Source organism: Mya arenaria, chromosome 5, assembly GCF_026914265.1.
Source record: "Mya arenaria isolate MELC-2E11 chromosome 5, ASM2691426v1".
In the NCBI taxonomy this organism is placed as follows: Eukaryota; Metazoa; Mollusca; class Bivalvia; order Myida; family Myidae; genus Mya; species Mya arenaria.
Genome location: NC_069126.1, coordinates 33,213,225 through 33,340,359, shown reverse-complemented (window position 1 = coordinate 33,340,359; position 127,135 = coordinate 33,213,225). Strand labels below are relative to the sequence as shown.

Here is a 127,135-nt window from a genome sequence, read left to right as displayed (position 1 = left end):
TTATTTCTTAATAGCTTTCATTCATAAAATAAGTTCTTTGCCGGGGTTTGCCGGGTCAGTCTTGAATGCTGGGATATGTGTGACGTCACACGGGGTGCAAACATGTGGTGTAGCTTACTAATGGTTGTAGGGTAAAATGACTTCGTATGTAAATGCTATACTTTCATTATTTTTCATTATTTTGTTAATAAAACTCACCAAATTGCAACGGTACAACTATACTAAGAGTAACACGCAATGTTTGTCATAAAAAAGGCAATAACGCGTTAAATACACATTAGCAGGTACTTGACGCCCCACATTCACGTCAGTAGTTCTGTTGCTACGCAGGTGGTGTGTATTAATATATTCATGTTCAATATGTCGTGTCAGGCGACTAGTCGCGTTTCTGAAATACCGCTCTCTAAAGACTGTCGGCTTGCAGCCGACAGTCTAAAAACAGTACTGTGAACTTAACTGATCGAAACTGTACCGATGCAAACTCGTCAAATCAACAAACACGACGTAGAAAACGTTTGTGACAATAATATCGAGTGAAGCCAGAGTCCAAACAGACGAAGATAATCAAAACACATCTGACCATCTTGTGACCACTCCTAGACGTTCTAAACGTCTCAGCACAAATAACACTCAACTTAGTTTTGAAAACGTGTAGATGATTTCTGGTTAATATCTCGACTTTTTGTCCAATGTCGTGCTAGCACGACTTTCACTTTTGAATGTCCAATGTCCAATGTCGTGCCAGCACAACATTCGATTTTGAATGTCCAATGTCCAATGTCGTGTTAGCACGACTTTCACTTTTGAATGTCCAATGTCCAATGTCGTGCCAGCACAACGTTCGATTTTGAATGTCCAATGTCCAATGTCGTGCTAGCACGACTTTCACTTTTGAATGTCCAATGTCCAATGTCGTGCCAGCACAACATTCGATTTTGAATGTCCAATGTCCAATGTCGTGCTAGCACGACTTTCACTTTTGAATGTCCAATGTCCAATGTCGTGCCAGCACAGCATTCGATTTTGAATGTCCAATGTCCAATGTCGTGCTAGCACGACTTTCACTTTTAAATGTCCAATGTCCAATGTCGTGCCAGCACAACATTCGATTTTGAATGTCCAATGTCGTGCTAGCACGACTTTCACTTTTGAATGTCCTATGTCCAATGTCGTGCCAGCACAACATTCGATTTTGAATGTCCAATGTCCAATGTCGTGCTAGCACGACTTTCACTTTTGAATGTCCAATGTCCAATGTCGTGCTAACACGACTTTCACTTTTGAATGTCCAATGTCCAATGTCGTGCTAGCACGACTTTCACTTTTGAATGTCCAATGTCCAATGTCGTGCTAACACGACTTTCACTTTTGAATGTCCAATGTCCAATGTCGTGCCAGCGCAACATTCGATTTTGAATGTCCAATGTCCAATGTCGTATGTTAAGCTAACTTCACACAGCTTAAATAAAAAGCTATCATGTCAGTAAATCTGTGAGAGTGCAGCTTTAACTGAAACAGTTACGGGTAGCATGAGTATACGAGTACGAGATCTCACCTGCGTGAAGGGGGATGACGAACGCGGGCAGGCCAAGAAAGGTGTGATACATCAGGAACTCGAGCGGATGCATGGCTACCGCGCTGTACAGGGTAGGGCTCCCGTACCGGTGATGGATCTTGTGGACGTTCTTGTACAACCAGGGGTAGTGGAAAAGCCTGTATAAAACAAGGTTTAGGTATGTGGGTTTTGGGGTATGTGATAAACATGGATTCGAGGCATGCCTCGAGTAGCTCATGCCGATGTCAGCACGCTTCGTCGTCAGTTACCTTTTGATAAAGTAAGTTTATAGCGTTATTTTGTTTAATTTTCAAGGCTTAAATCCGCTTACGACGTCGCTTGAGCTGACGTCTAATCGTAAAATCATCTGTCGCTCTCTGACTCGATAACTTTTACGTATTAACTCTCACCCACAACCCCCGTACCCTGACCTTTCCAACATTCTCAACACACAAGAGCGTACCTCCATTCATGATATAACAGTCCCCTTCCCCCCCCCCCCCCGAACCCTGACCTTTTCAACATTCTAAACACACAAGAGCGTACCTCCATTCATGATGTAATACTCGCATCCCCCTCCCCGAACCCTGACCCTTCCAACATTCTCAACACACAAGAGCGTACCTCCGTTCATGATGTAACACCCGCCTCCCCCTCCCCGAACCCTGACTCTTCCAACATTCTCAACACACAATAGCGTACCTCAATTCATGATGTAACACTCGCATCCCCCTCCCCGAACCCTGACCCTTCCAACATTCTCAACACACAAGAGCGTACCTCCATTCATGATGTAACACTCGCATCCCCTCTCCGCGAACCCTGACCCTTCCAACATTCTCAACACACAAGAGCGTACCTCCGTTCATGATATAAAACCCGCCTTCCCTCTTCCCGAACCCTGACCCTTCCAACATTCTCAACACACAAGAGCGTACCTCCATTCATGACATAACACCCGCATCCCCTCTCCCCGAACCCTGACCCTTCCAACATTCTCAACACAAAAGAGCGTACCTCCATTCATGATGTAACACCCGCCTCCCCTCCCCGAACCCTGACCTTTCCAACATTCTCAACACACAAGAGCGTACCTCCATTCATGATATAACACCCGCCTCCCCTCTCCCCGAACCCTGACCCTTCCAACATTCTCAACACACAAGAGCGTACCTCCGTTCATGATATAAAACCCCCCTTCCCCCTTCCCGAACCCTAATCCTTTCAGCATTCTAAACACACAAGCGCGTACCCCCATTCATGATGTAACACTGCCATCACCCCTCCCCGAACCCTGACCCTTCCAACATTCTCAACACACAAGCGCGTACCTCCAGTCATGATATAACACCCGCGCCCCCTCCCCCTTCCCGAACCCTGACCCTTTCAACATTCTCAACACACAAGCGCGTACCTCCATTCATGGTGTAACACTGCCATCCTCCCTCCCCGAACCCTGACCCTTCCAACATTCTCAACACACAAGCGCGTACCACCATTCATGATATAACAACGGACGCCCCGCCCCGCCCCCTCTCCCCGAACCCTGACCCTTCCAACATTCTCAACCCACAAGAGCGTACCTTCGGTCATGATGACCACCCCCCCCCCTCTCCCCGACCCTGACCCTTCCAACAATCTTAACACACAAGAGCGTACCTCCGTTCATGATGTAACACGAGATGATCCCAGAGACCACTGAGCCCAGCATCATGTTGAAGGAGCCCAAGAGAAACTCGTGCCACTCGTTGGAGCGAGTCAGCCACCGGTCTGGCTGGCACGTCCATGTGTCTGCCTAAAGAGTTTAATCGTAAATAAATAGTCATGCATGAGAATATTCTTCTAGACTAGTGTTAGTACAACCGGTACCCTATGCCTTGGGCGTGTTTGACCGAACCAATTCGACACGTCTGGTGACCGACAACTGAAATATTGGCACATCGCCTATGCTGCAGAGGTGTAAGAATCGATGATAGCGTATTTAGATACCACGTTATTCAGTGCTAGTTAGAATAGTTTCGTTGCGATACTTACCATGTGTTTCCGGTTCTTGTAGAAGTACATGCCAAAAGTCAGCCCAATTCCCCAGTACAGCGAGAACGAAACAAATAGCGCGAACGGCACGTAAAAATGCAGGTCCCGCAGCCCCAGACGCTCAAGCATCCCGGTGGAAGTGACGTCCGTCGAGTTACCCGCTTCCGCATGGCCCAGGAGCGACTGAAGTTGATCTCGGCGGAGGTAGACAATGAATAATAGCCATTCGCCTGCGCGGGAAAGATGACATATTTTTTAACAAGAGTGCCAATGTGGCCCTTAAACGCTTACCTGAAAACCAAAGGTCTGGACCGAAGAAATTTAAAGTTTTAAAATGTTGATGCCGGACGACGGATATTGGGCGACCAAACAGGCTCACCTTGTGCTCTTGATGCTCATGTTAGATAAAAGACAATCGGTATCGTAAAGTTCGCTATAGTCTGTGTACCAGCCAATTCCATAGAAACAAATTAAAATCGTGTATCGTTTATTCATTAGCTAGACACGATCATGTTACCATGTGGGCAAAATATTGTAACTTGAAGTCTGTATTAATCATATGGTTTACCTTATCAATATATATATATGCCATTATCACCTCTGACTGCATTGGCCAAGAAGAACACGCTGACCATAAACACGCCCTTACTGACCACGTCTTTGACATTCCAGCCTGATTTTGACACCTTGACCCCTTCGTCTGGTGACGTCACTTCTTCATATCCTAGAGATGCTTCCGATGATGACGTCAGACCGCACTCAGAAAACGTCATCTTACGAAGATCGGCTGACGCTTGACGTGGCATTGTCGTTTTTTATCTGAAATAAGTTCAGTGTTATTATCATTATAAATATCTGCTACACCCGGAGCAAGCGTTCAAACTGGTCACAGTGATATAAGACTGCTGACAAAAAAATCAGATTGCAGATATATATTTTACAACGATTGTAAAGAAAGCTATGATAGCTTATACTAAGTCACTCTCGTTGGCACAATGTTGCGTGAGAGTGTGGTCTTGTGATGTGAGGGAAACCGGCGTACCTGGAGGAAACCCACTTGTCCGGCTTGGTGACCACTAACCAAACTCACATTCGCCCAGGCCGGGAATCGAACCCAGGTCACCTTGGTGAGAAGAGAATGCACTTACCACTGCGCTTACCGGACAACCAATAATTGCAGGTTTTCATATTTATGTCCCAAAAATATGTTTTATGCGTTTTTAGAAAACGTTAGTAACGCTTTTAGTCATAAAACATTACTTTTCGAACGGAAACATGAAAAACTGCGATCCGATCTTTTGTCAGAAGTCTTTTATCACTGGTCATCAGATATTTACGCAAAATATTTCCAATTCCAAAGAATAAAAAACGTTGTCAAAACGGTCAATCTGCGAGAGTGCAGCTTTAACCGTGAAACATTGAAAAACTGTTTATTTCACTGAATCCATCTGAAATCAAAACCAAACAAAAAATATACTGCAATAACTATTATCAGTCATGTTTATTCTGTGTAGGTAAACAGTAGATAATACCCTTTGAGGATACACAAATTATATATCTATTTGGGTCACCAGGCCAATGGTATGATCAATTACAATAATATTTATGCATCGATCACCAAAATAGCTTGGCCTAATTTTCTCGAAAAATCTTATAATGCTAAGGTAAATAATTTTGTTATGGTATATTCTGTGTAATATTGACATTCTTAGTATTGCCATCTTAAAGTTGCACTCTCACAGATTTACAATTTTTACAACTTTTTTTATGTTTTGTCTTGGAAAGGGCAAACTTTTGCGTTAATATCCTCAAACCAATAATAAAAGACTGCTGACAAAAGATCAGATCACAGATTTTCATATTTTCTTTTGAAAATTAATGTTTTATGGCTTAAACCGTTACTAACGGTTTAAGAAAAATGTATAAAACATCAATTTTTGAACTTAACTTTAAAAATTTGCGATCTAATCTTTGTCAGCAGTTTTATATAATTGGTTTCCATGGATTTTCACAAAAATTGGCTCGTTCAAAGACAAAAAATAAAAAAAAGTTGAAAAAATGTTCAATCTGTGAGAGTGCAGCTTTTAAGGTACATGACCACGTCCCTCCGAAAAATATGAATGTCGGCCGATTTTAATGAAACTTGGAACAAACAATCGTCAATGACTGTACTTTAACGAGGTGTATTTATTTATTTATTTAAATTCCGTTGTTTGTTGATTTACAGTGCCACCTAGCGGTCACGTGCTATTTGGCGCAAACGTTGCTGAAACCGTAAAAATATAATTTTACGGCTTTTTTATCGGGAAATAAATTTTTGTATGCTGACAAAAATAATCCTATAATTTTAGTACTAGTATTTAAGAAGAAAATTATTAATTTTAAGTTTTTTGATGAAAAGCCTTTTATAAGGAATCGCCAAAAATAGATACCCATCGGTGAATATGACGTATTTATTTCGAAAACGAACTCGGGTAGGGTATGTTTTTATTATTTCATAGGAAATGGAATAGAATAATGAATATAATTATGTATAAACAAAAAAAATATTTGACGGTGAGGTAAATTGCTGAAATACAATGTATATTCAATATTGTTTTATAAAGTTTTTTTTAAAGTTACAACAAACAAAAATCTCTTATCTAACTGCTAACGTTCAAAAGAGTCCGTCACTCTGCAGGTGTATTGTATTTGAATATTTCATCAACAACATATTTCCATTCAATCTTTATTGCCTTATCTGGCAGGGAAATGTAATGCAACGAATGTTCTTGTTTGACATGAATATCAACGAAACAGAGTAACCCCGTGGGAGCCTCGCTTTGGTCGAATTCCTCGTTGGTTCGAACTTGATATAAAGGACCGATGTTGTATACTATATGTAAGCGTTCCCGCTCCGCTCAAATGTTGCGAGACTCGAGGTATTTTCGCCTGTCCCTGTGAGTTTGAGCTAATGGGGTTCGACTGTAGTATTCACGTCATTGGCGTCACATTGGCTTTTGATTGTATCAATAATAGCCACACCATGGAAAGCGTTAAAAATACTGGCGGGGCATTATCATATCATGATAAACGTCCTAAGATATGATATATTTTTGCGATTAGGTTAAACATGTAGTTCAACACCCGAAACAGGGTTTTCTTCTTTGAGTTTGAATTCGCATAAATGGTTATTTTGTGATGATCATTTTAGGAATAGCTCTTTTGTTGAAGATTTGATTGTGTATTTAAAGCGTAAAATAAGTCATAAGGCTATTGGTATTGAAAACAATTTTATTTTTATGAACTCATTAATTGCACTTGTGCTATTCTATAATAAGTAATAATTGCAACACGAATTAACTAGCGTAATATTATTTTCCTTTAATCGATATAGTATTGTTACGTCATACGTGCTTGAACATACATGTATGTATTTACTTATTGATATATTTACTTATAGACATTGAAGTTCCATTTCTATTGTCTTATCACATGTAAATAAGCCATACAACCATGTTCCATGTCTAATTTATATCAACCGATATTCGATCTCACTTATAATTGTGTTTATGTATATGTATGTAATGCTACGTTCAATTTCTTCTTCAAAGGAGAAAAGAAAATATCTATCCATCTTACATCCCGTAGCTGCCTATATTCGCGAGTACGCGGCTGAATCCACATGATTCTGGTGGGGAAAAATCAGCCAATGCCGAGTTAATTTATTTGATGATATATGATCCTAAAACTGCCTACTTTCCATTACTAAATAAAGCACCACAGAACGCCCAGAATGCATAATTGTTTTAAAAGATAAACGGGGGAGGGGGTGCCCCCGAACCCCCAACCACAATTATGAATCCACATGATAAGAGGGGTAGCTACGCCCTTGATGGTTAGTACTAAATAAAGCACCTCATAATACCAAGAATGCAGCATTGTTTTAAAAAATTCACGGGGATGGGATGCCCCCGAACCCCCAACCACAATTATGAATCCACATGATAAGAGATTCAGCTACGCCATTGATGGTTCTGACCAAAAAATCATCCAAAGTTGCAGTATGCGTACTTGACTACATGATCCCAAAACTGTCCATTTTCAAGTACTAAATAAAACACCCCAGAACGCCCATAATACACCAGAAAGCACCGTGATTTTCAAATTTTCCTAGGGGGCATACCCATGATTCAACATGGAAAGAAGGCTAGCTACGCCCTTGTCTTAGTGGTCGCACAATCTCGTCCATAAAATACAAGCCTCAACAACTCCGAAAGACATCACTGGTTAAAAAAATGATTTTTTTCACACTATTATTCCAGGTTTTAGTTTCAAATATGTCTGTAACATCGCAATTAACATTGAACATTCTATCAAAATAATCAGCTACATTTTGCCTAGGTAACTCGATTGAACAATCACTGTAAAATCACAACAATTGCGTACAAATTAACGTTCTAAAAACAAATCCAACATTTAATAAGTAAATTTAGAAACAGAGATCAAATATAAGCGTATAATTATCAATTATTAACGATGTATATATCTCTTGCCAAATCCTGACTCCCCTGTAACATTAATGGATTCAACCATTTTCCCACGCTCATGTCGATAATCCGGTTCATACCGAATTTAAGGGGTTGTCTCAAAAAAGCTTTTACCTGTCAACTGAAATCAAGATTTACTACAATCACTCCGTGCAACCAAAACCTTGCTTGTTAACTTCGTTGTACCGAATATAATACTGAGTGTTTTAACGTTGAAGATAAATATTTTTTCTAGTCATTAAATATAAGAATTTCGACAATATAAGCCATATGCACGAATTCCTTCCAAACTTTAAAGCTGCACTCTCACAGATTGACCATTTTAACATTTTTTTTTTATTTTTTGTCTTGGAAAGAGCAAATTTTTGCGAAAATATCTGTAAACTAATGATATAAAATTGCTGACAAAATATCAGATCGTAGATTTTCATATTTCCGTTCGAAAATTAATGTTTTATGGCTTAAACAGTTACTAACGGTTTAAGACAAATGCATAAAACATCAATTTTTGAACTTAAATTTAAAAATCTTCGATCTGATTTTTTGTCAGCAATCTTATACAAATGGTTTCCATGGAATTTCGCGAAAATTGGCTCGTTCCAAGACAAAATATAAAAAAAGTTGTCAAATCGTTCAATCTGTGAGAGTGCAGCTTTAAGGGGAAAAGGGGATTAGACGGCCAATAAGGCAACTAAAGTACCCGTAGTCTGGCAAAGCTATAAACACACTTTGGGTATAAAGTAAATATATCAATCTTCCAACAGGTTGATGGTGAAAAAATCCTCACATGCCAATTTGGGTTCACTGCTTTGTTTGGATGTCCGGCTTGTTCATTTTAATGTCGCCTCTAATGACTTCCCGTCACCGTTCGCCTAGGACCATGAGCCAGTCGCATTTCCTGCTGCACGAATCGTGCTGCACATCCGTTTGCCCAGTGCCTCCGCACTCATAGCAGACAACGTCACGTATGAGATGCTATTCGGCTAAGAAACTTTCTACCTTGCGAAAACGTCTGCGAAAAGGCTATTTGAACACAAATATTTTTGAAGACATTCCCAAATACTATGACTGTTGCTATCATAAATATTAAACTGAATTATACTTGAAAATGTTTAGACATTTACTGAACATAATAAAATCAGAAAACGCTTTCAACTACGATCATTCTTGTGATCACATGTTACCAATAATCATAACAATGACTCAAGAAATCATGAAAATAGAGGGACATCTCAAACTATTTTAAAATTGACATTAAATACCTCAGCATTGTAATTGCTAGCTGCCTGCCTGAAAGAAGTTGGAAGGCGACTTTTGACTTTTCAATGCGAACCTTGGCGCGGTCCTCTGCGCGGCGGATGCGCTTGCCATTATAAGCGTCGATCGCCACCTCGTTCTGGTCATATTCTTATATGGTGTAACAACCGGCCGGAGAAGTATCTGCTATCCTAATTATCTTAATCTGATGTGTCAGCATAGAGGTTGTGGGTTCGATCCCCAATGTGATAAATGGTGAGAAGGGTGAGAGTGGTCTAGTGGTCTAGGTGACCGCTTCTCACCCTAGAGGTTGTGGGTTCGATCCCCAATGTGATATATTGTGAGATGGGTGAGAGTGGTCTAGTGGTATAGGTGTCCGCATCTCGCCGTAGAGGTGGTGGGTTCGACCCCCAATGTGATATATTGTGAAAAAGGTGAGAGTGGTCAAGTGGCATAGTTGACTGCCTCTCACCCTAGAGGCTGAGGGTTCGATCACCAATGTGATATATTGTGAGAAGGGCGAGAGTGGTCTAGTGGTATAGGTCTCCGCTTCTGACCATAGAGGTTGTGGGTTCGATCCCTAATGTGATATATATATTGTGAGAAGGGTGAGAGGGGTCAAGTGGTATAGGTGTCCGCTTCTCACCCTAGAGATTGTGGGTTCGATTCCCAATGTGATAAATGGTGAGAAGGGTGAGAGTGGTCTAGTGGTATAGGTATCCGCTTCTGACCATAGAGGTTGTGGGTTCGATTCCCAATGTGGTAAATGGTGAGAAGGCTGAGAGTGGTCTAGTGGTATAGGTATCCGCTTCTGACTATAGAGGTTGTAGGTTCGATCCCCAATGTGATATATTGTGAGAAGGGTGAGAGTGGACTAGTGGTATAGGTGTCCGCTTTTCGCCATAGAGGTTGTGAGTTCTATCCCAAAAGTAATATATTGTGAGAAGGGTGAGAGGGGTCAAGTGGTATAGGTGTCCGCTTCTCACCCTAGATGTTTTGGGTTTGATCCCAAATGTGATATATTGTCAGAGGTGAGAGTGGTCTAATTGTATAGGTGTCCGCATCTCACTCTGTTGTGGGTTCGATCTCCGATGTGATATATGGTGAGAAGGGTGAGAGTGGTCTAGTGGTATGGGTGTCCGCCTCTCACCCTTGAGGTTGTGGGTTCGATCCTTAATGTGATGTATTGTGAGAAGGGTGAGAGTTTTCTAGTGGTATAGGTGTCCGCTTTTCACCCTAGAGGTTGTGGGCTAGATCCCCAATGTGATATATTGTGAGAAGGACCAATATACCAATATATTGTGAGTTGGTTTTCGGTTGTTAATATTGCACAACCGCGAAGGGTCAAACTCTAAACACTATTACTGATACTTTTTAATTTCTTGTCCGCTGGCCATCATTCCAATATAAGTATTAAAACGTTCTGGCTCCCGATTTTCAGCTTCAGGTCTCATTAAACCATCAAAGGGTTGTCCGGTTAAAGCAGTGGTTAGCGCACTCGCTCCTTCCCAAAGCGACCCGGGTTCGATTCCTGGCCTGGAACCATGCGACATTTCTCAGCGGTCACTAGACCGGGACAAATATTTTTTTCCTCCGGATTTTGCTCACAGCACAAAACCATACTCTCGCGAAACATTATGCCAACGAGAGTGACTTAAAATAGGTTATGATTAGCTTTTTTCATTCGTTATAAAATATACTTACAAATTATTATGCTTAGACAAGCCATGGACTGACCTCAAAATAAGTATGGTTTATTTGCTGGTCATGACCAAGCATACCTCCACGTTTGAGTCCCTGAGCCAAACCGTTTTTCAGATATTGGATGTAAACCGATTTTTAGATCACCACGACCTTGACCTTTGATCCATTGACCGCAAACTAAAAAGGCTTTATCTGCTGGTTATGGCCAGCCTGTCTACAAAGTTTAAGAATTTTGAGTGTAAGGGTTCTTCATATACTGATCGGAAACCGTGGGGACGGATAGACGTAAAGGTGATCAGATAACTAAATGCCACAACATCCCTAGTATAAAATTTAGGTTTCATGGAGGCAGGTGTGGCACAGGCTTTATAAGAAGAAGGGAATTTCTATTCTCTTCCAGTTTATAAGAGGTATGGCAATAAAACCTGAGCTGGTATTGATATAACATCTTGTCTTTTCTTTAAACGTTTATGGTCATTTTAAGAAAACAATACATGTTCCTTTAACATAAAAGTGTGTGTGAAAAGCTAATGAAAATAAAGTAAGTCATTATATCATATGATCAATTAAGATGTTTTTGAACACCAGACCATGAGCGTATATGTGACATTCAAAGTAATCATAACAAGTTCATTGGTATTTTTTAATAAAAAAATGAGCATGTACGATATTTAAAATGAATTCCACATGATACTCAACAATCAGCAAGAATGCAATTGTCTGTATAAACAAACTGTACTGTATCTATAGGAATGTTAGAAGTACAACAGGGCCCCTATAACAGAAGCAACCTAAGTAAATTTTAAATACTTTCAATTCATTATAAAACATATATAACTGTTTTACCATCAAAATAATAGCAACGTTCATTTATTTATCTAAATTTAACCACACATATCTAATGTGTTTAAAGTCCTCGTCCAAGTATGTTTTCGTAATGTAAACTAATCGAACTGTATGTAAATCAAGAATGACTTCTTTCAACCCTTTTAACATTTAATCCCCTCTCCCTCAATACAATAATAGGCTAACCAAAACATTAATTGATGGCTACGTGGCCACATACTCCCCAGTTACGTAAGCGCTTTCTGAATGTCGCTAATATTTTTTTTATCTGTATCTATATCATAAAGGTTTTTATTGTTTTGATCACTGTCAAATAAGTTAAGCACCATTATGCATTAAAGTCAAATGAGTTAAGCACCATTATGCATTAAAGTTAAATGAGTTAAATGAGTTAAGCACCATTATGCATTAAAGGTAAATGAGTTAAGCACCATTATGCATTAAAGTCAAATGAGTTAAGCACCATTATGCATTAAAGTCAAATGAGTTAAGCACCATTATGCATTAAAGTCAAATGAGTTAAGCGCCATTATGCCTTAAAGTCAAATGAGTTAAGCGCCATTATGCCTTAAAGTCAAATGAGGTAAGCACCATTGTGCATTAAAGTCAAATGAGTTAAGCACCATTGTGCATTAAAGTCAAATGAGTTAAGCACCATTGTGCATTAAAGTCAAATGAGTTAAGCACCATTGTGCATTAAAGTCAAATGAGTTAAGCACCAGCATGCATTAAAGTCAAATGAGTTAAGCACCATTATACATTAAAGTCAAATGAGTTAAGCACCATTATACATTAAAGTCAAATGAGTTAAGCACCATTATGCATTAAAGTCAAATGAGTTAAGCACCATTATGCATTAAAGTCAAATGAGTTAAGCACCATTATGCATTAAAGTCAAATGAGTTAAGCACCATTGTGCATTAAAGTCAAATGAGTTAAGCACCATTGTGCATTAAAGTCAAATGAGTTAAGCACCATTGTGCATTAAAGTTAAATGAGTTAAGCACCATTGTGCATTAAAGTTAAATGAGTTAAGCACCATCATGCATTAAAGTCAAATGAGTTAAGCACCATCATGCATTAAAGTCAAATGAGTTAAGCACCATTGTGCATTAAAGTCAAATGAGTTAAGCACCATTGTGCATTAAAGTCAAATGAGTTAAGCACCATTGTGCATTAAAGTCAAATGAGTTAAGCACCATTGTGCATTAAAGTTAAATGAGTTAAGCACCATTGTGCATTAAAGTCAAATGAGTTAAGCACCATCATGCATTAAAGTTAAATGAGTTAAGCACCATCATGCATCAAAGTCAAATGAGTTAAGCACCATCATGCATCAAAGTCAAATGAGTTAAGCACCATCATGCATTAAAGTCAAATGAGTTAAGCACCATCATGCATTAAAGTCAAATGAGTTAAGCACCATCATGCATTAAAGTCAAATGAGTTAAGCACCATCATGCATTAAAGTCAAATGAGTTAAGCACCATCATGCATTAAAGTCAAATGAGTTAAGCACCATCATGCATTAAAGTCAAATGAGTTAAGCACCATCGTGCATTAAAGTCAAATGAGTTAAGCACCATCGTGCATTAAAGTCAAATGAGTTAAGCACCATTGTGCATTAAAGTTAAATGAGTTAAGCACCATTGTGCATTAAAGTTAAATGAGTTAAGCACCATTATGCATTAAAATTAAATACCAATTGCATCAACCTATATAGTGCACCTTTCAAATCTAAGGAGAAAATAAATTTAACGGTCTTTGGTTTTACATAATGTGAAGCACAGAAAACTCTGCTTTTCAGGTTGAATTTTTCATACCTTTTTGAAATAATACATATATTTAAACAACGTCACACAATATTATAAAAATAAAAGCCATCATTAATACAAATAATTAATGGCTACGTGGCCACACATTCCAGGATACGAAAGCGCCTTTATGTTGCTTATATTTTCGCTGTATCTAAATCATAAAGACTTTTAATTGTTTTGATCATTAAAGTCAAATGAGTTAAACACGATAATGCATTTAATTTAAAAAAAGCATCACTCATCATGCGCAGTTAAAATGTAGGGAGAATAAAAAACCTTTAAACGGCCTTTGGTTTTACATTGTGTTAAACACAGAAAACTTTTAACATCAGGTTAAATAGTTCATACTTTGCTTATCAGGTAATTCTTTATGAAATTATACATTTCAACAGCGTCACACAGTACGAAACAAAGGATTCCGTTGACCGCACTGCTCGCTTAGCCCAACGTTAACTCGCACAAAGCTTGTCAATGACGTCATTTCCGGTATGGTTTGAAGTCATCCAAGGAATATTTGCCATTAAATATCAACTAGCACAAAATTTTAAGCATACAATAAAAGATCACATGATCACTAGTGGATGCGACACTCAATGACATGATACTGTTATCTCACTTGAACAAACAATATCCTCTTTCATTAGAATCCATGTTTATTACCAAATACAAATAATTCAGCATAACTCGAACGTAATGTTTTTACTCGATTGAGTGTTCCGTTTAATGTTTTCATATTCTTTGATCGGTTCCACAGTGCAATGGTAGATACAGCATTTCACAGTGTGAGAGCAGTTCTCCACCAGCTCCCTCAAGCACCGCGCGGACATTGTCACACAGTCCAGGGTAACATCGGTGACAGAGGGTGGGAGGAGTAGCGGGTGATCACCGAGGGTTGTATTCCAGATATATAATTGTTTTAAATGATTCAGCTGGAGAAGTGTCTTACACAATAAGCTAATGTTACTAAAATGGCCAATTTTGAACTTCATTAATTGCTCACAGTTTTGTTCTAATGTCTGTAAAATACTTCTTTCAACCTTTTCTGAAACAATAGATAAATTCAACACAACTAAACTACTCGTATTAATCGTGATATTGGATATCTCAGACCCTTGTATTTCAAAGTATTGTAGACGAGAGCACGCAGAAAGGTCATACTGTCCAGCACGGGAAAACATTTCCACACGGGTGAGAGTGTCCTTTGAGCTGATGAACACATCCTGAAGCTCCTCCTCGCTGATCTCTTCCTGATGTCGCTGGATATATATACGACTTAACTGAGACTTGTTCATCGATATCAAGGTCTTTAAGGTTGACAAATCTGTACTCGCATAATTAATACGAATGTACATAAGATGCAGTTGAATATTCGGTACATTGTTGGCTTTTGCCTCTCTATAACCAGAACAAAGTGCTTCTTGTACTGCATTTACCCAATCATTGTACATGTACATATTTTCGTCGTCACGTTGTTCCATTACAGCAGTTGACATCATAGCAGACATATCTTGTGCAACATCACTGTTTAGACCGCACATGTAGATAAAAACCTGTGATACATCAGGCATTGAAATGTCCTTTAATCGGTTACCTGAAGCTAAATACTTCTGAACTGCTTCGTAGTAATTTGGCTTAAGTACTCTTTGAAACTGCTCGGTATGGTGAGCGATGTGAACTGCAGCAAGGAACTCCTGCACTGTTGTGTGTATAAATGAGAAACTCGATGATTGTCTTGTTAAAGATTGCGACTTTGTTTCTCGCATGAGACCCGATTTCAGAACAAACAGGAGCTCCTCTTGTGTCAAACAGTCAACATTTCGAAACACCAGGGATGACTTTCGGTCCCTCGAATACAATTTCTCAAATGCAAGTTGTGCCAGCTTCAATACGATATTGTAGTAGTTTCGTACATGTTTAGTTTGCTTGAAACATTGTAGCAACGGTGTGCATTCGGGCGAAACACTAAGCACAGGAAGCGATTTTCTCCCAAACATCATGTCCATCATGCATGCGTATATGTCACACAAAGAAAATGATTCATGTACTCCCTCGAACCACAGACAAACTAGCAACAATACAATGATAGGCACAGAGAGTAGACGCGCCAGTCTTCTTCTGGCAACAAATTGGATAAAATCATAACAGCTTTTCTCTTCTGCCACCTTTTCATTAAGGCAAACCAGCGTTTTCTGAACTAACAGCGGTGTGCTAGCTACTCCCTTTATTTCTAGGTATTTGCCTATTTTGGTGTCTTTAATGCGGTTTTGGGACATTCGCCAGGGTCTCGATGTTATCAACACAGTCGTATCTGACGTTTGCCATATATGAGGGATAACTTGGTCTTCTATCGGACATGGACACTTTGTTTCAGTAGGATGCGACCATTCATCCAGCCCATCTGCTATGACGACGCACTTTCGGTTTGACAACACACCTATCATAGTGTCGTAGCCAGCGGCCCTCTCCTCTGGGCTGTAAATAATGTTGATCAGCTGATCTCGAATCATGTCGGACAGTTCACATGTTTCACCGCAATCTCTTAGTTTAATGTGAAACATAAACTCGATGTCTCTAAGAGTGTCCTCATCTTGAAGAAGATCATCCCTGGGCTGTGACAATAATTCACAAAATTCCTCCCTATGAGACCATACATACGATCGATCATCATCAGACAATGAATGGTATAATTCTTGATATTCTCTTTGAACATTATATTTTGCTATCACGTGATCGTAAAACCTTGGAAACAAGTTCGCCAATCCTCTCTGATCTAAACCCTTTTTGTTCAATAGCGGCCGTTTGAAGGAAGTCTTCTCTTCTCTATCTTGATCTGAACCCCTTTCTACAGAGTCTTTCATCGATACAGAGAACTGTGCAGCCCATTTTATGGTGCACATAGCGGAGAATGAGGACTTGCCCATACCTGCCTCGCCCACAACGAAAACTGTATTGGCCAATCCCTTATCTTTACTGAAGATCTGTTTGTAAGAGGAAATAGGCGAACCAGTGTGTTGTTGATCGTGTCCAAGTCTTCTGTGGTCTTTCTTCTCGATCTTCGATGGGACGTAAAACTTGTCCAGTCTCTCATCCTTGTCCGACAGCAGGGGTGATATTGGTGCGCTGTTGAGCTGCTTCCTGTAGTACTTGACTAGCCGTTGACGTAGATCTGTGAATAGTATAAATATACATATTACAAATATCATGCATGAACATGTTAGTTACGTTTTCACGTTACGCTGAAAGTAAATGTTGATAAATGATACAGACTACTTCAGTTGTATGTCTTAACTACATTTTCTGTAACTAAGGGAAATAACACCCGGCAAAATCAGAGCTATCACTGAACGTGATTAAGACCCCGAACGCCGCCATCATAGGAAATGGCAGTAAAATGACTTTGATGCGGAGGTATTTTTTCATATTCTATAAAAAGAATAAATATTATCTGCTGAAGTATATTATATTACATGGCAATTATTATATGCTTTAAACTATCGAAGAACACTAGGAGTGTCCGTAATAAAAATAATAAAATAAACACCAGCTTGAAGCATCCATGAACTTCATTTAAACTGCTATAATTGATAATGAAAAGTAACAAAGGGCAAGAACTCTGTAAAATAATAATCAGTTTAACGTCGTATTATTGCAGAATTGAAAGGACATAAGTTGTGTGTTACAACTGAATCATAATTATTTGAATTTCTTATTTTTCATACATCTTTTTTTGTCCCTATACATTAAGCGCTGTAACGACGTTAAAACAACATCGCCGCATAAACCAAATCGACAACGTTATGCGGTTTTCAACGCATAAACAGGACTTTCTTATGTGGCAAAAAGGCACACTTTACCAAATAACAAATATTTCACAAAATAACAATTAAAACTTATACTAGTACAATAGTGCTTGATCAAGTTTCATCAAGATCGGACCTAGATTGTGTGTCCACTTAACCAAGTTTTGAACTAGACTTTTAGAGAAGTAAATTCTGACAAAGATTTCGAAAGATCGGTTTAAAGCTACACTCTCACAGAAATACCATTTTTACAACTTTTTTTTGTCTTGGAAAGAGCAAATTTTTGCATAAATTTCTGCAAACCAATGATATAAGATTGCTGACAAAAATCAGATCGTAGTTTTTCATATTTCCGTTCGCAAATTAATGTTTTATGGCTTAAACCGGTTTAAGAGAAATGCATAAAACATCATTTTTTGAACTAAAATATAAAATTCTGCGATCTAATTTTTTGTCAGCAGTCTTAAGTAACTGGATTTTCGTAAAAAAATGGCTCGTCCCAGACAAAAAATAAAAAAAGTTGTCAAAACGTTCAATCTGTGAGAGTGCAGCTTTAAATGGTAACCAAACCAATTGACCTTTCTGCGAAAACGTTTGATATATGTTACGACAACGCACAACACCGTCATTTGGGACAATTAGGAAAATTGAATCGTCGTATGACGTAACATAAATTCTCGCCTTTTTGTAAGACTGACGGGCATGTACCCTTGACAATGTGCACTTTCAACGTCATTTCAAACGTTTCTAGAAAAGCCAACGACGGACAAACGACAGAAATCCAACAATCCTCACAGCTCCACATGTGTACACTATGCTCAGATGAGCTAAGAACCACTGGTAATTGTGAGATGATTGTGAAATTCATTCACGACTAGGTCATAATCGTATATCTCTGGTTATCACGGCAACGAAAGGAACACTTTTGAAGATTTTACTGTTTAATGTGTAAAATTTCAACACAACATTAGTTTTGGGCACTTGAACAAGAGGACTCAGATGACTGATATAGGGTAATCATGGACGTTTTTATATCATTGATTGTGTTTTAATGCACTTGTCATTTGTAACCAAGAAAATGTAGATGTGAACACTTCAGGGGGAGTAATAATTTATTTTCAACTTTCAATTTTGGCTCAACTTTAAATAATTACCTTAAAGAATGACCTTAAATTTAACCAATTTGCCTGCCTACTGTTCCCGTATTTTTCAAAATGACAGTAATATGCTACGCCCTAATCTTAATCATCATCATAATCAACAACATCATCACAACCACCATCATCATCACCACAATCACAACCACCAACATCCTCACAACCATCATTATCATCATCATCATCATCATCATCATCGTCATCACCATCGTTTTTGTTGAAATATTAGAACTCTATTTTTTAGCTTTATAATAAATGGTTAAGTTAATCCTCTTTATGTGGCAAAAAGGCACAGTTGCGCCCCATATATGCAATTTCTGCTTTTATAATATTTACATTGAAAATTGGAAAGTTCCTGTGGAAGTCGGTCGGACAAACAGCAAGTGTTTTAATAATGATCGTGATTTGATACCTATAGAATGACTGAATAAACTGTCGATAAAACAAAAGGGTCAAAATTGCCCTTTATCGCTTACCTGATTTTACAAAGGGTTCTAAATTTATTGATCGGAAAACATATTGAACGCCTCCCTCCCGTACGCAGCAGGTGTAACAATCATATGTCCCTTTTTTTTAAACCGGCTTATAAAAAAAATGACACATATGTATCCGTCTGTAATGTTAAAAAGGGCCAAAGAAAGTTTTCAGTCACTTTTATTTCAATGAAATAATTTTGAAATCGGATCAATGGTTGCTGATGAGCAGATTTTCAAAATTGTGGGGTAAAGGGAGCGTTGAGGGTCGCCTTAGAAAGTGGGGTAAAGGGAGTGTTGAGGGTCGCTTTAGGAATTGGGATAAAGGGAGCGTTGAGGGTCGCCTTACGAATTGGGATAAAGGGAGCGTTGAGGGTCGCCTAAGGAATGGGGTAAAGGGAGCGTTGAGGGTCGCCTTAGAAATTGGGATAAAGGGAGCGTTGAGGGTCGCCTTACGAATGAGGTAAAGGGGGCATTGAGGGTCGCCTTAGGAATTGGGGTAAAGGGAGAATTGAGGGTCGCCTTAGGAATATGGGTAAGGGAGCGTTGGGGGTCGCCTTAGGAATGAGGTTACGGGAGCGTTGAGGGTCGCCTTATGAATTGGGGTAAAGGGAGCGTTGAGGGTCGCCTTATGGATTGGGGTAAAGGGAGCGTTGATGGTCGCTTTATGAATTTAGGTTAAGGGAGCGTTGAGGGTCGCCTTATGAATTGAGGTAAAGGGAGCGTTGAGGGTCGCCTAAGGAATTGGGGTAAAGGGAGCGTTGAGGGTCGCTTTAGGAATTGGGGTAAAGGGAGCGTTGAGGGTCGCTTTAGGAATTGGGGTAAAGGGAGCGTTGAGGGTCGCCTTAGGAACTGGGATAAAGTGAGCGTTGAGGGTCGCCTAAGGAATTGGGGTAAAGGGAGCGTTGAGGGTCGCCTTAGGAATTGAGGTAAAGGGAGCGTTGAGGGTCGCCTTAGGAATGAGGTAAAGGGAGCGTTGAGGGTCGCCTTAGGAATTGGGATAAAGTGAGCGTTGAGGGTCGCCTAAAGAATTGGGGTAAAGGGAGCGTTGAGGGTCGCCTTAGAAATTGGGGTAAAGGGAGCGTTAAGGGTCGCCTTAGGAATGAGGTAAAGGGAGCGTTGAGGGTCGCTTTATGAATTGGGGTAAAGGGAGCGTTGGGGGTCTCCTAGGAATGAGGTAAAGGGAGCGTTGAGGGTCGCCTTATGAATTGGGGTAAAGGGAGCGTTGAGGGTCGCCTTATGAATCGGGGTAAAGGGAGCGTTGAGGGTCGCCTTATGAATTGAGGTAAAGGGAGCGTTGAGGGTCGCCTTATAAATTGGGGTAAAGTGAGCGTTAGGGGTCGCCCTAGTAATGAGGTAAAGGGAGCATTGAGGGTCGCCTTAGGAATAGGGCTAAAGGGAGCGTTGAAGGTCGCCTTATGAATTGAGGTAAAGGGAGCGTTGAGGGTCGCCTTATGAATTGGGGTAAAGTGAGCGTTGAGGGTCGCCTAAGGAATTAGGGTAAAGGGAGCGTTGAGGGTCGCCTTAGAAATTGGGGTAAAGGGAGCGTTGAGGGTCGCCTTAGGAATGAGGTAAAGGGAGCGTTGAGGGTCGCCTTAGGAATTGGGATAAAGTGAGCGTTGAGGGTCGCCTAAGGAATTGGGGTAAAGGGAGCGTTGAGGGTCGCCTTAGAAATTGAGGTAAAGGGAGCGTTGAGGGTCGCCTTAGGAATGAGGTAAAGGGAGCGTTGAGGGTCGCCTTAGGAATGAGGTAAAGGGAGCGTTGAGGGTCGCCTTATGAATTGGGGTAAGGGAGCGTTGGGGGTCGCCTTAGGAATGGGGTAAAGGGAGCGTTGAGGGTCGCCTTATGAATTGGGGTAAAGGGAGCGTTGAGGGTCGCCTTATGAATCGGGGTAAAGGGAGCGTTGAGGGTCGCCTTATGAATTGGGGTAAAGGGAGCGTTGAGGGTCGCCTTATGAATCGGGGTAAAGGGAGCGTTGAGGGTCGCCTTAGGAATTGGGGTAAAGGGAGCGTTGAGGGTCGCCTTAGGAATTGGGGTAAAGGGAGCGTTGAGGGTCGCCTTAGGAATTGGGGTAAAGGGAGCGTTGAGGGTCGCCTTATGAATTGGGGTTAAGGGAGCGTTGAGGGTCGCCGTAGAAACTGGGGTAAAGGGAGCGTTGAGGGTCGCCTTAGGAATAGGGGTAAAGGGAGCGTTGAGGGTCGCCTAAGGAATTGGGGTAAAGGGAGCGTTGAGGGTCGCCTTAGAAATTGGGGTAAAGGGAGCGTTGAGGGTCGCCTTAGGAATAGGGGTAAAGGGAGCGTTGAGGGTCGCCTAAGGAATTTGGGTAAAGGGAGCATTGAGGGTCGCCTAAGGAATTGGGGTAAAGGGAGCGTTGAGGGTCGCCTAAGGGATTGGGGTAAAGGGAGCGTTGAGAGTCGCCTAAGAAACGTTTCTGTTATGTTATTTTAAAATCGGGTTGAAGTTTATTAAGTTTTTTATAAAGACAGCTAGAATAAACTAGCAATGCCCCCTGGCAGCCATGTGTTTTTCGAATCAACATGGGGAATTCCACTCATGGTCAAAGGAACATTTTTGTGAAAGTATTTGGATATTTGGCCAGTGGTTTCTGGGCAGATTTGCAAAGGGTTTTTTTTCTTTCGATTTGCATGGCAACCAGAGTTCAGGATGTAACGTCTTTTCTTTGAAGAAATCAGGAACCAGTGGTTTAGGAGAAGTTTGAAAGAAAATGTTGACGATAAAGCCCCATATGTTTTAAGAATCTAAACAGGCATCCAGTTTGACTTGATCGTAAACAACATTAAAATGAAATACCAAGTCACAAGGAGTCACCAATAATCTGGTCATTCTTTAAAATAAAGATGTTTTCTAAAAAAGAACGAAAAATAGATCAAAAAATATAATATAGTAAAAAACATGCTGAGCTGTACCGTTTTGTTGTAAAGTTTGTAACCACCAACAACAACATTGTGTAATGCTTCTTATTGGAGGCACAGAAAACATCATTTAGTATGCTCTATTTATGGCTGCGTAGTTTCTTTTTAATTATTAACAACATTTTCTTTAAAACACTTATCGAGATACAGTCAAAACCCATTGGGACGAACTCCCCTTGGCTGGCTTAAATACCTCGAGACTCTGAAAGTTAGTACCAAGCGGAAATACTTACCTTTAATTTTAAGAAATCGGTCCTTTAATACAGATCGAGCCAATGAGGAATTCGACCATGCGAGTTTGAGCCAAAGGGCTTCGACTGTATTCTTATGTTCAAATCTCCATGAACGGAATACTGTCAAATCATTTATATTCGTGGGCTTGAAATTTTGCCGTTTTTCGAAAAAGTAACATTTCGTGGGTACTTTGAAAAATATATAAAAAATTCGAAACTGCGATCCTAAATCGTCTGCAAATTCACCTGGCTTCGATCTCGTGCTTTGTATCATATACGACATGCAGTTTATGGCACTACAATTGGACAATTATCACAGAAACTCATGTCAATAATCGCTTGATCAGTAACTTAATGGTCATAAATACAGGGGGAGGGGGAGACATCAACCCCACAATTCATTTCTTATATTTACACCAATAGTTCATTTTTTTCATTCAAGAATTGTTAGAAAAAATACTTCATTTAAGTAGACCTTTCAGTAATCCTTTCTTACCCATTCTGTAAATAGAACGACCCATTTTTTCAAATGAAGTCACAATAACGGGGGAAAAGATCAACCACTTGAAATCACTTTTAAACGTAAAATTGAAACATTTATGGCAATTTCACATTTAAGATATAATAAATTAACACTTTTTAAAATGTTGATATATATTTTACGGACCTACCAACAATAGCAAGATAAATAGTTTTCATGTATATTGTTATGCGATGAATGCGATCCGAACATGTTGCGTTCATCGATTGATAAACACAATTGCCGAAAGGCATTCCATTTAAGAAATGGAAGTTGAGGTGTATATATTAGGAGATGATACACCTGGAGCAAATATCCACGTATTGTAAAACTATAAAAAAGCTATAACGCCATGCATCATGTACACAAAAGAATGTAAAGATATAAAAAAACATAAGAAACAAGAGATTTTTGTCAAACATTATGCCCCTCTAAGCGCCATGTTGTCAGGAATATTTGGACAATTGAATAAAATATGCATGGACCGAAATGAAAGCTGGTCAAACTTAGTCATTGACATTGGATGACTTTGAGGCATTTTTAAAATTATGACTATTCAAAGTGTGAGTTTAGTAGGTACAGTATTTAATCTATTCATATGATGACTGATATTTGCATATTATAAAAAACTGTATCCTGCAGCCTTGAATAAGTAAATATGACGAAATTTTACTGATGAATATGAGTTATGACCATGATCTTTGACGCTATGACCTCAAAATCCATAGGAGTCATCAACTGGTCACCCAAAATCTAAATGTTAAGCTTAAGGGTCATGAGTGCGAGCATTGTCAAGTTATCACACAGACAAGCTTTTTTGCGTTTAAGGTCACTGTGACCTTGACCTTCGACCCGAATACCCCTAAAATCAAAAGAGATCATCTACAGGTCAGGCCCAACCCCTAAGTCAAGTTTAAGGGTCATGGGTGCAGGCATTGTCAAGTTATCACACAGACAAGCTTTTTTGCGTTTAAGGTCACTGTGACCTTGACCTTTAACTGATGATTTCTAAAATCAATAGGGGTCATCAACTGGTTAGGCCCAGTCTACATGTCAAGTTTGAGGATCATATATCAAGGCATTATTGGGATATCACTGGGAGTAGCTCTGTTAACTTTTTCACGTTAAAGGTCACTGTGACCTTTACCTTTGGCCTTACGACTCCAAAAATATATAGGGATCATCAACTGGTCAGGCCCAACCTTCATGTCAAGTTTGATGACCATAGGTTGAGGAATTGATGTGTTTGCCTTCAATGTCACTGTGACCTTGACCTTTGATCCAATGACCCCTAAATTCAATAGGGGTCTTTTACTAGTGAGGCCCAACCTCCAAGTCAAGTTTGAGGGCCATGGCTGCAGGCATTGTCAAGTTATCACTCGGACAACTTTTTATAATTCAAGGTCACTTTGACCTTGAGCTTTGTCCGGATGACCCCTAAAAGGAATAGGGGTCATCTACTGGCCAGGCCCAACCTTCATGTCAAGTTTGATGACCATACGTTAAGGAATTGTTGAGTTATCACTCGGACAAGCTTTGGTCTACCGAAGGACCGACCGACCTACCGACCGACCGACATGTGCAAAGCAATATACTTCGAAGGGGGGCATCATAAAGGGGGTATTCATTTCAGAGAAGAATTTTGCTAGTTTGCAGGGTGGCTCCATTCAGTATTTCACAATTTGTGATAGAGACAATATGCAGGTGAATAAAGATACATTAATACATAAATACATATTCACCACAACAGGGATAAACAAATGAAGCCATTGAATGTCAATTAAGCATTGACAGACTGTGAAAAAACAGGAAAAGCGTTTAATTAAAAAACCGATTAAGTATTTGATCAAAGAAATAAGTCCTCAAACACACCATACTAATTAACACGTTTCCATGTGCCGCACAGCTTGTTTTAATGTTATACAATGACTGTCAAGTGACTTTTTAAAAAAGTCATTTAAAAAAATTAATCAAATAATTTCACACTAGCTAGTTGTTATAATGCCAATGATACGTTGTATATAAACACTTATTCTTTTAGACAATTTTAAAATTTAGACATCTTATTAAAATGTAGGCTGAGCCTAAAATATTTGTATAGTAAAAAAAAAAAGAAGAATTTCTATTTATGTATTTGAAGTGTTCGCTTTTAATACGTATGTGATAGATTCTTTAAATATTGAATTTTTAACCAGAGATTTGTACATATTGTGTAGGATAACTTATATATATATATATATATATATATATATATAGTCCAAAGCACCCACGCTGCGCTTTAAGACGAGAAAATGTTAAATTAGAATGTGTAGAAATACTGTAAAATGTAGCTTGCTCGCTGAATGGGTATAACCCGATGGCGAGGGTAAATAAGCTCACCCCCCCCCCCCCAATGACTTCCGTTTCTTTTATTAGAGGGAGAAAAATACTCTTTAGTGTTTGATAGTTATTTGGAACGATTGAATTATTACTTTACCATTGTTTAATCAATTAGGACCATTAAACAAGGAGAAATATATAATTTACATTAAATAATTAATATATTAAATGGCAGGGAAAAAACGACAAAGCAAAGGTAATCATAGCATTGAAAATTCAAACAGTAATCAAGGTAAAAAAACCAGAAAAGGTAGCTCAACTAAGCAGGGATCATCCATGATAATCTTGATCACAGTGTAAGTGAAACTTTGCGGAATGTAAACAGTGTGTTGTACGACAGTTCATTTGCATAGGATAACCCTGCGTTCAAGTCGGCTAGTCCTATGGCCGAGGCGGCTAGGCGTCTGCCATCGGAAGTCCCCGCGCAGCCCGTGTTCACTGGGTCCGTGGTGCCCGTATCTGCGAAGCGATCATCGAATGTCCCCTGGAGTACTTCCGGTCTCACAGGTTGCATGTGCGCCAGCTAGCCTGTCTCCAGGCGTAGTCGTGGACTATTTGAGGCCAATCGTCAACAAATTAAATACTGTTAACAAACGTTTAGATGCCCTGAATACCCTTGAAAAAACAGTCATTTTGAAATCGAGATGAATAAAATGTGGACTAATGAGCATGACCAAAATAAAAGGCCGGACTCTAAAGTTATTGCCGTTGAGGACAGTGTAAACGCTCTGGAATAAAACCTAGCAACAACACAAAGTGAGCTTGATCAAGTTCTTAATGATGAGATAAAAACTAGACACGAACTTCTGTATTTAAAATCGCAATCGATGTGTAATAAATTGGTGTTTGGCAACATTCCGGAAGTACGGGCTGAATCTTGAGCCGAGAGTGAGACCAAACTGCGCAACTTGATAGTGAATAAACTGAAACTTGCACATAACATTGTCGATGCCATACAATTTGAGCGCGTGCACAGAATGAGCGATTTCTACCCGAACAGCAGGTACCCCCGGAAATGGTGGCCAGGTTCTGCAGCTTTAAGGACCGTAAGATCGTGCGACGTCAACGTGAAAAACTGCATAACAGTGATTATTCCTCGCATGAGCAATTTCTCCCTGAGATTTCATTTCGTTGCCATGCGCACATGCCAGCACTGAAGGACGCATAACGCCAGCGTTAACGTGCATGGATTTCGTACGATAGATTGATGGCAAGCAAATTTGAGCCGAACAGCAGCGTAGTGGGCACGAGGGCGCTGGTACCGGAGGTAGGACTGGTAGCGCTAGAGCTACTGCCATGGAGACGGCGGCCCGCGAGTCGGACGGACGGAGGGCCTCCCAAGCAACGGACGGTGCGACAGGCCTGTCTGCGTAGCGGCATGAAGAGGCTTGGCTATCCATTATTACATGAAACGTTAATGGGCTGATATGCTTATAGTGTATAATATATTTTGTTTACCAACACAAATGTATAATAATGTTGTTAATACTGAATATGTTCGAACTAGAACACTATAATCCATGATAATTTGTTTAACAGGAAAGATACAATCAATACCTGTTTAAGTAAATTTACCGAAGTTATTGTTCATGTAACTTATTGTTCATGTAACGGACCCATTATTTTGTAAAAGTAAAGTCTGTTCTTAAAGAAATTATAGCGATTTGTCAAATTCATTGAACTTTTAGAAGCAGTTAATACTTATGTTCTCATACGGTTGTGCAAATTTATTCATCATGATGAAGCATTTGTTATACTTTCTAGTATTGTTAACAATGTTGTGCAATAATAGTAATAGATTTAAATTGTTCCTTGTTGGATGAATAACATACCAGTCCAACATCTTTTGATATTGATGTATATGCATGCATATTTATTTCATCTTTCACTTAATATGCAATTAATTGATTAGAAATTTTATGTCACGTGATATATAATGCAAATTGAACTTATCATGTAACAAGAAACAATATGTTTACGTTACTTAATAATATGTTTAAATCTGAATCTGAATCTGAATATGTACATCGTCGTCAACCAAGGTACTTTCTTATGGTACACTTCATACACACCGTGGGACAATTAGCTGACACAATCTCGTTTTAATGAATATACATGAGGCAGGAGAGACAACTCGTCTTCCATTGAATTCGCATGTGACATTCAAATATTGTTAAATAACTTTTAAGTGTCAGTAGCCTCCGTGGTCGTGTGGTCTTGAATTCTGCCAAATATTATTGTATTGAAAAGGTGGACGCGGTTCAACTCGAGAATAATTTTCAACCGTAAAGCATCTAGTACTTTGCGGTACCAATGAAACTGCCTCATTAATTATTCATGATAACGAGATTTTCGTAGCCACATTGCCCACGTTACACGACTAAGCATAGCGTAGTGTGTCGCGATCGGGGGTATCCGACGATGGTTAATGTCAAACAAAACATTGCATGCAAGTACAAAGAATTGACATTAATTTATTATCATTGAGGTCAAATTATATATAATATAAAACATATTTATAGCTAAATAAACAATGATTTAGATATTTTCTTACTTTTAAGTTGTATACCGCGACCGTGAATATGCATGTGAATAATTGTATACCCTTTAACGTAGCCAGTATGACTTCAGAATTAAACGTCAACTTTTCGTTTGGATCTTGATTTCGTGGATAAGCCAACCCAGGAAAATTATTGTCCCACGAGTATTTATGATTTCACAGTATTTAAAATGGTCAAAACCTGATACACATACCAATAAAATACATGCCAATCTGTATAACATATTTAGTGTACATACAATGTTTGTTTCTCATTATTGTTATTTCGTGCTATTAGTTTCAGATAATTACCTTCTCTTTGTTCCGCCTCTGACAGGACAGAAACAGCTTTTATCTTCTGCAAGGCCTCCAACTTCCGTTTAACGACTTGAACAGTGTTTTCAATCTCGAGTTTCCTCTTCTTCGTGACCACGCTTGCAGCTGTAACTGCATCTTCTAATTGACTCTTACCAGTTACGAGGACAGTCTGACACTCCAACAATTTTTCTTCAATGGCAGTTTTACCCTGCGACACAACGCCTTCTAGATCTTTCTTTCCAGTTTCCGCAGACTCCGCTAACTGACGTTTGCCAGCTTCTATCGTCGCTCTAGCTTCTTCTAGTAGTTCCTTCTCGTCTTCGGTAGATATTGAAAGGGGGTCTTGTTTAAGCTGTAAACGATTAGATTAGTTACTTGCAAAGTGAAAGAGTATTGAAGGGTGCATATTAACTGGCGCTCGTACATGAATATGAAAAAAATGGCTAAATACCTAATTTAAATCTATACCTGTAACATGGACAATACGTCAACAAGTATAAATATGTTAAGTCATGACAAAAGACATAATAACTTATTTTAGAGAATAATGTTTTGATATATTAAATACATACATTTCTAACCGGAAACAACAACAATTGAATAAAGAGTAAAACCATTTTTGTACTATTGAAAGACCATTTTAAGCGCTGTGTGTCAAATAGACACAAACATTAACCTGTTTCAGTTTAAGAACAGCTTGCTGGGCATCCTTGTCACTAGCCAGAAATGTAGAGTCTGTCAGAAGCCTGTTTAGAGTGGCGAAGTAATCAGTTAGGTCTTTGTTTGTCACATTGAGATCCGGGGAATGGCGAATTTTGCGGCCTATCTCACGTGCCTAGAATTAAAGTATATGTCATAAATAGTAATAATAATATGTACTAAATATCAACTGTTCAAGATATTTGTGTAAAACTATTATCTGTTGACATGGACTATAGGTCACAGCCCAAATTCATATATACAGTATGCAGTTTGTGTTTGATAGAGCCCTTTGTTCATGTACATGTATAAAAAGGTTCCAAAATAACCACAGAGATAAATTTTCTATTATTTTAATTATTTGTTTTTTCTTTAAACGTAAACACACAAACAATATAAAACCAAAACATCGTAAAATAATACCCATACTTGTACTAGTGCATCTTATATAATATTTTAAAAATGCAAATTGCAGTCAAATGCCAGATTTCCTTAAAGGTACTATGCAGCCTTATTTTAAACTTTTCGGTATAGGTTCTATTCGGCATCATATTTTGATTGGTAATTTTCTTACGAAAATTTACGATCATTTTACCTGTTTCCGAACGGTATATTACGCTACATTTCATACCTGTACGGAAAATGACGGAAATATTTCCGGAAAAGTGCGAAGTCGATGATCAGACTGTGACGTCACAGTCGTGAATCCAAAATGTCTGACAGCGAGAATTACACAACTGACGGAGATGAATCGATTGATTTTTCGGATACTAGCTCGTATGACGCTGAAAATAACATTGTTCCATATCAGTTTGAACCATTAAATAGGGATGATTTAATTGAAGACGACATTAATCGTCTAGATCTTCACGACGGAGATGATGGAAATCGAATTGGCAACACGAACTGGTAACCTAAAGTTACTAAACTTAATTTGAACTTCTTTATCTATGCGGAATCGATACCCAAAAATGTTAAAATGCAAATTCAATTTGAATACAAGTTTGGTTTTAAGTCATTCAGTGTCACTGTTTTTATATTTTGTAATTCATGTGACAATTAAGAATGTCGTGTAATTCAACATTTGTCAAAACTGAAATGTCTGAAAATACATGAACGTGACTATCTGTACTATAATATTTTCATAACTATTGCTTGGTTTATAAATTATTTTGTACATCAAATTTCTAATCTAGATTATCATTTATAATCCCATATCCAGCAAAAGAACTTGATTATAGTAATTTTGTAGTTTATTTGATGATTTAATTGTTTTAGGTGCAGATGCAATAGCTGTATTGCTATGCATACAGAGCGGGAATCGGTATGCTGCCGTGATGTTGAACAAACAAACTTCAAACTGGATGTGTTCAATGAAGAAGCCCATGACATTGAATGTATAACAGACCACCCCGGGTTTGGCACTGTTTGCCTGGACCGCTATGTGCTAGAGACTGCATACTACCAGTACAGACAGCAGTATGGAGTGCCGCAACAGGAAGATAATGAGTAAGTCTTAGTTGTATAAAAGAAATAATCAATGCATGTGGTTCAAAGTTTATTTACATTCTGTCAGTCACTAGAATGCTATCACATGATATTCTTAGAACTTCATTTTGTTTTAATATCATCAATATTATAACCGCATATAAAAATTAACCCCCTATAATTGGGAGTTACTTGTATAATTTCACATTGGTTTGACATCTTATTTTGCAGGCAACAGAGATATGTGGCATATCGCCAGTTTGTCAGATGGTGTTGGGGATATTTGGGAAGAGAGGTGCGTGTTGTACTTCCATCATGTGCAGTTCAAAGGATTAGGGCGCAGTTTCCATCACAGCAGTATGAGGGATTTCAGGACTTATAGGCAGTCATGACAGATGTTTGCGACATATTGTTTGCTACTTATGTGTCAGATTTCAATTTTACTATTCCAATATTTTACCACAAGTGTTTTGTGTTTTTTGTGATGAATCAATTGAAATAAAATGTTTGACAGGTTGGATTACTTTTGCATTTGTTTGAACTACGAAAATGATTCCTTAGTGCAAGGCCATGCCAATATTCAATATCCATCATATATGCATGAAGCATTTGTTCCATGTTGTCATGTTTTGGTCACTCCTTAGTTAAATGAGTAAAGCTTGTAATGACAACAATTAAAGGGTCTGTCTGACAAATTATTTACTAGTGGAAGTAATTTGAAGAAGAGCACTTTAACATATATCCTTCAAATAATTCAAAGTTGTTTGAGTCGCCCCAGCCCATGTGATAGGGACATAATGGCAACTACATTAAACTTTATCCATCGCAATGCAACAGTTTTAGCTGTAAAATCGACTGATCACTTTGTCTAATTTGACATATTGCCCACTATCCATAAACTGAGTTTCATGAACTAGCTTTGATACTTCTTGAATTATCACAGGAACATATTGGCTATATCTTTAATGTCAAGGGCAATAACTCGCTCTGATGAAAAAATAAACTAACGTGCATAATCTTCATATTACTATCTATCCACATACCAAGTTTCATCAACTTAGCTAGAGAACTCTTTTAGTATTCCAAGGACCGATAATTTTTCCATCAACAGCTATATTTTTATATTTCAAGTCAAGGGCCATAACTCGGCATACATTTACCTGAAGAAAAAAATAAACAAATGTGTATTATCTACACACTGCCCTCTTTCCACATATGTTTCATTTAACTTGGCTTTGATTCTTTTTTTCCCTATCACAGGTTCAAATTGGCTATAGTTTTAAAATCAAGGGCCATAACTTTGTCTGACAAAAAAATTAAACTAACATGCATATTGCCTCTCCACTTACTAAGATCATTGACCTTTAATACTTTTTGAGTTATTGCCTGACTGAGATTTTTGTGGGCGGACTGAGGGTAAACCTTGAGCCCCGTCCGATGAAACCGGTAGGGGACTAAAAGAAAAATAAGATGTGGTATGGGTTTAGGTTTGTAATTTATATTAAGGATGATTGTTATTTCAAACAATAAAAGCACCAAATGATATGTACAACAATTCTCTGGCATTGAATTAACAGAAAACAAGGACTAGAATGGCAAACATGCACTTAACAAAGGAAAACAATCAATCTAAACTTTTGAAACCTGATCAAGAGGCTGGATAAGAAAAAAAAGGTATTGCTAATATTACACAGATACTATAAAGTTATTTTTAAGTAACAATATTCAAAACTTTAGTGAAAGTATAATACAAAAAAACCATTCCACTGTCACAAAGATTCATTAGATTATACATGCATATATACAGAAACAACCACCATTACAGGAAATAATATTCAATTAAGATACAGGTTATACATGTAGTGTTAAAAAAGGAAAATGCCAAATTGTTGACAAATCTTGGGATATATTCAAACAGTCACAATCTATGTTTTTTCTTATTTCCCCTACACTAATATTTCAACCTTTTGTTTTTTCCTAAACACCTTGTTACCTCAACCTTGGTTGGCTTTCTTTTCCCTGATGTGAGGGGAGGTGGGGCTGGGGTTGACAGTTTGTTTTTTTCACCACATATTTCTATACACATGTCAAGAAGTTCCTTTACATAACCAAAGGTCATTTCATCATTCACAAACTTGACTGAAAAGTCATCCTTATATTTTGGAAATACTATCTTCAGGTTGAACTTTCCATTTTTTGATATTTTTTTACCTCTTTGCACATTTTCATTGAAATGTAGGGCCGCCAAGTATTGGCGACACATTTGTCCGTGGAAGGAATATGCTGTCATTTTTGGTGCAAAGTGATTGATTACACTGTGAAATGATTCCAGTGTTGACGTTTGAAATCCTGTGGACAGCTTTTTGATGTCCTTGCACAGTCTCTTGTTTAGCAGAATGTCTTCCATTTTGGCAGCTGCCTTTGAGCCCTTTTTTAACCATTCTCGGGGTTCAAGGGGACCATGGGTGCACTGCTGGTAGAGGTCACCATGTCCAGTGTGAATGTCTTGAACATGGTTGACCACTGATGTCCACTTTGCTGCAATCATGGAGCCCTCCTCTCCCTGGGATGATGCGGCTGACCAATAAAGGTGATTGGTGATACTCTTCATCCACTTGCAGACTATGTTGCAGTCTTTTTCCTTGGACAGTGCAAGGAGCTTCTTTTTCACAGCTGAAACATAGTAAGAGTATGTGAAATATGTACTAAATGAAACTTTTGGAAAGTATCATAAGCCAAATGTTGGGTTTAAGTTTTTTATCACATGTTGGTTTTGAAATGATCACTAAAGAATAAAGTCTTCTTTATGAAATGAACAATGTTTTGAAATGAGATCCTTTGGTTCCCCATTGTGACTGTTTAAGCAAAATTTGGTTGAAATTAACCACACTTTGTCTGATAATGAACAATAACAATTGCTCATCTTTAGCACTTGTCAGAAGTAGGTGGGCTTTCCAACATGCTATTATAGCATTCATGAGACTTATAGACTGACAATCTAGGTCAATCATTATGATTTAACCCTAGATACGGTAATACATGTATGTTTCCACAGCTGAACAAAATATGTGTTACCTTTTCCAATATGCCACACATCAAAGGAATGGACAGTCCCAGGTAAATTCTCTCTAATCCACTTTTGTATTTGCAGATGCCTGTCTGTAATGATTTCTGCAAGGGACAGGCCACATCTGCGTAAACTGTCAGTTGCTCTCTTAAGGCCCTCCAACTCCATATGGTAGCTTGACTTCACTTCATTGGACTGAAAAAGATAGCAGAAATAAATAATTATCATGTTGCTAAATCACCGTGGTATCAATATTCATACAATGTAACTGTTAAACCAGTGAAGACATTTTTTACATAAACACCCTGGACTTTAATTCAATATATTCTCATGTAAACTAGGCAAAAAGGTAATAATCAAAGGCAGTTGTATGTTTATTTACCATCATCTTATTTGAGAAACTAGGACTAGTGCACCAGCCTTCACTATTATGTTATCAAGTTACAGAATGTTTTTGTTCTTGCCAAATCATATGCAATATTTTGTCAATCTTACTCAAGAATAATGAATACATCTCTTGAAAAGTCAACAAAATTACTAGTTATTCTAAAATATCCCCAATTCTGTTTGACATCAACCTTTGGCATTCATGCATTGGTCTTACACACAACAGAAGGCATCGTATGATCAACTATTATGTCATGTTATATCTTGCTTCAGACCCAAAATACATGGCAATGTCCCCAAGCAGATAACTTCAAACATTTGGAGAGACACATGATGCAATAATAACCACTCATTTGACAGCCAATGTTGCTTGACTTAAAATGGCTGAATATCTTGAAAAGTTTATTAATATTAACAAACCTGCACAAGTTCAATGGCTACTACTCTCCCGGTGTGCATATCAATCATGGAGTATACACCAAACTTTGCAGAGTGTCCCGGGCTGTCAGAACGTCCATCTCCAGCAACCACAAGCTCTTCTTCGCGGTCTAGAAGGACACTTATCAGTTGGTCATTACACTTTGTCCACACTCTCTCAATTGCTGGCCACAATACAGTTCTTTGATGACTAAAGAAAGTTGAAAGACTAATACTTAATACATTAATAAACTCAAAAATTCGCAGCACTTTCGAAGGTGAACATCCTGAGAACAAAATGCCAGCACTAAGAAGAATGTTCCCAGCAGGAACACCTCTAACTTTGGGCTGTGACTCCCATCGCCTGGTGTGTCCACATTCACAAACTTGTTTGATGGCCATAGCTGATCCCTGGACATTGCAGACTTTGCCTTTGGTAGGGAGATGGCACATTTCACATCTGTTGAACAGTTCTAAAAGATTGTCTTCAAAAACAAGAAACTTCCTCTGCTTATGTACATCTGCCCTGAAAAAGATGAATGTTCTTATGTCAATTAATCTTCAGTTCTGACAGCATACATTATGCTTTTATAAATTGTCAATTGCAGACAAATGAGGAATCAAGAAATGCTAAAAAATTGAATGCACCAGTGATTAAGGAAGTAATTTGAATCAATTCAAGTAGCACTATGTGGATAATTTACAACATATTTGACTACTCACATTGGCTTAATATTTTGGTGGGAATGATATAGCATAATGATAAAGATGCGCTTTAATACTGAAGTTATATATGACAAAGACTTAACAGGTTTATTTATGAAGGCATAACTTACTGCCTTGGGTTATCATCTTCTGAGTCACTGTACACTGAGGCTTCTGTTTCATAGTCCGGATCTATGGCTTCATCATCAGTATATCCCCAGGATGATGTGGACATGAAGGATTTGTTGAGTGTTGATTCAACAACAACCCTGCCCTTCTTCCGTGCAGGAGTTGAGGCGAGGACTGGGGCTGGTAATGGAAAAGCCAGAAGGTGTGGAGCAGGAGGGACCTCAGAACAGGCAGGTGTCAGGCTCTTTTCATCAGCAATGTCACTGTCACAGTACTGGGTACTTGAGGTGGAGTATGTGATGTGGTGTTCCATCACAGTCTCTGTCCCTGAATTGAAGAATAGATAAATGTGTAAATATATATATGTTGAGTCCAATTGCTTTATTCATAATTGCATAATATGCCATCACTAAAGTGAAATTTGATCTGGAAAACCTAACAAATTCTTACAAAATAATGTCAGGTAAGAAGAAATTATACTTGTGGAACACAACCAGCTTTTGATCCCAAATTAGAAATAAAAGCTTGATCAATGTAACAAACCTTTCTGCACTTTGAAATGAAACTTTTAAGCAGTCAGATTTTCAACCTCCAGCAATTTGACAGCTGCATAATATGGATTTTATTACACAAGTAGAATTACCTTTAGTTTTTCGCTTAATTGGCGGTGGCCTGCGATTCACTTGGGTACCCCGGACAGCAGTTGTTACACAACACTTTGGACATGCACATGAGGCCTGAAAAATGTTAAAAATTGTAGACTGTCTTAGTCAGATAGTTTTTGTAGCTTATCTGGAATAATATGCATTATTTGGACTTTATCTTCTATAATTGTAACATAGCATGGCTTCATGTCAGCTGTGCTTGTGGTAATTTCAAGTTTTAAAAGGGCAGGGTGCTGCGGAAAAGGCACATGGCACTAAAATCTTGGTTAGAATGGCACCTTCTAACTACTATGAAAACCTTAATTATATTTTTTTAGAAATATGGCTAAATTGCTTAAAATACAAGATCAAGACATTTGTTTGTATTTGAAATCATATAACAAGTTTTAAATGCAAGCGAAACATATGTATAGGAAATATTTTATTATCTGTTAGCTTTCAACAATTACAAAAAGACATCGTAGTTCACAAGCTGGTCTTCATGAAAGTGTAGGGGTGCTACTAAAACATATATATTGTGTAACACCCTCCATATAAACTCATAAGCTAAAACCGAAAGAAAATGATAACAATAATCAAATTATTCATTACCTTCTTATTGCTGGTATTCATTGATCTCATCTCTGTATGTTTGAGTTTACCCATGTTCCTTTTCAGGGAATCATCACAAGATTTCTGAAATAATACATAGTAATGCCAACAGTCACAATAAATGTTCACATGAACATATATGAATACCTTTAATATGTACAACTTACAAATAAAGGTGTTTACTTCTTTAAAAAGTAATTGCCAAAGCTGCTTTACTATACACTGGAACATAACATAACAATGAGGACATTCTCTTTAATGGAGATATACACAGTATGATGAAATAGCAAAAAAAGAAGAAAACTTGTTGAACACTGACTTAGACATGGTATCAATGTGTACAATGCATCACATAGTTCATTCTTATGCATGATTGATTAGCCAATGTTATCACGTGATATTACCAAATTCAGTATATAGCTCAGATATTCAATTGTTCATGGTAAGCCTTGGTAGCACAGTGGATATGACACTGGACTGCAATTTTGGCCACACCAGTCCGAAACCAGTCTCTACCTCGATTTTTTATTTGCATTATGGTCCATTTTTTTTTACAGTTGTGTTATCTAAGGGTAAAACATTGTACCAAATTATTGACTTTGTGCTAAGATTCTTTACCAATCTGGTGTATAGTCCCTTTACAATCAGCATCTCGAATTGATAATAATTAGGTTTGTTTTTATTGGTGTCTTTGTTTCAAATCAACGATTTTCTATATGTACCTTTGACTGGATCTTAGCATCAGTACTGTGAGTTTCTAGGTCTTGTTGAAGGTTAAGGGCTGAGGCTACTGTTGAAGACTGGTCAACGGGAGGTGGTATTTCAGCGCTCTACATAAAAAACATTGATAGTTGAAAATGATATCAAAATATTTATTGCACACTAAATACAGTCATCGAAATAAGGCTTTTGGATGCACAAGCCCGAATTCACATATCACTGCTTGGCATTACATCTTTGAACAAGCTCTGCTGTATAAAACTCAGACTTTGAGCAAGCCCAGAAAGCATTTTAACAGTGCAGGCCTTGCTGGCTTGTGCTAATTTCGACCACTGTAAATATCAGTAATTGACCCTATAATCCTTCCTTTTTAAAGACAAGTGCCTTTAAATGATCATCACATAAGTGTTTGAATAAATATTACCTGCATGACAGTTCTTTTACTGTTGTCCAACTCCATGTCCATGTCTAATTCAACTGCGTCAACTGGAAACTCAGTGGATGGAGGGTTGGCGGTCATGTCACCCTAATGAAAGGAACAAAGTGCCCATTAGTATTGATAATATATACTCAATACAAATAGTTTTTAAGGAAACAATTACACACATGTACACTTCATTTCCATAAATGAAACTGCAATTTGATTTCATGGTGGGTGTATATGATTTAAGAGGGAAAAATCCCAAACAACTCTAGAAAATCCATTGAAATTTTAAACATCCTACAAATGAATACTAATATAAATACATACTAGATTAACAGGAGATAAATCTGGAACAGCATCTGTATACGTTACAGCAGTTGATTTATCAACTTGGCCTTTCTGGTTGTAGTCACTCAGTATCTGAAGGGGAAGCGATTTTTTATAGGTATATATATACAATAACCCTTTACTCAAACTTGAGATGTTAAAAGTCAAAACATTTATAAAGCATCTTCAAGGTTCTTTCACTAATACTTCTATACCATAAGTTTTTTTTATATATCCGCAATATAATCCAGTAAATGAAAGACAAATTATGAACCATACTTGCAACTTTACAACTATTTTAATCTTATAATATGCCTAAAAAACATGAGCAAAATAAACACAATGCGTTCATCATCCTTTATTTACAGAGCCTCTGGAAGATACAGATTAAATCAAACGGTAGCAGTATAACCCGTTTTCATATCGTACAGTCAGATCTTGCTTTTTCATGAATGTATGTCTATTCATGATTCATTTATATAAAAAAATTTATTACAAATAAGTCCTGACATACATGTTTTGCACATACATTCAGTATGCACTAATTTGTATACATTTTAAAAAGAGTGTTCTGCTCAGGTCTATTTACAAATACTAACCATCCAAGTTGAAGGGCTAAATTGAAATGTTGACTGATTAAGTCAAATAAACCTGTTAACATATTAAAATGTGCAACATACCCTCCTCACTTCTCGTTTGCGCACTACCGGTCTTGCTTGGACTTGGTCAAGGTTGCTTTTCCTAACTTTGTCGCCAAATAATGTGGGGATAGCTTCGTCTATTAAAGCAGTTCTATAGGCTAGACCGAGACTCCATTTAGTTCTGGTAGTCATCGTGAACATTGTCAACTCAAAATGCTCAGAACACACAAGCTGTGCATTTGCGGAACCGTTTTTCGAGGGACCTTGCCATCCGGCCCTTGAACACTCAGACCCAGTCATCTGAATTGAACGAATCCATTGTTTCCGGAGTTTCTCTTCTTTGGGAAATGTGTGCAGACTAATTCCATTTCCTGGCACATTGCTACATCCCCCAACACAACACCGAGACCGTCCCATTGTTTACACTAATTAATATTCCACACTTAAACTAACATCCGTGTCGTTCTTTTCAATGTAAATAAACAATATGGCGGAGACGAGTAACGACTCTGACGTCACGACGAAAATTTACGAATGAGAAACCGGACTTTCCCGATGATGGACAATATCGGAAAAGTACAATATGCGAATATGATTAGTCGGCTACTACATCGTAAATATTCGCAAAAGTTCGGAATTTTCAGTTCAGACGTTATAAATAGACATATCTTAAGCCAAATCAACGGTGTTGACATAGTCACTGCATAGTACCTTTAAGCTAAAATATTTATGTTACGAATATTTTAATTCACTGTCAGAAATATCGTGTGCATATATTACCTCAGTTAAGGCGTTGGAATGGTTACCAATTGGGAACGACATATGCCGTTGGAACTCCGTACAGTTAATCATAACGCTAATGATACCATTGAAGTCTGTCTCGTCGTACGACGTCACATCGTGATAGCCGTCAGGTGGCATAAAGCATTTGGCTACTTGCCAATGGTTCGTACACCATTGGTTGGCTTTGGTATTCTTCCAGGATGGTCCACTATATCTGTGGACAGCGCATATTCCATCCCGAAAGTCATCGCATATCTGTGAGGGGCAAAGTCGATGTATCTTAAATGGAGTGTTGTGGTACTTGCAGTTGCGCGGATGTGAACAGAGTCCTCTTGTTGGACAAGGCAAGACATGTTCTGTCAGACAAAGGCTGCATGATGTTCCAGCAGCGAGGTGCCTGGCATGGAGGACTGAAGAGTGGATATTTTGCTGAACGCGATGCGATTCCCCTTCAACGAGGCCTCGTAGTCCGGCCTTGGTGATCCTGAGGGCGAGGGATCCTTTAAGCCAGTTCTGGTTATCTTTCTCCTTAAGGATGTCTTTGTACGAAGCCATTTTGTTCTAAACGCGTGCTGACACGTTAGTGAAGTCAATCTGACTCCACTCGGTCTGATGTTGCAGGAATCGCTGGAATTACCTGAAAGTTACAAGATACAATAAAAAATAGAGTGTGTTGTGTTGAAGCGAAATAATGAAATATGTTCGTGCAGTAAATTTACTTAACAGATATATTGTCACAAATTTTTCGCCTGAGTTTTGTTAACAAATAAACACAATTAGAATATTTATTTATTCGCGTTACTCTTAAATGAAACACATTACTCAAAACATCAAAAATAGGCAGTATGCTCAAATAAAAGTAAAGGTGAAAAGGGCTGTGAACAAATTGGATCTTTTTTTCTTGCATACCGGGCGTCATTCGGAACTCCTCGGCCATTTTTATCGAAAATAACCTCGGATATATGCCGTACATTAGTTGAAGTAGTTCGTATTTTTATAATTACATCATTAATTAAATGAAGCGTTTGGAGAGACACATGATGCAATAATAACCACTCATTTGACAGCCAATGTTGCTTGACTTAAAATGGCTGAATATCTTGAAAAGTTTATTAATATTAACAAACCTGCACAAGTTCAATGGCTACTACTCTCCCGGTGTGCATATCAATCATGGAGTATACACCAAACTTTGCAGAGTGTCCCGGGCTGTCAGAACGTCCATCTCCAGCAACCACAAGCTCTTCTTCGCGGTCTAGAAGGACACTTATCAGTTGGTCATTACACTTTGTCCACACTCTCTCAATTGCTGGCCACAATACAGTTCTTTGATGACTAAAGAAAGTTGAAAGACTAATACTTAATACATTAATAAACTCAAAAATTCGCAGCACTTTCGAAGGTGAACATCCTGAGAACAAAATGCCAGCACTAAGAAGAATGTTCCCAGCAGGAACACCTCTAACTTTGGGCTGTGACTCCCATCGCCTGGTGTGTCCACATTCACAAACTTGTTTGATGGCCATAGCTGATCCCTGGACATTGCAGACTTTGCCTTTGGTAGGGAGATGGCACATTTCACATCTGTTGAACAGTTCTAAAAGATTGTCTTCAAAAACAAGAAACTTCCTCTGCTTATGTACATCTGCCCTGAAAAAGATGAATGTTCTTATGTCAATTAATCTTCAGTTCTGACAGCATACATTATGCTTTTATAAATTGTCAATTGCAGACAAATGAGGAATCAAGAAATGCTAAAAAATTGAATGCACCAGTGATTAAGGAAGTAATTTGAATCAATTCAAGTAGCACTATGTGGATAATTTACAACATATTTGACTACTCACATTGGCTTAATATTTTGGTGGGAATGATATAGCATAATGATAAAGATGCGCTTTAATACTGAAGTTATATATGACAAAGACTTAACAGGTTTATTTATGAAGGCATAACTTACTGCCTTGGGTTATCATCTTCTGAGTCACTGTACACTGAGGCTTCTGTTTCATAGTCCGGATCTATGGCTTCATCATCAGTATATCCCCAGGATGATGTGGACATGAAGGATTTGTTGAGTGTTGATTCAACAACAACCCTGCCCTTCTTCCGTGCAGGAGTTGAGGCGAGGACTGGGGCTGGTAATGGAAAAGCCAGAAGGTGTGGAGCAGGAGGGACCTCAGAACAGGCAGGTGTCAGGCTCTTTTCATCAGCAATGTCACTGTCACAGTACTGGGTACTTGAGGTGGAGTATGTGATGTGGTGTTCCATCACAGTCTCTGTCCCTGAATTGAAGAATAGATAAATGTGTAAATATATATATGTTGAGTCCAATTGCTTTATTCATAATTGCATAATATGCCATCACTAAAGTGAAATTTGATCTGGAAAACCTAACAAATTCTTACAAAATAATGTCAGGTAAGAAGAAATTATACTTGTGGAACACAACCAGCTTTTGATCCCAAATTAGAAATAAAAGCTTGATCAATGTAACAAACCTTTCTGCACTTTGAAATGAAACTTTTAAGCAGTCAGATTTTCAACCTCCAGCAATTTGACAGCTGCATAATATGGATTTTATTACACAAGTAGAATTACCTTTAGTTTTTCGCTTAATTGGCGGTGGCCTGCGATTCACTTGGGTACCCCGGACAGCAGTTGTTACACAACACTTTGGACATGCACATGAGGCCTGAAAAATGTTAAAAATTGTAGACTGTCTTAGTCAGATAGTTTTTGTAGCTTATCTGGAATAATATGCATTATTTGGACTTTATCTTCTATAATTGTAACATAGCATGGCTTCATGTCAGCTGTGCTTGTGGTAATTTCAAGTTTTAAAAGGGCAGGGTGCTGCGGAAAAGGCACATGGCACTAAAATCTTGGTTAGAATGGCACCTTCTAACTACTATGAAAACCTTAATTATATTTTTTTAGAAATATGGCTAAATTGCTTAAAATACAAGATCAAGACATTTGTTTGTATTTGAAATCATATAACAAGTTTTAAATGCAAGCGAAACATATGTATAGGAAATATTTTATTATCTGTTAGCTTTCAACAATTACAAAAAGACATCGTAGTTCACAAGCTGGTCTTCATGAAAGTGTAGGGGTGCTACTAAAACATATATATTGTGTAACACCCTCCATATAAACTCATAAGCTAAAACCGAAAGAAAATGATAACAATAATCAAATTATTCATTACCTTCTTATTGCTGGTATTCATTGATCTCATCTCTGTATGTTTGAGTTTACCCATGTTCCTTTTCAGGGAATCATCACAAGATTTCTGAAATAATACATAGTAATGCCAACAGTCACAATAAATGTTCACATGAACATATATGAATACCTTTAATATGTACAACTTACAAATAAAGGTGTTTACTTCTTTAAAAAGTAATTGCCAAAGCTGCTTTACTATACACTGGAACATAACATAACAATGAGGACATTCTCTTTAATGGAGATATACACAGTATGATGAAATAGCAAAAAAAGAAGAAAACTTGTTGAACACTGACTTAGACATGGTATCAATGTGTACAATGCATCACATAGTTCATTCTTATGCATGATTGATTAGCCAATGTTATCACGTGATATTACCAAATTCAGTATATAGCTCAGATATTCAATTGTTCATGGTAAGCCTTGGTAGCACAGTGGATATGACACTGGACTGCAATTTTGGCCACACCAGTCCGAAACCAGTCTCTACCTCGATTTTTTATTTGCATTATGGTCCATTTTTTTTTACAGTTGTGTTATCTAAGGGTAAAACATTGTACCAAATTATTGACTTTGTGCTAAGATTCTTTACCAATCTGGTGTATAGTCCCTTTACAATCAGCATCTCGAATTGATAATAATTAGGTTTGTTTTTATTGGTGTCTTTGTTTCAAATCAACGATTTTCTATATGTACCTTTGACTGGATCTTAGCATCAGTACTGTGAGTTTCTAGGTCTTGTTGAAGGTTAAGGGCTGAGGCTACTGTTGAAGACTGGTCAACGGGAGGTGGTATTTCAGCGCTCTACATAAAAAACATTGATAGTTGAAAATGATATCAAAATATTTATTGCACACTAAATACAGTCATCGAAATAAGGCTTTTGGATGCACAAGCCCGAATTCACATATCACTGCTTGGCATTACATCTTTGAACAAGCTCTGCTGTATAAAACTCAGACTTTGAGCAAGCCCAGAAAGCATTTTAACAGTGCAGGCCTTGCTGGCTTGTGCTAATTTCGACCACTGTAAATATCAGTAATTGACCCTATAATCCTTCCTTTTTAAAGACAAGTGCCTTTAAATGATCATCACATAAGTGTTTGAATAAATATTACCTGCATGACAGTTCTTTTACTGTTGTCCAACTCCATGTCCATGTCTAATTCAACTGCGTCAACTGGAAACTCAGTGGATGGAGGGTTGGCGGTCATGTCACCCTAATGAAAGGAACAAAGTGCCCATTAGTATTGATAATATATACTCAATACAAATAGTTTTTAAGGAAACAATTACACACATGTACACTTCATTTCCATAAATGAAACTGCAATTTGATTTCATGGTGGGTGTATATGATTTAAGAGGGAAAAATCCCAAACAACTCTAGAAAATCCATTGAAATTTTAAACATCCTACAAATGAATACTAATATAAATACATACTAGATTAACAGGAGATAAATCTGGAACAGCATCTGTATACGTTACAGCAGTTGATTTATCAACTTGGCCTTTCTGGTTGTAGTCACTCAGTATCTGAAGGGGAAGCGATTTTTTATAGGTATATATATACAATAACCCTTTACTCAAACTTGAGATGTTAAAAGTCAAAACATTTATAAAGCATCTTCAAGGTTCTTTCACTAATACTTCTATACCATAAGTTTTTTTTATATATCCGCAATATAATCCAGTAAATGAAAGACAAATTATGAACCATACTTGCAACTTTACAACTATTTTAATCTTATAATATGCCTAAAAAACATGAGCAAAATAAACACAATGCGTTCATCATCCTTTATTTACAGAGCCTCTGGAAGATACAGATTAAATCAAACGGTAGCAGTATAACCCGTTTTCATATCGTACAGTCAGATCTTGCTTTTTCATGAATGTATGTCTATTCATGATTCATTTATATAAAAAAATTTATTACAAATAAGTCCTGACATACATGTTTTGCACATACATTCAGTATGCACTAATTTGTATACATTTTAAAAAGAGTGTTCTGCTCAGGTCTATTTACAAATACTAACCATCCAAGTTGAAGGGCTAAATTGAAATGTTGACTGATTAAGTCAAATAAACCTGTTAACATATTAAAATGTGCAACATACCCTCCTCACTTCTCGTTTGCGCACTACCGGTCTTGCTTGGACTTGGTCAAGGTTGCTTTTCCTAACTTTGTCGCCAAATAATGTGGGGATAGCTTCGTCTATTAAAGCAGTTCTATAGGCTAGACCGAGACTCCATTTAGTTCTGGTAGTCATCGTGAACATTGTCAACTCAAAATGCTCAGAACACACAAGCTGTGCATTTGCGGAACCGTTTTTCGAGGGACCTTGCCATCCGGCCCTTGAACACTCAGACCCAGTCATCTGAATTGAACGAATCCATTGTTTCCGGAGTTTCTCTTCTTTGGGAAATGTGTGCAGACTAATTCCATTTCCTGGCACATTGCTACATCCCCCAACACAACACCGAGACCGTCCCATTGTTTACACTAATTAATATTCCACACTTAAACTAACATCCGTGTCGTTCTTTTCAATGTAAATAAACAATATGGCGGAGACGAGTAACGACTCTGACGTCACGACGAAAATTTACGAATGAGAAACCGGACTTTCCCGATGATGGACAATATCGGAAAAGTACAATATGCGAATATGATTAGTCGGCTACTACATCGTAAATATTCGCAAAAGTTCGGAATTTTCAGTTCAGACGTTATAAATAGACATATCTTAAGCCAAATCAACGGTGTTGACATAGTCACTGCATAGTACCTTTAAGCTAAAATATTTATGTTACGAATATTTTAATTCACTGTCAGAAATATCGTGTGCATATATTACCTCAGTTAAGGCGTTGGAATGGTTACCAATTGGGAACGACATATGCCGTTGGAACTCCGTACAGTTAATCATAACGCTAATGATACCATTGAAGTCTGTCTCGTCGTACGACGTCACATCGTGATAGCCGTCAGGTGGCATAAAGCATTTGGCTACTTGCCAATGGTTCGTACACCATTGGTTGGCTTTGGTATTCTTCCAGGATGGTCCACTATATCTGTGGACAGCGCATATTCCATCCCGAAAGTCATCGCATATCTGTGAGGGGCAAAGTCGATGTATCTTAAATGGAGTGTTGTGGTACTTGCAGTTGCGCGGATGTGAACAGAGTCCTCTTGTTGGACAAGGCAAGACATGTTCTGTCAGACAAAGGCTGCATGATGTTCCAGCAGCGAGGTGCCTGGCATGGAGGACTGAAGAGTGGATATTTTGCTGAACGCGATGCGATTCCCCTTCAACGAGGCCTCGTAGTCCGGCCTTGGTGATCCTGAGGGCGAGGGATCCTTTAAGCCAGTTCTGGTTATCTTTCTCCTTAAGGATGTCTTTGTACGAAGCCATTTTGTTCTAAACGCGTGCTGACACGTTAGTGAAGTCAATCTGACTCCACTCGGTCTGATGTTGCAGGAATCGCTGGAATTACCTGAAAGTTACAAGATACAATAAAAAATAGAGTGTGTTGTGTTGAAGCGAAATAATGAAATATGTTCGTGCAGTAAATTTACTTAACAGATATATTGTCACAAATTTTTCGCCTGAGTTTTGTTAACAAATAAACACAATTAGAATATTTATTTATTCGCGTTACTCTTAAATGAAACACATTACTCAAAACATCAAAAATAGGCAGTATGCTCAAATAAAAGTAAAGGTGAAAAGGGCTGTGAACAAATTGGATCTTTTTTTCTTGCATACCGGGCGTCATTCGGAACTCCTCGGCCATTTTTATCGAAAATAACCTCGGATATATGCCGTACATTAGTTGAAGTAGTTCGTATTTTTATAATTACATCATTAATTAAATGAAGCGTTTTAGCTTGTATTTATTGATCTAAGTTGAAATTGATTGCCAGTGAAGCGTATTATTGCAAACATAGATAAGATTACCGCGAATTAAATCTTTAAGTTTAACTGCTATATAAAGTAGTATGGGAGCCTATCTACAAAACTTCTATAACAATAAAAATCATAATGTATTCATATCAAATGTTCACCAGCTTAAATATTAAAAGATGGAGCATTAAGAATAATTTTATTCAAACATTTTACATTTTAATTAATATGTTATGCAAAAGAAGAAGACATCGCTACCGTTGTTTTCTGGATGTTTCAAAGCGATTTTCAACTAATGTTTTTTCAGTACTTATGCAAAAATTACTACGCGATCTACTTGCAGCGGATATAAACATATCGATTTCTGAGGAGGTAAACCGTCCAAATGTGACCAGTGCTGGAAAAAAACCGTCGTACACCCCAAATGTAAGATGAGTCACGCGTAACAAGGCAATTGTTATAGTATGGTTCATGGAAAGTACATTATGCCAATTGAATCAAATATTTAAGTATGCAGGACCTAAATTTATAATTGAAAATCAATAATCGTAAAAAAATGCGCTTCATCAAGTCAGCAAACAACGTTGCACGTGCATTTTGGTGAAATGTACAAACTTGCGTGTTATACGTCAATTTCTCCACAGTCATGTTGATATTTTAAGATATGCATGAAAACATTAGATATCCATATAGTTGATTATAGGTATCTATCATGTGTTTCCGGTGCGGATAGAAAAATCCGACCCTCGGGCACGCTGCGTGATCCGTAATTCGGCAAGCCGCGTTAGCCGCTTACGCGCGTGCCCTCGGGTCGGATTTTCCATCTGTACCGGAAACACATGATAGATACTTATAAATCTACTATAGCATCTTGTTTTATTTAAAGAATGTAATTTTAATACTTTTTGTCAACCTGATTCACTGATGTGTTTTGAAATGTGGAAAAAAACACCTTTCGATATTTCAGGCTCCACCCATTTTGAACACCCCAATTGCATACCATACCCCGATTGAATGCAACATGTCGATTTTAATCCTTAAATATGTCAAATAAAGATATTCATCTTGATAAAATATGTAGGTTGCATGATTGGGAAAACATATCTTAAGTGTAGTTGTAATACATGTATGAAGTATTTGCTGAGACAATGACTTAATATGTGTGCTTACATATAATAACCATAACATCCAGTCGAATATAAACATTGCCAAGTTCGGAGAAATCCGGTGAAGCGATTGTGCCTATCAGTGGCGGCTCTACCGGGGCACGGAGGGCCCATGCCCCCCCCCCCCCGGGCCGGCAATAATGTTGTTTTTTTGGCACATCTTTATTGATTTAACTGTACAAATAAGTTGTTTTAACACAATTTAAATTTTATATAAGCATTTGATCAAATAAACGATTGAACTTGATTATCGAGTATAATATAGTATACGAAACGAAAAAGTCTCTTGAAAATGACATCGGGGCCCGAACATTCGATAAAAAAAATCGGCACCGGATTTTACACAGACAGCTGATCAAAAGTAGATACATATGGCTGCAGTTATACTCGTAAGTTAACTGCTTTCAGAATAAATCATATACCAGAAATATAAGTTGTTTTAAACTGTTAACATGTGCACATGTTCGTCATTGCTTTTAATAATGTCATTGTGTGTAAACAAGAGACGTGTGTTTATGACGTGCATTTGACAAAAATTTAAATTCAAAACGTTGCCGCCTTGGAATGTTCCGTTTCGACCTTTATTATCGTCTAGTTCTCGGAATTATGCTAATAAATTATTTGAAACCCTTTTTGGAATTTGTTTTTACTTCAGTTAACTTAAATAACTATGACATACGAAGTACCTACAGTATCGTTGAGTGCAATCAATATACTGTATGTTATTCTACGGAATATATTTGTGTGTCACAGCTGGACGAGTGGTTAACCTGTTGATCCGTCGACACTGGTTCGATTCCCCAAACCAGCCTGATATCTTTGTTATATTTTTATAGGTTTATCTAAGATCAGCAAATGCTATCTATTTAATTCAATTGATCTGCCAAATATCATTGACAATGAAGACAAATGTTAATTCCATGTCATTATATGATTTAAACAATGCATTCTAAAAAAGTTTGATATGTTTATAATTAGTTGTGCCCCCCCCCCCCATATAGAAAGTCCTGGATCCGCCACTGGTAATAGCTATATGGATTTTGTATTTTTTATTCTTATCTGCCTTTCTCTTGCCATGCGTCCGAGAGATAAATAAGTGCTAAAATAGCGTAACTTAACATTTCTATTGCACTGAGAGGAGAAATCGATAAAACCGCCGTTACCCAGATAAGCTCCAAAGTTGGCAATGATTGGCCATCATTTGCAAAAAAAAAGATATCTTATTTGATAAGTTAAAGTAATTCTCTGTTGCTCGAAATGAATACATACACATGTATAACAAACTTAAATTTTGACTGATACACCTTTAACTACTTACTTAATAATGCATTTATGGAATATATTAATGACTCAGGTAACAAGATTTTTACCGTGCATTTAATAGCTGAAAAAGCACAAATATTGAATGCTAAAAGATTTACTGTGTTCTACTATAGTCTCACATGGTAGAAATACTGTGTTTTATGCTCATTTCTTTAAAATCAAACTCGGTATCCTTTATCTGAACCATTGTTTTCGACAATTATTTATCCTTTTTGGAATATTAAAACGAAATAAGTGATTGTGGTAAACCTTATCTGGGAGTAAGAGTGCATCTTTAGGTAGGATGGATTTTTGAGAACCATCGTGTAAAGATTCAATGCAATGCATCGAATTGTTGCTTAGATAACTTATATGTGCTAACAAGCAAAAATTTAACTGAAATGTATAAGCTTACAACTGAATTATAAGTTTCATTTCAATATCAGATTCTGACTCAAATGTGCTTACATGCGAACCCTTAACCAAGGTTTGACGCCAACGCCAATGGTGTGTAGTATCGCCCTCATTTTCTTTAAGCCAGTCGAGCTGAACAAGACACTTAAAGTTAGTCGAACACAAATAAATAGTATTCGATCATTAATATCCATTGTCTAAAATAACATTATGATAAAAATAGGAATACATTTTATGATGAAAATATGCATGAATTCTATAACATTATTCACAAGTTTATTTTTTGCTACTAAAACTTCGTTACGCAATACACGATGGAAATATTGCGATGCAAGTTTCGTCTCAACCCATATTCATCACGTATCAGGATGGATGTGTAATATGTTTCTGTTCTAGCACACCGGATAGGCATTTCCGGTGAATTCAGCCGTGCTGGAAAACTCCATCTGGCATCCCCCCATGCCAGATGAGTCACGCGCTGTGACGTAATTTCTTTTATAATACACTTTATGTAATCATAATTATGAGATTTAAATAGATTAGTTCCATTAACATTAACTTTACAAAAATATATTTTAAAAAACAAAACAAAATAACCCTTAAAAGACGTGATACTGAAGGAACTTCTTGACGTCAGTAAACATCATCGCACGCGCTTTTTGGTGATACGTACTAAAATGCGTTTTTTATGTATTTTCTCCATAAAAAATGTAATTTATGTATGCTAGAAAAAATATCTATCATGTGTGTCCGTTCCGGAAAGAAAAATCCGACCCTCGGACACGCTGCGTGGACGGTAACTCGGTAAGCCTCGTTACCTGGCAACGCAGGTGCCTTCGGGTCGGATTTTTCTATCCGGAACGGGAACACATGACAGATATAATCATTATTAATTTTTGACGTTGCTTGTCTCTCATTCAGTGTTTTAAGGCATTAGCAATTAATCTGACCTTGACCTTGACCACGAAGTGACGCGATGTACCCAAAGTAGTTAAACTTAGTTACTAAATGAATCAGAGTGTTCAAGATAATAAGGGGTTATGTGACCTCATTCTGTGTTGTTCCCGAACAACTGTAAAGAATTAAATTATTGAATAAAGGGTACTGGAGTTAGAAGTGAAATTCCCAACTTGCCCTAAAACTTTTATTGGACACCGATGCCGACGCCCATAATGCAGGGCTCTCACTATTTTAAGGAGAGTGAGCATAGAAAGTATAAGGGGACGTCTGGGGGCCTCCCACAGCGGGTTTTAGCCCCTATCCAGCCGGGAGTCCAGGGGCCGCAGGCCCCCGGCCGAGAACGATTTTAAGCATTATGAAATCAGTAAAGTTAGAACTCCTAAGAGCAAAATTTATGTTTTGCACACCAATGGGCGTGTAATAGAGCCTCCTTATTCACTTCCGATACTAAAATAGTCAAGCTAAAATTACAAGTACGCCTAGTTTGTGTTGATCTATATCTATTTATAAAACAATAAACAAAATACATATTTATTTGTTTTTACACAGTCATAATATTATCTTTTAATAATATCATATAATATCACTATGACAGGCGTCTGACTCATATAGTATCACTATGACAGGCGCCTGTTTGTTTGTCTCTTAAATGTGAATTAATATCATTTTGAGTACATATACAATACATCTGGAGATACTTAATGCCTCTGATATACAAGACACAAACAAGGTATTTAGAAATTAAAAAAAACAACTGAAATCTAGCATGGCAGGGCACGACACTAAGGGTAACCCGGTGACACATGGCACCCAATTTTCTGACAAGATTACCACAACCAATTTGCTAGGGAACCCGCCGGGTCACCAGATAAAAACACCTTGCCATTGTAGTTATATCATATATATTACATTTTCTTGTCCATTTAAAAACAAAAATTAATACAAAAATATGCTTTATCGATAAATAAACAATCTCTTCATGTATATAAGCAGACGCATACTGCCTGGTGCGACGTATTTGGATGTATTCCGGGTCGGCGTTCTCTGCAGTGTTTTGTACAGAGAACCCAGTCTCCTTTAAAAAGTAAAAACAATGTCATTTTCGGATATTTAAAGACCATAGGTTAAGGAAATTTTGGTATGATAATCCCATGTTGTGCATCTCCTGCTAATTGCACGGGTGTCACACAATTACCTGTGTATTTGGTTATTGGCTCAGGGCCATTTAGGGTCGATTTCTATAATATAACCTCAATATTGCACAGCAGGATACTAAGTTAGATAAGAATCAATACACAAAGGTTGTGCACTATACACAAGTTGGGTGGTGGTCACTTAAAGAAGGCTTAAACTAGGCCTTAATGATAATTTTCAGTCCTTAATTTTATGAAAAATCGATGAATTATGACATTATTTAAATCAAGTTTAAACCAAATAACAGACCGGTTCCGTTTTTTGAAATTCAGAATACCAAGATTTTTTCCACACATTTTTGTGATGTGAATTATGTCATTAATCTTCCGTAATGTGCGATTTGTAAAGAAAAGAAGGACTTTAACCTCTCAAAACCTTTGACCTCTGAAACAGCATAAGCCCCTATCTGACCGTGATACCACATAGAACATGCATATTCAAAATGCAAGATGCTTTTTATAATTATGCTTACTCAGGTACATAAGTTAAGGGTGTATATTCAGAGTAGTGTTCACCAATTTATTTACTATCACTGAATATATCGGTCGGTTCTATGCCGTAGTTGTTGGTTGTTGGAGAGCAGTGGGGAAGTCGGAGGAGTTGGATAGGAGGGGTGGCTTAAACCCGGGAACCCATTCATTTTTATAAGTATAAACAAAAGAGTATGCAAGGTGGTTTGTGTTTTTGTTGTTTGTATGCCGTAGTTATTGGTTGTTTGAGAGGGGTGGGGAGTCGGAGGGGGTGGGGGCATTCATGTCCTGTTCACACTTGTTATTTAGCAATGAAGAAAGTTGCAATTTTCGGAACTGTCACGTTAAGCGACTAGGCGCATTCTGCAACAAGGACCTCAAGGTGCGTCATTATCTCACGTTGACCAACTACACTAAAACCTAACCGAGATACTATAATGTTTCAATAAGCTTCTTCTTTTATGCAAACTTTTAGGTGCCAATGGAGGTGCATGTTTTTGGTGCCGTGGGATGAAAGCTGCTAAACCCAAACCAGAGACTTTTGAAACAGGTCAAGATGTACGGGGTCGACTTGGTGGTAATGGGCAATGACATTACGACGACATACGTGCTGAAGGACATAGTTGAGACCATACTCGAAATTGCCCAGGACTTCATTGACAATCGCCGTCCTTTGCATTGGAGATTGGGGAGCGTGGGTCAATCCGGGGCGGGTTGGGGTTCCGGTCATTCACCAGCCAGCACTCACGAGTGAACAAGTTGCTGGAGAAGACGAAGCTTTGATAAGGTTTTGCGGCTACCCCACATACGTTTGCCAGCTGAGTGTGTGCGAGATAAGGCGCACTACAAAGAACTGGGACTGAAAACGTTGTTCTTTAGAATAAGGTGGGCTGAGTGTGTCGGTACATGCGCTCCCTTTATAACTACTTATACCACTGAATACAGTCGAAGTCAAAAGCATGTGTGTACGCGAATCCAACTTGCCGTACATGATGAGATAGCGAAATCCCTCGCCATATATAAAAAAATACTACGCAAATGATAATGAATAATTTTCCATACATTTACATTCAATAAGTATTATTATCTATTGTGAAACATGTTTGATGTGATAGTTCGTCATTTTCCCCCTGCATACAAATTAGGGACATTGTATAACTTATTACATCACCCAGTCAGGTTATACCTCAATAAATATATATCCTTTAACAGATAAATAATAACGACCAATTGAATGAACATTTTAACAAACCGTAAAGGCGCATATACCTTGTTCCGCGGACCATACATCAGCTTTCGCATTCCCCTTTTAAACCTAAACGCCATTTAGCGTCCAATACACATCGTATTTTAGTAGTCAGTGACAGCATAGTTCCAAATAATGTATTTCCATTTACAAACCACCTCGCATACTCTTTTGTATGTAAAGTATGAGCCCTTAACTCCATTACTTCTACACTTTGAATTTAAGTATCTGAAAGCATTATTTGAGATTTTTTCATTGCCCCCACTCTTCTTCAACCAAGCTCAGCCACGACATACAACCCACTATAACACAATGCAGTATTATCCCCCGGCAACCAAACCACCTCGCAAAATATATTGAATGTACATATTAATATGAAAGGGGTTCCAGGGTTTTAGTCACCCCCCCCCCCCCCCCACTTCTCCGACTCCCCCACCCCTCTCCAACCATCAACAACTACGGCATACAACCCACGAACGCAATGAAGTATTAAATTCGGGCGTACAAACCACCACGTATACTCTATTGTATATTATTATGAAAAATTACAGGTTTTTTGTGTTTACCCAGGTTTCGGTAATTCCACCGACTCCTGAATATATTAATGAAAACGAAAATAGAATTTAGTTTTCACTAATCAATATCATCTATCGCATTTAAACACCCATCTATAGATATGATGATGTTACTAAATCTAACAATTTATTTTATTAATTTGCTCTAGGTTACAATGCAAACTGTAACTGAAAAGAAAACGATAAAATTACCTTAAGATCAAGTCTTGTGCGCCATAGCACTTTAAGTATGAGGTGTCATTATTCTCTATACAGTGACAAACACTGTTGATTTGACTCTATACAGCCAGTATATTAACCGTAAAGTAAATCTTGAATCTGTTGCCTGCAGCCAGTTGTCTGCTCTATTACGTATGACATGGGTTACCCGCCCTGACAATTTCGTTATCATGTTGAGCAGAGTACGCTGGGTACCAGACAACATTACGTGAAGATAAAACAAGAAAACAAACAAATATATTCAAATATAACGATCAACAATATTGAGTATTATGTCATTTGTCTTTATGATGTAATATCCGATAACAGTTTATTTTTGAATAGATGAATTTCTTTACTACCAGTTTTTGTTTAAGAAGAACGAACTTTGATTTTGATAATTAGTTGCCGTGAGCCTTTTATATTCTGAAATATGTAGAAATCTATTACACAAGTACGGATTATATTGCGGCTTCTTACATTTATAGAGTCTTGAGTGCTGGGGAAAGAGTCCACGTCACAGGCACTTCGCATCAACTGGAAGTATGATGTTTATTTTTGCCATTCCGATTATATATGCTACCCATGTATGGTAACCGCTTAAACTTTTCAAACTCCTGATTGATTCAAATTAGGTGCTTTATATGTAACTTCCGAAATAAGGCGAAAATCGCGAATGTCCGAGAACTACTCGCCAACTGGTATGGGATGGTTTTGTAAACGATGGCATTGGTTGTAGGAATGCTAATAACAAAATTGTCTAATATACTTTGATATCTTTTTATATGAACCATGCCTTGTTTGTGGTTAAAGAATGCCAATTAAAGTACATGAATGCATAATATGTAAACTCATACAAATATTTAAAAAAATAAAATAATATTTCATATCATCATTTAATGTTGTTGCTTTTATGTCAAAAATTTAGCTGTATAGAGTCCAATAGTTGTCCTATGGCACGTCTGTAAAGTGGCAAATACACTGTATAGAGGGTAATTTATTGTAAAGAGTCTATACATATATATATATATATATATATATATATATATATATATATATATATATATATATATATATATATATATATATATATATATATTCCTTCCAATTTTGTAGCCCGATGTCAATTCAATTTTGTAACTGTTTAGAGTCCAATGCATGTCCTATTGGCCATATTTTAGATTGAAACGTATGTATTTTGTCCAAATACATGATTATATACGTGCAATATATTTATATGAAGGTTGTACCATTTTACGACATTTTCGTCTGGCTGTATAGAGCCCAAGAGTCAAGTGCGTGTGGTTATATAGAGAATCACGCCGACCATGGTCATTGGTCCAAAGTCCAATCATTATCAGCTTGCTTAGGTGATGTAGATAACAAATTATTAACTAATATGTACTTGCATATTCCAACGATAGATTAACAAATTATATCGCTGGTATAACTTGAGATACTATATATATTGCTAAGGGGTACTTGTTATTATTGTGTCGTTTCTTATATATCTCTATTTGCCATAGCCGTATATTTGTCAAAAGACTCGATAATGGCCATTAAGTTGACCAGGTATAACTTTAAAGAGCAGGCTTAATAAAGATATCGTCATCGACCGAGATTCATAAATCATAACATCTTAAACATAAAATAAGCATGGAATACTATTTGGAATGGGAGAACTTCTCAATAACTTGAACATAGCTGGGTATAGGTTAAACTTTTAAATTTAATTTATTAATGTTCAAAATTGAGAATAGGTAGTATAAGATTATATTAAAATCTGTTATATTTAACAAGCAATTTTAAGTTGCACTCTCACAGATTGAACGTTTACTTTTTTTATTTTTTGTCTTTGAACGAGCCAATTTTTGCGAAAATGCATGGAAACCAGTTAAATAAGACTGCTGATAAAATTTAATCGCAGATTTTTATAATTAAGTTCAAAAATTTATGTTTTATGCATTTTCTAGAACCGTAAGTTACGGTTTAAACCATATAACATTACTTTTCGAGCGGAACTATGAAAATCTGCGATCTGATCTTTTGTCAATAAACTTTTATCATTGGTTTGCAGATATTTACGTACGAGTTCGCTCTTTTAAAGACAAAAAAGTAAAAAAAAAGTTGTAAAAACGGTTAATCTGTGAGAGTGCAGCTTTAACATCAGTTAAACCGTGTAGTGATTGTGTACCTTCAATATGCGACCTGCAGAACATTTCTCGAATCAGCCCTATAAACGACAACTACTATTACGACTGCTATTAATATTGCTGCTGTATAAATTATACCAGTATAGGCTAACATAACACGTGTGTTGTATTGTGTTTGTATTTATTTACTATTGACTTGTACAGTATTACTGTTACATGTTTACTGATGATAAACTACATGTTTAAATCCAAATAAAATACATTCTGATTCTGATTCTTAAACTAGGCCTTTTTAGATGTTCAATATTATTCGATAAGCTGATATATTTCAATACGGTGCAGAACGATACTTATCAATATTCATTAGTGGGATATTTCTAGTATCTTGTTTTAGATTCAGTGATGTGTTTTGAAACGTGGATTTTTTTCCCATTCGACGTAAGCATTAAATAAGTATAGGATAGATCACGAGTAGCCGTTTGATATGGAATTGATCAGCGAGCGTAGCGAGTTCATAATTCCATATCAAACATCTACTCGTGATCTATCCGACTTAGACAACAGAAAGTGTACTGCTTGTTTCTCAGTCCGATACCATACATTTGTATGAGAGAAATGTCAGGAAAGCACAGGAAACAATCATTTCTGTAGTAATAAGAACGTCCTTGTAACATAAGTAGGTGCACGATTTGCACGAGATCTACCAGTTGAAATATCCGACAGAAAAACAGTTGTGTGTGAGATTTATCAAACACTTTTGCAGGCCTATGATTGGCCATGCTGGAGGTAGCTGTTGTCTAATGTGAGAGTTATCTAACTTGTTTTTACCCTTAAACCCCAAATTTGACTATTTAAGCCACTAGAAGGCACTGGGGCAGGTTGTTTAACATGCTACACAAAAAACAGCTCTTTTTATCTATAGTGAAATTACCAGGAAGTATTTTGCCTAAATATTTTTTATATATACACTCGTGGTCAATAAAAACCACACCAAAATGTATACAAAATTATATACAGCGAATTAGGGCATACTTTAATTTCTAAACATGAGCATGTTTTTTAAGCAGATTTGTAATAACATAGCGTGGTAGTTTGAAGGATATTAAATGTCCATTACGCAAATATACATTGGGGTCCGTGCAAATCCTTATTTTTACGAATTGTCTGTCATTTGTGAATGTGCTGCATGTATACTTTGTAGAAGTACACACCTACACTCCAGACTGTTAAAATGTCAGCAAAACGTTTGTCTATAGTTTACATTATGGGACGTTTGAGTGCCGCACAATGAAGCCATTGGTATGGTACCCCGTAGTATGTCTCCCACGCGGTTGTACGGATGGTGAATTGTCCTTAATCGAATATATTGTGATAAGTGAGATGACACGATAAAACCGGCACTGTAGCAGATCGGCCGCGCCCAGGTACACAGTGGACGTCAAGTCATCAACAACAAGGCTGAGCTTGCAGGCGCTTCGGGATGAGTGGAATACCATACCACAATACCGTATACGTCTCATCGTAGTATGAGACGCAGTTGCCAAGCTGTTCTGGATGCTAATGGCGGGCATATTATATATTCAGTTTGTAAATTTCATTTTTTTCCCCCCAAGGTCTTAGGTGGCAAAATAATCATCAAATTACCCACAAATCAACATTTGGCAAGTGTTTCATTTCAGAATAGCCTAAACTTAAAAAAAAACTCTAGGTTTTTTAATGGAAATTCAACGTCAAATTACAGTAAAACAACGGTCGTTCGAACAGGCGGTCGTTCGAGAACCAGTGGTAAGTCAAGGTCGAAGCTAAGTCCCCAACAAATTTCCTTTCTTTTTCAAATAAAATATACTGACACTCAATCGAAACCTTAATAAGTCGCGGAGTGGAGCACTTTAGTCGGTCCAAAGTACACAAATCATGACAAAATCCTTATGACTCCCTCGAGGTCATTATTCGACACTTTTCCCGAACGCGTGTTACAAAATAAACACTTGCTAGGTGTTATATGTTCGCAAGTTGTAAAATATGCAATGACAGTTGAAAGGAAATTCGATAAGGTGTGAAAAACCAATCTGTTTGACAACTTTAAACTTAAAAAACACTAAAAGCCATATCATAATTATAAAGGACTGAAAAATTGAAACTTGGGTCGTTCGAATCATCGGTTCCCTCGAGGTTTCAGCTCGGACGCTGGTGTCCTCGAGCGATCGCAGTTTTATGGTATGAGAAGAATGTTTTTTGGTGCGTTTTCATTGACCGATAGTGTAGCTTCTTGCACATTTCAAATGAAATGGCAGAAAACAAATCATGAAACCATGCACTTTATAGAACTTTGGGAGAAAAAATTCTGTTCACTGTCAAAGATCTGAAAATCCCGGTAAGGAGTTTATGTGGCCATGAACTGCAGATTGTAAGCACATACTGAGTGAGTACCTAAATCGGAACTCTTTCGGCATTATTTTTTAAATACTTTTAGTTAGACTTGCACCACAACTACAAAATTTTCCATCAGCATACTAAGATTCAAGACCAATTGGTTGATATAAATGGCATTTTTCAAGATACTACCAATCTGAATGAAAAGTACTTTATTAACCGCACAATTAAGGACTGTCATTTTCGTCCTCGGAGTACCTAAATATGGAACAATTTTAATTCGTTAGTTATTTTTATGTATTCTTTTAAAATTATTTCTCCATGTCTTGTTTAAGTAAATTAATATTTTTTGTTATTTCCAGATGTTTTTTGTCATTTTTGTCAGTAAAATTTGATGATTTCAGTAAAATACCGACTGTACCAGTATCTGTGATTGTGGCAAGTATGAAGTCTTGCGTGCCATGTATTGACATTTGAACATGAAAAACTTCAAATGTTAGCAGTATTTGAAATACTTACCAGAGAATCATGTTCTTTGGAATATGTATCTAAGACAAACGTCTTTATTGATTAAAATCGTAAATAAACTTATCTCAATCAGAAAAAACACTTTTATGATGGGTGTTCCTTATTTAGGTACTGTTCCGATTTAGGTACTCACCCAGTACAGGAATACACATAGCAGTGTTATCTTTCTTGTATCTGATTGAAAGGTTGTACAGTGCATAACATAGTGAGTAAATTTTATAAATAGCCAATATCAGCCTTATATTATTAAGAGAAAGGGCCATGAATAACTAGATTTTTATATGACCTGACATGTATTTCATACTGTTCTTCATGTTAACATAAATGACTGATCACCTCAATATGAAGGTCAAGGCCAATACAACAAGCAAATTCGTTGAATTGATATCGATCCCCCGCCTGATTGGGCTAAGTCTCGGAATGGAAATCAATTGTTGGTGAAATATATAATGAGTTTGAGTTTGATTGCAACTGTCTGAAATAAAAAAAATAGTGTATATAATATAGCATTTAGAATTGACCAAAACATCTAGTTCATGATTCCATGTTACCCAGTTCCACACAAATAAATTTCATCAAGGCAAACATTCTGATCAAGATTTGACCTAGTGACCTCATTTCTGAACCCACATGACCCTCTAGTTTCAAACTATTTCAATATTTCATCGAGGCAAACATTCTAGGTGTTATGGAAATAAGAGCAGATGTATTGCTTCTAGAGTGTCTCCTAGATTTCTGTAAAATATGACCTAGTGACCTAGTTTTTGACCGCAAGTGACCAATTTTAGAATTCTTATAATATTTCATTAAGGCAAACATTCTGACCAAATTTGAACATAACTGACTATGCAATACCAATGCTTGGTCCGGGACACAACTTTTCAAAGATTTCATCTACTGACCTGGTTTCTGACCCCATATGACCCAGTTTCGAACTATTCAACAACAAGTTTCATGAATATAAGATTGCCTCAAGTGTGCTCCCAATATTTTTTCAAATTTGACCTATTGTTTTTGACCCATATGACCCACTTTAAAAACGCAGTCGAAATTTAACCCAAGAGAACATTCTGACCATGTTTGAACATATTCCAACCAATCACCACCATAAAATAGTTTCGGTCAAGACTTTTGAAAGATTTGACATAGTGACCTAATTTTCGGTCATATGTGACCCAGTTTTATTTACGACCAAGAGTTCATCAAGGAAAGTTTTTGAATATTTGACAATGTATAATGCCTCTGGTCTGTTCCAAAGATTGTTCTAAGATTTGACCTAGTGACCTAAATTTAAACCCCATATGACACACTTTTACAAATGGTCGATATTTGATCAAAGGAAACATTCTGACCAAGTTTGAACATTTTCTAATCAATGCCTACCAAGATATGGAACCGGCCGGACGGAGGGACGGAAGGACGGACGGAATAACGGACGGACGGACAACGCCAAAACAATATCCCCCTCCCGAAACCTTCGATTCGGATGGGGATAAAAAAGCAAACAACGGAGATTTTTAATTTTTTTGCTTACTTAAGGGTCTCTATGCTTTTCTAAATTGTGCAGTTACTTTGCAATTAAATGTTTTTAAGATTTTGACTTAAACAAATGAATGCTACCTAAGTCGATTTGGAAACAAATGCTGTTTCCGAGTCGTTTAAATGTTATACTGTTACGTTTATATAACGAGATTTTCCCTCAAACTCAAATTTACCCATGTGCGCAAATTAACCCCAGGTGCAAATATGTGCATATGAAGGCGAATACTTACGGAGGAAAATATACCCATGGGTACAAACTTGACCAATAGTATGTCGCGCATAAAGTAAAGAAGGTTAAAGGTCCTTTTTCATATTTCTCGAAAGCTGTTTATACAAAGGACTAAAATGTTTGCAATATCATGACAATTTTGTATTTAAAGAAGCACTCTTACGCCCAAATAAGTGTTAAATATTCAAAAATGATAAATAATGTCGAAAACAATTGTTCTTATGAAGGATACCGAGTTTAATTTGAAAGAAATGTGCATAAAACACGGTATTTCTTCATTGTGAGACTATAATAGATCACGGTAAATATTTAAGCATTCACCAATCATTTAATAGTTTTGAAATTTTCGTTATTCAATACAGTGTTACAACCTTGTTATCAGTAATAAAAAGTCTCCATAAATGCATTATTTAGTAAGTAGTTAAAGATTTATCAGTCAAAATGAATGTGTGTTATACATGTGTATGTATTGATTTTGAATAAGAGTGTCACTTTTAACTGTTTTATGATGCACTTAAGCATTTTAAAATCAAGTCCAAAATCATTTGAATTTAAAATGGAAATGTATGACTAATATCGATAGCGCAATAACTTATTTCCTCATTTTATTTGAAAAAGTCATAACAATAATAAAATTACAAAACATTTGTAATCATATTCCATATCTTTTCTATTTCTATATTTTTTATATAAAACATGTTCGTGAATTTCCTGAAGTCCTTTCAAGTCGACAGTATCACTTTCTAAGTTTATACATTGTTTTTTCTAACCTGATGTGTTATTTTTCTGCATGTAGCACCAAACAACCCTAAAACATATCTTTCCCAGGTCTATTTAGTAATTTAGAAAGCCAAATCCTGTTTCTACAAGTCCACTGAGTGCCTCAAACCTGATGTTTGCATATATTTGTGGACCAATGACAATCGGATTAACCCTTACTTCGTTACTGCAGCTCCATATCATGTAGAGCAGATTTGACGGTGAATATAAACACTATTTTGTACCGAGTATTTTTTCGATCTACATGATTTGGTAGTCATCTTTGTGTCATAGATCGCTCTGCCCTCTGCGCATGAGCGAAGTAAGTATGATTGCCGTTTGTTGGAGGCAGTTGAAGCTAAGGTCATGAACCCAAATTTGAAAATAGATGTATTCAGCTATCAAATCATATTCAAATTGACATCTATTCAGTGCACAATGCAAATGTAACAATATTCCAAAACAAATCTCATATCATATAATAATACAAACACATGTGCTGCTGACTAATATTAAGCATACTCAGTACCAAATTGATCAGCAATACAGCCCACAAAGAGACCAAAACCACACATATGCAGCTCAAAGGAAGCCTACTCAGTACCAAATATATGGCATGATGGCAGCCATACTGCCCACATAGAGACCAAAACCACACAAATGCAGCTCAAATTAAGCCTACTCAGTACCAAATTTAGGCATGATGGTAGCCATACTGCCCACATAGATCCAAATCCACACATAGGCAGCTCAAATTAAGCCTACTTAATACCAAATAGATAGCATGATGGCAGCCATACTGCCGACATAGAGACCAAAACCACTCATATATGCAGCCCAAATTAAGCCTATATCAGTACCAAATATATGCCATGATGGCAGCCATACTGCCCACATAGAGACCAAAACTGCACATCGAGGAGTTAGAACAAGAGCCAGTTTTCGGGCCAAATTTCGGAAAATGACTTTTTTAAAGAATTGGATGCATTTATCAAAAATACATAATGTGTAAAAATTTCATTTAATTTGTAAGTACTTACAAAGATATTGATTTGTGACCAAACCACTTATCGATTATCACTCACTTTGGTCTAGGTAAAAAACAGGTATCACAACATAATGTACAAGTTTTATTTATAACACTGACACATTATGGAGCTAAAACAATTTAGGTATCAATACATGATTTTTGCAGGAATGTAAATTGTTGATCTTCTTAATACTCTTTCTGCAAAAACCATGTGTGTGTTGATACATGTTTTTTGCAGGTATAGAAATCTAGTATGTTTTAATTATCTCTACAGCAAAAGCATGCTATAGAGGGATACAGAATAGCAAACGCTTATTATTGTCATTTTATGTTGGTGGTAAAAACGGTTACCAGTTGATGCAGGCTTTTACCAGGCAACTGCCAGTCTGTACCTTCGACATTTCAGATACAATAACAATACATTGAGTTATAATTGCTTTTATCAGGGTGTGAAAGATAATTATGTGGCCTGTTGAGTGATAAAAACCATGCATTGTAGAAATCTAAAACTTTTGTTGAAACTTTAGAGTCATTACAGAATGATTGTTGGAGAAAGAATTTTCATGTTTCAAAGCGGAATCTGATATTTGATTGTAAAAAGTAAGTAAATGATTTTTTTTATTTATTCATTTATTCATTCATTTAGCAAAAGAAGTAAAGTTGCCATCGTGAATAGCTTTTTCATTGTATTGTAACATTATCGCAAACAAATTATGTACTAATTTCTTCGGTCTCCTATTGTTTTCATGTACATTGATTCTAAATACATAACTTTCACGAGAGTGTTTACAAGAGTAGAAAACCAGAAACTGTTTTGATTTTGCATTCCACATTTTCATCTGTGAGATATACATACAATTAGCTTGTATTTAAATAAATGATTATGAAGATTTTATTCTTTAAACTATTATAAATATTAAAATTACACCGGTAAGCGTAATTTATTAACACCTTTGTCTGTTTGATAATTTTACAGATGTGGTCAGATACAGAAGATGAGATTTTTCGATCCATAGATTTAAACAATGTCATTCTTGTAAATGAGTCACCAAAAGAACAAAATGTAAATAAAGGTGACAGTACAGTAAATGAGACAAGTGTACAAGACAGAAATGAAAATGACACTGTTGTGAATGAGTTGTCAAGTGTACAAGACAGAAATGAAAATGACAATATTGTGAATGAGTTGTCACGTGTACAAGACAGAAACGAAAATGTCAATATTGTGAATGAGTTATTACATGAAGAAGATGAAAATGGAGACGACAATACCGTGAATGAGTCATCAAGTATACAGACAAAATTGAAAATGACACATTTGTGAATAGGCTGTCACGTGTACAAGATGTAAATGATGATGATAATACTGTGAATGAGTTGCCACGTGTACAAGACAAAACTGAAAATTAAAGTACAGCTGATGAATTGTCAAGTGTTCAAGACAGAAATAAAAATGACAATATTGTGAATGACTTGTCACGTGTACGAGATGTAAATGAAGACGACAGTGCAGTGAATAAGTTGTCAAGTGTACATGACAGAAATGAAAAAGACAATATTGTGAATGAGTTGTCACGTGTACGAGATGTAAATGAAGTCGACAGTACAGTAAATGAGTTATCAAATGTTCAAGACAAATGAAAATGACAATATTGTGAATGAGTTGTCAAGTGTACAAGACAGAAATGAAAATGACAATATTGTGAATGAGTTGTCACATGTACGAGATGTAAATGAAGACGACAGTACAGTAAATGAGTTGTCAAATGTTCAAGACAGAAATGAAAATGGCAATATTGTGAATGAGTTGTCAAGTGTACAAGACAGAAATGAAAATGGCAATATTGTGAATGAGTTGTCAAGTGTACAAGACAGAAATGAAAATGGCAATATTGTGAATGAGTTGTCAAGTGTACAAGACAGAAATGAAAATGGCAATATTGTGAATGAGTTGTCAAGTGTACAAGACAGAAATGAAAATGACAATATTGTGAATGAGTTGTCAAGTGTACGAGATATAAATAAAGACGACAATACAGTGAATGAGTTGTCAAATGTTCAAGACAGAAACGAAAATAACAATATTGTGAATGAGTTGTCAAGTGTACGAGATATAAATAAAGACGACAGTACAGTGAATTTGTTGTCAGGTGTTCAAGACAGAAATGAAAATGACAATATTGTGAATGAGTTGTCACGTTTACAAGATGCTTATGAAACTGACAATATTGTGAATGGGTTGTCATGTTTACACGACAGAAATAAAAATGACAATATTGTGAATGAGTTTTTACGTGTACAGGATATGAATAAAGGTGATAATACTGCCAATGAGTTATCAAGTGTACAAGATGTAAATGAAGATAAAAATACCGTAAATGAATTGTCCCTGGAACAAGATGTAAAAGGAAATGATAATATTATAAAGGAGCCTAACACAAAGGAGAAATGAAAAACATCGAAAGAAGCGATGTAAGAGACCTACTCGCAAGACACTCAGATACATTGACAGTGGAAGTGATAGTGATAATGTTCCATTAATCAATCTTGTCTGTAATTGGAAAAACATTGCATCTGATTGTTCAGATATTGACGATGATTTAGACAAACCATATCAACCATGCTCCAAAGATTTAAACTCAACTGACACAGAATATATGTCTGACGTATCCAAAAAGACTAAGAACGACAGAAAAAGAAAAATTAAAACAAAACGAGTGTTTATTAAAGCTATCAGAAATAAGCATCAAATAAAAAAAGACATTGATAGAAAAAGTGGAGCTGTCAATTCAATGATTAAAAGCCAAAGAAATGAGCGAAAAAAGTCATGGAAGGGATATAATGATGCATCCTTTGACAAAAGATCTCCAAATATAAGCAAGGAGCAGTCAGCAGCATTACAATCAGTGAGACAGCCAAGTAATAGAGAACAATTGGTAAGAAATGCAAGAATAAAGGCAAATGAAAATACGCTGGATCAACTTCTCCAAAGTAATGGATTGGAGAGGATAAATGTTCCTGCTCATGGAAACTGCTTTTTTAAAGCAGTAATACGCTCTTCTGCATTAAGTATGTCGGCTTCATAGTTAAAAAAGATATTGTGTGATCACCTGGAAAAGAATTCGGAAGAATATGCTGGTTTTTTGCTAAACATGCATCAACCAGAAGATGATGAAACCTTTGTATTTGACTATCTGGAAGAACTAGAGAATCTTAAATGTGATGGATATTGGTCAAACAGAGTTGCTGACTTTCTGCCTCTTGCATTAGCCAATATGGAGAAGAAGCGCGTGGCTATATATACAAGTAGAGTTGACCAACCAATCATACTGAAAACTGAAAAACTTGAACAAAGTATTCAACCAAAGTATAAACAGAATTCTTCCCATTTCAGTAGCAAAGAAAAGGGGCCTCCTGTCACTTTGCAAAAGTGGAATAATCCCGAAGGAGTTTCACGAATACTATAAAACCTTACCTTCCAATAGTTCTGTTGTGGATAAACAGCCACAGCCTGACGCAGAGGAATCAGATGACAGTGACATAGATGTGTAAAGTGAAAGCACATGCCGAAGAAAACTGAGCTTCAGTCAAAATGTTGTATTTTCAGTTGTAAAAAGTTGTAAGCAAAACAAAAAACTAGTAGTCATATCCACAAACTATTTGAATTTGATCTGTAAAAAAGTAAGCACGAAACAATTTAATATTGTTGGAAAAGTGATAGATCTATGCATTCTGATAGATACAATCAATACAACCGTTATCATTTTACATTATGTTCTTAAATAGCATAAATTTGCTAAGTATTTTGCCTAAAGAGACATAAGCATTTATGAATAATGGTTGCTGAAGATATTCTTACTCCTTAGTTTAGAATGTTTATTTCATCTTTATTTGGCATACAGTTGTTAAAATCTAAATAACAATATTTGCAGGAACTCCTTTTAGAAGATTTTTATTTCACAATCATAATGTAATACAAAAAGCTGAAGAAAATTTGACTTTCATAGTCATATTGTGTAGCTTTCATTAGAATAACCATTTAATTTGCTGTTTCCATTCCTATATTTACCTTTACAAATTAATATACTTTACTTATTCTGAAATTAATGATAATTATACTTCTAACCTTGCAAAAATCATGAATCAAATAATTATTTCATCTAAAACGTTGTAAGTAAGAGATGGAATTTACTAGTTTGTGTTATGTTATTTCCTCACATACATTTATACATGTATATATTTTCTGCAAAGACATATTATCTAAACATGAAATAATTTGGCTTTAGCAGCCAAAGTTTTGGTCATTTATTGTTGCCAGGCAGAAACTTTAATATGTCCATAAAGTGTTTTATCACGACAAAAGTGATGTCTTGCTTCTTAACTGTTGCAAACAAAAACAGTGTATGCTTGGATAAATTGTTCTTGCAGAAAAAATATCAAAATTGAAGTTGACAATGTTTGTGGATAAACCCATTATAGGGAGATAAACTTTGTTTGCAGAAATAATTTTTAAGTTATGTTGACAATGTTTCTGAAAAAAAAACACTATTACCTTGTAACCTGTTTTTGCAGGAATAATATCATAAAGTAATATTGACAATGTTCGTGAAAAAAGCAACTATTAAAAGATAACCTTTATTTGCAGAAACATTATTCAAATGCAATCTCGACTATGTTAGTGCAAAAATAAGCTATAACAAGATAACCTGTTCTTGCTGGAAAGATGTTGTAAATAATTAATAAATTTTGCATTCAAAATCAAAAGTTGTGCTTTTTCTCATCAAGCAAGGAAGAATTTACTCTGTAACTTTTGCACTATTTACTTTTATATAAAAGAAGTATACATGTGCAATTATATTAAAAAAGCTCTGAGTTGAAAACACTTTATGACATTTAATGTTTCTCCTGAACATTTTCAAAATATGGAAATAACTGGTTCTTGCTCTAACCCCTCGACATATATGCAGCTCAAATTAACCCTACTCAGTTCCAATCAGACTATCTTATATTTATAGATAACAATGAAGCTAATTCAATTAGAGACAAATGCATATATGTATAGCTCTAATTAAGCCTAATCTATCCAAACAAAACAATTTGGGAACCCCAAGCCTATTCGGAACTAAATAATGTGCATTTCTAATAAAGCCTGTACTCAGTTCTATAAGCACCACATTTTTACAAACCACTAACCCCATTTAACCCATTCAGAGCAAAAAATACACATGCTATACTTTTATTAAGCATATTAGTGCGAAATAACCCAGTTTGGTAACCATAAAGCCCATTCAGAGCCCAACAAACCGTTATGCAGCTCTTATAAAGTCAAAATTGAATGAAAACATATGAATGCCAAATAAACCATGTATATCTTGGCAAAATCCATAAAGACCATTCAGAATCAATCAAATACATGTAAAACTCTAAATCAGTATATTCAGTGTCAAAAAGACCAATTTTGGCAACCATTACACTTTTTCAGAACCAAAGAAACAGAGCGCTAATTTTTATTAGTAGGACTAAAAGATCAGATCATTTTGTCCACATTCATCGCAAAACGAACCTATGTGCAGCTCTTACTCGTAGTACTGAGCTCTAAATTGACTACATTTATGCAATCATAAAGCATATTTGAAAGCTCATATGCAAAACGCATGAAGCATTTTCAGTACCTATTTGACCACATGTTGGCAACATTCAGCTCATTCAGTGCTATATGAAAAAAACTGCTTACATCATTTGCAAAAATGGTAGGGTAGGTAGGCTTTTTATTTTTAAAAGGCTTTATATATGAACGTTTAAAATATTTATCATTGGATACTGGCGTTAAGTAATCTCCTCTATAAAGCGTTTAATGTTTTTAGCGACATATTAGATCGCACTTATTATTTTTTCTTTTAGTTTTTCAATTTGTTTTTAACAACTGACTATAAAAACAGTAGGGTCGGCGCCTATTTTCTACGTAGAGTCGAGTAACCCGAACCAGATGTATTTTTAAGGCCCAACCAAAAACCCAAGGCCAACCAAAGCAATGTTCAGCTCTATAAATAAGACAAGTTGTCAATGCCACATGGTGGCCATATCAGATTCGGTGGACATATTGGAAACCCTGAGAGGGTACTTACCCTCCCCCCCCCCCCGACTGCTAACCATAACACTAGAAATTACTAAATTAGGTAAACGTTTCAGGAAAAAGTAAGCTAAGTTCAATATAAACAAGAGCTGTCGTAAGACAGCGCGCTCGATTACGCAGCTTTGTCTTAGAAGTCAGAACAATGATGTAATATGTGACAATACAGGTTATTTAATAATTGGCAGTAGAGATTCAGTTTTAACTGCTTTCTTCTATTTTTGTAACAGACACCTTGATCCTGGGGACCCAAAACACAATCCTATGGAAGTCCTCCATAAACTCTTCCTACATTTCAAGTTTGGTCACTGTCAAAGTCAACCATGACTAAAGTTATTTAGCACCATACGGTAATCTATTTTTAGTTACAATGTCTTTGATCCTAGGAAGCCAAAAGGCAAAACTATTAAAGGTCTCCATAAACTTGTCCTATATACCAAGTCACATTATGTCAACCATTATAGTTATTCAGTACTAATCATTTTTCCATTTTGATCAACAGTGACCATGACCTTGACTATAACTCTGGGGCCCCAAAACATAATATCTGGAAAAATCTTCACATAATTATACTAAGTTTGGTCACACTATTTACCCTTACTTAAGTTATTCAATACTAACCATATTTTTTAAAAGTAACTTTGACCTTGACTTTGATCCTAGGGGCCTCAAACGCAATCAAAAAGGTCTCCATAAACTCTTCCTATATACCAAGTTTGGACATATGTCCAACCTACAAATATAATTCGATACATATGGTGACTTCGAAGCTGCCCTCCAATCAGCCTGCCCAAACAATGACGAAAGTCATTTTAATAAATAGATTTCCCTTGTGAAAACCTGGTTAAGAATATAAAAATGTGCGTGTTAAAATAAAATAAAATTAAAATAAAAAAGTCAATCAAGGGCCATAATTTGTATTTAGGATTAAAACGGATTATGTAACCTACTTGTAAGATGGTCGTCAATAATTCTGAGAAGCATTAAGTTGATTGAATGAAGGGTATAGAAGATTTTGTTTATTAAAATCCCAACTTGCCCTTCAACTTTAACCTGCCCTAAAACTTTAACCTAAGTTCCTTAGTCAATCAGGGGCAAAAACTTGTATCAAGGATAATAATGAGTCATGTAACATCTTTGCATGATGGTCCCGAGCAATTGTGTGTAGTATTAAGTCAACTGAATGATAGATAAAGAAGTAATTAATAAAAATCACAACCTGCCCTAAAACTTTAACCAATGTTTCAAAGTCAATAAGGTACCATAACTTATATTCAGGATAATATGGAGTAATATAGCTCACAAGGTGATGACCCTGAACAACTGTGTGAATTATTTAGGGCATTGAATGAAGGGTATTGGAGTTAAAAGTGAAAAAAATCAACTTGCCCTAAAACTTTAACCTGCCCTAAAACTTTAACCTAAGTTTCTAAGTCAATCAGAGGACATAACTTTTATTAAGGATAATATGGAGTAATGTAACCGCTATGTGTGATGGTCCCGAACAACTGTGTGAAGAATCAAGTCATTTGAATGAAGGATATTGAAGTTATTAATAAATATCCAAACCTGCCCTAAAACTTTAACCTTAGTTCCATTGTCAATCAGGGTCCATGGTATGTATAAATGATAATATGGAGTTATCTAACCTCATAATGTGATGGCCCTGAACAACCGAGTAAAGTATTAAGTGAATGAAATTAATTGTATTGGAGTTGTAAGTTAAAATCCCAACTTGCCCTAAAACTTTAACCGGATGCCGACGCCAACGCTGGGGCGAGTAATAAAGCTCTCTTTATTTTTCGAATAGTCAAGCTAAAAATCGTTTTGCATTTATGTTATCCTAAATTGGATTAGCATCAGAATCTATAGAATTATACAGGAAATATCAAATGTTATAGAATTTTCATTCCTTGACCGTGAAATGTCCTTGATATTGACCTTGAGGTAGTCAATGCACCTTTAACATTTAAAGAGCCTGTACTCCGTATGCTAAAATAGCGAAAAAAAGAAAGTTGTCGAAAACTGACATAAACTTGGCATCGATGTGTACAATGCATTGAAACTCACTAACTGAAGTACCACATAGTTTACAATTTATTTAAGTTTAGCAGTTATTTCGTATTTTTCCATTAAAAAAGATTACTGGATATGTCTCCCAGGTAGAATTCATTTCTTATGCGTGATTGGCTAGTCGGTGTCATCACGTGATATTACCGAGGTAGGTATATAGCTTAATCATGTCCGAACCCGGTCTCCGACACAATTTTATTTTACATTTTGGTCCTTTTTTTAAATTATGATATCAAAGCGTAACACATTCTATTAGATAAATGTCCTGAGATTCAATGCAGAAAATAAACTTTTTTGGTGCCAATCTGGTGTACAGTCCCTTTATATATTCAGAACAAGAGAAATGATCATTGAAATAAACAGTATCATTTTTTAAATATGTGCCATAATTGAATTCGATGTAGAAAAGACTCAATATACCTGTTTTTAATGTAGCCAACTTGAAATCCATCTTGCATTTCTTAGTCTTCATCATACAGTACATACAGATTAGACATCAACTTATGAAAAATATCTGTATGAATTTTAAATAAGCTCACTTCCAAGATCTGAATAATCATTAAATATCACTTTACACATTTCTTCAGGTCACAGGAAGCAGCACAACTATATATTTACATAATAATGGTAATTGCAGCAATAGGAAATTATGTCAGCCATTTTGGATAAATTCAGAGTGCGTCCCGAGCAGTTCTCTATCATGTACATTTTGACCCAAGGCGCACACTTTTTTCACAATCAACGGACTTGCCTAAAGTCTCAATTCAATACATCAAGTGTGTTTTCTAAACTTAAAGTTTAATTATAAGTTTCATTGTAATACATCAAGTGGTTGTTGAGATATTGACTTTATTTAAGTGTACTTACATGCGAAATCTTAACCAAGGTGTGACGCCAACGCCGATGGTGTGGAGTACATCGCTCTTATTTTCTTCGAGCAAGTCGCGCTAAAATAGTAAACTTAAAGTTAGTCAAGAATATTTATTATTTATTTATTTGTCTAATATGAAATAATGATGAAAATAGCATACATTCTATAAAGTTCATATTTCAAATACAATATTGTATCGTCATACGCGATTGAAATAATGCAATGCAATTTTTCTTCAACACATGTATATTCACACCTTATTTGGATGCAAGTGTAATATGTAACTGTTAATTATTTGTGACGTCGTTTGTCTCTCATTCAGTGTTAGGCCTTCGCTTTATATTATTGACCACTGGGCCTGTCCCTCTAGTTGTCATTGCATTTCTTACAAATGTATATCAGAAAAGCTTATAAAGCTTGTACAATTGCTCATATAATTAATTTTAATAAATTCTTTTTAATCAGAATATGGACATTTTCGTTAAGTTTTGAAACAATAACAAAAACTGTATTTCAATTGAAACAAGATGAACAGAATTATCACATGAATTTGACATATTCAACTGAAAGGCCCACTTGAACAGATACTCTTTTATTAGGTTCATGTCCCATGTCAAAAGTATTTGCTAAAGCATCGTTAAAGCTGTGCTAAAAGCTTCGCAAAATGATGCAGTATTAACATGACGCGGCCTGTCGGTCAAACTAGCTGGTCCATACCCTACTGACCAATCAGCGTTCAGATTAGGCCGGGCTTATCAGTTGCCCGTTGCTATCCGCCAATTGACCTCCGACAATCTGCACTTATCAACAGAAGTGTAATTACGTTGTTTTCTTTATTTTTAACACAAACAAATATTACTTATAATTGAGAGGTAGTATAAAAATAATAATGAAATCCAAAATACTGACATTTTCCATTAAAGCTGCTCAAATTATGCAATTTTTTTGGCATTTGTTTGATAACATAGTTACCTTCCAGAATAGACGATTTCAACACTCCAAATGTCTTAAAGTAACTGTACATAATATAAGCATATTTTCGGGAAGTCTTATAATAGAAGAAATACCATTATGAGTTTTAGAATGTAATATTGATCATATCATGCAATCTATTTTTATTTTGATATTTTTTTTTATTTTATTGTGCGTCAAGTTTTAAATTTGAAGCATAAACATTTGCTTTTAAGGTTGTTTGGACGTACATACTTTTAATGAAAAAGACAATTCAGTTGATTTGTCAGGAACAATTTTTATTAAATCCAGATAAAAGATATCTAATATCATATAACTAAATGTCACAAAAAGTACATATAGATGGAACAAAATCATCTTTGTAAATGACTCAAATTAATGAATAAATCTGTGCATTTATAATGACTTTGGTCATTTCTAACTCTTACTTTGCTTGTTGGAACAGTTTTACATTTCATTTAATATGGATATTAATTTATTGAGAGAAACATTATGGTAGTTATATCAATAATGATAATTCATTAAACTTGTATAGAAAAAGGTGATTCGTAATTATGAGGAAATGAAGAAAAATAGCGAAATCCATTTGATCTAGAAAAACGTTGTTTATTGTTGACTTTTGTAAAAGAAATTAATACGTGTTTAGCCTCCCTAAATTTGAGCTTTACAATAGAAACTAGACTGCCTTTCTATTGTAACAAAATTTTGATGTTATTCAGAAATAAATTGTTTTTAAGTTTAGACTTATTTCAGGTTAAATTTTGTCATTTGTTTGTCTTTGGTTAAATAAATTTCAATATGCTGACATTTTAGAAACAGATGACATTTAAAATCACTGTCCTTGATAAAAAAATATATGTATATTTGTTAATATATTAGTAAATGTCATATTCGCGTCAAGTTTTAAATTTGAAGCATAAACATTTGCTTTTAAAGTTGTTTGGACGTACATACTGTTAATGAAAAAGACAATTCAGTTGATTTGTCAGGAACAATTTTATTAAATCTAGAGAAAAGATATCTAATATCATATAACTAAACGTTACAAAAAGTAAATATATATGGAACAAAATCATCTTTGTAAATGACGCAAATTAATGTATAAATCTGTGCATTTATAATGACTTTGGTCATTTCTAACTCTTACGTTGCTTGTTGGAACAGTTTTACATTTCATTTAATATGGATATTAATTCATTGAAAGAAACATTATGGTAGTTATATCAATAAAGATAATTCATTAAACTTGTATAGAAAAGGGTGATTCATAATGGAGAAAGGATGAAAAAAAGCGAAATCCATTTGATCTAAAAAACGTCGTTTATTGTTGACTTTTGTAAAGGAAATTAATACGTGTTTAGCCTCCCTAAATTTGAGCTTTACAATAGAAACTAGACTGCCTTTCTATTGTAACAAAATTCTGATATTATTCAGAAATAAATTGTTTTTAAGTTTAGACTTATTTCAGAGTAAATTTTGTTATTTGTTTGTCTTTGGTTAAATAAATTTCAATATGCTGACATTTTAGAAATCAGATGACATTTAAAATCACTGTCCTTGATAAAAAAAAAATATATTAATATTTGTTAATATATTAGTCAATGTCATGTTATTGATTTATTTAGCGCCACCTTGCCAATAATCGTCTGCTTCAAACGCAAGAATGTTTAAATTGTTTGCCTTGTTTGTGTCACTTTTAGTTTTAAAACAGGTTCCTGAATCAAATTCAAAGAATAACTGCTGGTCTTTTTATCATTTCTGCTTAACTTAATTTAAGACATGTGACGATGAATAGTGAACAGATTTAATTACAATTTTAGCAAAACAATCTGGGAGTCACTGCGCAAATGTCTTTGTTAAACTAGACAGGATGTGTGCTTGAATGCATAAATACTAACTAATGACTAAATGGAAATTTGGCAGTTGTGTTTAGGTGGGCCATTCTCAAAAATAGATAAAAATATATCCTGTTAAAGTTAATTGGTGTTCAGGTGGATGCCTCCTCCAATGATCTAAATGCCAGGACTTAGTGTGCTTGAACAGCTATAAAATAAACATATGACGCAGTACGTAATGGAGATTTGGCGGTTATGTTCTATTTAAGCCATCCTAAATAATGAATATAAAATATGTCAAGCTGAAGATCTTTATATATATATATATATATATATATATATATATATATATATATATATATATATATATATATATATATATATATATATATATATATATATACATGTAGTGTTCATGCGAACGCTTCTGCCAATGGAATTGCCTGACAAATCCATATTTAACGTTTTGACAACTTTTTTTTGTCTTGAAACGAGCCAAGTTTTGTGAAAATCCATGGAAACCAGTTACAGTCGAACCCCGTTGGCTCGAACTCGCATGGCTCGAATTCCTCATTGTCACAAACAGGATGTAAACACTGATTTCTATTTTCTAAAGGCTAGCATTCCCGCTTGTCTCGAATATTCCGAGGCCTGAGTTATTTTAGCCAGTTCGAGCCAACGAGGTTTGACTGTATATAAGACTGCTGACAAAAAAAATAGATGGTAGATTTTTATATCTAAGTTCAGTTAGTAACGGTTTAAGCCATAAAACGTTAATTTTCGAACAGAAATATGAAAATCTACCATTCTTTTTTTTTGTCGCCAATCTTATATCATTGGTTTGCAGATATTTACGCAAAAATGTGCTCCTTCCAACACAAAAAAGTTGTAAAAATGGAATATCTGTGAGAGTGCAGCTTTAACACATTAGTAAGTCTGTTAAGTCATGGATGGTCAGTTATGTCATTTATTGGTCTTTTTCCCTTCTGTTTTTATCTGTACTTCCCAGTGAGATATAAAGCTATACATACAATATAGCCATGTCATTCAAATTTAGCCATACAAAAAGTGGAAAAACATGTAGAACAGAATGAAGTTTTAAATTATGCGGGGCGGGGGGGGGGGGGTGCACCTCGCCTCTTCCTGGACCCTCTAGTGTACCTGGTATTAAATAACTTAAATGTTCTGTTATTCTTATTTATCTTTCGAATCCCCAGACACTGTCATAGTATCAGTTGTACGAGTAGGGAACTCGAAAGTTGAATAAGGATAACTAAACATTTGAGTTATGTTTCAGAAAACGCTACATGATGCTTTTTATAAAAATGTACTAACATAATTATGCTTAGTCGGCTACATAAGACAAGACTGTCAATTCCTAGTATTGTTTGCCAATTTAATATACTGTCACTGAATATCGTAAATATACAAATGAAAACAAAAGTGGAATTTACTTTTCATTTATCATTATCACCTATTACAATTATTGACACATCTAAAGATATACGAATGTTATTAAATCTAACAATATATTTCATTATTTTTCTTAAATATAAATTCCGAACTGTAACTGAAGAAAACGATTAAAATTACCTTAAATTACTTTCTGTCCGCCATAGCTGGATCAGGTCGACAGTACTTCTACACAGCCCGAACGCTCAACATCCAGTGCGGGCGGAAGCGGTCGTAGGCGTGGCTAATTACGTCACTCGGGTCACTCGGGTCGGTATGACTAAAATAGTACGATTACATGGTGTGTTACTATGTATGGCAGTAAAGTCGACTTTATAACCGTCACTGAGTTTTCCTCTCTACATATGACTCATTTTAAACATAAGATAAATTAATTTGAAGAATGACAACTTAACATCAACCATAATAGTTATTTTGTTATTGTTGTTTTTTTTTTGATAAAATAAATAAAGTGTTGATGCCATATGAAACATAGTGAGCATAGGTATAACTATGATTAATATCATCAACGGGGTCTTTTATTCTTCTACAGAAGAAATTACAAATACATTTACATGACATTCCTCAAAACTAAATAAATGAGGCCAAGCTATCAGTCGAAATACATTGATGTAGTTTCGCAAAATCATTAACATCAATTATTAACAATACTCAATAATTAAAATTCTTCAGATTGCTTTATTTCAACTATGTCTGTATTAGTGTCTCATTTACTTCAAATGTATGGCTCATTGAAAAGGTTTTATTCAAGGTAACGCATATCCGGTTGCAATAACAAGGCGAAATCATATTAATAGAGCATGTTAAACGTACGTCCCGTCTTTAAACTAAAGTGCATTGTGACTGTTATTTATTACGCCTAAATGTAAGAAACAAAATAATGCAATGTAATACCAACCGAATCGATCTGGTTTTATCTCCCTGTTGTGTTTATCAGTTCAGTATATATTAATGTTTCACGCAATACTGTATTAACTCGTATAAAGTTACAGCTATTTCATACAGGTTCCCTTCTTCTTATAACCAATTTGTAAATAACGAGTTCTATTGCGTGTTTTGATTTGAATAAACGTAACTTCCTCTTTGGAACTGCGTCGTTCATTTGAGGCACTTGCATAGTGCATACAAGTTAAGGCACGATACTTTTTTTTTCACTGTATGCGTGTCTTGTTATCTTCCCTTAAGACTTGTATTAATTTGCTACCTTACAAATAATATTATTGTCTCACGTGACAAGTTTCAATTTTAAATCAAAGGTAACACTGATGTTGCAACAATTTAATTTCATATGTCAAACCATACCGCAACCGTATGTGGTCACATGTGTATATTACATGGTGTGTATGGCAGTTAAGTCGACTTTTTAACTTTCACTGAAATTTCTTCTCTATACATGACTCATTTTAAACGTATCAAATTAAAATTAATTTCAACAATGGCAACGTAATATCAACCATAATAGTTTTTTCTGTTTTTGTTTTTTTTAATAAAATAAAAACAGTTTTGATGCCATATGAAATATAGTCAGCATAGGTATAATTATGATTAATATGAACAACGGTCTTTCATTCTTCTTCAAAGAGTCCATATGTACTACCTCACCTATTATTAAAGTGCAATACGTTACAGGGCATTATGTATTATTATACAAAGGGAGACTAATACTAAATCTTGGTATTTGTCTATATTTAGTAACAAGACAATGTGCCCTAATGAGTTGTGTTTTCTTGTAAGTAGGCAGTACAAAACATTACCACTCCATAATGCACCTAGAATAAAACTTACAAAGCTGTATGCACTGGTATGTTTTCTTCTTTTTCAAGATGAGCTGTTTACCTGAATTGGCAATCAAAATCTACTGTTAAACATTTGGACGAGAATGTGCAATTTATACTTCAAGTTTTCATAAGATGTGTAGCATAACACGCCGATAGTTTAATTCATATTTTCAATCGTGCGATATATAATAAAGAGTTATGTATGACCACCAGCAATGAATAGGATCCTGTTTGTACTCAAGATAATTATATCCGACCATCACGAAACTTGGACAATATGTGCAGAATATTGTGCCGCAGCTAGGAATATGTTTATTAAATTCATCAGCTTTGTAGGTCGCTAACGAGTATGATTCATTGTAGTAATAATAGAACAAATTAATCAGACCCATTGTTTAGATTATTTGCTTGGGATATGCAAAATACGTATACAAAATATATTTAGCATGGTTACCATGAGAATGTTTTGTGTTTTGATTGACTGGCAGCTGCGAGGGCTCTGGGCGAAAGTAAATTTGGTCAGTAAGTGAGGTGCGAGTGAAAAGACATGAACGAATGTTTGGGCTTTGGTTAAATAAATCGGAATACGTACCAATGTTTAGTAAGTTATATTTTGTAACATTTTTGTTTTTTATAAATGAAGTTAATCTACAATATATAACGGAAAGGTTAGTTAAGGCAATTTTTGATAGCTACAAAACTTCAGAGCATTTTCGTAACTTTAAGTATTTTGAATGTCCTGAAAATACTCTGTAAACATCTATTTGCTATGTTAATTGCATTATTTGGATTATTATTGTGTATGATGTATGTGTCTTGATTATTGTGTTTGGGTTATTTCAGATAACCGTTCATACGTTCATACGTTCCGTTCATACGTTCCAACGTCCCTTAGCGTTCAATTACGTTCTGTTATGCTGACTGATTGACTTTTTGGTTGTATGGAATAAATGTGAACGAGTATATTACAACGAGTTCCGGTTTATTATGTGAAAAAGCAGATCCCGCGGTTTAGTGACTTTGAAACCGCGACAAATATCACGGCCATGTCGCCCAGTCACATCAGAGTACTGACCCTTAAATTGCTTTAATTATGAAACCGTTTGTTGTCTGAGCTGTTACTCAATGAGCATCAGTTTTTCACATAAATAATCAGACCGATCATTAACATACTTAAACAATATATGTTTGCACAGAATGACTCGGCTAAGTTAAAAAAAACAGCTTTGTCGCCTTCAGACTTGGCCCTTAAATAGCTTAAATTACACAAACTTCATGTTGTCTGTGCTGTTACTCGATATCCGTTTGACCGATCATTCTCAATGTCAGACAATATGTGTATGGGCAGATATCTCGGTCAAGTATAAACACAGCTATGTCGCCCCTGTCACTTCATAGTTATGGTCCTTGAAATGCCCACACTGTCCACGCTGTAAATCGAGACTCTTTTTGCCGTACATCGCCAAACGTGGATCACATGTATATATTATATTAAGAGCTCTAGTCATTACAGAGTTAGGGCCCTTAAATTGCTTCGAAACACAAACATTATGTGTTTGCGTTGTGTCCCATTGATTTTTTGATCGTTCATCTTCAAACCTGGAAAACATATGTATTGACATAATATCTTAGCCAAGCAAGATAACCAGCTATGTCGTAACAGTCACGCCAGAGCTAAGGCCATTGAATTGCTTAAAGTAAACATGTGTATGTGCTCTCTGTGTGTTACTTACGACCGATCATCACCAAACTTCGGGAACGGCATTGGTTTAGTATTTCCTTAGTAATCCTTGTACAATCGCAACTTTCTAAAATAACTTTTCTTTTCAACCCGATTAACTAGATACTGTGAAATCATTTATGTTCGTGGGCATGAAATTTCGTGGTTTGCCGAAAAAAAAAATTCGTGGGTACTTAAATTCGTGGGTTTTCATTTTTGAAAAAAAAAAATCGAAGATGCGATCGTCCTAGATCGTCTGCATAATATCCACGCGCTGGCCCGTGATTTCCGTCTTCTACGTCACTCGGTTTATGACACTCGCTAATGTGGTACGACATGCCAATTAGTGCATATACCCATGTCACTTATCGATTTAATTGGGAATAAAGGTAATAAAAGAAGATGTACCCTGATCATAAATACAGATAGGGGAAGCCATTTAATGCTAATTAAGAATTTTGCAAACTGTGAAAACACCGAAAAGGTGCGTATATTGTCACTTTTTGGAAACTAGATCTATAGTTTTCTTTCTTTAAAGATATATTACCGATGGTAACAAAAAACGCAGAATGCAATTCATTTGTTTAAAAATGCAATAAACCTGTAAATAACTGATGTTTGTAAGCAAATTGCACACAATCAAGACTCGACAAAAAGACTTTTGAGATTTGATTAGGACGTTTGACAATAAGGCACAATACACTTAATACACAATTTAAACTATACATGTTTATAGTGAAATGATTCTGTAAATCGTCTGTATTGTAGAGAGCCCGTGGCCTACATGAATATCGATAGATTTGTGTAACAGTAATTTGCGAAGCGATTCAGAACAGAGATTTTATCTTATACCCTCAGTTTTTCTTGACACCTGTATCACATCACGTCTAAATTGGTGTATAAACATATATTTTTTTCGACTATTAATCGATCACGGAGGTACGTGTTTATACACCGACATCGACATCAACGTGATATATGACGTCAGAATAACTTCATATCATAACCCCTATGAAACGATATTTATACACCGACATCGACATCAACGTGATATATGACGTCAGAATAACTTCATATCATAACCACTATTTATCGATATTTATACACCGACATCGACATCAACGTGATATATGACGTCAGAATAACTTCATATCATAACCACTATGTATCGATATTTAAACACCGACATCGGCATCACCGTGATATATGACGTCAGAATAACTTTATACCATAACCCCTATGTATCGATGTTTATTCACCGACATCGACATCAACGTGATATATGACGTCAGAATAACATTATACCATAACCCCTATGTATCGATATTTATACACCGACATCGGCATCAACGTGATATATGACGTCAGAATAACTTTATACCATAACCCCTATGTATCGATAAATTTCAACTGTGGCACCCATATAAACAATAACAGGAAAATGTTGGTAATTAGGTGTAGTACGTAATGCTACTCAATTGGCCGAAAACGTAGATTACATTCTCAATTCAATAAGATTAAACTTACTTAATAATCGTACTTTTCACAAGTCATGCGACTCTACCTTTAGGAATTGCACCTACTCGTTAATTCGTTGATCACATCCCTGAAATGTGGACAATAATGATTTAATATTCAATTAAACGATATACATTTGTATAATAATTTACTTGATTAATTTATCTCTAAATAAATTATATTAATGAATGAAATTCAATTAAAAAAATCGAGTGGATTGGCGGACAACGTTCAATAACAATAAATATAAAAAGAAATCACCGAATAAAATATTCCTACAGCACATAAGACACACAACTTAACACTCGGAAGGCATATTTGTAAATATTGGGCGGCTAATGAACCCAATCCGTTACATTTTAACGTTGGCTGCGTATGTTTCCATCTAAAGACAATATTTGTTTCGACGTGTTCATAGAAAAACATGCACGTGTGTATGGGGACCAACACATCGATCGAAAGACAAATTAATGCATCCATTTTGGGCTATGTCTCTGTAACAGACTCTTAAGTATAGCGAAAAATCTATAAAAAACATACCCGGATCGACATTTATATGTGTGGTCACGTGACAAAAGTTTTTTCATCACCCGTGAATAGTGGCACCGACAAACGTATTGAAATGTGTTTGATAAGACCTAAAAATAAATTGTGTGGTTCGGGTCCGACCCCACCTGGAAAATACCGCCGACCCTACTTTTTCTTTGGTGGGACTTGCCATTTTGTGCCCGGTACGGAACTGTACGGTACTGTACGGGCGTATGATTGGCGCGTCGCAAAAAAGATAAGTTGTGCGAAACGCTACACAACGTGGACACCAATTCCGCCGTCGAAAACATCGTAAAAACGGCGTGTGGTCGCCATAACACTCAAGAACGTCGGGAGTTTCAGCTCATAACGACATTCCTATCGTACAGTTCATCGGGGAATTCTCCGACTTTTCGTTCTTCATAGTAAGGTATATACAATGGAACAAAATGTCTCTGTATAATAGTTTAAATTTTCCCAAACATAAGATTGAATGCCGTCTAATTTTAATATACCTCACCTACCACTGCAGGACAAGGCATGACCCTTTTCACTTGTCATGTTTTTTATCTAAAGATGCAATCATAAAAAAGTGAATTTATTTTAAACTGGGATTGAAACCTGGGTCTGTTGCCATTTGTACAGTTTATAAAATATTCCTAACTTGACTTCTTGGAGAATGGCAGAGAAATGTTTCTGAGATGCTGAAGCAGGTCAGTATTAACATTTAATTATCAATATGTTTTCTTTCGGAAGATGTGTAACGAATGACAACGAAACTCGGCTAGCTCAGTTGGGAGAGCGCCGGTCTATCAATTAAAGGGTTTGTTTATTCAAGAATATTAAAGTCACCGAATGTTTAGCCCCAGCAATGTCCAAATATAACTGAAATACTGTTTAAAAGAGGACAAAAACAAAGCAAACAAACCTGTACCAAACTAAAAACCTAAAAAAAACCTACCTACCCTACCTATTTTGGGGGACCGTGTTACCCTAACCACACAATGTATTTTTAGGCCTTACCGTCAAAGCACTTCAACGTCAAACTTGCAAATGGATTTCCACCACAAACGTCAAATTGTTAACTTTGATTGGTTGGAGAATTCCGGATCATGAAGAAGTCGTAATAACTTTCGTTGTAGTTTATCAGTATACATATATATGTGAGTGGTAAGGAGAACATACTGTATATTCTCTTTTAACTTAGAATGATTATAGTGCTTTGGAAATTCGTTTACAAAATTATCAACGCCCCTGTACTGCTCCCCCAAGACCGAAAGGTAAGAACCAAGTATTGGTTCAGAATAAATTATCAAAGTCCCTGTACAACTCCCCCATGACCGAAAGGTAAGAACCAATATTGGGTCAGAATAAATTAACCACGTCCCTGTACAACTCCCCAAAGACCGAAAGGTAAGAACCAAGTTTTGGGTCAGAATAAATTATCAACGTCCCTCTACAACTCCCCCAAGACCGAAAGGTAAGAACCAAGTATTGGGTCAGAATAAATTATCAACGTCCCTGTACTACTCCCCCAAGACCGAACGGTAAGAAACAAGTATTGGGTCAAAATAAATTATCAACGTCCCTGTACAACTCCCCCAAGACTGAAACGTAAGAACCAAGTATTGGGTCAGAATAAATTATCAACGTCCCTGTACTACTTCCCCAAGACCGAAAGGTAAGAACCAAGTATTGGGTCAGAATAAATTATCAACGTCCCTGTACTACTCCCCCAAGACCGAACGGTAAGAACCAAGTATTGGTTCAGAATAAATTATCAACGTCCCTGTACTACTCCCCCAAGACCGAACGGTAAAACCAAGTATTGGGTCAGAATAAATTATCAACGTCCCTGTACTACTCCCCCAAGACCGAACGGTAAGAAACAAGTATTGGGTCAGAATAAATTATCAACGTCCCTGTACTACTTCCCCAAGACCGAAACGTAAGAACCAAGTATTGGGTCAAAATAAATTATCAACGTCCCTGTACAACTCCCCCAAGACTGAAACGTAAGAACCAAGTATTGGGTCAGAATAAATTATCAACGTCCCTGTACTACTGCCCCAAGACTGAAACGTAAGAACCAAGTATTGGGTCAGAATAAATTATCAACGTCCCTGTACTACTTCCCCAAGACCGAAACGTAAGAACCAAGTATTGGGTCAGAATAAATTATCAACGTCCCTGTACTACTCCCCCAAGACCGAACGGTAAGAACCAAGTATTGGTTCAGAATAAATTATCAACGTCCCTGTACTACTCCCCCAAGACCGAACGGTAAAACCAAGTATTGGGTCAGAATAAATTATCAACGTCCCTGTACTACTCCCCCAAGACCGGAAGGTAAGAACCAAGTATTGGGTCAGAATAAATTATCAACGTCCCTGTACTACTCCCCCAAGACCGAACGGTAAAACCAAGTATTGGGTCAGAATAAATTATCAACGTCCCTGTACTACTCCCCCAAGACCGAAACGTAAGAACCAAGTATTGGGTCAGAATAAATTATCAACGTCCCTGTACTACTCCCCCAAGACCGAACGGTAAGAACCAAGTATTGGTTCAGAATAAATTATCAACGTCCCTGTACTACTCCCCCAAGACCGAACGGTAAAACCAAGTATTGGGTCAGAATAAATTATCAACGTCCCTGTACTACTCCCCCAAGACCGGAAGGTAAGAACCAAGTATTGGGTCAGAATAAATTATCAACGTCCCTGTACTACTTCCCCAAGACCGAAACGTAAGAACCAAGTATTGGGTCAAAATAAATTATCAACGTCCCTGTACAACTCCCCCAAGACTGAAACGTAAGAACCAAGTATTGGGTCAGAATAAATTATCAACGTCCCTGTACTACTGCCCCAAGACTGAAACGTAAGAACCAAGTATTGGGTCAGAATAAATTATCAACGTCCCTGTACTACTTCCCCAAGACCGAAACGTAAGAACCAAGTATTGGGTCAGAATAAATTATCAACGTCCCTGTACTACTCCCCCAAGACCGAAACGTAAGAACTAAGTATTGGGTCAGAATAAATTATCAACGTCCCTGTACTACTTCCCCAAGACCGAAACGTAAGAACCAAGTATTGGGTCAGAATAAATTATCAACGTCCCTGTACTACTTCCCCAAGACCGAAACGTAAGAACTAAGTATTGGGTCAAAATAAATTATCAACGTCCCTGTACTACTCCCCCAAGACTGAAAGGTAAGAACCAAGTATTGGGTCAGAATAAATTATCAACGTCCCTGTACTACTTCCCCAAGACCGAAACGTAAGAACCAAGTATTGGGTCAGAATAAATTATCAACGTCCCTGTACTACTTCCCCAAGACCGAAACGTAAGAACCAAGTATTGGGTCAGAATAAATTATCAACGTCCCTGTACTACTTCCCCAAGACCGAAACGTAAGAACCAAGTATTGGGTCAAAATAAATTATCAACGTCCCTGTACTACTTCCCCAAGACCGAAACGTAAGAACCAAGTATTGGGTCAAAATAAATTATCAACGTCCCTGTACTACTTCCCCAAGACTGAAAGGTAAGAACCAAGTATTGGGTCAAAATAAATTATCAACGTCCCTGTACTACTTCCCCAAGACCGAAACGTAAGAACCAAGTATTGGGTCAAAATAAATTATCAACGTCCCTGTACTACTTCCCCAAGACCGAAACGTAAGAACCAAGTATTGGGTCAAAATAAATTATCAACGTCCCTGTACTACTTCCCCAAGACCGAAACGTAAGAACCAAGTATTGGGTCAGAATAAATTATCAACGTCCCTGTACTACTTCCCCAAGACCGAAACGTAAGAACCAAGTATTGGGTCAAAATAAATTATCAACGTCCCTGTACAACTCCCGAAGACCGAACGGTAAGAACCAAGTATTGGGTCAAAATAAATTATCAACGTCCCTGTACTACTTCCCCAAGACCGAAACGTAAGAACCAAGTATTGGGTCAAAATAAATTATCAACGTCCCTGTACTACTCCCCCAAGACCGAAACGTAAGAACCAAGTATTGGGTCAGAATAAATTATCAACGTCCCTGTACAACTCCCCAAGACCGAAACGTAAGAACCAAGTATTGGGTCAGAATAAATTATCAACGTCCCTGTACTACTTCCCCAAGACCGAAACGTAAGAACCAAGTATTGGGTCAAAATAAATTATCAACGTCCCTGTACAACTCCCCAAGACCGAACGGTAAGAACCAAGTATTGGGTCAGAATAAATGTTCAATACTGAACGACGATGTATGAAACAATAATGGGCAACAAAACAGGATACAAATTAGTATTTTTTCGACGGAATATGTACTTTTCCAGTCGCAAAATAAACAAGCAAATTCATTGAATTGTTATCCCACGCCCCATTGGCAATGTATTTGGAAAGAAAATCAAGTGGTGGCGACATTCCAACGGAAACATGCAATATGTCTGCAGAGTGAGCGACTTTTATGAACGTTGACATGAGAAATGAGTTTCTTTTCAATTGTTTGTTAGTGAAGCATTTAGATTTTATCTTGTAACCCAGTTTTAACCCCACGTTAACCGATTTAAAACTTATAAAATATTTCAAATAAGCAAATATTGTTATTAATTTCTATGAACATAGGACCATAAATATTGCAAAAATATAACCTATTTTAAAGCGTTCTAAAGGTGTTTTTTCTCAGATTAGACCGATTGACCTAGTTTTTGACTTACGTGACTTAGTTTCAAATTAATCCCAGATGTTATCGTATCAAACATTCTGATAAAGTTTCATGAAGATTGGAGCGGATATATATTGCCTCTGTTTGTTCCCAAGATTTCTCTTAAGATTTGACCTAATTACCTAGTTTTTTTACGCCATGTGACCCATATTTACCGTCTACCAAGATTACATCAAGGGGAACATTCTGACCAAAGTTAATACAAAGTATGTCCAATCCATACCAATATTTGGTTCCGGACATGATTTGACATAGTGACCAGGATTCTGACATCATTTGACCGAGTTTCAAACGAGTCAATGATTATATCAAGGAATACACTCTGATCAAACTTCATAAATATTTGTGGCCACGTAGCTATAAATCATTATTTATTGTTTTTGTACTCATTGATATCTACAATATAGTGTTTAACCGCGGATGTATGGTCTCTAATGCGTCCAATAAGGGAATCTTTCATACCGAAATTTTGAGAGTGGAGGGGGGGGGGGGGGGGGGCATGCACATGAGTTAAGAAGGGCTTGTCAAATTTCAGGAGGCCCGTCTCCTCGCCATCCTATCCTTTACGGCACATGGTGACGTTTCAGTACGTATCCGTGCATAAGAGAGGAGTAATACAATGTTCCTCACTTAAGAACATGTATGTATTTATTTCTGGATATATTTACTTAAAGACCTTGAAGTTTTTATTTGTATTGTATTATTACATGTAATTAGGTCATACAACCATGTTCCATAAATACATGAACATATTCGATCTCACCCATAATTGTGTTTATCGCGGTATATGTATGTTATGCTGCGTTCCATTTCTTCTTTAAGAGAGAATTTTTTTTTATCTATCTACCTTACAGGCGGGATCTTGACGGGGGAAAATCAGCCATCTGCCGGGTTAAGGCTTTATTTGTTGATATGTCATCCTAAAACTGTCCATTTACCACTACTAAATAAAGCACCACAGAACGCCCAGAATGCATAATTGTTTTAAAAAATCACATGCGGGGTGCCTCCGAACCCCCAAACTACAATTATGAATCCACATGATAAGTGGGCTAGCTACGCCCTTGATGGTTAGTACTCAATAAAGCACCTAAGAACTCCCAGAATGCATCAGAAAGAACCATGGTTTTCAGAGTTTTCCTAAGGGGCCTGCCTCTGGTCCTCCTAGCACAATAATGATTTCATATGAATAGAGGGCTAGCTACGCTCCTGTCTTAGTGGTCGAACACTCTCGTCCATCAAATACAAGCCCCAACAACTCCGAAGAACATCCCTGATTCAAAAACATTTAATTTTTCACACACTATCATTCCAGGTTTTAGTTTCAAATCGGTTTGTAACATCCTAAATAAATTACATTGAGCATTCTATCAAAATAGACTACTACTTTTGCTTAGGTAACTCGATTAAACTATCACTGTAAAATTACAACAACTGCGTACAAATCAACGTTCTAAAAACGAATCCAACATTTAATCAGCAAATGTAGAAACAGAGATCAAATATATGTGTATAATTATCAATTATGAACGATCGATATATCTCTTGCCAAATCCTGGCGCCCCTGTAACATTTATGGATTCGACCATTTTCCCACGCTCATGTCTATAATCCGGTTCAAACCGAATCTAAGGGATTGTCTCAAAATAGGTTTTACCTGTCAACTGAAATCAATGTTTTGTGCAATTAATCCGTGCAACCAATACCTTGCTTGTTAACTTCGTTGTACCGAATACTGAGTGTTTTAACCTTGAAGATAAATATCTTTCTCTTGCTTAAACATAAATAGCTCAAGACTGTAACTGAAGTCATATGCACAAATTCCTTTCTAACTATAGCGGAAAAAGATCCCAGACGGCCAATAAGGCAACTAAAGTACACGTAGTCTGACAAAACTTAAAAAAAAATGGGTATCAAGTAAATATATGAATCTTCCAACAGACTGATGATGAAGAAATCCTACATGGCAATCTGTGTGAATTTTCGGCTAGTCCAATAGATTTACGGCTTGTTCATTTTAATGTCGCCTCTGATGACTTTCTTGTCTCCGTTCGCTTCGGACTATGAGTCTGATTCTGTGCTGCATGAAGGATGCTACAGACGTTTGCAAAGTGCCCTGTGCCCAGTGCCCCCCCCCCCCTCCCCACATTCATAGCAGACGACGTCTCGTCTGAGATGTTGTCCGGCCACAAAACGTTCTACCTTGCGAAAACGTCTGCGAAAAGGCCATTTAAACACACTTTTTTACCACATATTCCTCAATACTATGACTGTTGCTATCATTAATATTAAACTGAAATAAAACTTGAAAATGTTATGATATTTACTGAAAATCATAAAATCAGAAAACTCATTCAACTCCGATAATCCCTGTGTTCACATGTTATCAATAATCATGTCAATGACTCAAGAAACCATAAAAAGAGGGGACATCTCAAACTATTTTTAAATTGACATTACATACCTCAGCATTGTAATTGCTAGCTGCCTGCCAGAAAGGAGTTGGGAGGCGACTTTTGACTTTTCATGGCGAACCTTGGCGTGGTCCTCTGTGCGGCGGATGCGCTTGCCATTATAAGCGTCGATCGCCACCTCGTTCTGTTCACAATCTTATATGGTGTACCAACCGGCTGGAGAAGTATGTGCTTATTATCTTATTCTGATGTGTCAGCTTCTGACCGTAGAGGTTTTGGGCTCGATCCCCAATGTGATATATTGTGAGAAGAGTGAGAGTGGTCAAGTGGTATAGGTCTCCGCTTATGACCATAGAGGTTTTGGGTTCGATCCCCAATGTGATATATTGTGAGAAGGGTGAGAGTGGTCAAGTGGTATAGGTGTCCGCTTCTCACCCTAAAGGTTGTGGGTTCGATCACCAATGTGATACATTGTGAGAAGGGTGAGAGTGGTCAAGTGGTATAGGTGTCCGCTTCTCACCCTTAAGGTTGTGGGTTCGATCCCCAATGTGATATATTGTGAGAAGGGTGAGTGTGGTCTAGTGGTAAAGGTGTCCGCCTCTCACCCTAGAGGTTTTGGGTTCGATCACCAATATGATAGATGGTGAGAAGGGTGAGAGTGGTCTAGTGGTAAAGGTGTCCGCTTCTCACCCTAGATGCTGTGGGTTCGATCCCTAATGTGATATATTGTCAGAGGTGGGAGTGGTTTAATGGTATAATTGTCCGCATCTCACTCTAGAGGTTGTGGATTCGATCTCCGATGTGATATATTGTGAGAGGGGTGAGAGTGGTCAAGTGGTATAGGTGTCCGTTTACACCAGAGAGGTTGCAGGTTCGATCCCCAATAAGATACATTGTGGGAAGGGTGAGAGAGGCCAAGTGGTTTTAAGTATTAAAACGTTCTAGCACCCGATTTTCAGCTTCAGGTCTCATAAAACCATCAAATGGTTGTTCGGTTAGAGCAGTGGTTAGCGCACTCGCTCCTTCCCAAGGCGACCCGGGTTTGATTCCCGGCCTGGAACCATGTGGGATTTCTCAGCGGTCACTAAACCGGTACAAATGTTTATTTCCTCCGGATTTTGCTCACAGCACAAAACCACACTCTCGCGGAACATTATGCCAACGAGAGTGACTTAGAATAGGTTATGATTAGCTTTTCTCATTCGTTATAAAATACACTTACAAATTCTTATGCTTAGACAAGCCATGGACTGACCTCAAAATAAGTATGGTTTATTTGCTGGTCATGACCAAGCATATCTCCAAGTTTGAGTCCCTGAGCCAAAGCCTTTTTTCAGATATTGGATGTAAACCGATTTTAATATCACCAAGACATTGACCTTTGATCCATTGACCGCAAACTAAAAAGGCTTTATCTGCTGGGTATGCCCAGCCTGTCTACAAAGTTTAAGAATTTTTAGAGTAAGGGTCCTTCATATACTGATTGGAAACCGTTGGGACGGACGGATGGACGTTAAGGTGATCAGATAACTAAATGCCACAACACTCCAGGTGCGGTAATTCTAGCTAGTATAAACTTAAGATTTCATGGAGGCAGGTGTGACACAGGCTTTAAAAGAAGAAGGGAATTTCCATTCTCTTCCAGTTATAAGAGGTATGGTAATAAAACCTGAGCTGGTATTTACATAACATCTTGTCTTTTCTTTAAACGTTTATGGTCATACAATGTATTAAGAAAACAATAAATGTTATTTTAACATAAAAAATTGAAAAGCTAATGAAAATAAAGTAAGTCATTATATCATATGATCAATTAAGATGTTTTTGAACACCAGCCCATGAGCGTATATGTGAAACAACATTCAAAGGAATCGTAAAAAGTTCATTGGTATTTATAATCAAAAATGAGCATGTAAGATATTAAAATGAATTCCACATGAGTTTATACTCAACAATCAGCAAGAATTCAATAGACTGAACAAACTGTACTGTATCTAGAGGCATGTTTGAATTACAACAGGGCCCCTATTACAGAAGCAACCTAAGTAAATTTTAAATACTTTCAATTCATTATAAAACATATATAACTGTTTAAGCATCAAAATAATAGCAACGTTCATTTATTTATCTAAATTTAACCACACATATATCTAGTGTGTTTAAAGTCCTCGTCCAAGTTTATTTTCTTAATGTAAACTAATCGAAATGTATGTAAATCAAGAATGACTTCTTTCAACCCTTTTAGCATTGAATCCCCTCTCCCTCAATACAATAATAGGCTAACCAAAACATTAATTGATGGCTACGTGGCCACATACTTCCCAGTTACGAAAACGCTTACTGAATGTTGCTAAAATTTGTTTAGCTGTATCTATGTCATATAGGCTTTTGATTGTTTAGATCACTGAAGTCAAATGAGTTAAGCACCATTATGCATTAAAGTCAAATGAGTTAAGAATCATAATGCATTAAAGTCAAATGAGTTAAGCCCCATTATGCATTAAAGTCAAATGAGTTAAGCACCATTATGCATTAAAGTCAAATGAGTTAAGCACCATTATGCATTAAAGTCAAATGAGTTAAGCACCATTGTGTATTAAAGTCAAATGAGTTAAGCACCATTATGCATTAAAGTCAAATGAGTTAAGCACCATTGTGTATTAAAGTCAAATGAGTTAAGCACCATCATGCATTAAAGTCAAATCAGTTAGCACCATTATGCATTAAAGTCAAATGAGTTAAGCACCATTGTGCATTAAAGTCAAATGAGTTAAGCACCATCCCACATTAAAGTTAAATGAGTTAAGCACCATTATGCATTAAAGTCAAACGAGTTAAGCACCATTATGCATTAAAGTCAAATCAGTTAAGCACCATTATGCATTAAAGTCAAATGAGTTAAATACCAATTGCATCAACCTATATTGTGCGTCTTTCAAATCTTAGCAGAAAATAAATTTAACGGTTCTATGGAGAATTTTTTTTTAACGGTCTTTAGTTTTACATTATGTGAAACACAGAAAACTCTGCTTTTCAGGTTGAATTTTTCATACTTTATGAAATAATACATATATTTAAACAACGTCAAACAATATTATAAAAATAAAAGCCATTATTAATACAAATAATTAATGGCTACGTTGCCACATATTCCCCGATACGAAAGCTCCTTTATGTTGCTAAAATTTTCGCTGTATCATAATCATAAAGACTTTGAATTGTTTAGATCATTAAAGTCAAATGAGTTAAACGATAATGCATTTAAGTTAAAACTGCATCACTCATCGTGCGCAGTTAAAATGTAGGGAGAATAAAAAACCATAACACGGCCTTTGGTTTTACATTATGTGAAACACAGAAAACTTTTAACATCAGGTTAAATAGTACATACTTTGCTTATCAGGTAATTCTTTATGGAATTATACATTTCAACAGCGGAACACAGTACAAAACAAAGGATTTCGTTGACCGCACTGCCCGCTTAGTCCAACGTTAACTCGCACAAAGCTTGTCAATGACGTCATTTCCGGAATAGTTTGAAGTCATTCAGACTTCAGTGCACTTTTTCCATTAAATCATACACAATTATAAGCATACAATAAAAGATCACATTTTCACTAGTGGACTCAATGACATGATACTGTTCTCTCACCTGAACAAACAATTTTCCTCTTTCTGTAGAATCAATGTATATTACAAATATATACATATATTATATAAATACACCGAATTTAGAGAAAAACATACAGTTTTTACTCGATTGAGTGTACCGTTTAATGTCTTCATAATCCTTGACCGGTTCCACAGTGCACCCCACAATACGGCAATTCACAGTGTGAGAGAAGTTCTCCACCCTCTCTACCAGCTCCCTCAAGCACCGCGCGGATATTGTCACACATTCAAGGGAAACATAGTTGACAGAGGGTGGGAGGAGTAGTGGGTGATCACCAAGGGTTGTAAGTTCGATCCTTTTTTGTTTTTAATGATTCAGCTGGGAAAGTATCTTACAAAATAAGCTAATGTTCTTGATACACTGAATGGTGAACTTTATTAATTGTTCACATTTTTGTTCTAATGACTGCAAAATACTTCTTTCAACCTTTTCCGAAACATTAAATAACCTCAACTCAACTAAACTACTCGTATTAATCGTGATATTGGATGTATCGGACGTTTGTATTGTCAAATATTGTAGACGGCAGGAGGCAGAAAGGTCATACTGTCCAGCACGGTAACATATAGCCACACCGATGAGAGTGTCCTTTGAGCTGATGAACAACCCCTGGAGCTCCTCCTCGCTGATCTCTTTCTCTGGTCCGTTGATGTATCTTAGACTTGTTCATCGATATCAAGGTCTTTAAGGTTGACAAATCTCTAGTCCGAGGATCAATATAAAGGCACATTAGATGCAGGTGGATATTCTGCAAATTGTTGGCTTTTGCCTCTCTATAACCAGCACAGAGTGTTTGTTGTAATGTGTTAACCCAATTGCTGTACGTCGATCCGCTCCTATTGCTAAATATGCTACCTTGTTCGAGTACATCAGTTGCATCATAGCAGACATATATTGTGCAACTTCACTGTTAAGACCGCACAGGTAGATAAGCCTGCGATACATCAGATGATATAAAACTGTCCTTAAATTTGTATTCTAAAGCTAAAGACTCAATTTCTTCAATTACTCCTTCAACCGCCTCGGTATGGTAAGCAATGTGGACTGCAGCTAGGAATTCCTGTACTGTTTTGTGAATAAACGAGAAACTCGATGATTTTCTTATTAAAGATTGAGACTTTGTTTCTCGCATGATTCCCGATTTCAGAACGAACAGGAGCTCCTCTGGTGTCAAAGAGTCAACATTTTGAAACACCAGGGATGACTTTCGGTCCCGCGAAAACAATTTCTCGAATGCAAGCTGTGCCAGCTTCAATACGATATTATAGTAGTTTCGTACATGTTTAGTTTGCTTGAAACAGTGTAGCAACGGAGTGCGTTCGAGCGAAAGACTAAGCACAGGAAGCGATTTTCTCCCAAACATCATGTCCAACATGTATGCGTACATGTCACACAAAGAAAATAATTCATGAACTCCCACGAACCACAGGCAAACTAGCAACAGTACAATGATAGGGACTGAGAGTAGACGCGCCAGTCTTCTTTTGGCAACAAATCGGATAAAATCAGAATATATTTTATCTTCTGCTACTTTTTCATTAAGGCAAACCAGAGTTTTCTGAACCAATAGCGGTGTGCTAGCTACTCCCTTTATTTCTAGATATTTGCCTATTTTGGTGTCTTTAACGCGGTTTTGTGACATTCGCCAGGGTCTCGATGTAATCAACACAGTTGCATCTAACGTTTGCGATATATTAGGGATAACTTTGTCTTCTAAAGAACATAAACACTTTGTTTCAGTAGGATGTGACCATTAATCCAGCCCATCTGCTATGATGGCGCACTTTCGGTTTGACAACACATTTATAATAGTGTCGTAGCCAACGGCTCTCTCGTCTGGACGGTAAATAATGTTGACCAGCTGATCTCGAATCATGTCTGTCAGTTCACAGGATTCACAGCAATCTCTCAGTTTTATGTGAAACATAAACTCAAAGTCTTTAAGAGTGACATCATCTTGAAGGTCATACCTGGGCTGTGATAATAATTCACAAAATTCCTCCGTATGTGAGCTTACATACGATTGATCATCATCAGACAATGAATGGTATAACTCTAGAAATTCTTTTTTAACATTATATTTTGCTATTACGTCATAGTCAGATAGAAACAATGGAAACCAGTTCGTCACTTCTATCTGATCTAAATCCTTTTTGTTCAATAGCGGTCGTTTGAAGATAGTCTTCTCTTCTATATCTTGATCTAAACTCCTTCCTCCAGCGTCTCTACTCGATACCGAGAACTGTGCAGCCCACTTTATGGTGCACATAGCGGAGAATGAGGACTTTCCCATGCCGGCCTCACCAACAACGAAAACTGTGTTGGCTAATCCCTCATCTTTACAGAAAATATGTTTGTATGTGGATATAGGAGAACCATTTTGTTGTCGATCGTCTCCAAGTAGTCTGTGGTCTTTCTTCACGATCTTCGGAGGAACGTAAAACTTGTCCAGTCTCTCGTCCTTGTCCGACAGCAGGGGCGATATGGGCGCGCCGTTGAGCTGCTTCTGGTAGTACTTGACTAGCCGTTGACGTAGATCTGTGAACAGTATAAGTATACATATTACAAAAAGCATGCATGTACATTCTCGCTACATATTCACGTTGTACTGGAAGTAAATGTTTATTAACGTTACAAACTACTACAGTTGTATCTATTACATTTTCTGTAACTAACAGAAATTAATCTTGCAAAATCAGAGCTCTCATTGAACGTGAGTAATTCCCCTAAACTTCACCATCATAGGAAATGGCAGTAAAATGACTTTTATGTGGAGGTCTTATTTCATTTTTGATTGTCTTTTTTTAAAAAAACTTTTTAGAAAGCAGTATGTTTTTGTGCTGCAGTGTACAATCTTGCAATTAATATATGGTTAACAATCGTAGAACGCTAGAAATGTCCATGATAAAAATAAAACCTCCTTTGTAAACATCAACTTTGTTCTTCCATAAACTTCAATTTAACTGCTATGACTGATTATGAAAAGTTGCAAAGGGCGAACACTCTTTTAAAAAAATAAACGTCTTACTACTGCAGTATTGAGAGGAAATAAGTTGTATGTTACAACTGAATCATAATGATTTAAATTTCTGATTTTTTTATACATTGTTTGTCCCCATTGTCAAGCTCATCTTGAACTGTAACAGTAGAAACATAATAACCCATACATCGCAACATTTCCATATAAGTGTCAGCTTAATAAGTTGTATTATGTCAGTTAAATTGATTGTATTGAAAACCACTTAAATTCGTCGTCTATTATTCACCGTGATGATGCATTACTGATTCTTTTCGTCAACATTTGGCAATTATGGGTTATATCCAACATATCCGACACAAACATTGGATGTTCCAGTGAAAAACGGTCCGAGCAATTGTTTTAATTATGATTGTGTTTTGAAACCTTAAGAATAACTTACTACACTGTCGATAAAACAAGAGTGTCCATTTGGCCCTATATCGCTCACCTGATTAACAAAGGGATTAATTATTGATTGGACAACATAGTGGACGCCTGCCTCCCGTACGCCACATGTGAAACTATAATAACCCCCGTTATTAAACGGGCTTTTAAAAACATGAAAAATATGGAATTTTCAAAAGGCCATAACTCTTAGAATATTTAAGATATTTTGATACATGGTCACCTTTTCTGTGAAAATATTTTGAAATCGAGTCAATGGTTGCATACATTGAAGAGTAGCCCAACTTCTGGCGGTCATGATTTCTAAAAACCAATGTGGGTAAACGAACATTTCTATTATGTTATTTTAAAATCGGATTAGGAGATTCTGAGTTGAAGACTTGTAAAGTTTTTAATTCATAAAGACATATAGAAAAAAGTTAGCCATGCCCTCCTAGCAGAAATATTTTTTACGAATCATCATAAGTTAAAGGAATTCGATAGTAACTTTTTTTATTTGGAATGTGGGCCAGCGGTTTCTGGGCAGACTTTTAAAGTTTGACTTTCGGTTCGTATGGCAACCAGAATGTAGAATGGAACCTCTTTTCTTTGAAAGAATCAGAAACCAGTGGTTTAGGAGGATACATTGGCAGGAAACTGTTGACGACAAAGCCCCATTTGTTTCATTCATCTAAACAGGCCATGTTTGACTTGATCGTAAACATTATACTTTATATACTAATTAACAAAGAGTCACCAATAATCTGGTCATGCTTTAAAATCAAGATGTTTTCTAAATAAAAACGAAAATATAGATAATAGTAAAAAATAGAAGGAAATATGCTGAGCTGTACCATGTTATTGTTAAGTCTTTAACCACCAACCACAACATTGTGTAATGCTTCTTATTGGAGACACATAAAACATCATTTACATTGCTCTATTTATGGCTGCGAAGTCTCTTTTTTGAATTATTAACAACATGTTCTTTAAAAAAGTTATCGAGATACAGTCGAAACCCGTTAGCTCGAACTCCAATTGACCGGCTTAAATACCTCGAGACTCGGAAAGTTCGAGCCAAGCCAAAATGTTCAAATGCAGATTTTAAGCAATCTGTCCGTAAATAAAGATCGAGCAAATGAGAATTCGAACCAAGCGAGTTCGAACCAACGGGGTTTGATTGTTGACTGTTTTTTCATTTTAAATTTACATGAATATATTATTAACATTTTCTTAAATGACAATATTCTGAATCACATACCAATAAATAGATGTCAACTTGTATAACATCATTAGTGTACATATGTTACTCATTATTGCTCTTTCGTGTTGTAATTTCAGACAATTACCTTCTCTTTGTTCTGCCTCTGAAATGGAAGAAACAGCTTTTATCTTCTGCAAGGCCTCCTCCAACTCCTGTATACCGACTTGTACAACATCTCTGCTCTTTGCGATTGCGTGTTCAATTTCGAGTTTCGCTCTCTCAGTGACCCCACTAGCAGTTTTAACGGCATCTTCTAATTGACGCTTCCCCTGCGACACAACGCCTTCTAGCTCGCTCTTCCCTGTTTCCGTAGACTCTGCTAACTGACGTTTGCCGGTTTCTATGGCAGTTTTACCCTGCGACACAACGTTTTTTAGCTCGCTCTTTCCGGTTTCCGTAGACTCCGCTAATTGACGTTTGCCAGTTTCAATGGCAGTTTTACCCTGCGACACAACGCCTTTTAGTTCGCTCTTTCCTGTTTCCAACTGACGTTTGCCGGCTTCTATGGCAGTTTTACCCTGCAACACAACGCCTTCTAGAGCTTTGTTCCCTGTTTCCGTAGACTCTGCTAACTGACGTTTGCCGGCTTCTATGGCAGTTTTACCCTGCGACACAACGCCTTCTAATTCGCTCTTTCCTGTTTCTAACTGACGTTTGCCGGCTTCTATGGCAGTTTTACCCTGCAACACAACGCCTTCTAAATCTTTCTTCTCTGTTTCTAGCTGACGTTTGCCGGCTTCTATGGCAGTTTTACCCTGAAACACAACGCCTTCTAAATCTTTCTTCTCTGTTTCTAGCTGACGTTTGCCGACTTCTATGGCAGTTATACCCTGCAACACAACGCCTTCTAAATCTTTCTTCCCTGTTTCCGTAGACTCCGCTAACTGACGTTTGCCAGCTTCTATCGTCGCTCTCGCTTCTTGTAGTAGTTCATTTACGTCTTCGGTCGATATTGGAAGGGCGTCTTTTTCGAGCTGTAAACATTCATATTATTATTATTAAAGTGAATTACAATATTTGGAGGATGCACATTAACTGACGGTTGCACATGATAATCAAAAAATATCACAGTTTAATACCTTATATAATCTATTCACTATTACATTGAAATTATATCAATAAAAGCCTTCTTAACAAGCTTCATTATAGTACTTGTATGTCAAGTAATGACATTATAACTTATTTTTTAATATATATATTATATTATTATGCCTTTTTCTGACTGAAAAACAACAACAACAAGAGATGTTTGTCAAACATTGTCACTGTGACCTTAACCTTTGACCCGATTACCCCTAAAATCTAAAGGGGTCATCTACTGGTCTGGCCCAACCCCCAAGTCAAGTTTGATGATCATACGTCCAGGACGTGTCCAGTTATAACTCGGACAATATTTGGTCTACTGGCGGACCGACCGACCAACCTACCGACCGACCGAAATGTGCAAAGCAATATACCCCCTCTTCTTCGAAGGGGGGCATAATCAAATAAAGAGTCAAATTTTATAACTATTTTAAAGACCATGTTAAGCTATGTGTGTCAATAAACACAAACATTTACCTATTTCAGTTTAAGGACAGCTTGCTGGGCATCCATGTCACTAGCCAGAAATTTAGAGTCTGTCAGAAGCCTGTTCAGAGTGGCGAAGTAGTCAGCTAGGTGTGTGTCTGTCACCTTGCCGGGGAATGGCGAATATTGCGGCCTATCACACGAGCCTGAAATTGAAATTTATGTAAAAAAAGTAATTATAATAAGTACTTAATACCAAATATTCAGGATACTTGTGTTAAACTATTATCTGTTCACATTGACTAAAAAGTGTCACAACCCACATGCATATGTATATATATATATATATATATATATATATATATATATATATATATATATATATATATATATATATATATATATATATATATATATATATATATCTTGTATATTGCTTTATTCCCATTGTCCAATGGTTTAATTTTTATAGTCGTATTGTTTTATAACCCAAGGTCCTGTCTTCAAGATGTTTAAGTTTGGGTATATTTGGCAAAGTGTTATTTTTTAACCCAGTTTTGGGGTTTGGACTAACATCAGTTGATGAATAACTGTCTAGGTATTAATTCTCAGGACCTTATTGATTTACAGAGAAATGAACCCTTGCAAAATTATACAATCAATACAATATAACAATAGTTATCTCCCTCGTTTACTGTTAAGATGGCAACGAGCTCTTCAACCACATTGGCCAAGAAATTGAAAATCTACATCACTGACACATGGAACGTTGTCGACACCTTGACCATAGTGTTGTTCATTATCGGAATAATCCTGCGATTCACTCCTTACGAGAGCACGTTCGAAGCTGCCAGAGTGATCCTTGCTATCAATTTTGTGACAATTTTCCTGCGGTTGTTGCACATTGTGTCGGTTCACAAAGAACTAGGACCCAAACTTGTTATGATTGGCAAAATGGTAATTTAATGCAATGTCGTTTTAGCATTTTTGAGTTAATGACCATTTACAATTGTCTTTAAGTCATCTTATTCAAGCATTTGTTATAAGGTGTTTCGTGATACAGGACTTGATGTACCTCCTGGTCATAAAGATGTCGATTGCGTTTTTGCATAATATGTTATATTATTAATACGGAATTCAATCCAAAAATTGTATTTATCCGGATCATGTCCTGGTCATCTTGATGGTGCTTGTGTCCACTTATCCAATATTCATCCAGCTCCAGGACTTAATGTACTTTCTGGTGATCCTGATGGTGTGCATGTGCTCGTACGCGATTGCCTCCCACTCCATTCTCTATCCCAACTCCCCGCTAACATGGAACACGGCCGTTCAGATCATTCATAATTCTTACTGGAACATCTACGGAGAGCTGTTCTTGGACGAAATTGAAGGTTTGTATTTAGCGCCTTTGCTTTTAGTTTTAGCTTTAGAAAAAAAGGTATCGTGATAGCCTGGACGTCGGTATTCATGTTGTCATGCTAGTTCAACTCATTTAACCTTGTCTAAAATTCTAAACCATTAAATATATTCAAATGGACCATGGTAAATACGTTACCAGAGAAGAATATACATGTTTGTATGGCAAGGTCAAACGTCTGACTTTAAATAGTGTCCAATTATGCCACTTGTTATTGTTTGTTATCAGAAAAAAATATATTATCATAATCGTCGATGTGTTGTTGGCATTGGTGGCTGTGTTGTCATACTAGAAATGTTTGTGTTAGCTATTACTCCCAAACAAGTCATTGAGATATAAAAACATAAAATTTGGTGTATATGTTTACTTATAATTACAATATGTACATTAGAAGTGAGTTGACTAACTAAAATACTTGGCAAAATCTGTATGTAAAACCATTATTTAAATGATTATGAATTTGCTTGCGATGAAGTCGTTGTAAAATTGGTTTTAGTTTTATTTTAGGATAACCTTTGAAACAGTTATTGAATAACAGTGGTTGTGGTATTGTACTTATTTGTTAAGGTGATCCATCCAACATTAAAATAGAAAAAAGGCATTGGTACAGGTTCATTTTAAAGTTACAAACGGTTTACTTTGAATAGTTTTAAAGGTTTTACCGAAAGCTTTTAAAATTTTGTTTATGTCATTTAAGAAACTAATAAATAGATCTGCTTTATCATATTTTTTGTTGTATTATCTCCCTTGAAGACATTATACAATAATAGTAGCGCCATAATGGTGTTATTCAAAAATCATCAGCTCCATGCAAGAAAATAATATAATGGTTAATCAATTTAAATTAAACATAAAAATAATTTCCTTATACCTAACTTATATCTTCATTCGAATGATGGATGGATAACCTGAATTTGTAAACATGTAATCCGAAGTCGATGAGTATTACTTTCGTACGCCGTTAACGTATTTAAACGTCATGCTAATTTTATTCCCCGCGTGAAGCTGACTGCTCGCACAATGCTGCATTATGGATGAACGGTACTCAGGCCAGGTGCCCAACGGACACAGGAAAATGGGTAGTGCCGATCATGATGGGCATCTACATGTTGCTTGCTAACGTGTTACTGCTTAACCTTCTCATTGCAATGTTCAGGTACGCTGTTTTGGATCATAAAAAATATAAGTTTAGTAAAGAACTTGTTTTGCTTCTTTTGTAGCATGCTGATATGTTCCGAATATTTTGTTATTGAAAAGAAATTAAGTGATATTTTTCCGGTTAGTGTATTGTATTGTAAGGCCAAAGTAGAATGAAGGTTGGTTATTGAAATGCAGACATTATAGTTTAGGTATTCATTACAAGAAGTGTCATTTAACTTAAATGTACCACTAGCTTCACAAGTATGTCCTGTCATCGGTGCCAACATTCTATTTTTAGTCACAGGAAACCATGATGTCATATTTATCTAATTATGTCAGATTTATGTTAAGACATGTTTCTATATGTTGCGGTTCAATTGATTTAAAAATTGTCACTTGACGTAATCTAGAGCGCTTTAAAAAACTATACATTGAGACATTTTGTTTCCGAAGCAAGAAACGACCAAAACCATGTATTCAAAATGTGATTTTTTAAATTTATATAGAAAGTTTATCAATTTATAAATATTCAAGTTGAATATATGTGCATTTTATTAAACTTATTCAAAGAAAGAGAATGTTCACCTTAAAAAAGCCATTAAACAATGTAGTGTTTTCCTTATCCAAAACCAATAAATCTTATCACTGAAATAGTTGCCAGGGATTTTTAAGACGGGACCTTATAGCAATAGTCATTGGCAGTGTTTACAATCAAGAAAATATTGTCAAAATTTGTACTCCTAAATTACACTGAATACAATAGCTAGTAATAATTTGATAATCAGTCTATGTCTATCAGTCTACAGACTGTTTATATTGTCAATGTTTTGAAAAATCAATTATGTTTTTAATACAAAATATTACTTTTAGTTGTATTGCTGGTGGTATTGTGTATGCACCTTTATAAATATCCTCCTAGGAAGTTTTGTTTCTCCTTTCTTTAGCAACACGTTCCAAAAAGTCCAGGACAACGCAGACAAACATTGGCACTTCCAGCGTTACTCTCTAATCCGAGAGTACTACACACGGCATGTACTCTTTCCGCCGTTTAGTCTTCTCATGCATATAGTTTTGCTCTTCCGATTTATATGTGAGTCATTCTGCTGTAAGGCTATGAAAAAGAAGAGTGGAAAAGCTGAAAATGATTTCTGTGAGTATTTTTAGTAAAACGTGAGTGTATGAATCGTTTAAATGTTTAAAGGCAAATAATCCTGTTGTTATATTGCAAGAAAAAAGAAAATAGTCAAAAACTTACATTAAATTCATATCGTTGTGTACAACGCATTGAATATTACATACTGATGAATCAGATCGCTTACGACACGTGGTATCTTTTTTTTTTCTAATTCGAATTGACTTTACCACGTAAATCACTGTAAATTTAGAAATAGCGTCGATATATTTATCTGTACTAAACACGTTACTTTAACATGCTAAATATACACATTATAAACTTGGAAACCATAATGCCATTTATAATAGCCTCGATATATTTATATGTACTAAACACGTTACTTTAACATGCTAAAAATACACACATTATAAACTTGGAAACCATAATGCCATTTTTAAACGGGTAAACTCAGCTAACAAAATATTATTGTTTTATGTAAAATGATGTATTATCGGCCTCATTGAAGCTCATATTGACAATTTTACGCTAGTTATCAAGAAATACACTATATGCCGATTTTGGGACCATTTGGTGTCTAGTCCCTTTAAGAATTAATGTAATTTTGGTTAATCGAGTATGCTTTCATAATATTTTAATCATAATTCACACAATCATGAATATCATTTTAATGTTTATGTTTTTAAAATGAGTTGTGATAAGGATTTATAGACACTATGTTATTTTTTAAATGTTACTCTGTGTGACTATTGGATCTACAATTTTGATTGTAGAAGTACTATAAACAAGTTAATGTATTCTCCCATGACAGACAAATAGATCCAAAATAATTGGCCATGATTAGCATTCTTATCTTGCCCACGGGCAAAGATAAAACAATTACCCGTGTTGAACTCCTTTCCATTGTCATCACTTAATTACCTCCCTTGTTGAAGACCGTCGTCTGTAGCATTATGGACTCTTTGTTTTGTGGCAATACTTTAAATCAAAGTTAATTATTTCTTGCTTAAAATGGCACCATAAAAAGTATTCACGCTGCACTCAAGAAATAATGCTGCACTCTCCTCACAATCATTTAAAGAACAATTATTTAATTAAAGTTTAATTAAATCAAAATTAAATTATTACATATCTATACGCAAATTGTTTTGTTTTATGACGCACAAAATAGTTCCTACATTTTAACTTCATTTTGTTCAACTGGAATGGGAAAAAAGCATCTACCATAGCCGATCGTGTAAGATGGATTCATCCGAACATTCGTGAAGGGGGTTATGCGGAAACTCGGTAAACCTTGTTTCCGCAAAACATCCTACGCTCGGGTTGGGATGACCTATCTTACACTCTCGGCCACAGACGTAACAACTCGGTCATCTCCGTCAAGCTTCGAGATAGACCTCGAATATAGTAGTAAGGATATACGAAAGTGCGATGCGGCTACCGGCGATTAACACCGTTTTCAATCCGCAAAAAGAAGGCCCATTGTAACAACAAGGAAATTGATTGTGTTAAATTAAATGTGCTTGTTTAAGAGAAAATATTTATTGTAACCTCAAACAATGTTCGTTTTATGAATATTTAGATGTTTCCTAGCCACCCAGTAAGCTCAATTGGTAGTACCATACAACGGCCATGTGACTATGCACCAGTCAATTTTACCCACTCCCCCCCCCCCCCAGTCCGGGGAATAGCGGGGACTTTGACTTTCAGTACAGCCAACCCCGGCTAAAATACCCGCCATGCGCGGATGATAAAATGGTAAAATCCCTGCAAAATGCCCCCCACACCCCAGGGACTCTAGTTAAGGCACATTCCTCTCTATATTTTAAGCGAAGACAAAACCACCGCATTCACCTAGCACTGCAGGACCACCTGAAAGGTAAAAACACGGCCCATTTCCTCGTTTCAACCCAGTATACCCCCGGACCTGGGGTGGGGGGGTACAATTGACTAGTGCACTAAGTTGACAAAACTTGTCTTCAAATAGTATTTGTTCACGGCAGGTCATGCTTCACTTTACCTCCTAGACTTTGGAGAAACTCACTCATTAAAAGTTTCTTTATGCATTCTATTTGTCTTAATCAATAATTATAAGTCTCAATATCTTTGAGTAAATTGTCATTTTTTATTAAAAACAACAACACCAAAACAGTAACTGATAAGATACTCAATTGATTTTTTTGAACAAATATTTAGCCTTGTTACTTAGCATTTCAGCAATGGATACCAGACCTTTTTTCATTAATACTTAATCTATTTCGAATAATTAGCCTTTAGATCACTCTTCACACAATGACTACAATAATTACAATTTTGATCAACATGTCCGTTAATTTTATTTTTTATATTAGTCAAGCAATAACAGAGCCATATGTATGCAAATCAATGTAAAATTAATGATAATTTAGTTTTTGCTCCCATTTTTACTTTCATTTCTGTGCCAAGCCCTTTTAAGTGCATTGAGTATTTTTGGAGACTTTACAATCTTTCTGGCATTTAATCCCCATATATATATGGCTTTAATTTGCCATACAAATTTAAGTCTTTATTAGAAAAGATACTGTAAGTCTCAGTCTTAACCATAAACACACAATGAGAGGACTAAAGCATTACCATGTGTCAGAGGTATAGATCTTTCTATGCATTTTATTTGTCTAAATATATTACCGGTCTCTTTAGCAATATCCTTGTGCCTCTTTGAGTACTTGGCTTGACGGTTTGGTTTTTAATACATTGTTTTGAATGTTTTATTTGCACACAACAATAATGACGATGATGACACTATCGATGGCCCCATTTAAATAAGCCGAACCTACATTTTTTGCTATTTCGGGGTTTTCATCTATTTAGTAACATATTTTATTTTGCCGCCTTTTCTGAAACACCGGACTTAACAGCCAATAGAAATTGAGTTTACTAGTCAGTAGAACTTGCAGAAAAACCCGAACCTACATGTCATTGTATATGACATGTTATATTGTTTTTTGTATCTCCTGAAAAAGTACATAAATGTAAGTTCGGCATTTTTAAATGGTGCCATCGCTATGCTATGCCAAAGCCTCAATACATTTTCTTCAAACCAAAAAAGGACATTCAGAATAACTTTAATTACATCATTTGAGAAAATAAACTCATACAATCAACAAAATAAACATTCATCTGTAAAATCACAAGTCATGTTATGTGTTCGTTAAATTCAACTTAATAAAGAAAATAAATATTGGTTGCGGTAAGCAATGCTCATCACTTCAAATAAACATTCCAACAGACTGAAAAACCAATCAACACAAATTTTATGCCTAATCAGATTGCTATGCAAGCTGAAAGCTTACAGAAGCACTCTTAAGTATGTTGCCAAAGTAGAAACAAGTACGGACATCCTTTTCCTGAGGTTATGAGAAAGTATCTTGGAGGGGCTTGAACCCACAACCTTGGATTTGAGGCTTATCCTCTAGACCACTTTCACCTTTTCACATTTTAAAGAGCCCAGTTTTCAGGGCATTTGCAAGGATGTGCCCTATTAAAAGCTTTTCTAAAGTCTTAAAAATTTAACTGAACAAAATAGTTCTCCTTTATTTGGTCTGCCAATGCCATCTGTTTCTGTTTTTGAAGCTATCCTCCCTCCTTAATATAGGAAAACCACTTTAAGCGTAGATAAATTCTTTACCATATAACCCTTTTAAAACATGTGTTTGGGTGTATCTAATTATCACGGGCCAACAGATGACTTTTATCTGCAACTTCACATAAGAATTGAGTCATCAAATATTTGAGATGACAAGATGTTTCACTGAACGCTTTGTTTCCCTCTTGCACTCATTTCCCCAAGGTAGGCGTTGTAGTTGTGTTAGATGATTTCCATGCATTGCAGGTCAATCCTCATACAATGGCATTTTTGATTTTATTAGGATTCCAGTGCCTGAAATAGAAAACATAAAATGCAACAGAAAGTATAGGAATTATATTTTCAGATCAATTATTTTAAAAGCCTGTACAACAACAGAAAAGTATTCACAAAATAATAAGTGCAACACCAATTTAAAGCTGCATTCTCACAGTTTTACTGTTCTGCTACCTTTTTATTTTTGTCTTTTAACGAGCCAATTGGCAATTATTGTGCAAATGTATGGAAACCAGTGCTATTAGAATGCTGACATAATATCAGATCACAGTCTTTCATATTCAAGATGGAAAGCTTGGTCTAAATGCCTTCTACTTAGTCATATAAGGTCACACATAATAGCACAGATTTCAATTGTTTGGAAAACAATTTGTTGCTATTGATTTAAGCCATATATTTGTGTACATTTTATGTTATTACTCTTTTGATATCAATTGAGGGCTTTTAAAGAATGACCAAAACGAACTGTCAATCTGTGAGAGAGCAGCTATTAGCTCTGGACTACTGGTAAATTTAAGAATATGAAATAAAATTGTTATCATGTTTAAATTCCACTACAATGTTGATATTTTAATAATAATACTATCAATCCTTGTTGATTAATTGTACAAACATGCAGGTACATTTGGGCTTAAACCAATAGCATACTTGATTGGTAGATTATTGTTCCAATTTCGAAAATAGCACAACCATTACCCCATCCGCCTTTTTTCATTAGAACAAGCCAGGAATTCAGAGTCGGCCGCACCACTGGTACCATACTGCTCTCTGAAAATGACATTAAAATTCAAATTTAAATGTCTGCATTTCATTGGCACAGTAAAAATGTAAGCATTTTTCAATGTTTCTGCATCACCACCACCGGTGGATATCATAGAATTTAACCATGAAGTTGAAACTGGGATCAATAATAGTAATCTTACTCCCAGCTTGAAAGAAATGTGTGCTGGTTTATGCGTTCAAACTCATTTTGCTAAACCACTTGAATGAAGATCTAATTTATTTTGAGAGCTATATTAATGAACAGGCATCAATTATGCCATAGGGCATTACATTAAGCTGTTCCGATACCAACACTCACGGACATATAAACCATACATCCTTGGTTAAAAGAATGTAAATTTTAATTATAAAAAAAAATCAAGTTAATGAAATGAAATGTATATCTAAGAATCTGTCAAATGAAGAAGACTTTAACCCACCCACTAAGAATTAATGACATTTCCATTTATTTTCTCATTAGTGTTCTTTTAATAAAATACAATAAGTATAAAAATAACACTTACACACAAATGAGTCGTAAAGTTACGCTCCTCATTCTGTCTTTGGTCTAACATATCTCTTGGTTGTTTGAACATCTTCTTGGTCGTCCATGATGGACTATTTTCTTACGACCCGTATTATATCCGAGGCCATTTCTTGATACTAGCCGAGGATTTTCGATTGTCTCGGCCATGGAAGATGCTTATAACCTACAATTATAAAACATACAGATGTTGACAAATTTATATCCTTAGGTCGAAAGTTCAAGAATGAGCGTGAGTTAATACAATGGGAGGACGTGATTGCCGAAGCCTATCACCATGGACAGGAACTGAAAAACCTGCAGAGTCCTGAACACAGAGCGGATAGCACACACAACATGTGAGATCAAGGCATAGATAATTTGCAAGTTTCCAGAAATTGAAGTATGACTTTTTGGCACAATTTTTTATGCTATTTGCTGTACATTATCTGCAAGGTTTATCTTCATAAATTCTAACTAAGATGGCCACGATAGAAACGCCTGTATTGTTATTGACGACTCTCATTAATGATAATATGCTTCCCTTTGTTTCAAGTTGTTTTCGTTTTACTTACTAGTACTTTTTTTCGGTTTTTATATAAAATAGAACTGTTCGATTTAGTGGTGACTATTATTCAAGGCATTTTTCCAGTATTGAGAAGATCCAGGAACAGCTTGAAGGGAAGAGTCCACCTAGACTGGAGAGTAGGCTGACTAGCATCGAAAAACAGGTAAGATGATTTAAGGACAGATTATATAAAATGAAGTATCATAGGATAAGTTAAGATTGGACGATGCCTCTCTTCAAGCGTTGAAGTGAAGATTCCACTTTGACTGTAAAGTAGGCTGACCGGCATGGAGAAACAGATAATTTGATATTGATAAGATAATATTATTTCTAATAAGTTTGTATAGGATAAGATAAGATGGGATGATGCCTCTGTTACCTGCATGCATTTTACTGAATATACACTGAGGCCTGAGACTTTACTGACTATGTTCGAGGAACAGGTAATCTAAGATAAGTTAAAGCATGGAAGGTTGAAAAGTAGTATCAAGATCACCTCAGCCTGATTCCACTTATGAGTATGGCAATGCATAATATTGTTTATATCTTACGATATGCTATAAAAACTACTTCCTGCATACTTCAATTAAGTATCGAACAATGATTTAATTTCTGAATGATTATAAATTCATGAAGTAATAAAACTTTGTTCTTCGCAGCTGGAAAGTACTCAGGACTCTCTGGAGTGGATAAAATCGGCTCTACAAAAGTCAATCAAGGACAATAAACCCAAAGAGTCAGCCCCAGAGGTCTTGCTTACGAAGCAAATCAGGGTTGAAGGTAGGGGCTTATCTCAGTTAAGGGTTGCACTGTGTAAAACTATTGGATTAAGGGCTTATCTCACATAACAATGATGCATAATGATGTGTTTCACTGACCGTTCCAAGGCAGAAATCCTGTCAGTTATTGATACAGCTAGTTTGATGTGTTTGTGTGTGTGATGTGTGTTGTTATGAACGTCTGTGTCTCTTGTTCAGTGTTCAGTTGTTTGGGCCTTTACAGTGAGCCTCTAACCAGGGTTCATAGCTGATGTTTGACTGCTGGGCGTTGTGTTGTAGTTTTAATTGTGTTATTTGATAGGACCTTACCACATATAAGGTAGAGCCTTGTGTCAACCTTATCTTGGAAAGGGGTAACCTCAGATAAAGGGGAAGCATTGTATCAAGCTTGGACAGGGGTAACTTCAGATAAAGGGGGAGCATTGTATCAACCTTATCTTGGACAGGGGTAACTTCAGATAAAGGGGGAACATTGTATCAAGCTTATCTTGGACAGGGGTAACTTCGGATAAAGGGGGAGCATTGTATCAAGCTTAAGCTTTAAGATTTTATCTCATACAAAGACCTGGAGCATTGCATCAAACTTAAACTTCGGTAGGGACTTTTTTCAGATAAAGGGGAGCATTGTGTCAAACCTAAATTTTGGTAAGGGCTTATCCAAGGAAATGCGTTGCATTGTATCAAACTCAAACTTTGGTTTATCAACTTGTCTTTGCAGATATGTGAAGGTAATATTCGCAGATTCTTCTCACTTAGGGTAAGTGTCATAACGTATTATAAGTGCCATACTGCCGAATCGATGCAAGTGCCCGTGTTTTATAAGTGTACATGCCATAAGGCGGTATTATTAATTAGGTAGGTGCCTTAATGAAGGAAAAGGGTAGGTTCTGTATTATGTAAATAGGATAAGTACCATAATGTGTTATTAATCTTTTGGCAAGTGTGATGAGGCGTCATTAGTATATGTACCATAATATCAGTATTATGGTAAGTGCAATCGTGCGTTTTAAGGTTAAGTGCCATAATGGGGAATTATTATTTGCATAGGTTTCTTAATGCGGAATCAATGTAAATGCCAGTGTGATATTAGGACAAGTACAATAATGTGGTGTTTTTATATGTGTAAGTGCCATAATGTGGTATAAGGGTAAGTGTCATAATTCAGTATTTCGGTAAAGGCAAGAATGTGTTATTAATGTTAGTGTCATAATGCCGTATTATGATACGTGCTATAATGGTTTATTAGGGTAAGTACCATAATGTGGTATTATCATTTGAATAAGTGCCATAATACGGAATTAATGTAAATAGAATTATGTTATTATGTCAAGTACAATAATGCGGTATTATTATTTGGGGAAATGCCCTAATGCAGTATAAGGGTAAGTGTTATTGTGCAGTATTAGGGTAAGTGCCATATTGTGCTATTGAAGTAAGTGTTATAAGTGCAATATTGTGTTGTTGTGGTAAGTGCCATAATGCTGCATTATAGTAAGTACAACAACGAGCTATTAAGATCAGTGCCATAATGCAGTATTATGGAAACTGCAATGTGTTATTATGATTATACCATACTGCGTTATTAAGGTTATTGCAATAATGTGCTTTAAAGGTTATTTACATTATGCAGTATCAGGTATCATCAACATTTTTAATAGTAGACACATCTGAAAAAAAGAATGATGAAACTCATTTGAAACTTAAACAAGTTCATAATGATAATAGACGTCTCTGAAGCAAGTCCCATGCATATCAAATCTATCAACTTAAACGCCTGGACCAACTGAAGGAAATAAATGCGCATTGGCATCGTAATGCGGTACTTCGTTAAATTTTATGAAGGTCAAAATATTGTACTTAAAAATGCTGTTTTCAGGCTGTCTGGGGAGAATGCATCACTGGCGTCCTAATAAATTGTCCCTCACAAGCTGACAATGGACGGTTCACACCTATTCGTTGTAAATCTCGCTGCCGGAAGTCTAGGTGCATACCATGCCGAGTGTTAATTTTTATTGTCACAAATTGGAACAGATATATATCTTATCAATAATTGACTCTTGCTCTGCACTATTAAATAGTTGATTACAAGGATATTGCAGGGCAAACAAGTATGTTATTCAAGCGTAGAGATATTTGCGACCTTAAATTAATCCAAAAAGAATATGAACATTGTTGTAATCAGAAAATATAGTCATGTATTGTGTATATTAATGTTTTAACTCTCTTGAATGAGTGTAAAGCACAGACAAACAAAACCACACCCAAGTGTCAAATTCATCTTTATATTGTGCTCGTCCGTCTATAAAATACTGGGGGTAGGGACTTTGTCATGAATGATTTTGACCATCACCCGTTTTGGAGGTCTACTTGTAACTGTAGTGTTTCTATTATATTATTGTAAGGCCAAATAATGTTAAGTTTCTCAGGGCCCGCTACATTCATTATCTAAACCATGTTCCATATTTTTATTTCACAAATTAATAGAGCTTTTGAGCCAAAACAGGATGACTTGACGGGATTTATTTTTCACGAAATTATAGTGCGATCAGTCATATTTACTTCTTTTAAATGATGTAAAATATATGCTATTTTGTTAACTAAGTTTATGTGTCATTTTCCCATATTTAATGCCAAATATTGCTTTTAATTTTATATTATTTTTTTTATAGAAAACAAAGTCTGTGCCCACTTCCAATGATCTTATTTTTATTTTTTTTGGTTGTTTCACCTATACATATGGTTTGGTCGGCGCCTCTTTCGTAGAGTCGGTTAACCCTGAAACGTTTATAGGCCGTAGCTCGCTGTACTATTTGTTTGTTTTTTTCGAAACAATCTTGTTGAGATTTTCTTTTGGGTAATTTAAAAGAGAACAATTTATTTCTTTGACCATAATGCATACTGTTCAATCTTAAGATATGTAATCACATTAAAGATATGTACTGTTAAAGTGACATTTTTCAAAATAATTTAATATTATTTTTGCTATTCAATAATACATTCATGTACTATATACTTTTAATTAAATGTGTTTACATTTATTTTGTCATATTATATTCCATACATTATTCTGATCGCATTGTAATGTACATTTTTGTCCCATTTTAATGTATGTTAGGCTACTACCTTGATTGTTATGTATGTTAGGGTATTAACCTGTGCCTCAGAGTATGGTCTTCATTGTTATGTATGTTAGATTATAGCCCTGTGCCTAGAAGCCTGGTCTTCATTGTTGTGTATGTTAGGCTATTATATTGTACCCCAGAGTCTGGCCTTCATTTTAATGTACGTTAGGCTATTACCTTGTACCTCAGAGTATGGTCTTCGTTGTTATGTATGTAAAGCTATTACCTTGTACCACAAAGCTTGTTATTAATTGAAATGTATGTATGGCTATTAACTTGTACCAAAAAGCCAGGTATTAATTGAAATGTATGTAAGTCTATTAACTTGTACCACAAAGCCAGGTATTCATTGTAATGTATGTTAGGCTATTACCTTGTACCTTAGAGTCAGGTCTTCATTGTAATGTATGTTAGGCTATTACCTTGTACCTTAGAGTCAGGTCTTCATTGTTATGTATGTTAGGCTATTACCTTGGGCCTTAGAGTCAGGTCTCCATTGTAATGTATGTTAGGCTATAACCTTGTGCCTTAGAGTCAGGTCTTCATTGTAATGTATGTTAGGCTATTACCTTGGGCCTTAGAGTCAGGTCTTCATTGTTATGTATGTTAGGCTATTACCTTGTGCCTTAGAGTCAGGTCTTCATTGTAATGTATGTTAGGCTATTACCTTGGGCCTTAGAGTCAGGTCTTCATTGTAATGTATGTTAGGCTATTACCTTGTGCCTTAGAGTCAGGTCTTCATTGTAATGTATGTTAGGCTATTACCTTGTACCTTAGTGTCAGGTCTTCATTGTAATGTATGTTAGGCTATAACCTTGTGCCTTAGAGTCAGGTCTTCATTGTTATGTATGTTAGGCTATTACCTTGTGCCTTAGAGTCAGGTCTTCATTGTAATGTATGTTAGGCTATTACCTTGTGCCTTAGAGTCAGGTCTTCATTGTAATGTATGTTAGGCTATTACCTTGTGCCTTAGAGTCAGGTCTTCATTGTAATGTATGTTAGGCTATTACCTTGTGCCTTAGAGTCAGGTCTTCATTGTAATGTATGTTAGGCTATTACCTTGGGCCTTAGAGTCAGGTCTTCATTAAAATGTATGTTAGGCTATTACCTTGTACCTAAGAGTCAGGTATTCATTGTAATGTATGTTAGGCTATTACCTTGTACCTTAGAGTCAGGTCTTCATTGTAATGTATGTAAGGCTATTACCTTTTGCCTTAGAGTCAGGTTTTCATTGTAATGTATGTTAGGCTATTACCTTGTACCTTAGAGTCAGGTATTCATTGTAATGTATGTAAGGCTATTACCTTGGGCCTTAGAGTCAGGTCTTCATTGTTATGTATGTTAGGATATTACCTTGTGCCTTAGAGTCAGGTCTTCATTGTAATGTATGTTAGGCTATTACCTTGTGTTTTAGAGTCAGGTTTTCATTGTAATGTATGTTAGGCTATTACCTTTTGCCTCAAAGCCAGGTATTCATTGTAATGTATGTTAGGCTATAACCTTGTGCCTTAGAGCTAGGTCTTCATTGTTATGTATGTTAGGCTATTACCTTGTGCCTTAGAGTCAGGTCTTCATTGTAATGTATGTTAGGCTATTACCTTGTGCCTTAGAGTCAGGTATTCATTGTAATGTATGTTAGGCTATTACCTTGAACCTCAAAGCCAGGTATTCATTGTAATGTATGTTAGGCTATTACCTTGTGCCTTAGAGCCAGGTATTCATTGTAATGTATGTTAGGCTATTACCTTGTACCTTAGAGTCAGGTCTTCATTGTAATGTATGTTAGGCTATTACCTTGGGCCTTAGAGTCAGGTCTTCATTGTAATGTATGTAAGGCTATTACCTTTTGCCTTAGAGTCAGGTCTTCATTGTAATGTATGTTAGGCTATTAAATTGGGCCTTAGAGTCAGGTCTTCATTGTAATGTATGTTAGGCTATTACCTTGTGCCTTAGAGTCAGGTCTTCATTGTAATGTATGTTAGGCTATTACCTTGTGCCTTAGAGTCAGGTCTTCATTGTAATGTATGTTAGGCTATTACCTTGTACCTTAGAGTCAGGTCTTCATTGTAATGTATGTTAGGCTATTACCTTGTACCTTAGAGTCAGGTCTTCATTGTAATGTATGTTAGGCTATAACCTTGTGCCTTAGAGTCAGGTCTTCATTGTTATGTATGTTAGGCTATTGCCTTGTGCCTTAGAGTCAGGTCTTCATTGTAATGTATGTTAGGCTATTACCTTTTGCCTTAGAGTCAGGTCTTCATTGTAATGTATGTTAGGCTATTACCTTGTGCCTTAGAGTCAGGTCTTCATTGTAATGTATGTTAGGCTATTACTTTGTGCCTTACAGTCAGGTCTTCATTGTAATGTATGTTAGGCTATTACCTTGGGCCTTAGAGTCAGGTCTTCATTGTAATGTATGTTAGGCTATTACCTTGTACCTTAGAGTCAGGTCTTCATTGTAATGTATGTTAGGCTATAACCTTGTGCCTTATAGTCAGGTCTTCATTGTTATGTATGTTAGGCTATTACCTTTTGCCTTAGAGTCAGGTTTTCATTGTAATGTATGTTAGGCTATTACCTTGTACCTTAGAGTCAGGTCTTCATTGTAATGTATGTTAGGCTATTACCTTGTGCCTTAGAGTCAGGTCTTCATTGTTATGTATGTTAGGCTATTACCTTGTGCCTTAGAGTCAGGTCTTCATTGTAATGTATGTTAGGCTATTACCTTGTGTCTTAGAGTCAGGTTTTCATTGTAATGTATGTTAGGCTATTACCTTTTGCCTCAAAGCCAGGTATTCATTGTAATGTATGTTAGGCTATTATCTTGTGCCTTAGAGCCAGGTCTTCATTGTTATGTATGTTAGGCTATTACCTTGTGCCTTAGAGTCAGGTCTTCATTGTAATGTATGTTAGGCTATTACCTTGTGCCTTAGAGTCAGGTTTTCATTGTAATGTATGTTAGGCTATTACCTTTTGCCTCAAAGCCAGGTCTTCATTGTAATGCATGTTAGGCTATTACCTTTTGCCTCAAAGCCAGGTATTCATTGTAATGTATGTTAGGCTATTACCTTGTGCCTTAGAGCCAGGTCTTCATTGTTATGTATGTTAGGCTATTACCTTTTGCCTTAGAGTCAGGTCTTCATTGTAATGTATGTAAGGCTATTACCTTGTGCCTTAGAGTCAGGTTTTCATTGTTATGTATGTAAGGCTATTACCATGTACCTTAGAGTCAGGTCTTCATTGTTATGTATGTAAGGCTATTACCTTGTACCTTAGAGTCAGGTCTTCATTGTAATGTATGTAAGGCTATTACCTTTTGCCTTAGAGTCAGGTCTTCATTGTAATGTATGTTAGGCTATTACCTTGTGCCTTAGAGTCAGGTCTTCATTGTAATGTATGTTAGGCTATTACCTTGTGCCTTAGAGTCAGGTCTTCATTGTTATGTATGTAAGGCTATTACCTTTTGCCTTAGAGTCAGGTCTTCATTGTAATGTATGTTAGGCTATTACCTTGTGCCTCAAAGCCAGGTATTCATTGTAATGTATGTAAGGCTATTACCTTGTGCCTTAGAGCCAGGTCTTCATTGTTATGTATGTAAGGCTAATATATTGTACCTCAGAGTCTGTTTTTCATTGTTATGTATGTCAGGTTATTACCTAATACCTCTGAGCCTGGTCTTCATTGTAATATATGTTCTCTATTACCTTGTATCTTTGAATATTGTCTCCATTGTTATGTATGTAAGACTATTACTTTGTTCCGCAAAGCATGGTATTCATTGTAATGTATGTAAGACTATTATCTTGTGCCTCAGAGCCTGATGTTCATTGTAATGTATGTAAGGCTATTATCCTGGTAGTCATTGTATGGTATCTCGTCTCTCAGAGCCTGGTTTCTACTGTAATGTATGTTAGGTTATAAATCTGTGTCTCGAAACCAGGAATTTATTGTACTGTTTGCTAGGATATTATATTAGAGCAAACTCGTCACTATAATGTATGTTATGCTATTACTTTGTGTCTGAGGGCATGGTCTTCATTAGTTGATTGGCAACTGAGCTTTACTTTTATTTATTTTATTTTTTAAAGCACAGTTTTTTGTCTAATGTCTTGCGGTAGATGATGCTAGAACTGTTAAACGAGATGAAAAGACCGTAAATGATACAAAAGCGCGAACCGCCACTATTTTATGGATCGAATCTCCTTAATCGGATCCCATTAATAAGTCAATTCAAAAATAGCATCCTACCAACAATTGATCGAAGACTACGACAGTGAGGAGGCCTGGAAATATGCAACTCAGACGAGACAATACCTATTTGACAAAGTTTTTAAGAGGTACAAACCTCCTGATATTACCGGTCCGCTGGCATAGTGAGGAGAAGGAGGGAGTAGTAGTGCATGGTCTGGTTACGCTATCAGCGCGGCCCGGTGACTTAATCCGCACTGCCCGCTTCACAAGGGGTCACAAAATGAAATAGAGATGGTAAAATATGCGCTCAAGTTAAGAGTTAGTTGACGTTGTAATTAAATGGGCGACAGTGTTCATGGGCTAGTGCTTTATATAACAAGGGAAATATAGCTACTAAAGTATATTTGTATAAATTTTCGAAACAATAAATACATTTTTTTTTCAATTGTTCTGTTATATCTATCTTATATTTTTAATACGCTAATATCTTCAACGGTGTTATTGAAGAAAGATATTTCATCATTTATTATGCTTTAAATACCTTATGTGTATTTATAGAATACAGATAACCACTCTTGCAAGAGTAAAACAAAATCAGATGATGAATTTCTCTCCCTTTTGTTTTCTTATTCACATAAACATTAATATGGGAAGTCACCTAGCTTGAACGGATTATGATGACAAGAGTTTAAAAGTTTAAAAGATTTACGAGTATAGAAAACTTATCTAGGTAGTACATCTGTAAGCGATACTGTGAACAATGAAGAAACGTCGGAAATTGAATCGCCAAAGTGCAATGTCAATACGGGATTGGTATACGAAAAACGTTAACTGGCTGGATGAATTTGATAACCGCGTTCAATTGACGCCCTTTTTGCGGACTGTTTTGGCGGGAAAATACAATATTCTAGTTATGCGAATAAATGACACACTATAATGCCCTTACTTCGTCATGCAGATATTAGCTTAATATTTCAATTATTCCAAAATGCTTATACCAAATGCCATGGATTTTGGTGGCGTTTAATAAAAATACGTCTCTCGAGAAATAAAGAATTTCATCAACTGCCACGAAATATCCACCCCCTTTTCACCATCTGACCATGGCATTTGGTGAAAATTAGAACTCAGTTCTGTATGTGGCCTTTGGTTTAAATTAATATTTCTTCGGTGGCATTTGGTAAACATTTCCAGATTGATGTAAGAAATTAGGTTTATTTTATGATCATAATCGTCAGGGCATCAAATACATCACAGTTGCAGTTCATTCTGCTGCTTCAAAAGCAAACTCACTTATTTCAAGAATCAATTTCTGATTTAAACTCTGAATGACCTCCATTATAGAACAGTTTGCCATCATGTGAAATAAATTTTCGAATCTTGTGAAAGCTCCTAGCATTTGCAAAACTTGTAAAGTGAGAAATAAGAAACGGACGTTCAATACATTTACTTGATTGTTCAAAACGTTACTCTCGTTTTGTAATGTTTGTCTATGAGATTAGCTTAATATACGATTGTGCTGAAGAAGGTTTCACGATTTCAATAACATTATCATGTTTTCAGTTAAAGAATGTAATTAAAATTCAAAGTGTATAATTGAGTTAAAAATATCACTTTGACTTTGCTGAAACTTTTTATTAAATGTTGCACTCCACCACTAACTTAAACGGCATTTTGTTACTTTTTTGCCATAGTGCCCCCTGGCATTTGTCGTTCAAATGTACCAATTTTCCACCCTTTGTCTACCTCCCGCCATGTCGTGGTAAATTTAGGGAAGGGTTAATTTACTCAGCGCTCCTCTATTGAACGAGCCAGCTATGCTTTCCACTGCATGTCAGTAATGCATAAATCTTTGCATGTTGAATATATTAGCTTGCATAATATAATAGTTTGCACGGCGCGTTGAACCACCATCTCGATCTGTAAGACGATACACAGGATGTTTACATCATCTTAAGTAACAAGATAGTTTTCCATGTCTGATTTTCAGAAAACAAAATCGTTTTTCTTGTACTTCTAGGAACGACAAGAGTGCAAACATTCAACGTTTGTCCTTGACATAGATGAAAATCACGTTTTGGTATAATGAAAGAACACTTAAACAGCGATAGTATTAACCCATTTTATATTAGGGTTTATAGGGTAATAGAAATTCTTTGTCGAAATGACGAAACTTCAAAATATCTTAATTGTGTTTCACCATTTAATAGTAAACTAAACATTCTCTTTTAATGGTTATCTGATTAATGCGCGATATCTTATACAATTTATTCGATAAAATTTATTCGGTTTTCAACTTTTAAAATTAATTGTTTTCCTTTGTCTTTCTGGAAATATCAGGACATACAAATAAAAGTACACATGCAAACAAATAACACAATATCACTAAATGGTTAGGGTAACAAATTATAACTATAAATGTTTAAGCCCTTCCCATGCGTCATTGTTACGTCAGTGATGTATGTATTTAAGAAATAAGTCATATGAAATTGAAATACATGTACCTATATATTTTTTGGATTACAAAAATTTAGTTGATAATATCAAACTTTTTTTTACAGGGGCACAAGATATTCTGGCTCCAACTAACTTTATACAGTAGTTTAGTTGCACCATACCGACGTTTGAAAGAAGTGATCCCCTTTTATTAACATTTGGACCTCGAAGTAGTTTCTTTCCAGCTTTTTAAGCCGAGCTTATATCCCATTTTATCTAACTGAATTATAAAATTACAAGACATGTAGACAAACACAAGACATGTAGACAAACACAAAGGTGAATATGATGCAATATAAAGTAAAGTTAATCCGTATAAAACAAAGGGGTTAGCATATATATCGCCGCCCAACACAATGAAATGTTAAGATTAAATAAGTCAAATATCGTAGCCCGGTTAACAATAAAAGTTTCACATGTTAGATTTCGTACTGCAAAAATACCACGAGATGTCATATACACGCTATATAAACATGATTTAAGAAAAAGATTGAACTTAAACGCTTTGCAAAGTAATTCTTAAAACAAAGTATTTAATAACAACAATAATGTGTAACCACGTTTTCGAACAGCAAAATACAACTGTAAATGTCGAGTTTTACTTCAATCATAAATCGGAATGTTTAAGACTTATTAATCTTATTTTCAATTTATGAGATCGTTAAACTTTGCGATAACAATATATTCAATATGAATATCATTTACAATAGAACGTAGACCAAGCATAAACGATCATCTTTTTCAGAACTGTATTTTCAAAATTAAGCTAAAGGTTATTGTTTCCTTAACAAGAGACTGCTTTATTAAATGTGTTTTTTCTTTCTACTTAAGAAACCCTTGTCGATAAATAGATTGATCATTAAACGATATTCTGTAAAATCAATTTATCTTCTTCATCTGAAAATGTTCAAACAATTTATATTGTTTCAGATTATCTGATGCTACATGTCTTGTCCTTGTGGTCGATCATTGTCTCAACATAAAGTGCTTAGTAGAATGTGGGAAAGTCTACATTAGAATCATCCCTAATCAAACATTTGCTCATGTAGTGAATTGACCCACGGGTGCAAATATGCACACGGGGGGAACTTTACTTACAGGATAGTTGAAAAGAGAATAATAATAAAGGGTTTTTGTTAGATAATAAATGAAGCATATTGGTTAATCCATTATACGTATTTATGTCGACAATTTATATCTTATAATATTGCATAGCGCTAAAGGTATTCATCATCAGTCATTTTGTCATCAAGACATTTAAAAAAAACACTTTTACTAAATGTATAAGTCCTCATTTTCTTATAATTGTAAGACTGTTCTTAACTTTAATTTTTGCTATTGACATATGTTTTAATGTTTGTAAAGTATAGACAGAATGAATCAATGATGGTTTATAAATATATAAGCTGTACAGAATGGAGTACGGTAGCTGTTAACGTATTGAATATTGAAACGTGTTCGCACTTCCTTTTACTTGTATACAAACCTCAAATGAGACCAAATAGTAAGAAAGGGTCACCTTTAAGAAAGATGTTTGATAAGAATTGATTAATTGTATTTGTACCAATTTTCTGTTTATAATTATAGTGAATATATACTGAAGTACCCTTTCAAAATCGAAAGACTCTCAAGGATATTTTATACGACATGAAGTAACCCATATGGCATATTTACCTCACCTACATAACACAAATTTGCATTCGAGGGTAAATGTACCGCATTTGGCGTTTATATGTACTTATTTGCCACTGGTGTCAAATAAACAACGAAACATTCCTTGACATTTTGGTCATTTGACTGCAGTATCCTTTAAAGGAACAAAACTCGATATTTTATTTTGCTACTAACCTTTTATAATCTATACGTCAGTTTTTTTCCGACAATTTTCTCATTTTCATACTTCAAATAATATGCACTTGTTGGAGATTGTATTGCATTTAAAAATTCTATTTTATCATTTAACAACATACTGACCCAGCAAAGTAACCTCATTATCTTTAAATAGCATTCCATGAAAGCCGATACAAAAAAGTATAGTAATCTAGGATTTTTTTGTACATATTAACGTCTCCGTGAAGTCTGATATGAGCTTCAAAAGAAATTGAAGACGTTCATAATCGTTCTATAAGGTTATAAAATCACACTATGACTTAGCACAGTAACCGAATCGTCTAAATAAAGCATTCCATGAAAGGCTTTAAAAAGACGAATAAATATTTAAAAGTTTTTCGTACATATTCATATTTCGGTGAAGTCTTACATGAACTTTAAAATATACAAAATTAAAGAAAACACTATACACATTTAATATAACATTCAAACGATTTAATATGAATTTAGTTAAGCATTTAAATAATCTGCATCTTTTTAATAATGATTTCATCTATTTGTGAGAAATTTTACATTTTCATCTATTTTAACTAGTACTTTAGTTGCAACAAACACACTGATATTAATGAGTGCTAAACATCTCTGTTTAATAACTAACCTCCTAAAAGAAAATCAAAGCGCTTAAAGCGTTGAATGGCTTTCGGCCTGCAACGTTTTGTGAGTATAGTCATGTAATTGTAAAACATATGTATTAACATAAAAATCTAAAGATAGTATATGCTCGCTCATAATTTCCTTTGGAAAAACTTTTAGAGTTTAATGTTGATTCTCAATTAGATCAGTAAGTAAGTAAATTGTTTATTATAGTGACATGTGTATATAACATAATTACATTTTCAATACAAACATATAGTACATTTTACACCCGGCCCATCGGACCTATAAGTCACCTAAATATTAACGTTATGTAAAGCATATATTTATAGATATACATTTTTAAATTTGTATGTTACAGTGCAGTTAATCTGGTATAGGTAATCAAGTTTATACATATGTAGCATCTATGAGTTATAAATATGGAGATTGTTCAAAGAGGTAATAATTTCATTCGATAAAGATTAAATGAAAACACGAAAGCAAACGTGTACATGTGCAAAAATATGGAGGCAAAATAAATAAACATTATCATGTATATTGAATAGAAACACAATGTCATTCATGCGTTAAGAATATAACGTATTTCTCCTTATGGTGTATGCCTTCACAATATATTTTGCTAACTGTCTGACATGTTTTTGCATGAGATATGTGATTTTGCCTGTATCAGAGAGGTTTACAAAATCATCGTTGGACATAAGTGGTCCTAAACATGTAGTTCTTGGAGCATTGTACAATTGACATTTCAGGACAAAATGGCACTCGTTTTCCACTTCTTGGGAATCACAAAGTTTACAGAGTCTGGAGTTGACTGGTTCACACCTAAATAACGACCTGTTTCTATTCGTAGTGGCAATATACCAGTCCTAAATTGAGCAAGTAATGAACGTTCGTTCTTCTTAAGAGCCAAGCTCAAATACGTTTCACATTTAAATTCTTGTTTAAATTCACGGTATGTTCGTAGTTTTGGCATGGATCCTACATCTGTTGACCAAATGTTATTAATGTAATGATTTCGCACAAGCATATGCACAGTCGGGATTTAAACAGGTAGCTTAGCATTGAACTTATCCAATAATCCGATATGCATCATGATCTCCTTGACCTCGCTTGACCAGTTTGTAGTACATCTGTTATAGTCCGTTTCAAATACTTGCGCGCATAGCCGGTCTCGGTCCATTAGCACGAGTCTATTCCAGAGACGTAGCATATTACTCCATCTGCGGTAGCGGGTGGGAATCCATCCGGTGTCCCCGGTTAGGGCGGGTATTGGAGCAAATCGATGAACACCAAGAGCGTAACGTAGGGCACGGTTTTGGACGTTATCCGATGATTGAAATTGCTTGTATCCCCACACCGAACTACAGTAATCCATGACGGGCACAACACATGCGTTATACAATTTTTCATAGGGTTTAAATCCAAGGTCCTTCAGTGTGTGTACTTTACTGATGACACTTCCAAGTGCTCTGCCGGCCCCTTTTGAGAGACCTTCACAAGTGAACGAGAAGACGCCTTTATCTTGGAAAACGATACCGAGGTATTTGTATTTGTCCACGATTTCAAGGACATTTTCACCGATGTGAAAATTAAACTGTGTTCGTTGAGTACGTCCTTTCCGGAAGTGCATGCATTTTGATTTTGACGTATTAATCATCACACGCCAACGTTTACACCAGCTGTTGCAGCACGGCAATAACTGGTGGATTTTTCAATACGTCATACGGTAAATTGTCTATTCCGCAGGCCGAACCAGATTTACATTTCTGTATCATAAATGCTATCTCTTCTAATGAAATGTTGTTATTCAATGATTCGTTCGTTTCATATAGGGGATCATTTATATTGTTCTCAAGTAACAGTTTATGTAACTTTGCACGGTTGTAATGTTCATTGTCGAAATTATCAAATTCCTGGCAATTGTACAAGTCTTTGAAGTCCTCTTTCCACCGGTCAAACACTGTTTTCATCACTCGTAACAGATCCGTCGGCTTCGTACACTTCAGTAGGGATGCGCGAGTCTCTCCGTGGTCCCAGCGCTTTGATTTTGCTCCAAAACTCTTTGATCATGTAGTATAAGTCACTTGAAATGTGTAATACGCCAATTATATACGTATAAGGTATGGAGTAATTCTCAAAATCATATAAAACCTTATCTGGAGCTTTGGTGTCAAAAACACTGCCACGGATAAAGCATTTAGGAATTTTAGTAAAATCTACTCTACAATATGAACTTGACTTAGGCGTATTAAATTTACTTCCAGGATATGCCAGCCTAACCAATGCATCCCAACTAAATGCATTGGACATATTAATTAGGTTTATGTTTAAGGCTTCCTTCTACAACGACAAATACCTCTGGATCGAATCACCCAAATACTATTTATTCCTTGTATGTTTGATGTATATGTATCTTAATAATGCCCTCAACCTATGTCACAAAATGAACAGATTACTCATTTATATCAGTGGGTTTTTTAATATACATATGCATTATATAACATGTTTAAGACTTTAGTCTGAAATTATTGAGACAAACTGGGAAATATTCACACACTTTCTGTTTCATTCGGCATTACATGACTACGCAAAACGCAGCTTATTCGAAATATATTAACCGCATGACAAAGATTGAAAACACCTAACAGCGCTACATTTAGCTAGCTATTTAATATGCAGAACGCAGACCGTAGCAATTGAAGCAGATTGCTTACTAGGTATTTTCGACGTAACTGTTAATGTAATTTAGGTTGTTGACCAACGCAGTTCTAACTGCGCTGGAGTTGATACGCCTGTGCGCGCATTAATTCGCCTAAAGTTAAAAATGTTATGTCGATCTGCCGATGCGATTTCCGAGATACGGTTATAAATGTCTGCAGGGCTAGCGGCCTACATCCTAACAAGTAAAACTAATTGTTTTCATTTTTAGACACATTTTCTTTATAGATTTAAAACAATATTTTCCATATCTGATTGTAGCTTTTCTTTGACATTGTAATATAACAAAAGCGATCATGAGTACTGAGGTATATTGCATGGCTCTCGTTAAATTGTGATAAACCAAACTGCAATTTAATCATTGTTATTATGCTTACGCTCTAGGGCAATCTTTATGGTAATTTAAACAAGTATAAAACCAGTTATTTAAAGAGTATATCTTCATGATATTTAACTTGCAACTTTTGTCTTTATAAACTTGAGAATGCCAGAACTTGGGAGTTTGTGAGTGCCTTAACCACGATTCTTCAGAAATTGAACTCAGCAAACAATGCAGTAACGAGTAATGATAGCCCAAACTAAAGAACATGTCACGATATTGTTATGAAACCTGCTACAAAAGAGGGGTAGTTTCAGATAACACGAGGCTTGGTTCAATGTTATGCTTGAGGCAAGGTATTTGCCAATTTGGTATAGCCTGATGAGCTATACCAGGTGTCAGTTATCGTATCACAAACGTATAATTTGACAAACAACGAAGTTTTACCGGTGTTGCATTTTCATGAAAGCAGTTATATATGACCTAGTTTTTGTAACATAAATACTTCATTTATGAATTTATATGTTTGTTTTTAAACGATTAAGTCGGTAAGCCGGGGACAGCCAGTGCGCATATGCGAGCTTCTTAAAAGCTCATTTTATCAAACAAATTGAAAAATGCTAATACGTAACTAGAAAGCAGGTTTTATATAACATTGTTAATACGCAACAGACTATCATTGTTTGAATGCTGTAGTTTGCTATGTGTTTAAAAAATATCAAAGATTATCAAATAAATGAGATGAATATTCTTCAATATTCATAAATTTCTATCGGTTTTGGCAGTAACATCGACAAGTACGGTCATGAACATCAGAGTCGAACGCCCGCGTATGACCAATCAGCGATAATAATTCGCTGCATTGAAGTTTACTAAGAGTATCAATGACTCAGGGTAAACGAGCATCAAACATGAGACGCTAACCAGCAGACAAAAAACATTATAAAAATACAACACATCGCCATTGGTGAATGTCTCTTTAATTACCTCGGCAATGACACTGAAAAGGCAAACCAGAGTTTTTTTTGTCAATATAATCATTATTTCCTTGAAAATAATTAATTACAGATATTCATGGCAAATGGTCGTATATTCAAAATGCTTATGTCAAAACATGTTTAAAAGTAATATCAGGTTCAAAGTAAATGTGTAAAATGAGGACCTAAAAATCAAATACGGGAGTACAAAATGTCAGTCATAAATATGTTTTTTTCAGTTTATTTTTTTCACAAAAGTGGCACACATTAAAAAAAGGATGTATACCTAATGGACAAGTTCAGATTCCAAATGCTACATGCTGCATTTGGTATTGTTTTGACATTAAGTACTTATTTTAGAGCAGTATATGGGTTTGGTTAACATTGGCATTGCAGTTATTATAAGTTTAAATTGCACACTGAAAAGATTTACTGTATTAAGAACATGGGCTTTATGGTTGCTAAAACATGATCTATTGAGGTTTGAGTAGGTATAAATCGAACAGCATATGGGCTTAATAGGCATTAAATAGCATGCAATCGGCTTCTTGTCACAATATGGTCAGTGTCAGACTTAGTAAGCTTAATTAGAGTTTCATGTTTTGGTTTTTGTCAATGTATGAGCTGTTTGCCACGATTTGATCTTTTTTTCGGTACTGAGTTTGATTTTTATTTAGTTAGCAGCACATGGTTTTGAGAGGGTCACAAGAGTGGCCTGTTTGGCATTGATTAGGCTTAAACAAAGCTGTGCTTTGCTCTGAATGCGATGTGTGTTGCCTAAATGTATATGTGGCAATATGGAGGCTAATTAGAGCTTCACATTCTTTTGTTTTGTTTTGAATTGGCCACAATTTAAATGTTGGAGAAGTGGAATGACTTACGTTTATACCCTCTGAGGTTTATTTATCTCTGAATATGCTTGCCTGTAAACATTATAGGGATTGTTAGAGCAGACCAAGTATACGGATGTGTAGAAGCCTTCTTTGGTTAAGAATGCCGACTGTAATGCTGCTTTGTTTTTTGTTCTACACATATTGGATCTAATTGTTTAAGTAGCTGTATTTTTGTTTATTTGAAACGTAGTTGGATCAAGAAGAGCCTTCCTGTGGTACGTTACACCAGATTATTACACAATAATTTCGTTTATTGGGCTGTCGATGTTTTTAATATTTGCATTTTGATAGTAAACTGATTTGAAATGCTTAGTTATGTATTTCAATATGAAGTTCTTTTTAAAACAGTCATAATTTATTCAACAAGATACATACCACGTTGAGAAGTTTTCACTGGGGTTTTTTTTTTTGTTCACCTAGTAACTCAGAAAGTTAATTTAAATAAGATGCAAATATTTTGTGTTCGAAAGAACAAAAACTTAAAGGCTATAATACAAAAGATAAAACCTGTCTCTGTCACCTTACGATATCATGTTACATTTTTATACGGAAAATGATATGAAATTCTGTGTCACGAACGTTAAACGTATCCTCATAACTGACTAGATACCGAGACAAAGCAACGCATAAACGTCTTTTCTCTAATTTACTTCTATATTTATCAAAAGGCAGTTTTCGCTTGATTTTGGTTTCCAAAAACATTGCATACGAGTGATACGATTTATTGAAACAAATAATAAATTCATCGTTTAAAATAATGCATTAAGTGTGTGTAGCTTTGTTCAATTACAGCATACTAAAGTGCATGAGCTATTTCACGGTCGAGAATCCACGTGACTTATTTGGTAAAGTGCACGGCAACAAATGTCAACAAGTCTCGATTCAGGTAAGGTTTTTAAAGATAACTTTCTTAATATTTGGAGAATTTTTGTGAAATAAAGACCATAAACCCCGCATTTAAGAGCTCTATCCACGGTAATAAAGAACTTTCTCTAATATCTTAAAGATTTCCTGAAAATCTTGACCAACTGATTTATCAGAGTTGAAATCTAAGGCAAAGTGCACGGCTTTTGACAAATCTATCGCTTTACTTCATGTTAGCCGTAAATAATTCATACACAAATCTCATTTTAAGTAAATTTTATGTATTTTATAGTTTTCAGCGTGTATTGTTTAACTTCTAGTTATTTCAAAGGTAAAAATGAACTAAAACCAAATTGATAAAGTTCACGGACATTTTAGGATGATAACGTACACGGTCATTTTAGTTTATGTTTGAAAGTAGAGTGCGGTTTACAATCTAATAATTATATAAGCATTTTCTATTCGTGAAGTCAGAATGTATAGTGTTTAGTTTTTATTTAAGTGGTATCAATAAATTTT

At 36.1% G+C, this 127,135-nt stretch overlaps 4 protein-coding genes across 8 annotated transcripts; 2 read left to right on the top strand and 2 right to left on the bottom strand.

The window, feature by feature from the left end:
- Window positions 1–11,564: 11,564 nt before the first annotated feature.
- LOC128234762 (uncharacterized) lies at window positions 11,565–76,028 on the bottom strand. 4 transcript variants are annotated; one of them, XM_052949258.1, is made up of 12 exons: window positions 75,907–76,028; window positions 71,503–71,582; window positions 49,230–49,307; window positions 44,503–45,883; window positions 43,823–43,915; window positions 43,496–43,597; window positions 43,074–43,181; window positions 42,352–42,435; window positions 41,739–41,832; window positions 41,098–41,422; window positions 40,265–40,787; window positions 39,585–39,774 (listed from the first exon to the last, which is right to left on the bottom strand). In XM_052949258.1, exons 4-12 carry the CDS (start codon window positions 44,878–44,880, stop codon window positions 39,727–39,729), a joined length of 1,755 nt encoding a protein of 584 aa, XP_052805218.1. In that variant the 5' UTR covers window positions 44,881–45,883; window positions 49,230–49,307; window positions 71,503–71,582; window positions 75,907–76,028; the 3' UTR covers window positions 39,585–39,726. The 4 variants fall into 4 exon arrangements, with proteins under 4 accessions (XP_052805216.1, XP_052805218.1, XP_052805219.1 ...); XM_052949259.1 differs by lacking the exon at window positions 49,230–49,307; XM_052949260.1 differs by lacking the exons at window positions 44,503–45,883; window positions 49,230–49,307; window positions 71,503–71,582; window positions 75,907–76,028 and adding an exon at window positions 44,102–44,469.
- Window positions 29,294–30,799, top strand: LOC128234766 (P2X purinoceptor 7-like). The gene is made up of 3 exons (XM_052949268.1): window positions 29,294–29,702; window positions 30,072–30,302; window positions 30,513–30,799. The coding sequence occupies exons 1-3, from the start codon at window positions 29,506–29,508 to the stop codon at window positions 30,661–30,663; spliced, it is 579 nt and encodes a 192-aa protein (XP_052805228.1). The 5' UTR covers window positions 29,294–29,505; the 3' UTR covers window positions 30,664–30,799.
- Window positions 31,758–39,045, bottom strand: LOC128234765 (uncharacterized). 2 transcript variants are annotated; one of them, XM_052949265.1, is made up of 10 exons: window positions 38,394–39,045; window positions 37,714–37,806; window positions 37,387–37,488; window positions 36,965–37,072; window positions 36,243–36,326; window positions 35,630–35,723; window positions 34,989–35,313; window positions 34,156–34,678; window positions 33,357–33,543; window positions 31,758–32,954 (listed from the first exon to the last, which is right to left on the bottom strand). In XM_052949265.1, the coding sequence occupies exons 1-10, from the start codon at window positions 38,769–38,771 to the stop codon at window positions 32,233–32,235; spliced, it is 2,616 nt and encodes an 871-aa protein (XP_052805225.1). In that variant the 5' UTR covers window positions 38,772–39,045; the 3' UTR covers window positions 31,758–32,232. The 2 variants fall into 2 exon arrangements, with proteins under 2 accessions (XP_052805225.1, XP_052805227.1); XM_052949267.1 differs by lacking the exon at window positions 38,394–39,045 and adding an exon at window positions 37,993–38,358.
- Window positions 63,409–64,884, top strand: LOC128235631 (homeobox-like protein HDP1). The gene is made up of 2 exons (XM_052950435.1): window positions 63,409–63,705; window positions 64,066–64,884. The coding sequence occupies exons 1-2, from the start codon at window positions 63,409–63,411 to the stop codon at window positions 64,882–64,884; spliced, it is 1,116 nt and encodes a 371-aa protein (XP_052806395.1).
- Window positions 76,029–127,135: the final 51,107 nt, after the last annotated feature.

What these genes read in the sequence shown, in the direction of transcription:
- LOC128234765 (XM_052949265.1), bottom strand. Translation starts at nt 38,771, where the DNA reads ATGGGACGGTCTCGGTGTTGTGTTGGGGGATGTAGCAATGTGCCAGGA. An exon ending in ATTTATCTCCTGTTAATCTA is followed by an intron (nt 37,489 to 37,713) that starts GTATGTATTTAT and finishes TCCTTTCATTAG; the next exon opens with GGTGACATGACCGCCAACCC. An exon ending in GAAGATGATAACCCAAGGCA is followed by an intron (nt 34,679 to 34,988) that starts GTAAGTTATGCC and finishes CATCTTTTTCAG; the next exon opens with GGCAGATGTACATAAGCAGA.
- LOC128235631 (XM_052950435.1), top strand. Translation starts at nt 63,409, where the DNA reads ATGTGGTCAGATACAGAAGATGAGATTTTTCGATCCATAGATTTAAAC. An exon ending in AAAATGGAGACGACAATACC is followed by an intron (nt 63,706 to 64,065) that starts GTGAATGAGTCA and finishes CAAATGTTCAAG; the next exon opens with ACAAATGAAAATGACAATAT.
- LOC128234766 (XM_052949268.1), top strand. Translation starts at nt 29,506, where the DNA reads ATGTCTGACAGCGAGAATTACACAACTGACGGAGATGAATCGATTGAT. An exon ending in CGAATTGGCAACACGAACTG is followed by an intron (nt 29,703 to 30,071) that starts GTAACCTAAAGT and finishes TAATTGTTTTAG; the next exon opens with GTGCAGATGCAATAGCTGTA. An exon ending in CCGCAACAGGAAGATAATGA is followed by an intron (nt 30,303 to 30,512) that starts GTAAGTCTTAGT and finishes CTTATTTTGCAG; the next exon opens with GCAACAGAGATATGTGGCAT.
- LOC128234762 (XM_052949256.1), bottom strand. Translation starts at nt 39,692, where the DNA reads ATGGCTTCGTACAAAGACATCCTTAAGGAGAAAGATAACCAGAACTGG. An exon ending in CTGTTCTTAAACTGAAACAG is followed by an intron (nt 28,447 to 28,770) that starts GTTAATGTTTGT and finishes AATCGTTTACAG; the next exon opens with CTTAAACAAGACCCCCTTTC. An exon ending in AGAGGCGGAACAAAGAGAAG is followed by an intron (nt 16,909 to 28,088) that starts GTAATTATCTGA and finishes TACTATTCACAG; the next exon opens with ATCTACGTCAACGGCTAGTC.